The sequence below is a fragment of the Engraulis encrasicolus genome, chromosome 4, assembly GCF_034702125.1.
Source record: "Engraulis encrasicolus isolate BLACKSEA-1 chromosome 4, IST_EnEncr_1.0, whole genome shotgun sequence".
Taxonomy (NCBI): Eukaryota; Metazoa; Chordata; class Actinopteri; order Clupeiformes; family Engraulidae; genus Engraulis; species Engraulis encrasicolus.
Window position 1 is genome coordinate 25,395,778 of NC_085860.1, and position 130,439 is coordinate 25,526,216.

The following is a 130,439-nucleotide window of genomic DNA, read 5'->3' on the forward strand; positions in this document are numbered from 1 at the left end:
GTCAATATGTCATTTAAAAAGATATTATTTATGTTGCAGCAAACATTGTTTCCATTTCTTGAATAACTTAAGCTTGCGAGGCCAAGTGTGAAAGTTGGGATTTGGTAATAGTGACCTTGCTGATTCTGCTGTTAATTGCACTTATTGAGTACTTCTGTGAGGATAAGGAAGGTATAACGAGGTAGAAATATTATTTCGATTTGGTAATGCTGACAATCAGCCCAAAGCCTAATAGATTTCTTACCAGTTGTTTAATAGGCTATTTTATGGTTCTTTTTTTTTTGCACCCGTACAATCACATAAGACATAATTAAGTAAGGTGCACAATCTATATACATTTTTGATTGGACATACAACATCCATAAAGTACAGTATGTTTACACTGTAGGAAGGTCTGTTTACAACATTTACCATGGGGACAGAGGTGCAGTTTGGCCAGACTGGTAAAATACTACTATTGCATTGAAAGGGAACTGCATACTAATTATTAATTTTACTATTTATATATGTAGGCCTATTTGCACTTTTACGTGTAGTTCAGTTAGAGACCTTAAGAAAGATTTGATATCATAATGGTACCTTCTAACTAGCAGAAATTAAATTGTGGCAGAATATCTATACATGGCTTGTGTTTGTGCAAATCGATGTCTGAAACATGTTTTGTAGCTATTGCACATGCCTTGTAAAACTGAAATGGCTTCCATGATATATAAAGTTGCAGCTTCACAAAATCTCGTTCTCTGATAGTTATATAGACCTACATGCCTTTGGGCAGGTCCAAAATATATATATTTTATCCAGAATTTGATGAAGGCCAACAGGTTTATTGGTTTGACAGAATCTGAAACAAACCATTATTTGTGTTGTTTTGTATGTTTATCAGGGGATTTCGGATTTTGTTTGCACTCTCTGGACATATTTTTATTTAATCACAAGTTGGCTAACTTAAAAAAAAAATGTATATGCCTGCTACTGGACAGGATTATTGAAATATTAAATGAATTTATTGTACTGTATAGTGTAATGATATAATGTGAGATCAATAAAATAGTTTTCAAATAACTTTTTAATTGCAGTCATTCTTTTTTTTCCATGCATTACTTGCATGTATTCACAGACGCCCCGGATGAAGCAGAGTGGGTTTTTTTGTTGTTGTTTTTTTGGGGGGGGTGGGGGGGGGGGGTGCAGCATTGTCTTTAGTTGTAGGCCCATTTGTATTGATTTATCTTTAATCTCTATATTACTTTATTCCAACGATGACCATCAGGGCGAGAGAGCTTTGTTGGTAGGCCTACTGATGAGTTTGTAAGTGGTGTTGATAATAGCCACCATGTACATTCCCAACCATGGGTAGGCTACACGTACCACACAGGGTATGCGAGCACACTGCGGTCGACCCCATTTTTGATCTATGAATGCCCCTCATATAATGTTACCAGCGCATTTTGTTGTCCACTAATTTTGTTAAATGTTGCCATCATAGACATGCATATGTAGGCTCTATGTCTAGGTTTTATGCCAGTATTCCCTTCTCCCCACGAGCCCCCTGCAGGACCTCTGCGACCTCCCTAGGGGGCCCGACCCCCAGTTTGGGAACATCTGCAAAAATGAAAGGGTAGTCTTCTGCCTCTTCAGCTATGCTGTACATTTTCCAGGAGGTGGCGGTAAAGCATCTCTTTAGTCATGGTCACTGACGTGTGTAGGGGTTATAATAGAAGTCTGTGGTCATGGTGCAAAAGACTAACCCAGAGAGTGTTTATGGGTAGTACGAGAGAGCAATCTCGCTACTTTTTCCGGGTGGTACTGTCCACTAAGTGGCGCCATCCAGACAGCGCAGAGGAGCGCCAAGGAGCGAAGAGGCTGTTGAAATGAATGTGGTCCCATGGAGCTCAACCACGATGCTGCCATTGCTTTGGGAGAGAATTGGTATCATCGTTTCATTTTATTTTTCCAAAAGGCAGGATAGATTATCCTTTCAAACAGCAGTTAGTTTAAATGTTTAAACTTGCTGGATCTTTGTAAAATACGTCTTTATTGTCAATATGACGTCACGAGTGGCTTCACACACTGCGTTTGGATTGGTCGGCCAGCTGCATTGCTGTGATCACGACGGCCGTAAAGCAATTTTGTTAGCAAGATGCTAGCGGAGCCTGACTCATAAATGCCAAAGCTGTAGGAAATCAGAAGGACATAACTCCCATGTTATTGTACACTTAATTGAAATCCACATTGGTTTCACAGAACTTACAGTAATATTGTCAAGTTTCAGCAGACAGCGAGCACAATTGTCAGTTATTAGCGCCAGCTTTATGACCTCTGCTGTCTCGACAGCGCTCCCTAGGTGAACTGCATGCACGGGTTTGAGGGCGAGATTCAACACTGTATGTAAACCCACTGTGGACTAACCTGACTCTCGCGCAGATGGATTGTCATCCGAAGTGTAACGAAGATGCACGAAGCACTAGGGGTCTCGCGAGAGCCAGGCTAGCAAAAGACAGCATAGCGGAGAAGAAGTTTTTTACTCACTGCTGATTGGCCCACAGAGAACCCTCATTGACAGAGAACGGTAGCTGTCTGTACTGTAGCTAGCAACCTGAAGTAAGACGTGAGACCCCGAAAAACAACATTTTACAATGAAAGACGTTACTGGATACCTCAAGCAACAACAAAGCAATAGTCCAACGGCAGAACTTGCAACAGAATGGCACACGCTGGAAGGCTTACACAATAGGAAGTAAGTGAATCGCATTTTAGCTAACATTGGTTTGCTAACCCTAACAACACAACCTACGCTGAGTCATGAGCTCATGAGGCTATCTATCCAGCAGCGCAATTAGTTTCGACAAACAGAGAAGGTCGATTGTACATTACATACATCTAAAGGTTCCGATCTGTCTTAAACTACTGTTTAAAATAATACGTAGGCTATTGTGAATTATAGTGAATGCTGGAGCTGACTAACAAGGAGATAGTCCCGAGTTAGCTAGCTATGTGTAGCTAACCTCTTGAAGAATGAATCAGCTGATAATCGGTTAGTCAACATCACCAAGCTGTATGTCTTATGCCCCAAACGTTTCTTCCATTGGAGACAGCTGCTGTCTGTAAGAAGTGTTATCTTTGCCAGAGATCTAACTACTGAGAAGGTGTCAGGATGTGTAACTTTGTTAATAATGGCCCAGGAACTAAGCATAGAGCAGTGGATGAGTCAGACACCTATCTATCTTTATATATCCTCAGCGAGGCCCTCAGCACCAGGGCTTTCATATCGTCTGCTAGTTTAATCCTATATTATAATAGCTGCCTGTTTTTATAGCGAATACATGGTTTTGCATTGTGCTGAAAAGTAATTTCGTTCCCCTGTTAAAATCTAGATTGTGGCATCAGTTGACACTAAAGCTGACCGACTTCGTGAAAGATCCTCATTTCGCATCTGGAGATGGCCTTATTCAGGTTTGCACAGTCTTGAATACAGACTTTTTTTGGTTCCTCTGGCTTATAATAATAGACGTACAAATGTTATGTTGACTTAATGTTGAATCATTGTGTTCTGTGTGCAGCTCTATGAGAACTTCATCAGTGACTTTGAGCACAGGTATGTTTGTTTTCTGTTTGGAGGCCCTACCTTATATGGGTGTTAAAACAATGGGGGCTGTTGTTGCATACTAAACTTAGTATACTATACTAATATGTTTGGTGGTTGTCTTGATGTGTGGGTCTTTTCTTTGTTTGTTGTTACAGAATCAACCCACTGTCCTTGGTTGAAATCATTCTCTATGTGGCCCGCCAGATGACCGGTACTGTAGGCGCTAGCCTAGGCTAACTCTCCTTCTATTACACATAAATCAAATGACTTTTGCATACTAAGTATGTTTTTTGCTTCTCCAGAGCCCAGTACTGCCATCAGCTTCTTGGAGAAGACAAAGGAAAAGGTATAGTCTAGTCCTCCAATGTTTGTATTAAAACGTGCCTCATCATCTGAAAGGAAGCTCTCATCTTTATTTGCTACTTTTCCTTTCCTGATCTAAGGTCAAAAGCAGCGATGAAGCAGTCATTCTGTGTAACACCACAATCGGTGTCCTCAGGCTTGACACCAACGACCTGCCAGCAACAAAGGTATCATCGTTTTTCTCTACCTTTTAATAGCTTCAAAGTACTGCGCCACAAAAATCGAAATTTTATTGATGTTCCTTGATTATCATTATGATTTTGTGAAGAAAATCATTGAAGAGGTGGACGAGATGCTCAACAACCTGCCTGGAGTGACTTCTGTCCACGGCCGCTTCTATGACCTGTCCAGCAAATATTACCGCATCATGGGAAACCACGCCATGTACTACAGGGACGCACTGCGCTACCTGGGCTGTGTGGACATCAAAGACCTGCCAGGTCAGTGGAATTGGGATGCGCTCTATATGCCAAAATCAGTTAGCACATCATTAGTTGCTGGCTTAATTTTTATGAATCAATTGTATGTTAAAGTTAATTACAAATTGTCACATCATATCATGTTTGACTCAAGTTTCAATTAGAGGTTCTTCCAACACAGCTACATGCACTTAAAGTGCATGCTTTGTATACTCACTGAAGTCTTGAAGCAATAGTAGAAGCAGAACAGTTTCATTAGATCCAGGTATCATTCACATTAGACTTCTTATGGATGTCTGTGTCCCTGCTGTGGCCACAGGAAAGAGTTCAAATACAACCTAGGTTCTAAAGCAGGGATGTCAAACTCAGACCCTGGGACCAAATCCGACCTGTGGAGTCATTTTATTTGACCCGTGAGATCATTTCAAAGCTGTATTACAGTTGGCCCACATACACCCTGAATGTATAGTGTATTAAGATTTGAACATGACATTTCAGGCATCACGTGAATATGAGCGGGCTTAGGCCAGTGATATAATTCACACTCAAATGATGCAGAATATGTGCAGGCACATTTGAACTATGATGAGAATAATGTATGTAAATAAATATTTGACCCGTAACTTCGTTCCAGATTTTGATTTTCGGCGGCCCTCTGTCACTTTGAGTTTGACACCCCTGTTCTAAAGGAGGCTGCAGGCTGTATAGTGCTAATTACTGGTAAAGGAAGGATAAATGACCGCACACTGGTCTTCTTTGCTGGTAATTTATCTGGTGAACAATGCGTTTCGCTGTTGCTTCATTGATTGTGAACTTGATGAAGCAACAACCAAACGCTTTGTTCACCAAATAAACCACCAGCAAAGAAGACCAGTATGTGGTGATTTATCCTTCCTTTACTTGGATTGCTTTTACTGCACATAACCACCACCTGGACAGTGGTTGTGCACAGGGACTCTACTTTGAGTGCTAATTACTGGTGTTGTGCTTAATTTATCGGCCCTACAGAGGCAGAGCAACAGGAGCGAGCATTCACACTAGGCTTGGCTGGACTCTTAGGGGAAGGAGTATACAACTTCGGTGAACTGGTAAGAGACCATATATCCCCCTTTACCCCCCTTGTACACAGCCTACACATTATAAGGTGCCACCAAAACAAGGTCACACACTAATATGTTGTATAACCGCCGTTAGCTTTATTGTGGCACACATTTTGTGAACTGGTTAAGAGATCATGTATCCCCATTTCCATTGTACACAGCCTACAAATTATAAGTTGTAACTTGCAACCAAATAAAAGGTCACACACACTAATATATTGTAGGACCACCGTTAGCTTTATTATGGGACACATTTGGTAGTCCTGAAGTATTGAGGGGGGGGCAGGTGACGTATTGAGTTCAAGAGTCTAATGGCAGTAGGATAAAAGCTGTCCTTCATTCTCGTAGTGCGGGTACGCAGAGTCCTAAAGCGCCTGCCAGATGGTAGCATGGTGAAGAGCCTGTGACCAGGGTGTGTGTGATCTTTAAGGATGTTTAATGCTCTGTTTGTGCAGCGTGTGTGGTGGATCTCCTCAAGTGTGGGTAGTTGGCATCCAATGCATTGCAGAAGTTTATTGAAAAAAAATGCAACATTAAATGTGCACGGTAATCAAAGCTAAAGTTGGTCCCACAACATGATGTGTGTGACCTTTTTCTTTTTTTTTTCCTAAACGGCAACTTTTTTTTGGGACACACTGTGTATGTTGCATTTATGGACCCTTTCCTCACTATCTTGACTTGGTGCAGTTTGGACAGTCACCTAACAATACTTCTTTTTTTTTTGTCACAGCTACAGCATCCTGTTTTGCAGTCATTGAGGAACACAGACAAGCAGTGGCTGATTGACACACTTTACGCATTCAACGGTGGAAACGTTGACAAGTTCCAGAACTTCAAGTCAGCATGGGGACAGCAGGTAACAATGAAAATTAGCGTACTAGATATGAAGTTGCGTGTCCATCTTTAAGGACTTTGATAAGGGCACCATTATTCATGACTTTAAAGGGACACTGTGTGAGATTTGTAGTTCTTTATTTCCAGAATTCATGCTGCCCATTCACTAATGTTACCTTTTTCATGAATACTTACCACCAGCATCAAATTCTAAGTATTCATTATGACTGGAAAAATTGCACTTTTCATACATGAAAAGGGGGATCTTCTCCATGGTCCGCCATTTTGAATTTCCAAAAATAGCAATTTTTAGCTGAAAAAATTACTGTACTTGGACCATACTAGAAAATATTTGTTTATTACTTAGTAAACTTTCATGTAAAGATCAAATTTGGCAATAGGCAGCCCAGTTTTAATGAGCAGCATAGTTGCAGTACCCTTTTTGACCATTTCCTGCACAGTGTCCCTTTAAATTCAGGGTTTCATTTTAACACTTCACTTCAGTGTCAGTCATTGACATGCTGTTCAACTCTGTCTCATTTCAGCCCGATCTAGCAGCTCACGAGCCAAAACTCATGCAGAAGATCCAACTGCTGTGCATCATGGAGGTAATCTGGCAAAACTATTTTGTCATTAATCATTTTTTATTCACTGCTATTATCCATTATTTCTCTAATTAATCAATTGGTTGTTTAGTCATGACTCAATCATGTGCTCTGATCTCATTTTCAACCCCTTAGATGACTTTCACACGTCCAGCCAACAACAGACAGCTGACCTTCCATGAAATTGGCCAGAGTGCCAAAATCCCAGTAAATGAGGTATGTTTGTTCGTTTTTGTCATTTTTCTTGGTCTAATCACCCACCCATGTTGAAATGAACCGAATGATGGCTGCAGGTCATAAAATTAAAATGTATAGAACACGACACCAAAGGATCCATTCTGATGCCTCTGTGGCCATTTTGAAAGTGATGTCCTCCAAATTTTCAAAGTGATAACCCATTGGGAAAATCCCATAGTCATTGCGACACAGCATTCCACAATACAAAAAATTGTATTCATGGCTCACCCATGCAAGAGGGCAGCCCAACTGATGCCCCAAGGTAGCAGTGTGACAGGGCGGTGCATGAGGACAAGAGAGAGCACTGGCAGCCCTTTAACCATCCAGCCCTCTTAAGTCTGACGCTATAACCACTTACCGATGACTGCCCTATAAGTTTAACTACCTTTTTACACATAATATTTGGTAAAAATCTTCCCACCGCTAAAAAGCAAACAAATATCTGTGACCGATATAAGACTTGAGTTCAGTACTTGTCCAGCACCTTCAGTTGGCAAAGTTGTAATAATGCTGTTTGCCCTGCAGGTGGAGCTGCTGGTCATGAAGGCCCTTTCTGCCGGCCTGATCAAAGGGAACATCGATGAGGTGGATCAGAAAGTCCAGATGACCTGGGTCCAGCCCCGAGTACTGGACCTTGAACAGGTACACATTCCATAACATCCCTTTCATTTAAAAGAACAATTATTACGTCATCTACTTTGCCTCATGGGGGGGGGCGACTTCAGGCAACTCCATGGTCAACAAGGATTGGGGCATTGTTACAGACATAAAACTGCCATACGGTTTCATACGGGGCTTACAGGTGTGCCTCCACGCTCTAAATTAACGGGGGGGGGTCAGCCTTTCTGGGAATTAGAGGATGACATTTTTCAGGAATTCCCGTGGGTAAAGATGAACAGGAGCGGGAATAAAGATGAATGAGAGCGGGAATGCCGCTTATTTTTTCTTAAAAAAACAAACCAAAAAATGCCCCGTGTGGCCCGTGCTCTACTGGGAATAGTGAGGACTGCTTTGACTGAATTATTTATTTGCTGACAATTTTCCCCTCACTTATTATTACTAGATTAAAGGCATGAAGGATCGTCTGGACTTCTGGTGTGGGGACGTCAAGAATATGGCCGTTCTGGTGGAGCAGCAGGCTCAGGACATCCTTACCTAATCCCCCCAGATCATTACACACCCAACTCTCTTTCTGCAGCTTCACCATGTTTTTGTATTATAACTACTGTTCCTAGAATAGTAATGGAACTGAAATTTCTTTGTACTTTATAAAAAAGATGTTTCTTACCTTTAACATTGATTAAAGGATGTTGTTTCCCCCACAAATGTAATGTCTTTGAAATTACTCGTGTGGTGCAATTAAATATGTAGGGTGCCCTATTTGTGGCACGAAAAGTTGTCTGCCATGGTCAAACACTTTTTTTTGGATGTATGCAGACAATTTCAGCAATGCAGTAATGCATTTCATGCTTGGTGTTCAATAATAGGGGTAATCCAGCTTCAAGGCATCAAAGGCCTTTCATTTCCCTCAATCACTCACAAAATCATTTGACTCTTCTACAGCAGTCTGTCAGACTGACTCGTACTCAGTGCTAGAAAGTCCTTTTGCACAACCCTTCAGTTGTCCAGGTGCAGGTGTAAGGAAGCAAAAGGTGACCAATATGAAAAGTTCATAAACACCGCACACTGGATACTGTTTTTTCCTCTTAATTTTTTTGTAGTGAACCTTGTACTAATCACCTGACATCTGGCAATAACTATCCTAAACACTGGAAATGCCAATCCCCACACACCAAGGGTACATTCCAAAATGCGACGTTGCGTCCTCCACTTGTGCCTGTGGCCTCGTACCAGGAAGAAATATGCTGTGATGACGCTGACAACAGCATTATATATCAATGTCTCAAAAGCAAAAAGTAAAGTCCTTTTCTCATTTTCAAACAGGATGGCAAATGAATTGTCTCCCAAAAATTGTTTTGACTAGGCTGACAGCAGGGAAACTAAATCATTTTCTCAATGAAGGCGGAGCATCAGCAAAATGTGAGGCCACAAGCCCAAGTGGAGGACGCGAGGTAGCATATTGGAATTTACCCCAAGATGAGTAGTTACGAGTTGTGTCCCAATACCTCCCCGTCCTAATAATTCCCATTCCTAATCACCATCACAACTACTGTAAATAATTTGGGTAATGGATAAAGTGATCCGTTTCGTTTAGGGTCATAGGCATGCACAGATGGGGATGAGGTGCTACACCTGCCCCCTTGCCCTACTGGACAAAAAAATGCCCTTTTTGAAAGTTCTTTTATGAAAGTTGTCACAATGTACTGTACACAATGTAATGTTGACATGGTGTACAAATGCTTCACAATCAAAAGCATGTGACAATACTGCCCCAATATAGCCTCTATACTCTATAGTCAGACAGCCGGAAGTTCCACATGCCTTCATCTTTTGGCACCTGCCCCCAAAAATGTCTGTGCACGCCACTGTCTAGGTTAACGAATTAAACCCTGCACAAGTGACAAACATGATTTGGGAGACACGTCTGATGCGTTGGATTACGCACAAGAATGAGATTACCGGTATGTAGTACCTATTGCCGGTTCATGGTCAAGACCTACAGGCACTGCTGACCCATAGAAGCTAACATTCCATGAACATTTCAACAATTCGCTTTGGAGGCATAGTGGTAGCCTAATTGAGGTTTAATTCGAGGCGCATGGCCTACGCGCACACCATTCTAAACCGATACAGCAGGATACTTTGCCGAAGCAAGTCTGCAGGCTTGACTTGTGAAAGCAACACATCCAGGATGGTATATACAGACACTGATGTATTTATTAAGAATCACATTTCTGAGGTCACATGAAGGGAATGGACGGATGGCCGCTGGCAGCTGCGCGTCACTCTTTCTTTTTGTAGCTCTCCAAGTGGGCCAGGACCCAACCCGATGGCCCCAGGATGGTCACGAAAAAGACAGTCATCACAAAGACCTGCTCCTGTGTTCAGAACAAATCGGAAAAACAGAATTAAAAGATTACACTAAGCATCATCCCGGGCTAGAGAAGTTGTCTGGAAGCTTAAATTGTTTACAAACTTTACAGTGACGCAGATTGTTTTTCACGGCTACCATATCTACAAGAACGCGACAATAAAAGCAACAGGTGATCATATTTTGAGGAATGTTTTGATCTTCATACATCTCGCAAAAAATGTTTCTTGTCCCACAAGCCTCGTGCGCAAGAATGTTTACAATTCAATGGTGTGGTGCGGACCAAGGGCAAACCACACCACGCTAGACACCACCACCTCTCCAAAGGCGCAAACGGATTCAGTGGAAACATTTTTTCAATGTGTAACCAAGGTCATCTGAGGCGAAAGATTTCTGAGACATTTTTTTGTCTACAGACTGTCTGCAATGCGACTCTTTCTAAATGTAATAAATCATACCAAGTCAGCGGGAAATTACATGAACTGATCAAACCAGCCAAAAAAAAGAGTATGATCCAAATATGGTGTAAGAATCTAGGTTCACAATCACATGACCATAGTAGCTCTTTTTACAGGCATTCGATCACTGGAGGTTATTGCGCCCTTACCGTACCCAGGGATGTGTGATACGTGCCAAATATACCCGAGCAATGGCGTAAACAAATTTAGCAATATTAGTCATTGCGCATGTAGACAAGGCATCACTGGTTTCTACCAATAAACAAATAGGCAATTGTGCAGGCATTAAAAAGCAAGAAATAGGCTAAAGAATACAGACGCAGACTGTTGGTGATAAAAGTGCGCAACAGTCGCAGTGGGTACTTACTGCTCCAGATACGACATGCTTTGCAGGCTTGGCTGTGAGGCTGGCTTTTGGCACAATCTGTGATCTTACAGCACTTTTAAGAAAAGTGAAAGAACGATTCAGTCCCGACATTTTTCTCTAGGATAGAGTGCTTGTTTTTTCAGAATTCCAAGACAGTTGGTCAATGTGGCCACGCAGTTGAAAAAGTCGCCCACGTCCTTCAGGACAAGCAGTCGAAATTTTGTTCACCTGCCAAGAGGCTATTTCAGGTCAACGTAAGAAAAAAAGGCAAGTCCCCTCACCAATCAAACACGTCCATATGGGTGTGCTAATATTTAATTGGCTGGTCATATCAGCGGCGATGCAGTTTCAGTTTAGCCGACTCGTGTCCTCATTTGACACTTGCCTACTGCTCAGTTTACTGCGCGCAGTGTATGGACATCGGCATGCTTTTATGATCACATACCCTGCATCGAGAATGGCTCGCATCGAATAGCTGACACACGTACACGGATGGCTTATTTCTGTCTGGATAGAATATTTTATTGCTACGTGTTTTGCGGAAACAAAGGTTTGGGTTTTTGTGACATAGCATATAGTGTCAGAGGGGCGGGAAAGCAAAGTTCCAGTCTGCGTCTTCACTGGAAGCATGTGACACCATCGATCATTAAACTGTAACACCGTTCGGAAAATGATCTGAATTTAAAGGTAGTGGATGAATAAATACCTTGTGCCACAAAGCCTTGAGGGTTATGGGCTATGTAAAAAAAAATCACTCGACAGAGAATCTAATCGAGAAATGGTCTGGAACTGTTCTGGCGCGCATTCATGCCCCCCTCGTGATAAACTGTGAGCAAAGAACAAAGTCAGGTTCAGCACCATTACATGATCGTTTAACATAGGAATATCGGAAATTAGATGGTAAATGCAGGGGCAGATTACTGCACGGGCCTACCGGGCCCAGTCCCAGGGCCCCACGCGACAAGGGGGCCCTGACGCCCAAGCTTCTATCTACTCATTAAAAGTCACACTTCTAATAACTGAATTGTAAAATTCTCAGGGGAGAACCCTCCAAACCACAAAGAACGTTGACGCTCACACCTGGACTGAAATCCTGAATCGTTTTGTAAACTAACACCCTTTGAGGGGTGGGGCAGAGGTGTGTGCAAGGGGGGCTGTATGGGTTTTTAGACTGGCCCAGGGACCATGGAGTCATACACCGTCCCTGGGTTTGTGCCTTCGTTTTTAAACAAAACACAGCAATGAACAAGTCCACATGACTTCAAAATTGTTACTTAAAGTGAAATGTTAAAGTTAGTTTGAGCAATGGCAGCATACCCGAGTTATAGGTCCCTTTTAACTGCGTTCATTTTGGCCAAAGATATAGGCCCTACAACATGCAAGGGTCCTACGCCATCCTGGGAAGTTAAGAGCAACACCCGGGAATTTACCATAACGAAAACTGATAGGCAACACAGGTAGACATAGACATAAGGAAGACATGAATTCCAGACACCATGGCAGCTTTATTAAACATAGGCGGCCTAAGAAACATGACAATGGTTCAAGTCATTTATTTTGGAGTGTTTTTTTTTCTTAAAACTGCAGGTAGGTTGTACAATGGCTTGGTCAGGACCAAAGAAACTCAAGAGAAAGAACAATCTCTTGGCGGGGAATGCATTGGCCACGGTGTAGTACGGGGGTGTTGCCTGAGGACACGAGTGGATGGAAAATTAACTCCCTTGCGCATGGTCATTGGTCAGTGGGTGCGATGGATACCATTTTCGTACTCCCTTGCACATAGTCAGTGGGGGCGACACCATGATGGATAATTTGTGGCCAAGTAATGGCAGCTGTTGGTCAGCAGTAATTGCTGGGGGTAATTAAGGACAGCTGACAGACATTCACGCTGTCCTATGACCTGTTCCACAGTGAATAACATTTCCGTACTCCCCTCGCCATCATTTCGTACTACGCTGTTATGATGCGAGTAAGCCCTCTTGTCTCAAGCCTCTTTGGTCAGGACTGACTTCAGGGGGCATACCAACAGTGCACAAAAATTCACAGCAATCCATGACCAAAAGAGTCCTCAGCAACCACTTTGAATTACACAGCAAAAACATGCAGCTGCACCACACTAATATGACTACTAGCCAGCCTTTCACAGTAGAGCCCTTTGCCTGACACACAAAGCCCACAGACCAGTAGTGAAAATAAAATACAGGACAACAAATGAAAGACAAAAACAAACCACAATAGGTTAGAAAGGGAAACAAACAAGGAAAGACAAGACAGCAGCACAACCTACTCCAGTGGTAGCACCGATGGACAGGCCAAGCTACCTGCAATACAAAAAGCTCACACTCTGGGTCTCTCAAAACCTAGGACAGTGTCCTTCCAAGTGTATCAGTCTAATTAGTCATGCCCCGTGATAGGATACTCTTTGGTGAACTCTACAGAATATCCAATCGCTGGGTGTGACTAATAAAGAGTATCCAATTACTGGGTGTGACTAATTAGACTGACCTAGGTTTTGAGGAGGGCCCTTTATGTCCACAGACAAGCTTAGCACATGGCTGCATTCTCCTTAGGAATGTGTACATGGGTACACAGATGGATATTAGAGCCACTTTTAACATGTAGATTTGAATGGAGGTTGGGATGACATACCTGAAGGTACAGCCTTGGCTACGTCAAGGCCGAAGCTTAGTCTGTGGCACAGACATGTGATGCTACAAATAAAAACACAACGTCAATTACCAAACAACACAAAAATGAACAAACGAGCATATAAAACACTACCTACCCAAAGTGGCCTTCCAGGCGTGTGCACACTCTACAGGCACACTAGCAGAAAGGCTATGCTTTTAGGCCAGGGGATTTTTAAAAGCTGCCACCAAAGGCCAGATTGGTTAATTGCCCAAACTGCTCCGCCCACCTTGTTAGGAGACTCAGCTGAGAGTAGCACAGCAAGATACAGCTGGCAGAGATTGTCTACTACTGCTACAAATGCAATACATGGTGCATCAGAAATGGGAGTGTGAATGAATCAGATGCTTTTGTGATGCCCGCGTCTGTTGTGCGTGTTTTTTCTTCTTCTTTTTATTAACTTGTAGAAAGCTGTTGTTAAACTCAACCACAAAAGATGATTCACAGTGTTGTGCTACAGCAGCAGGGGGAGCCATAGCCATATTTATCAGTACTCAGACAGTGGCATTTATCAAAACTCTAGTGCACACACATCCAAGTGTATCAGCCTAATTAGTCAGCCCAGTGATTGGATACTCTTTATAAGTCACGCCCAGTGATTGGGTACTCCGCAGAATTCACCAAAGAGTATTAGAGTACTGGGCGTGACTAATTAGGCTGATACACTTGGAAGTGCGCGCACTAGAGTTTTGAGAAATGCCATGAGAGCCCCAGAGGGAACACTTTTTGGCCGTGCATGCCTTCATCTTGGGAGCAGCACAAATAAATGAGCTCATTGAATTTGGGCTGGCTGGCTCAGCATCAGTGCTGAGATGGGCTGGACTGAGATCAAAAAGTGATAGGTCTACTGGCATTTTTTGGCATAGACTGTCCCCGAACACATTTACAGGCCACTTCCATATGGTATAGACTGTCTGAATCCACTGTCTATTTTGACTATGGACTAATGTGCCTCCCCGTCTAAATCTAAACAACAACTACCGCATCGGCCCCTGAAGACTGTCGGCCCACCGGGAAAATGCCATGCCAGATTTCCAATCCAGCTCTGGTACTGAGATGGGAAAGCAGCTGTTGCTCCCACATGGGTTGGTAGAGTAGGCCGACCGCGACTTTCTCATGAGATTAAGTCGGTTACTTTATGATTTTATGGGTGTGAGGTCTCATCTTAGTTGGGGTCTCGTCATGTGATACTATCTTCTTTGTCTGGCTTGGGGTATACAATGTAAGGATAAGGGCCTCATCCACTTTCAGAGATAGCCTATAATAGTCAGCCTGCCACCAGCAGCTAAGGTGCTTAAATAAACTTTTGATGGCATTTTTTGTTAGAAGTTGGCAACCATGCCAGAAGTTATCAGCATGGGCTAAGGTTTCAGAATCACCTGGTTGCCAACACGGAACTTGACCTTTAAGGTCAAATATGAAGGTAAAAAGGTCAACCACGGTCAAATAACAGTGTTATTTAGTTAAAAAATTGTTACAAAGTTGTGAAAAGTGGGCAACCATGCCAGAAGCCATCAGCATGGACTAAGGATTCAGAATCAACTTGTTGCCAACACTGAACTTGACCTTTAGGGTCAAAATTGATGGTTAAAAGGTCAAAAACAGGGTATTTTCTTGCTAGTCTTTGTTGGGAACTGTATATTCATGGAATTATTTTTCAAAAGTTGGCAACCATGCCAGAGGTTATCTGCATGGGCTAAGGTTTCAAAATCACCTGGTTGCAAACATGGAACTTGACCTTTAGGGTCAAATATGAAGGTCAAAAGGTCAAACACGGTCAAATAACAGTGTTATTTAGTTAAAAAATGTTAAAACGATGTTAAAAGTGGGCAACCATGCCAGAAGTCCTCAGCATGGACTAAGGATTCAGAATCAACTTGTTGCCAACACGGAACTTGAGCTTTAGGGTCAAATTTGAAGGTTAAAATGTCAAACACTATGTATTTTAAGGTTAGACTTTTTGGGGGACTGTGTTAGTGGAAATCTTTTTCAAAAGTTAGTAACCATGCTAGAAGTTATCAGCATGGACTAAGGTTTCAGAATCACCTGGTTGCCAACAGGGAACTTGACCTTTAAGGTCAAATATGAAGGTCAAAAACAATGTATTTTCTGGTTAGTCTTTTTTGGTGATCTTTATATTCATGGAATTATTGTTTTCAAAAGTTGGCAACCATGCTAGAACTTATCAGCATGGACTAAGGTTTCAGAATCACCTGGTTACCATATGGAACTTGACCTCTAAGATCAAATTTGAAGGTCAAAAGGTCAACCGAGATCAATAAAAAAAACAGTTTTTTGGTGATGTGCTTTCATAAAATAGTTGTTTGCATGGTACTGTATATTGAATAATTAGTAGGCCTATAATTTAATGTTTGATTTGGCTTATCATGATGGGGCTCTGGCCTGTCATCCTTAGACATTCATCATAGCTCATTAGCATAAAATGAACTTAAACATGTATTTTTGAAATTTTTCATTCTGGTCATCTCGATTACTTTATTCTTCTTTGTGAAGCACATTAGCTGTTGGTATGAAATGGGATATGCCTTGGCTCATCAGTGAATTTGCTTTGCCCCATCAATTCACAGGCTTTCCATAGAAAAAATAATGACTTCAGTTATTTCTGATGCGTTTCAAATGGTTATAGCAATGAAGGATACTTGCTGATTTACTATGTCATATCATGGTTAGGAAATAAAACCTACAGTAAGAGTAGAGCAAGTATTGCACACTTCTCTTGATGTTCTCATGACTACTGTAGAATGTTCTGTTGCAATTTCCCAGGCTTGAGTTTTTGTGTCACCTGTACAAAGCACCATGCTTATCTTTGGGTATTGATCGACTTTTTTCAGAAGACAAAAAGGCAATTAATATGTTACCACACCAAGTGATGCATATGGATTGCATCCTGCATTAAGCAAATCAGCAGGCAAATGTATGGCTGCAGTCTGACAAAGTACATATTAACAAAGACACTGAGGAGACAGGTGGTTGGAAAGTTGTAGACCAACACTTGATGGCTGTGTGGCAAAGGAAACCTCCAGTTCCACATAGTAACTTAGGACTGATAAGATGTGGTTGTAGAACCAAGTGGGCAATACATGCCTGCAGTTACCTGAGGAATGGACTGCCCTGTATACCTGCATGTGTTTAAAATGTAGAATGTTTAAACGCTGTAGGGATAGAACATGATCTGGATGACACAACCTTTTTGTAATAACAGCAACAATAGCTCCTTTAAAAACATAAATATCCAGTATGTACTGACATCACATTTGAATTTTAATCATTGTTTATATTATTATTGAAGTAAAGAAACAATATGATGAATTACATTCTTGTTATTGACAATTTGCAATAATCACTTTCACTCATACCCTAATAATAAAGACTATATAACTTCTAAATATACAGTCCCCTAAAGAATTGGAACAGAAAAGCAAAATGCCTTGTTTTTGTTGGGTCTTGGGTTTAAAGGGCTCTAAGTAGGATTAAAAGGTTAATTAATCACTGTCCAGAGTCATCTGATACTTACAGTAGGTGAAGTGTGACTCTCGCGACCACTTCCACCGTCCACTGTCAGAAAACCCCAAATGCAACTTTTGACAGCGCTGTCCGCTTCGGAAGAAACAGTGTCTTATTTTCTTAACGATTATTTGTTCCAATACTTTCACTCACCTAAAATGATTTAAATATGAAATATCTCCTCCAGGTACTAATTATTCAATACATCATAAAAACAACTTGTATTTTATGAAAGCACATCACAATAAAACACAAAACATTTTTTTTTACCCCGGTTGACCTTTTGACCTTCAAATTTGACCTTAAAGGTCAGGTTCCATGCTGGCAACCATGGACCATGAAACCTTAGTCCATGCTGATAACTTCTAGTATGATTGTCAACTTTTGAAAAAGAATTCCATGAATATGAACACCCCCCCCCCCCCAAAAAAAGGCAAACCAGAAAATGCATTGTTTTTGACAATCAAATTTGACCTTAAAGGTCAAGTTCCATGTTGGCAACAGTTCCCAAAATAGACTAACCAGAAAATACATTGTTTTTGACATTTTGACCTTTAAATTTGACCCTAAAGGTCAAGTTCCGTGTTGGCAACAAGATTCTGAATCCTTAGTCCATGCTGATGACTTCTGCCATGGTTGCCCACTTTTAACATCTTTTTAACAATTTTTAACTAAATAACACTGTTATTTGAAAGGGTTGACCTTTTGACCTTCATATTTGACCTTAAAGGTCAAGTTCCGTGTTGGCAACCAGGTGATTCTGAAACCTTAGCCCATGCTGGTAACTTCTGGCATGGCTGCCAACTTTTAACAGAAAATGCCATCAAACATATTTTTGGGGCTTGGCAGGCTGACTATAAGGACTACAAGCCATTTGTTTCTATAGCCAGTGCCACTACTGTATGGATTTTTGTTTGTTTGTTTGTTTGTTTTTAGCGGACTATCTAAGAAGCATATTCTTTGCAACCTATCAACTACCAACTACTAATTCATTGATGGGCATTGGATGCCGTTACAGCACCTGGTGTCTGAGCCCCAAAAAAAATATTTCCCCCATATACGTACATGAATTTCATTCTAATCAACATGACTCTTGACTTTGTGAAATTGAGCAAAAAAAATGGTGTTTATTCACCACATAGATAGTCAATTCTAACATCTGGAGTGTATTTTGGAACAAGTCAGGTAGAAGCGATACTAGATTTTACTCATTCGAAGCAGGCATTACTCCTCTGCATACTGTATATACATATGTTAGGGCAGGGACTAGATTAAAAATTTTAATCGAATGAATCTATGGGCTTTGAAATTAATTAATCGAATTAATCACATTTTAATCGCACTTAAATATCTGACTTGAGAACAGTAAAAAATATTTTTTTTTCACATGGATTTTGTCTAATGACAATAAATAAGCTTCATCTACAGATATTGTTCCTTTTTAAAAGAAGAGAGAATTCTTCTCAATTTCAGCAGGCTGTTCACCATCAGACGTAATACTGCCCTCCACTGGTCTAATCCAGAACTATGTAGCTATATTTTGTAGTGTGATTAAAATTAGTAAATTCTTTTAATCGTGTTAATTTTTGTGTGATTAATTAATCGTAATTAATGCCTTAATGTCCCAGCCCTAACATGTATATACATGTGTGTATATGTGTATATATATGTGACTGCTTCTAGGCCTATGATGATTCCTCTGTATCTGCTTTGTACGTAGCAGATGCCTTCAATGTATGTCCTCCCGCATGTGCAAAGGGGCAGTCCAAAAAGTGCATGCCCCAAGGGGGGTGCTGTAGAGCACTGCGCTAGTAGGCTACCTACCATATACGGGCAACATTGCCCATGGGGACCCAGACTCTCTCTCTGCCTGTTGTTTCCAGTCTAGCCTTCCCTGTCCTGTCTAAATAAAGGCATAAAAGCCCAAAAACAGTTTTTAAACTGTCTCAAGTGCATGGGGACAGTAGGTCTATGTGCAGGTCAGGATACATTTAGTCGACTCTTCAGAGAAGGATGTAGAGAGCTGGGATGCACTGAAAGTGTCTGAAAAGATAACTAATTAGGTAGCCCCATAATGCACGCCGTACCTCCTGTGGCACGCTGTAATAGACATTGAAAGTTAACTACTATAGTACTACACTACTATGACAGTGCACAGGGCCTTCAGTAATACATTACAACTTGGTCATTGCCATTCTGGTAACAGCTAATTTATAAAGCCGTGTCTTAAGGGGATAATGCACGACATACCACCAGTGGCAAGCTGTAATAGTCATTGAAAAGTTAGCTACCATAGTACTACACTACTATTACATAGGGCCTTTAGTAATGCACTACGACTTAGTGATTGCCATTCTGGTAACAACAAATGTATAATGCCATGCTTTAACGGGTTAAATCAGTTGCGGTATTATTTACACAAGCGATGCTAGGGGCTTATACTTTTTCTACTGTTGTCCTGCATGTCCCATGTCATGTGTGATGGTAACTGCTATCAGGGAATGGAAAAGACAGAGCATTCTCCAAATCTGTTTTTATTAAATAGTATTTTAACAAATCACTGTGACATTAAAATGTGACACTCAACATAATCAGTAAATCAATGTCTGCTGCGAATAACATACACGTATTGTCACAAAGCAGTCGCACATCACACTTTCAGTCAACATAATGGATCATTAGATTCTCAGATGTGAATATTTTGGGGCTTCTGGTGTCCACTGATCTTAGTTTTTGGAATCCTTTTGGGGCAAAAAGCACAACATTATGCATAGATTAGTATCATGTGCTGAATAAACATAAAATGTAGCTTTTCCATTACAGTATCACATGCCTCTCTCACTGACCAACCACTGTTGTCTTAAAAGGTAAAATAAATGTATTTTGTTGCATTTTGAGCCTTAAAAACTGTAGAAGCTCTTCTATGCCCAGCATTTAGCCTACTTTGAAATGACAGAAAGTCGATTGACCCAGTCGGCACCTCTGGCCCGCCCATGGAACGGCGTTGTTTCCCCCTCCGAATGCTCCATCCGTGGTCGTACGGTGCCAACCACTGCCAGTCATTAGGCATATTAATTAGCCACTACATACAGTGGGTGGAGCAAGCGTGGGGGAAAACAAACGATTTCATGGGCGGGCCTAGAGTTGCCGACTGGGTCAATAAAGATTGGCAGACAGTCTCAAAATGACAACAATCAGTGGAGGCTCCTATGGGGTTTAGTAGTAAAGGAAGTAAATGAAAGCAAAGGAAAGGAAAACAAAGTGAAGTAAAGAAATCAAACAGTCTTAAAGGTCCACTGTGTAATATTAGTAGTCTACCGTACAATATTCACTCTGCCCACTCACACATTTGCTCTTTTTGCATGAATATTGGTCTGGTTTGACCAGAGCAGGTTTTGCAGCCAAAGATCTCTATAACGCCTATGGCTGGTTATTTAAAATGGCATGTACATGTATGAAAAGTGTACGTTTCCATGCCACAATGAAAACCTGGCAGCATACATTGTGGAAATAGACAACTAAAAAAAACACTGGACCTTTAAAATGTACAGTGTAACTTACCTTTGATAATGGTGAACAAGTTGCTTATCTCTGACTCATAGACATTTTCAAGGGTTTCTGGTTCATGCCTTCTGCCAACTGAAAAAAATGGTAATGAAACATTTCTGAAAGTTAACTACTGTAAACAATCATAATGATGTAGGCTCATAATGATGTGCCAATGTAGGCTACTTCATAATAGCTCTGCTATGTACCACATTCCCCTAAAACACTGCCAATGACAAGGGTTTGAAGACATTCTCATTACACAAGGGCAGAGCACTGGTGAATTGACTTCCTCTAAATGACTTCCACAATAAAATTCCACAAAATAGCCTGCTTATTGCTTTCCAGTTAGTCTAGTTTCCCCCCCAGAAATCCCCATCTGTATTTTATAGTTAGTACATCGTTGTATGCACATTTTCTACGTGACATTTGCATTTATCGACTATGTCACAGCGAGCACTACTGTACATCGGTTGTGATGTATGGGTCAGATAATACTGGAAAAAATACTAACATTTTCCTTGGAGGTACATCTTTGACTGTGGTCCCCAGTTTTTCGATGGTAGAGTTTGCTGTTTAAAAAAAAGCACATTTAGATGTAATATATATTATTCATATTTAACCAAAGTCCCACGAGGTTATACTATAAGCAAGTGCCAGTGACACAAAATGCCCTACCTTTCCAGTGCATTGTGACTCCATGAGCAAAACAAATAAAATCACACATATCCATATACTTGTTCTCAGTTCCTGTAAACAAAGTGAAATACATTTGTTTAAAATGGCAAAGTTACAATGTTATAACTAGTGTCTAAATAGGTTAGCTAAGCTGTTACCCTACTGTCCCATGCCTGATCTCCGTCACCATGCCAAAAGAGACTTCAGCAGCCCTGCCATCACTCACCATGTCCAGAAGAGGAGGATATTCTTGTGTGGGGGCCACCATATGACTGACTGCAGCGATGCTCTTGCCATCCTTCTCTTTATAAGGCCTTCGAATAGCAACAGGGTCCCAGCTTCAATACAACCCCCTGCCAGAGACCTCTCTTACTAGTTCTGTTAGCCATCGTGGCGGTCGAGATTGTATTAGCCGCACCACAAACTCTGACGTCAACAACACACCTGTCCAAAATGAAAATCAATTGCCTCATGTTGACTTCTGTCTCTCAAATGCAGGGATGTAGGCTATGGCATGGAAAGCACCAGAGGGGACACTACGTAGAGCGTCAATGGATGTTTAAGGGAGTAAGAGTTATTTGATTCATGGATGGAGAACTACTCTTGTAGTTAACTGATTCTTGAGGATGTGGGTAAAACAGGTTTTAATTTTGAAAAAAAAATAGTTCAGATCCAAAATATAGAAGCATGTTATCACAGACAAAAGTCTTGGCTATGCAACAATGTACCAGAGCAACCTCCCCATCTTTCACTATTTTAACAAAATAGGCTGTTGTTTTTGTTAACACCTTCAGACACAACTAAAAGTCTTTTAAAAAAATAACGGTTGAATAATTGCATTATTGCTTTTGCATAATATGCATAGTTTGTTCTCATTAGCCATTTTATGGCTGTGGCAGTAGCAGTGTCTAAACCAAATATCAGATTTAAGAGAAAATAGTGAACTTACAGGTGCTTCAATGATGGTGAAACATGAAGTAGAGTTGAAGGTTTGAAAAAGGGTCCTCAGTAATGCAGATGACTTAATGCATGGCTGAATTCATTGTCTTTTAAAAAATCTGTTGGTGGATAAGAATAAGTGGGACACAATAAGAAAATGTAATCAGAAAATAATATTCTAAACTCACTGTTTGCAGTTCTGTGACTATTTCAATATGTTCCTTCATATAATGGTGATAATATTCAATTACATCAGTGAGGTCTTTTAATTTTAATCAATCGGAATAATTGCCCGTGCTTAGGACAGCAGACTTTATAGGGGGTGGGTGTACAGTAATGACATAAAATAAAATTATATTACCATTACCCATTACCTGGATGGTGTTTGTTCATGAAAATGTAATAGATTTTCAACAAAATAAGCAATTTTATGAGTGGGATGTGTTTTTTATCCCACTTATGTGTGAGTTATGGATTCAAATGTAGATGATGTAGCCAACAAAATCTTACTATTTACTTCAGTTGTGTTATGTCTTTATGTGGTGTTTTAATATGACCAATAATACCGAATCAAGCAATTCACTTCTTGAGTGAAAAAAACCTTTTCATTCTCATGTAAAATATGGACACAAGTGTCTGATTCTTTATGCATTCAGCAATGCATCAAAGCAAACTGTCATTGCCTCAGCCTTTGGACAGCATACTGAAAGAGATATATAGTATAATATAAAGGAAAAATGCTCAATATAGTTATTTTAACACAGTTTATTTCAAACGTTTAACATTAGACAGCCACCCATGTCTTGTGTGTAATTGTTTAACATAGAGAAGTAGAAAGTATTAACCCTGTATCAAGGTAGGTAGCAGTAAAAATAAAAAGTTAGCATCTCATTCATCTCCTTTTCTGTCGTTGAACAAGAAAAAATAAGTTCCCAAAAGAAAACCCACCATGTTTGACCATTTCTATCATATACTGTAATTATAACTATGTAAATACAGTAAATCTGTTTTTTTTTTTAAAGTATATATCGAACAAAAGAATATACAACAGTACACCTTTGTGGTGATTTGACGGCTAATGTATGGCTGGAAACTGTTATAATTAAAACTATTTCTGTACACGAACTGAAAAATATAAAAATAAATAGATTAAATAAATACGAATAAATAAAATAAAGTGCAATAAATAAATGTAGTGCAATAAATAAAATAAATACATCTCTACAAAACAGGTGAATTGTAGCTACAGTATCCACAGTAAACAACACTTATTTTGGAACCTCTGGATGGATTCACACATCCATTCAACAAAAGCAAGAGCACTGAAGCCTCCACTAGGAACACAGAAATAGCAGAGAGAGAGAGAGAGAGAGAGAGAGAGAGAGAGAGAGAGAGAGAGAGAGAGCATGACCGCCACACATGACTCCCTCATGTCCCAGAGCTGCGGGGCTGCCGTGTTTTCCAACCTCCTCCTCTCCTCTCCTCTCCTCTTTCCGGAGCCCTACCCTACCCTACCCCCTTAGCCAGGCAGGCCGCTGCTCCGGAATATCGACTGCGCGATTTGCGTCAGACACTGGCCGAACTCCTCCAGGATCATTCGCTCAGCTTGAGACAAAGTGCAGCCTTCCTTCTCTGCCTCCTCGGCCTGGACCAGCAGACAACCACACGTCGCCTCCACCACGTCAGACGTGATGCACGCCACCCGGCACCTATCAGCCCACACACACACACACACACACACACACACACACACGCGGGAACACAAGAATGAATGAATGAATGAATGAATGAATGAGATAGGCACACACACCCGTGGTGACACATGAGTGAGATAGGTCTTTAAGATAACCCATTAGGAGCCTTAAGGATAGTAATTGAGATACTGGTAAGTAGTACCACATGTATAAGATGGTAGGAGTGGCACATTTACTGTGTACACAAATGCACAACAATGCTTTAAACAATCATGGTAGAGTTTAGCCAGAGCATCAATGAATTGAATTCTGTTTACGTTTGCCATGCAGTGTGTTTTATTGCATTTTAACAACTGTGTTCATATTCATATTAACAATTTCTCAAGCATTGACTATGCAATGATACTGATAATAATGTCATTTAATGCAAAAAACACACACGGCACATAGCCTAACATTTGTCCTGAATCTTTCTTTGACATCGGGCCAATATAATGATGAACTCTAGTGACGGTTTATCTTTTTACACATTGCATCTTTCACCAAGAAGGTTGCATTAGTGCACATCATCACCTAGTCTTCTGGCCCCTCTCCTCCTTCATACATGGGCTTGCCCATCCCACTCCCTTCCTCTTGGGACTCTCTTCATAGTTCCTACAGCCAATGCACTTGCAGGTGGAGGAGCACATGATTTTGGCCTGAAAACACAAACATTGATAGAAAACAAAACACCATTGATCCTGAAGGAAATTAAGAAAGATGTCACTTGGGAGCCCATTGGCAGTGTTCCTCCAGGTTAGTAGTGCATGCAATGCACTGTCAGGAAGCCTAGTTGGCACTGACGAATGAGTTGCAACACACATCAATGATTTTTGTACAAAGCTCATTATAACATGGGGAGCAGCCGTGGTGTAATGGTTAGGAAGTTGGCCTGTAGATCACAGGGTTGCAGTTTCGAACCCCACCCTGCCCTCTCCCTACACCTCCATCCATGGCTGAAGTGCCCTTGAGCAAGGCACCTAACCCCACATTGCTCCAGGGACTATGACCAATAGGCTGTAATATCTGTAAGTCGCTTTGGATAAAAAATGAATAACAGGCTTGTGAGTACTATGACGGCATGAAGTCATGGTTTTGCATCCCTCTATTGGGCGTTATTCTACGACAGGGACCTTCTCGCTGATCATTGATAACATGATTTCTTTAATCTTAGACAAAGTAGGTTAAAGTGGCACACATCTGAGTGTACAGTAAAATGTAACACAATACCTGTGTGACCCTCTTATGGTGTCAGGTCAGGTAAACTTTACATTACATTACATAACTTTAATCTACATTGTCTAAGATTAGGGCTGGGACTCGATAAAAAAATGTAATCGACTTAATCTATAGGCTTTGGAATTAATTAATCAAACTAAAATATTTTTTTTCACATGGATTTTGAAAAATTACAATAAATAAGCTTCATCTAAAAATACTATTCATTTTTAAAAGAAGAGGGAACTTTTCTCAATTTCAGCAGGCTGTTCACCATCAGGCGTAATACTGCCCTCCAGTGGTCTAATCCAAAACTATGTAGCTATATTATACTGCGATTCATTTTTTTAATCGCGTTAATTAATTAATCGAATCGCGTGATTAATTAATTGAAATTAACGCGTTAATGTCCCAGCCTCATCTGAGATAAAAGGAATCAGGCTATTACACTGCGATGATATTCTCACCTCGTAGCATTCACAGTAGTTCTTCAGGCATCCGGAACGCTTGCAGTTACAGCCCTTGTTGTGACGTCCTTTGGGGTCTCCGAGCTTCCGATTACCAATTTTCGGACGGAAGGCCTCTGGGTTCCTCTCCAGACAAATCTAACAGAAATAGCAAACAAATGTTCAGATAGGGACCGATTCATATATCAGTGGGAAACATGTCATGACCTACAACGGCGTTCATATCAACTGATCAAATTTCCACTGATCTAATGATCAATCTATCGATATGTTATCACTAAGTTTTGTGAGGGCCCACACACATTGAAAGTGGGTCATTCCATGTCAATTGGAAAGGATAATACTTCACTTGAAAGGAGATTTCAATCCTTTCTCTAGGATATCTAAGGAACACCCAATAATAATTTCAGATTTTTTTGAGACGCAAGTACGCCAAGATTTGTTCAATTGGTCTGGAATGACCCACGTGCTTGTTTGCAGGCACTGCTTTTCAAAGTCTCATAGTTTTCAGTACAGGAGAAGAGCAGAACAGTACTGATTTTGCTTATTACCACTCTTTTACCATGCTGATATTTTGGGCATCAGATTATCAATCATGATCAATCGTTACTAACATAAGCTGAATGTAAACACTCATACATTGTTAAATCTGCCTGACCTTGATGGCTCTGTATCTCTCGTTCTCGTGTTCACTGTTGTTATAACAGTTGATGCAGTTACAGTTGCTGCACACCTCTCCATTTGCAAAGCAGTCGCAATACCTGAGAAAATGCCATCAGTCATGACACAATGACAATTCTGTTTAAATGTCCAACTCACTTTAAAAAAAACAAAAAACATCAGAACACAATGTCACCTACAGCTTGAGACACTGAGACTTTGTGCAGTTGCAAGGCTTCCTCTGTGACTTGGAGTCCCAGTAGGGTCCACTTAACCTGTTGAGATGGCAAACAACATTTTGCATTTAAACTATTCATAAATACATACGAAGCAATAAGGTTAGACAGATAGAGTAATATCTGTAATTGATTAATTGTAATTGATTATTGTGATTTGGTAAGTTCTCCATACTGTCTCTGGATCATCTTGGGTTTCATTTCTGGAGTCGGTCCCAGGTTGTCTGGATACAATGGGCATGGGCTCTGATGGAACTGGAGAAAAACAAAATGGGGTCAGGATATATAGCAGAGAAATAAGGAAAAACAGTTGAAATCAAATCGCACCATGTCTGAGCAGAAAATGAGAAAAAGTCACAAGCTTAAGGTGTAACTTTTTCACTTCAAACATTTTGACTTGACCCCCACATCACACACATGCATAACTATCTATGCCCAATAAAGAAGGACAGCACCAACTTCACTGCATATGTTCTTGGTATTTCTAAGCACAGGACAAATAAAAAATCTTGTCGGCAGAAAACAAAGAGGAATTTGGAATGCTTCAGGGTGCTCATGCTTTTTTCCTTGGTGCTCATCAGTGTAGGGCAGTGGTTCTCAACCTTTTTTGAACAATCGTCCCCTGGACCTCATCCTAAGCATCCCAATGCCCCCTGGACCTCATCTCAACTGTATCCTTCTTAGCGCCCTCCTGGGACTGTCCAACGCCAAGTCAAGCCAAGTCACTGGATTGGAAACGCATAGGCATTGTAGCCAAATAAATAGTATACAAATTGCAACCTCGAGTGCCTCTTGGATTCCCTCTATCTTGTAAAAGTTTCTTGAAATCCTTATAATGTAACCAATCAACCAGTAATGTAGGTCTAACTAACCTGGGGAATGAAGGGCCCAGGCACAATGTTGTAGCTGAAGCCGGGGCCTATGGGAACCGGGGGTCCGTATGGACTCGAGGGCAGCATCTGGTGGTGGCTGGGTGAGGGACCCATTTGGGACACGAACTGCTGGCCAGACACGGCTCGTGAGCCCGGCAGAGAGGAAGGAAACATCCGGCTCACCGGATACCCTCCCATGAAGTCATAGTGGCCTATGTCTGTTCATACAGGAAAAGACAAAGACAATACATAACGTCTGACTGAAATAACAGTAGTAGTAGTAGTGGTAGTGGAGTAGAGTTGCTTTATTTATCTCGAATGATGAAGGAAATTTTGAAAGCAAAAGAAATGCGGAAACAGAATGAACACCAAAATGTTAAGTCGGGAATTAATGAACACATATAATGTATGTTTTACAAGCAGTGTGTGATAAATAATGCTTACAAAAGGGACAAACATCAGACAAATATCACTGACCAACAGGCAAGCATTTCAATTCAATGTGGGCGACTTGTGCCCCAATGTACAATTAAACAATGCGAAGACAAATGCAGCAAATGTGCATTTGTTGAACAGTAATGTTCATCTGTAGTTGTCTGGCCCTACCATAATCTTCAGTAATCACACCTTTCATGTAAAAAAAAGGGACACTGTTGGTTATGATAGGCAAGTCAACAAATTAATTTACTCTTAATTTATATGTCCTAACAGCTATCACTGCCTACCTACCTTGAACTTTTCCACATGGTGGGCATCGCTCTGAGGTGCTGCCCTGTGGTGCTGCCGTGTAATACACTGGCTCTTGAGTGGTGGAACTGTGCCCTCCTGAGGACACGGAGTGCATCATGGGCATTGGATTGTGGTGGTTCATTGGAGTGTGGTGGTTCATCACCACCACCTGGGGCCTGCCGTTGGCATCGTGTAGAACCTGTGGAGGTGGAGGTGGAGATGGAGAAGGAGAAGTCAAATTAAAAGTTGTATAAAAAACACTTTGATAGATTCAATGTTAAAGGCAAGGTTCGGCGTAAAATGAATTTTTTACCATCAAATTGTTATGGCAATGCAGTACAACTGTTAACTGTGCAGCACAGTGTACTTTGCTGTTTTTACCTTGAAAATTTACCTTTACTGTCTTTAAAAACGTGTTTCTAATGTTATTTTTTTACCACAACCTTTCTTGTGTTGAATTGGAAACATTGTGTTGTGTCGGTGAATCCCATTACACCCCTTAGTCCTATGCCTTACCCCTTTGCCTCCGTTTTGCGTGTCCACGTGAAGGGGTAGTGGTATCCCGATTCACGTTCAGACAGGCGAAGGGCTTTCCACCCCTCTGCGCGGAGATTTTCCAACACCAGACTCCACGACGGAGGGCTATGACCGGTTTCCCAGGATACATTGCGAATTCGTTTAAAAATTGACGGCAACCCGCAGCACCCACAACAGCACACAAGTTTAAGTATTTTCGCCACAATTGAAGGTTTTTAATTGGTAATAATCATTCCATTGTACTGAGGTGCCGTTTCCACGTAGCTGGATATTTTTATATGTGGATATTTTTTTCTCCTGCTTGTATTGGTTTTGCATTGGTTTTGGCCTTCCGTTTCCACGTAGAAGATATTTAAAAATCCAGGTGCAGGAGAAAAAAATAGCAGGAGAAAAAAATATCCTGTTTAGGGGTCTGAAACGCATTTGTTACAATGGAGGATTTTTTTATCCACATGTTGCGTTTCCAAGTAGCAGGAGAAAAAAATACCCTGCTAAAAAAATATCCTGCTACGTGGAAACAGCACCTAAGTTTAACATTGCCCTAATGTGTGATGGCCCTTTTCTCCGTGAAACGCACATGAAAAAAAACGCTATTAACGTCAACCTAATGCATGGAATTAGTGACAGCTGTGAGTGTCATTCCATGATAGTTGAAGGGGTATCCCAATTCGTAGCGGTTGCGTTTCAAGCCCTACACCTTACAGCTTTGTTGGAAAGCACGAGGGGCATGGGGAAGGCGTAGGGGTAGGGATAGGGGTGGGCGATATGGCAAAAATGTTGTATCACGATATTTTAACATGAAATCACGATTTCGATTTTTTATCACGATCTTCCATCCAAAAAATAAAAACAACAAAAAACAACTTTCATATACTTGCAATTTGTAATTTGCAGTCAATAAAATGTTAACACACTGATGATACTCTCATAAAGTGTACAATTGGAATACAATAATGTAAAGAATAAAGTTAAGACAACAACACAAGTGAGAAAACATCACTCTGATACTGATAATAAACATCCTCACTGCAAGACGATCTATACGATTTCTCCACTTTGGCAGATTCGAGACGATATTTTACTCAATATCGCGATTCACGATATAATATCGTCATATCGCCCACCCCTAGGTAGGGGTAGAGATTAGTAATGGGAAAGGCCCTTTGTCTAATATAAAAAGATGGCCATCCACTCCCTCTAGATAGGTCAGACGCAGGCACATATTCTATTCAACCTTTTCTCTGATCCAGCTGATCCTGATGAGAGCAAATGATCAGAATTCATGCAACCATCATGTCACGATTTAAAATTCTGAAACTGGGATCTCCAGCACTGGCCACACGAAAAAAGATAAAGGAAAATATTTTACTATTACTATTTTTAAGATAACTATGTCACTACTTCCTGTAGTTCTGACCTGACAAACATTGGGTGGTTGTACCGCAAGGCCGTTGTCCACTGGCGGGTCGAGAGATGACAGGAACACAATTGGATGGTTGCCCTGAAGCAGAGAACATTACTGTTTATCAGACAAAAGTAATGTTTCGTTTCTCCATAATACAGCCATAGAAATTGTAGAAATGTAATCAATTTTCTCAACCATGTCTCTAAGCTAAGCCAAACGCAACCCAGAACTTGTTAAATGTGCCCAAAAGTCTTTAAATATAATGAATGTCCATGTATGGCACGGTATCTATTGCATCTATTGCACGGTAAGTATAATCTTACAAGATGACAGATGTCCAGCATGTCTCTCAATCTCTCAACCCAGAACTTGTTAAATGTGCCCAAAAGTCTTAAAATACTATAATGAATGTCTATGTATGGCAAAAACTTCCTTGATCATCTATTACACGGTATAATCTTAGACTTACACGATGACAGATGTCCAGCTTGTCTCTCAATCCCAAGGTCTCTTGTTTAATGTAAACATCTTTTGCCTGCTCCTCAGTGGGATCTGAGGTAATGCTGGCCACAGCATCACATATTTCTCTCTGAGGAGGAATAGGGTAGAGTGTCATTAGCGTTGCTTGTTGAAGCCTTGGACATATAATTTAAGTGAAAGGGAATTACAACAAAGTAGCCAAAAAAGGCAAACAATGGGCCTGATATGGACCAATACAGCAGTCCAGTTGGCAAATACATAATACATGTGGATAAGAAATAGATAGAAATATGCCTAAATTCACTAATCTGAGACTAACAGGCCAGCCTTATATGTAATTAATTAGTTAATTACTTAATTGATACTTAATTTGTTCATTAAATACGCCAGTCATCATCTCCTTGCCACTGGTCTGTCTAGAACAGTGGTTCTCAACCTTTTTTGAACAAACGCCCCCTTGGCCTCATCACAAGCCTCCCAACGCCCCCTTGACCTCATCATAAGCCTGACAACGCCCTCTTTAGTATTGAAAAATTAAATGGACTAATTAATGCCCCCAATGGCAATTAACCACCTCCCCCTCTCAGTTGGATCCTTCTCAACGCCCCCCTAGAGCTCTCCAACGCCCACTGGGGAGCTGTACCGCCCCCGTTGAGAAACACTAGTCTAGAATACACATGCTTTTCAACTTACAGACATCATCCCATAGTGCAGTCCTCCATCAGCTGGCCATGAGTGGTTCTCGGTGCTTCGTCCTGGAGCATGGTGTGCCATGTGGTTCTCGGTGCTTCGTACTGGAGCATGGTGTGCCGTGTGTGCATAAGGGCTGGTCAGGTCTTTGCTTCGTCCTGGAGCAGGGTGTGCCGTGTGTGCATAAGGGCTGGGCAGGAAGTCTTGGTGGTGGTAAGTGGCAGTGGTACGTTGGGCCATGGAAGAACTCTGGGGGTCACACGGTGCAGGACAGCAAAATCCAAAACTGCCATAGCCACTGTTTGGGTCTGGTGGTCCCTGGTACTCTAGCTCTCTGGCCAAGTGAAGCAGCGCTCTGTCCTCCCAACAGCTCGGTACAACTTCGACACTATGCACACCGTGTGATCCAGTCAAGTCGGTGTTCTCCAAACGCTGAATTGGTAGCTCATGTTGACCGATGCCACCCTCGGCCCTACCATTGTCCATGTCTTTCTCACCAAGGGATCTACTGGAGAAATAAAGAGGAGACAAATCTGTTACACATTTTCACTTTAGGAATACGGTAATTAAGCACCTTCACTCTCCTTGGCTAAGAGTACAGTGGTGCTCATATGTTTACATACCCCAGCAGAATATACGTTTCTTGGCAATATCTCACAAAATATGAAGGATTACACAAAACCTTTTTTTTCACTCATTGCTAGTGACTGGCTTAAGATATTTATTAGCAATCTTCTGTGTTTACTGTTTCAAAAGCATGATCACAACCCAAACTACCCAAATGACCCTGTTCAAAAGTTTACATACCCTAGTTTCTGATGCTGAATATGGTCCTGGGTCATTTCACGTGAAATCAGACACTTTGGGACCCGACCGACCCGGATTTCAATCATACTTGGTGTGCCTTTTCAGTAGCAAGGTAGCACCCCAGAACTGCATTGGTTTGAATCTGACACTAATATTAAGGGAGAAACAGACTAGGAAAGGTTCACATGTGAGGGTAGGACACTATACATTCAGCCTTGAATATATCAGTCAGTGTTAGTCACAAAAAGATGCCTGTGGTGTTGTTTGAAAGCTCTTTTCTGGCTCTACATAGTACACAATCACCTTTGAATACAACTACTCTCAGAATATGAATTATGATAAATTGAAAAATTAAAAATTGAATATCTAAAAAACTCATATTTTAAAATGGCCAGTTCCTTGTCCAAACGTAGCCGGCAATGTCATGAGCAGCACCTTAAATGCTGGTGTTCGTTTGTTATTCATTTCAGAGAGAATTTGACTCACAAATATGGCATCATACAGACCACTTACTAATAATATGGTAATACCATAGTAGCATCACATGAAAAAACAAAAACAAAACAAAAATGGTCAGTGTCCATGGTCCCAGGTTTCAGAAACTAAGGCAGATGTCCATTTATACACACCAAATGATGATATGTGAATGTTTGAACATTCCTTCTCTATGTACCTGTGCCATCTTCCCTTTACCGTACTTTAAAGAGATAATCAATGCTTACACTCTCATTTTGTACTCTACCAGTGCATTTGAAGCAGCAGCTGTGTCTTTTGTAGATAATGTATAAGTATGTCCAGTTGCAGTTACAGGTTCCACTACCAGAAGCACATCCTGATGATCCATGACAGTCTATCTGGTCTGAAGGGAAAAGTGAAGGATGGAGATGGCCCATGAGGATGCAGGAAGTTCAGTTTCACCTCTCCAGTGCTCGGCATACATTCCTCAGCACATGCTAGCCACCAGTTGCCATCATATACAGCTACAACATACCCTTTGATGCTTGAAAATGTAACACATTCCTTTACTGAGCTCACTCTTTCAACTCTGCCTTCTCTGAATGCTCAAAATGGCCTAACTTCCACTGTGTCCATTGACAATGGGCAGAAGCTGTGTAGTTTTTGAGTACCTGGAATAGTTCTTGCAGATTCAAACCTTTTCAACAGGTTCTCAGCTTCATGATGGTACATCTCTGTTGTGGCAAACTGGCAATGGCATGTGCCAATGGAATTATCCTTGACAAATTCAAACAGTTGGTATGGCGTTACAATTTAATTGTCAATAGGACGTTGCAGACTTGCTCACGTGCAGCAAGCCATTTAACTGTCCCTCCAACGCCATCACATGGACCTTTGCCATGTGATGTGGCAAAAAAGTGCCACTCTGCAGGTATGTGAAAATCTGCCTCGTGGTGGCACAAATTTGTTGTAATTTTAAGGTTCTTAAGTTGTGCAGGAAGTCTGCAACGTCCTATTGACAATTAAATTGTAACGCCATACCAACTGTTTGAATTTGTCAAGGATAATGTCAAGAACATCCATTGCCAGTTTGCCACAACAGATATGTACCATCATGAAGCTGAGAACTTGTTGAAAAGGTTTGAATCTGCAAGAACTATTCCAGGTACTCAAAAACTACACAGCTTCTGCCCATTGTCAATGGACACAGTGGAAGTTAGGCCATTTTGAGCATTCAGAGAAGGCAGAGTTGAAAGAGTGAGCTCAGTAAAGGAATGTGTTACATTTTCAAGCATCAAAGGGTATGTTGTAGCTGTATATGATGGCAACTGGTGGCTAGCATGTGCTGAGGAATGTATGCCAAGCACTGGAGAGGTGAAACTGAACTTCCTGCATCCGCATGGGCCATCTCCATCCTTCACTTTTCCCTTCAGACCAGATAGACTTGTCATGGATCATCAGGATGTGCTTCTGGTAGTGGAACCTGTAACTGCAACGGGACGTACTTATACATTATCTACAAAAGACACAGCTGTTGCTTCAAATGCACTGGTAGAGTACAAAATGAGAGTGTAGCCATTGATTATCTCTTTAAAGTACGGTAAAGGGAAGATGGCACAGGTACACAGAGAAGGAATGTTCAAACATTCACATATCATCATTTGGTATGTATAAATGGACATCTGCCTTAGTTTCTGAAACCTGGGACCATGGACACTGACCATTTTTGTTTTGTTTTTGTTTTGTCATGTGATGCTACTATGGTATTACCATATTATTAGTAAGTGGTCTGTATGATGCCATATTTGTGAGTCAAATTCTCTCTGAAATGAATAACAAACCGAACACCAGCATTTAAGGTGCTGCTCATGACATTGCCGGCTACGTTTGGACAAGGAACTGGCCATTTTAAAATATGAGTTTTTTAGATATTCAATTTTTAATTTTTCAATTTATCATAATTCATATTCTGAGAGTAGTTGTATTCCAAGGTGATTGTGTAATATGTAGAGCCAGAAAAGAGCTTTCACACACAGGCATCTTTTTGTGACTAACACTGACTGATATATTCAAGGCTGAATGTATAGTGTCCTACCCTCACATGTGAACCTTTCCTAGTCTGTTTCTCCCTTAATATTAGTGTCAGATTCAAACCAATGCAGTTCTGGGGTGCTACCTTGCTACTGAAAAGGCACACCAAGTATGATTGAAATCCGGGTCGGTCGGGTCCCAAAGTGTCTGATTTCACGTGAAATGACCCTGCTGTTTAACATCAGGGACCGCTCTGAATTGTTTGTGGTAGTTGTGGATAAGGCTCTTAATGTTCTCAGATGACAAAACAGCACATTCTTCCTGGCAGAATGGTTGTTTCCTATAATATTTTTGGGTGTCTTGCTGGAACCTCACATTTGAGGTTTCCCCTGAATGGCTCAATGATGTTGAGATCAGGAGAGTGAGACGGTCGCTCAAAAACATTTTATTCTTTCTGAAGCTAATGACGGATTGATTTGGCTTTCTGTGTTGTATTGTCATGTTGGCATGTCCAAACAATGTACCATGTGCAGTTTCAATGATGATGTATGTCAAGTTTCCTCCAGTATTTTTCTCAGGGCAATGTATTCATCGTTCTGCGAGTATGGACCAAAAGTATAGTGCATTTGTAACTCAAAGTCCCCATGACATCAGTGGTCCATGACCATGTTTCACAGAAGGGTTGGTGTAACTTTCATCATAGGCTCCATTCACTGTTCTCCAAATGGTACTGTTAATAGTGGCTGCAAAAAGTTTCATATTGATCTCATTTTTCCAAATGACTTTGTCACAGGCATTCTGATGCTTCTCACTATGCTATTTGGTGTATCATATGCAAAATAACATGTTTGCAGTTTTGTAGTAATGGCTTTCTCCTGGCAACCCCCAACAGCCAATCTTTCCTCAAGTGCCTCTTTGCTGTACAGTTTAAAACATTTTTTCATGTTGTCCTATATTTCACCTGAAGTTATTGTTTGGTTGTCCTATGCCTCCTGAACAACTTCCCTTGCAATGATCATTGCGATGCAATGATTCCCTTGCCCAATGACTTGATTCCAACCAAACCCCCTCATATTGCATTTCTGAATTGAAATTCCAACAGTGACAACATGACAATATTTCGACACAGAAAGCCAAATCAACCCGCCATTAGCTTCAGAAAGAATAAAATGAAGGTTTTTCAGCGACCATCTCAATCTCCTGATCTCAACATCATTGAGCCACTCAGGGGAAACCTCAAATGTGAGGTTCCAGCAAGACACCCAAAGATATCATAGGAAACAACCATTTTGCCAGGAAGAATGTGCTGTTTTGTCATCTGAGAACATTAAGAGCCTTATCCAGAACTACCACAAACAATTTAGAGCTGTCCTTGATGTTAAACAGGGCCATATTCAGCATCAGAAACTATGGTATGTAAACTTTTGAACAGGGTCATTTGAGTTTGGGTTGTGATCATGCTTTTGAAAGAGTAAACACAGAAGATTGTTAATAAATGTCTTAAGCCAGTCACTAGCAATGAGTGAAAAAAAAGGTTTTGTGTAATCCTTCATATTTTGTGAGAAATCGCAGAGAAAGCGTATATTCTGCTGGGGTATGTAAACATATGAGCACCACTGTACCTCGCTGATATAGGCCTACTGTAGTGGGGTCAGTGACGTTTTTAGTTGCAGAAGTCAGGTGATGCAACCACAGCTAATGTCACTACTGTAAGCGTGTGTTATTTTCCTGCTGGATTAAAGAAAATATATATTCCATGTAAATAAAACATTCCATGCAATTCATTCATGTACCAACTTCACACAATAGTGACACTTGTGCTCTAAAAACATCACTGACCCAGGTAAGTCCCCTCCTACAGGAATGATGGATTTCCTGCTATCTGCAGCACATCACAGTATTCTCTCTCTCTCTCTCTCTCTCTCTCTCTCTCTCTCTCTCTCTCTCTCTCTCTCTCTCTCTCTCTCTCTCTCACACACACACACACACACACACACGGCAATCACTGTTTCCCTCAATCTTTGTTTCTTTGATTACCTCAGTCTCATTCAGATTTCTGATCTAGTACTGCATTGGGCTTGCCTTCCTCATTTAACTCCCCCCTTTTCGCCACACTATTTCCCCTCACCAAGTAGAAATATAGGCCATAATGTTAAATAACAACATGGTCCAGGTCCCTACGTATCAAAAACGAACTACAAAATCTCCACTCGAATACTTTATTTTGCCAAAAAAGAGCAACTTCTTGGTGGTATGATGTAAAAGTCTGCACCGTGACTGTCGTGTAACCCAGTGATATTCTGTCAATGCGTGTAACCACAAGAGTGTCAGAGGATAGCATTCTGCTAAAGGTTGCTGAGGCTGGCCCGTAGGTCAGAGCCCATCAAGGTAGGCTACGACAATTTGGCTGTTAGCCCACTACTACTGAAGTGTTACTTATCGCAATAGTGTAAAACAAGGCATGTACAATGGTTAAAATCACAGAAGTTCACGATAAAATGTAAATAAGTGTTGTTGTGGACGTATTCAAAACAGGGATTAATTTCATATTTCTAATGAGCAACAGTGCTAATTTACCACAGGTAAGGCCACCACATGAAATGACTCATCAAATAAATGATGTTATTTGACGAGTCATTCTGTTGTCAACGAAATGTTTCTACAATATCCTAACAATTTGAAGTTAATATGGGATTAATTCATCTGTATGACCACTAACCTTTGTGTATGAAAGACTGGGACCTTGATCAGCACCGAAGGGGCTCAGTGGTGCCACTGTCAGTGGTCACGTTTGCCAAGATAACATTCGCTCGTGCAGTTTAGAGCTAGTCAACTCGCTATGGCAACTTTCCTAATAGTCACCTGTTTCCTCTAGGCTACTGTAACATTGTACACTGTTACTTTTCGTGGAATAGCAAAACAATAATTATACATTGTACATTATACCGGTAACATTATAACTAGCTGTGAAAATAGATGGGCATTTCTGTGACATAGTCCTACCTTTTAATAGTTTTTAACAGCTTTTCCACTAAAAATTGTGTAAATAAAAAGCCTGCTACCCCTTGAAATCACAACTTTTTGAGAGAAATACCCCTATTTAATACCACGCCCCCAAGTCCCACGTGCTTTGTTTTGACAGAAGCCGACTATTTTGTGAAGAGTTCTGCTCACGGTTCGTGAAATAATTGCACAATGATCGGAAATCTGTCCAACTGCAATTCGATCCTCATAACAGGAGCAAGCCGAGGATTAGGTTTGCAGATGGTAAAGGATTTAGTGAAACGGACGGAGAGGCCGAAGAAAATCATAGCGACTGCCAGGAACCCAGCCGCTGCAAATGTATGCTATGCTATGCTATGCTATGTTTCTGGAATGTCTAGAAAAATAATGCCATGTTCATTCTGACAGTTCTGCGTGTTCGTGGTCCATTTTTCTTACAGCCAGGGTTGTAAACTAGCGTCAATTTCATTATGCTTGACGTTTTTAGGAGCTACAAGAAATCACGAGATCATTCCCAGGAGTACACGTTGTCACTTTGGGTAAGTTCACAGAAGTTTCGAAATGTGTCATGCTGTGCTGTTTACAGAGCTGTGGCATAGAGATTCCAGTACTTTGGTTTCTTGGACCACAATTTTTCCCTCATGCACTTGCCACCTTTGCGTGCCATACGCGTGTCATATCAGGCTACTGGTTTTACTGGTCCCACTGGTTAAACTTTGAGTACAGATTAGATTCAATTAAGATAGAGCTGTAAGCTGTCGTCTACCATGTACGGCATGCCATTCCACATGCTTTTTTTAAAACAGCAAAACCCTTTGCATATTGTTATGCCTGCTGCCTGACACAGACGAGTCGACTGACTGTAGAGCTCTAGATTTAAAATGTGGAAGGAACCGACACAGAGCAGTAGATGGCGTGCGCAAGCCATATAGCCATGGCTCTGATAGGGTATCTGACAAAATCATCTCCCTTGTCAAGTGGGTCAAAGTTGGCAGTGATGCAACTAACCTGCTTTCTGGGGTGATTCGCAGGTGTTACAAACGTGAAGGTCTCTAGTTTGTCCACAGTCACAAAGTTACAAACTGACACACGTGTATGATTGTGTATTTGTGCTACGTTAAACATATTCTGTACCATTTTCATTTGTCATTTCACACTAACTCAGACACTTTGGGGCCCGACTGACACAGATTTTTTTTTACAAAACTGTAGGTGCATGAATCTGGCATAGACAGACTGAGGTTTTAATTTGGAGGGTGCACCATGCATTCATCCTTAATTATGTCAATCAATTTAAGTCACAAAGAAAATATTTAATGTTGTTTGAAAGCTCTTCTCTGGCTTTATACATTACACAAAGAACATGGAAATGAACAAAACCTGAAATGTTTTCCTATCCTCTTAATTAAGTTAGTTTCTCCCTTTATATTAGTCCCATGCAAATGCAGTTCTGAGGTTCTACCTTGCCACTAAAAAGGCGCATTAACTTTTTGTCGGTCGGACCACAAATTGTCTGATTTCACATGAAATGACCTGACTAGTTTCTGTATTGTATCATGTTTCAAATCCAGATGTTGTGAGTGAACCAAGCATCCAGTCTGCATCTAAAGAAGTAGCCGCCATTGTGGGACCTGATGGATTGAACTGTTTGATAAACAATGCTGCCATCAACATCTCCACTGACCTCAACACTGTTACTGGCGAGGCAATGATGAAAACATATGGGAGCAATGTGGTGGCCCCTCTCCTAGTCACCAAGGTATTTATAACAAATAATTGTTGTTGTTTGTTTTGGGGTTTTTTTGGGGGGGGGGCTGGGGGGAGGACCCGGCAAAGGACCCGGACCGGGAATCAAACCCGTGTCAGCCGCATGGTAGACGAGTGCCCTACCATTTGGCCACGGCAGGGCCAAAATAATTGTCGTTCTAAAAGTTACTACAAACCCCAACTCCATAGAAGTTGGGACACAAGGTAAATTGTGAATAATAACAAAATACTGCCATTTTCAAAAACATCTGATTCTTACATTAGATGGAGAATGGCACAAAGAAAACATATTAGCCATCAAAACTGATTAAAATGATTGTTTTGGGGGATATTCATGAATATGTAAAAACAACACGTCTCAAAAGAGTTGGGACGTTGACAATAAAAGTCAGCAAATGTTGAGGAAGACTAAAAACAAAACAAAAGACAACACTTAACAGTTAAATACATTAACCGATGAGCTGATACTATATAAAAAGCAGTGATAATTCCTATCTTGGACATGATTTCACCAGCTTAAATGGTGGGTGTATTCCTGGTTTACCAATGTTTTCCTTTCTGTAGTCCTTAAAGTGTGACAGGTCTTGATCAAAAGCCCGCCATTTTATCACCTGCTGGTCCTTATGATGGAGTTAAACTGTTAAAACATTGAATACCGGCGGTGCTCACGGAATTATGTCGTAGAATACCAGCGTTCTAAGCCCTTTTTTACGTTTTTTTGTAGACTCACAGCTTATTATGTGATAGGGCCACTGAAATATGTTATGACTCGTTTGAAAGTGGAGACGCTGCCCTCTTAGTAGGTGAAAACTGTGTGTCTCTACGAGCTTTTATTGCCGAGTAAACCCACGCTAAACCGAAGTGGGTATCCATGGAATTCAGCTACAATCGGAGATATTGAGGTTTTTGTGAAGGGTGCGCTTCTTCAGAATGTGACGAGTTTGAAAGGGGATGAGTTGGTTTTAATCACAATTTGGTGCAAGGTTAGCTCTGACACACATCTTCCTGCACGTCAAGACACGCCTCCTGCTCTAAACCACTACGACACCGGCAATCAATGCCCTTCGAAATCCACGTTTTTCACACAGACTGAACACAAGCTCTTTGCACACATGCAGAAGGTCGGACATTTGCTAAAATAGTTCCCGATGACTCCCGAAATAATAGCCCAACATTGACAACAAATCCCAATGATATGATGCTTAGATGTAGCCCATCCGATCCATATGTAGCCATCTATGCTAGCTTCTGGCTTTTCACATACAGGAAGACAGTTCAACATAGGGGTGAATAATCAAATAAACTTATCTGGTTGGCGATCAAACTTCTAAATCGGAGCGCATTACTCCAATTACAATTCGGGTGCCATTTTGATCCAAGGAGCTGGTAAAGGTCTAGGTAGCAAGCCCAGAAAGTTCAAGATACTCCTGGCACGATATACAATGGTCTCTGTGTTTACCTATTGCGTGAAGTCAGACACAATACACGCTACCGATCGTGGGCTACTAGGGAAACAACAACATAGCACGATTCACGAATACGGCAGCACACCTCCTGCTCTGTCACACTACGACACCAGCAATCGATGCCCTTTGAAATCCCCGTTTTTCACGTGGACTGAACACAAACTCTTTGCACACATGCAGAGGGTGAGACATTTGCTAAAATAGCTCCCGATGACTCCCGAAATAATAGCCCAACATTGACAACAAATCCAAATGATATGATGCTTAGATGTAACCTAGCCCATCCGATCCGAATCATATGCGGTGGCAGATGGACACTCCCAACTGAGATCGCTCCCGGACGTGTAGTCCCAGGTGTTTCTATCACTCCCGGACATGTAGTCCCACCCGGATCGATAGTCTGGCTAGTGGGAGCGAGCCGACAAGGGAGCGTCCTGCGTTGGGAGCGTCAATCAGGGAATCATGATGTAGCCATGCTAGCTTCTGGCTTCTCACATACAGGAAGACACAGAAACTTATCTTTTTGGCGATCAAACGTCCAAATCGGAGCGCATTACTGCAATCACATATCGGGTGCCATTTGGATCCAAGGATCTGGTAAAGGTCTAGCAAGTCCAGAAAGTTCAAGATACTCCAGGCACTATACAATGGTGTTTACCTATTGCGTGAAGTCAGAGACAACACATGCTACAGTGACCGTACTAGGGAAATCAATGCAGGCAGCGCGATAGGCGACATGGGTTGTCATCCAGACATCTTGGTAAGTTAAATTAAAATATCCAAATCATAACACTCAAACATCATAACAATCAAACAACTTTGGACTGCAGATGTTGTCATTTATGTCCATCACAGAGCTACCAAAATCACATATATTGTCCATTGAAGGGTGTAGATTCAAAATATGATATTTAAATTCAAAAACGTATTTTTGCGTTTTGGTATACAACGCATGGGCGTGAAAGACGCATTATTACGTCGTCGGTACTCAATGTGTTAAAACATAGTAGAGAATGCAATTTGTCCTTACTGTGTGGCAGTAATTGAAGATCTCCCTTCAAAATATTATGCATGAGTGCCTTTTCATGCTGTTTAAAACCCATTTATACCATTCAGCACTGTATTTAACTTGATGAGTGAGAACAACTTAACCAATGCACTACTGCACCCCCATGACATCATGGAGGCTGACTTTTGAAGTTAGCACTAACACAAGTTGGATGGTCCATTTTCACTGCAGCACAGGATGTGTAAGACTCTATTATTTTCAAAAAGAATTGACTTCTGCAAGTTCTGCTGACGTCTGTAAGCAAAGGACAGTTTCCCATGTCTTCTGGGTCTATTTCAAGTGAGCTCGGGTGCGTAGGAGAATGTTAAACCCCTCTATCATTTGCACACACAAAGCATTCTTAACATGGTCAATTTTCAATAGCTGTAATTCTTGGAGTGCTAGAGTGAGCCTACATCCAATATATGTCATGATGTCATGAACCTATACAATGATTTTAATGACAAAAATATGACTTATATACACTCAATTCAAAAATGTATGTAATAACTATGGTAATTATTCCCTCTGCATCTTTAATTCTGAGTGACTTAGCCTCTCTGTGATGGTCTTATACTTGGACACGCATATTGTCCATCAGTACAATTCGTTTTGAAATGTTCTTCTTTGTTCTTTTATCTTATTTGGATGTTTATCACATTTCACTGATCCCCGTCCCAACTTCTTTGAGACGTGTTGCAGTTATCAAATTAGAAATGAGTACATATGTCCCCCAATACAATATTTTTTCTCGGTTTTAACACTTAATATGTTGTCTTTGCACTATTCTCCATCTAATTAATGGAATTCATTTTTTGAAAATGATAGCATTCTGATTTTATTCACAGTTTACCAAACGTTCCAACTTCACCAGAGTTGGGGTTTGTAGTAATTAAAACAGTTACTGTACTCTCTTAACACTTAACAAATCAGTCCATGGCCCAGCCGTGGCTCTAATGGCTGGGCACTGGACTGCTACGCGGGCGACCCGGGTTTGATTCCTGGCCTGGGTCATTTCCCGATTCTTCCCTGTCCCTCTCCCACCTTGTTTCCTGTCATCTCCCGATGTCCTGTCTGAAAAATAATAAAACTATAAAAATATAAATAAAAAAGCATATCAGTCCACGCAATATTTTATTTCCAAATGTTTCTGCTTCTTTAGGCCTTCTTACCACAATTGCGAACAGCTGCTACTGCACAAAACAACGTTGGAATGGGTGTGAACAGAGCGGCTGTCATCAATGTGTCCTCCGTCTTGGGGTCTATTCAGCTGAACTGGGGAGATGGAGCACAGTTTAAAAGCTACGCTTACAGGGCCTCCAAGGTACTGTACAATACCAACACTGTATAGTTGCCTCGTGAAATTCTGTTATACAGTGAGTCCAATATGTATTTGATCCCTTGCTGATTTTGTTGGTTTGCCTACTAACAAAGACATGATCAGTCAATAAATGTTATGATAATATCTATTCTAATATGGAGAGACAGAATATCAAAAAGAAAATCCAGAAATTAACTGAAGAGAATATATATTAATTTATTTCCATTTCATCGAGCAAAATAAGTATTTGATCCCCTGCCAACTGATTACAGTTCCGGGCCCACAGACCAGATGGGCACTTTCGATCAACTTGTCATCTGAATTAAAGACACCTGTACATACTAACATGCATAAAAGACACATTGAATCAGCAGAATCAGTCCATAGTATGAGTGAATCAGTCACACTCCAACCTCACCATCATGGGAAAGACCAAAGAGTGGTCAAATGATATCAGGGACACGATTTTAGACCTGAACAAAGATTAAATGGGCTGCAAAGCCACAAGAAAGAGACAGAGTATTAATGACCCAGCTGTTGATGCATTTCTTCCAAAATGTGAGGAATACAAAATGACTATCCATCAGCCTGTCTGGGGTTTTATACAAGATTTGACCTTTTGTAGGGATTTGATAATCATGAGAACAGAAAGAAATCACCCTAGAGCTGTACGGGATGAACTAGGCAATGATATCAAAGCTACTGGGACCAAAATCACTGAGAAAACTACTGGTAGCACTTAATGCCATAGAGGTTTAAAATCCTGTAGTGCACACATGGTACCTCTACTTCAGAAGGAACCTGTGCAGTCCCACTTGAGGTTTGCCAACGGACATCAGACTGGTTTAGGATATGATAAGGAGGTGCTGTAGTCAGATGAAACCAAAATCAAGCTGTTTGGCATTATCACAATTCAATGTGTTTTGAGAAAGAGTACTGCTGTCTGTGATCCCAAGAACACCCTCCTCACCATCATGCATGAAAGTGGTATCATTATGGTTTGAGGGTGTTTGTCTGGCCAAGGCACAGGACAACTTCACATCGTCAACGAATGGATGGAGGGAGACATGTAATGTGCAATCCTGAGTGCAAACGTCCTTCCCTCCACCACTACACTGAAGGGTGGGCCATTTTTGGATCTCCCAACATGGCAATAATACACAACATACAGTCAAAGCAACGAAGGAGTGGCTCAATAAGAAGCATATTAAAGTCGTGAAGTGGCCTAGACAGTCTCCAAATATTAACCCTATAGTAATTCTATGGAGAGAACTGAACCTCACATTTACCAAGCTACAGCCACAAACTATTAATGTTTTAGAGATAATGTGCAAAGAAAAATGGGCAAAAATATTTTCTACTATATGCACAAACATCGTCATCAACTAAAAGAAGCATCTGATCTCAGTGCTAGACAATTAGGACTTTGCCACAAAGCACTTTATCTTCTTTAGCTAGAGGGGTCAAATACTTATTTGCCTAAATTAAATACAAATAAATTAAAATATATTATTTTAAGCTATTCTCTGGAATTTCTTTTTGATATTCTGTCTCTCCATGTTTGAATACATATTATCATAAATCTATAGACTGATCATGTCTTTATTAGTGGGCAAACCGGCAAAATCAGCAAGGGATCAAATACATATTGGACTCACTGTATGTACCTAGATATGCATGCTACAATTTTTCAGAGCTGTGTTTGTCAATGTATCCCTAGATCCCTACGATATTGATGAACCACAATGTCTTTCCTTGCCCCTATATCTGCTCCACGGGGGGATACCACATAGGGTGCTCAGTCACTATCCTAGCTAAGTCAACTCATGTGAAGTGGTAAACCTCCTAATAAAAGAATTAAAGGGAGGATAAATCACCACACACTGGTCTTCTTTGCTGGTAGTTTATTTGGTGAACAACGCGTTTTGTTGTTGCTTCATCAGGTTCACTCTAACGCGTTGTTCACCAAATAAACTACCAGCAAAGACCAGTGTGGGGTGATTTATCCTCCCTTTACTTGGATTACTTTTACTGCACATCACCAGCACCTGGACAGTGGTTATGCACAGGGACTTTACTTTGAGTACTCCTAATAAAAGAGTTTCATCAAAGAGAGGAGCTCAGCCCCCCACCCCAAATCCCAATTCATTTTACTTCTACATGTATAATCACTATTATTAGAGCTACATTACAACATAATAATATAATTATTTCTACTTCTGATGTTTATACGTTGTTTCGATCCTTTGCAGTCTGCATTAAATATGGTAACGAGATGCCTGGCAACCGATCTGGAAGCGGAGGGCATCCTGTGCTTAGCGTTACACCCCGGATGGGTGCGGACAGACATGGGTGGCCCAATGGTGAGCTGCCATCCTCACACACAGCCTCTTCTCCTCTCTATTCTCTTGTGTACTGTGTATCATCCCAGTAAAATCAGAAATGTGGTTCCCAAGCATGTAGCCAAAACATGTTTGTACTGCATGTAAAAAAAATTGTGCTGTAATTGTTTTCATAGTTTTATCATGTTATATTTATGTTGTATTTTCAAGTTTCCTCTAACGGTGGTTTTGGTATATACTTCTGTTTTTGACACCCCCCCTCTCTCTTTATAGGCACCTCTCAGTGCAGAGGAGAGCATATCTGCAGTCCTATCGGTCATTTCCTCAGTGACAGAAAAGGATCATGGGGGGTTCCTTGACTACACAGGAAACACGTTACCATGGTGAATGTCCACTGAAAATGTCTTGACGGAAGTATCTGTTTCATCGGAAATATTGGTGCCTATGGATTCATAAATGTTACATTTTTTCAAGGATGTGCTGTGGAATACAGCCATAAGCTGTTACAATGGTAGTCTAAACATGCCTGCAAGACCTCCGTTGACCAACAAAACAGGCATAGTGCTACTACGACTGTTGAAATACTATATGTCTCTACATGATGTGAACGCTATTTTTATATTCATCATCTCAATTTTTTGTAGAGACAAGTTCAAGCAATTTAGCAGTAGTTAGCACTACTAGTTAGGTTGCTTTAAGAGATAATGCACTCAAACCTATCAATGTGTATATTAATTAACTTTCACAATTTGGGTTTAGGTGTTACACAACATCATAGCCCATGTCTTGCGCTCTGTATTGCTTTTTTTTTGTCCATTAAATGATAACTTAAACGATGTTACTAACATTTCTGTCATTAGTCAGATCATAAACCGTTCTGATGCACTAACTAACCAAAGACTTATGGCACTGTCATCATTTTTGTAGGTTTTAAAAACATCCATTTAGTTGTATATTTGAAAAGAAGGCCATAATGTACAGTTCGTAGATAAGTATTTTTCCCATATATCCACTCCATACCAAATAAAGAGCTAGATGAAAGAATAAGTCAGAGGATGAAAGCCAGTCATTAATTTATTTGTCTTTTAAACACTTTCTTCAACTCACACAGCCACAGATAAAAAGAAAAGTGAACGCTGCAGCAGGGCAGTAGAATTAACCGACATCTTGCTTATTTTCTAAGGGTGAATTCCAGACGGAAGAGAGCCAAGCCAGGGTGAGTGAGTAGGGGAATAAAAGTGCTTGTCCCATGCTATGGCTGACCGATCTCTTCTGATGTGTCAAGCGCCCCCATGTCTAGGGAATCAACCATAAAACAATATTATTAAAGTAGTATTATTGAAGTCGTGCTTCATCTTGTTGGAATGAAAAAAAAAAGTTAGTACAGATACAACCACACATGTACGGCGTGCACCTACAGGTGGTGCTGATCACTAGATTTAGGCTGGTATAAATGTATGCTCCAAAAGAAAGAAGTTTACTGCACACTTTCTTGACTTTATGCTTGTTTATTCAGAGCGAACAACGCGTTTTGCCTCTGTGCGTAATCAGGTTCGCTCAGGCGAAACGCGTTGTCCACTCTGAGTAAACGAGCATAAAGTCAAGAAAGTGTGCGGTAAACTTCTTTCTGTTGAAGTATTGAACACTCCTGCGTTTACCAGCACCTAGAAGCTGTGTATATGCTCCTTGAAGCTGAATTACTACCCACCTCTGAATTCCAATGGTGCTTCTTACCTTTTAATTTTAGATATGACAGGAAGTCAATTATGGTGTGTATCACATCTTCATCCTCTATTCTCAAAGGTCCTGCTGCAGAGACAAAACCTTACAAATTAGTGTGTGTCATGGCTTTGTGAGTGACAGTGTCCAGTGTGTAATGATATACACTAGTAATTTGACATACTGCTACACACCTCCCAGTAGCACATGTAGAACATCATGGGTGAACAAAAAGTGCTCAGCATTATTTCTCAGCATTTATGACGTGATTTTGTCAAAAACGCACACAACAAAACAACTTCAAAGGATTATAGAAAGGCATTTCATGATGTAAAACTAATGATGGCCTTAAAGAAACAAATAAAGGTTTTTCACGTTGGTGTGAACAGCACTGAATAAAACTTTCTTAGTTTGATGTTCTGGTCCAGGTTCACTAAAGTCTGTTTTTTTCTCCCAACTTGGAGCCCCAAGGCAATTGGTTTCCTTTAGTCTACACTTTGTGTGTGCATAAAATTATAGTTATGCTGTAGCTTTACCTGGTTTGAAGTCGTCCTCCAGTGGCATATCCCTCTTTCCTGCCAGGCCATGCTTGTCAGTCAGGGTTCTGTGGCTGTCGATTGCATCTGAGCAGCAAGGCAACAGAAGGGCAAACAAAAAAAACACACTTGGAACTGAATTCCCGTTCATCATCTTGTTTAATCTCAACATGTAGGCCTACACACACACACACACACACACACAGTCATGACATTACACTCATACATTGTCGCATTCATGGCAACACACGGATGCATTGTAGCCCCGTTTGTCTCTGAGCCAACTGGGAATGGGAGTGTACTGTAAAATTGAATTGATAATGAAATTTCAATTCTTCACAAGGTGTTTAGAGCAACCTGCAGGGCTTGAGTCATGGAATTGCTGTTTTACTGTACTTGGTATCACCATTACAATGAATGAATGACAGCATGAAGCTTACAGTATAACTAACACTCAAGAAGTTAAGAACAGAAATGAAGCTAAGAATAAGAATACAAAGACCACTCTCCAGTAATAAGACAGTATGAAACAAACGACAAATGGTAAATGCGAAGAAAGGGGGAAAATGGTCAATCCTCGTGTTCACTTTGTATTCCCCTTATATTAAATGATAAAATCCCCAATACTGTACTTTCATTTACTGAGTAGGCTGCTACTTGATGGTCCTTAACAAATGTCACCTTTCTGTCACTGACAACCTTGGCAATTATTTTGAAGAGGATTGCTGTTGTGTCTCTAACCTCTTTTAAGTGCCATGGCAGCATATATAATTTTGCAAATACTTCAAATCATCTCTTGAGCAGGTTATACAACAGCACATAACTTTGGTGAAAACAAAGAAAACTCAATCATAATGCTGTGGTTTTAAAATACTGTGAAGGGTATTTCTGGCTCCAGACAAAAAGACAAGATGGTAATGATGATATGGCACATGGTGAGAGAAGCTCCAACACAAAAGATGAACCACAGACTGAGCAATTCCTATATTGTTGACTTCAATGACCTGCAGGAGCTATCTTACATTGACCAAGCAGTTCTTCTCTCCCCCTTGCACTGGGAGCATCCTTTATCTGTATTAGGTGATCAATACGACCTGAAACACAGGGATGATGGCATTGTCTTTTTAACCCGGGCCATATTTTGGCTTGTGGTGACCGATCACTGGACAGGAAATGAAACAACACACAGGTAACCTACCTTTGTGAGAAACTGCACAAGACGAACATTATACACTCACATTCTGTTAGATATTAGTTGTACAATCAGAAAACGATATATATACTCTAGGTTCTGTTGGCTTTTGTAAGGAGGGTGGCCTCCTCTGTACTCGGTTGACAGCAACTCAGTATTGTGCTATAACAATAGGGGGAGTTGAGCTCCTAGTGGCAACAATGCAGAGGTAAGCAGGGGAAGATGAGATCCAGAGCAGTACTATCCAATTTAAACACTGGGTATTACTGGGTATTGCCCTACCAAGGCAAAGTGCAGTAACTACACCAACATTGAAACTGAGAAAATGCCTTCACAGCCTTGGTATTAGGTTGGATATTGTAGTTACTGCAGATTTGACATAGCAATATCTCTAAAACAGCACACATCTGGACCATAAGGCTTGGTCACAAGACGAAGGAGGTGTTATGAAGACCATTTTCAGTCTCAACTCAATTTTGACAAAATGTGTTACTGCACTTTGCCTTTGCAGGGCGTATACAATAGCTGGTACACACAATTAGGAATGAGCTCTGACAGTCACATCACCAGTATAAGAAGTGGTCCTCCAACTTCCATCTGGGAGACTCCATCCCCCGATTTTAATAATTGTTCAAGTGGTGCAACTGGGAGCATACAGTAACTCAGCATACATCCAAAACAAGAATGACATTTGCACATTTTAAAATATCACTAAGATCATAAGAAAAAGAGGGGGGATAACACTCACGAGGACCCAAGAGGTATCCTGCGCTGTTCAGGGTCCAGCCTCTCTTTTCTTTTGCCTTGGATTTAAAAGAGTGAATTCTTAGAAAATACACCTGTTACAGTCACATAGACATATAGAATCCACCGCTGCATTTGAATTACGCAGTGAGTTTTCAGTTGTCAGCTCTTCAGTATCGACATGTACAGCATACACAATGCATAAAAAGCAACAGGCACGTACCGCAATTACCAATCCAATTGTCTCCGTGAGAATTGCGCAAAAGACGAGAGAAACACAAACGCTGCTAAAACACTTCTGCATCTGTAAATACACGCAAATATACACATTAAAACCATGAGATTTTTTCGGCTGTTGTTAAAACACAATAGAATAAGTTAGAAACCAAGTTGCTCTACACTTACCTTGCGTGCACCTTTCCTTGCTATTTTACGCCTGGTTTAGTCTTTTAAAAAGTCTGAGGCCGTTGCAACAAACCCTGGACTTCAAGGCGATCTTTCTCTACCTTCCCAGACTGAGATAAGGATGCTACTGGTTGGCCTTTTATGTGTGTGTCTCTGTACAGCGCACCCAGACGCACAAACAGCCTTCACTTTCACGTCAATGCAGACGCGCGCATTTACGCACGAGGCAGTGCATCACAGTTACCACGTGAAGGATCATAAACTGTCTAGTTAGTTGTGCTATCAATTTATAATTGTGTAGTGTTAGGCAACCTGACATGAAAAGAGCAAAGCCTTAATTAGTTGTCTGCAAAATTTTGGAACATTGTTTTTCAGCTTCACGTGTCAGACATTGTCGGCTAAACACCTTGGACAAATTTTCTGTAGGCCATGCGTTAGGTTACAAGTAGGGTAGAAGTAATAATAGGCCTAATAATAATAATAATTATCATCATTATTATTATTATTATTATTATTATTATTATTATAGCATCAACAACAGTGGTATAAACTATAATACATATTATTATTATTATTATTATTACTATTATTATTATTATTATTGTTGTTGTTGTTGTTGTTGTTTTGTTATTATTAATGACATAGGCTAAAGCAAAAATATTTTCTATTTTGAATTAGTTGTTTCCGCGAATATGTGACGTAATCCGTAATATGACGTCAAATCTGTGATCCTTCAGTTACTGTAGGCAGGCAAGTGGATGAAAGCTAAAGCTATGTAAACAAAATGACTCTTCAAGAACTTCTTAATATGTGATGTAAGTCAAAAACATGAATACAGTAACTGTTAAATAATGAAACCGTGTTCTCAACCAATTCTATCATGTGTACCAGTATAAAGTTACTCTACTCTCTAGTCTAAACATAACGATGAACCAAGCCGGTTAGCAGTTGCTAGCCTACGTATGGAGGCTATTTTAGGATTTTTTCTATATCTTTTAGTCAGATCACCTGAAGGCATAATGAAACATCTGTGCATCATTGTCAAGGTAATAATAAATAATGAACGGCGACTGCATTGGTTCACCCAAACGTTTAGGTAATTGTAGTATTGGACACAAGCTATTAAACTCACTGCTGAAATCAAGCTAACATCATGTCCAAGTAAAAACTGCAGGTCATCATTGAGTCGGTCTACAGAGCGAGAAAAATGTATCAGCATAGATAGTCAGCCGGAATAATGCAACAAAAAATACTCCTATCATTTAACAGGGAATAACAAGTTAGTTAGTATACCGGTATCACCGCATTCATGATTTGTGGTGGCAATGAGCAGTGTTGGGCAATAATCATTTTGTAGTAATTATCGCACATTGCCCTAGTCTACGCAAGGTCATCACTGAATGAACAGAATGGGTAGTGGAACCAATCACAAAGCATTTACACATGCAGTAGTACCGAAGAGGCGTGTAGCCTAGTAATTGAAATTGTAGGATAGACATTGAATCATGTGCTTTTGTTTTGTCTTGTGCAGTGAACATCACATGAAACCAGTTGAAGCCAGACATTGCATAAAATGGTCACCATAGCAAACAACACCTCAGGATGGAATATCATCAACGCCAACCATCAGCCAGAAATTTTGATTACCATATTTGGTGCCTGTCTATTTGGAGGTCAGTGAGTTTGAGCCCATGAACTACAAGAATATTCTTTTAGTTCTGTGATGTGACTGAGACATATCCTACTTGGCTTTAGTCCCAGCTTAGTCTAGCCATAAATGAAGAATGTGCATGCTGTTTGGCGGCATTGTTGTCTCCAATATAAACGTATTGAGCAAACCAATGGTGAACAAAAGCCTCACATTTTCTTTTTTTCCCAATGCAGCTATTGTGAGGACCCTTTTGAAGTCCCTGAAGTTACCATACACAGTTGTAATGTTTGTTTGTGGAATTCTGATGGGAACCCTAAGTTTTCACTATGAGGCGGTATGGGAGGCTTTTCTTGATCATACACATAGAAAGAACTGTATCTGCAATCATATGTTGGGATGCATGAACTAACTCTAACAATGTCCCTTAAGGTGGATGCCTACACAACTGAGCTCGCCAACATCAACCCAGAGCTCCTTATCCACACATTCATGCCTGTGCTTATATTCAGTTGTGCCTTTGAAATAGAATCGCACATCTTCTGGAAGTCTCTTCCACAGGTATTTTTCTTTAAAAAAAAAAAATGTAATCTATTACTGTCTTGTAGGTTGTTCTGCTTTGAAATAGAAATGACCCCACATTTTCCTAAATATAAAAATGTAGCAATGTTTTATCATTGTTTATTGTTGTTAACCAGGTGTTGTTACTAGCGATACCTGGGATTATCATCAGTACAGCAATGATAGCTGTAATAGTTGTCAAAGTCTTTCCTTACAACTGGGACTGGTACACTGGTATGATGTTTGGATCTATTGTAAGCACAACAGACCCTTTTTTGTCATCATCTCTGCTAAGGACCCTGGGTAAGTATTACATCCGCTTTTACACAGTTTTTGAGAGGTGGGCAAGGCAGCTTTGGGAAACACTAGTTCTAGTTCATGTACTCCTTGTGCATGTGCTGTTTACACAGTTAGATATGTTCATTAATTAGCTGAGCTACCTGGATGGAGAGCAGTTAAGAATTGTGAAAAAAATAAAATCAGTGAATACATTTATTATGTATTCGTCCTGTCTTCCTGTTATGTGTTGTGTGTATGACCAGGTGGCACTCAATTTCGCCCTTGGGGATTAATAAAGTCTCTTTCTGTCGTGTCTGGAAAGAGAATGGCACAGCGCACGACCCATGCTTACTCATGCTGTCTCACAGATATACTAGAACACTAGGCGTCACAATTTTGCCTTTCGGCATGTTCAACTTTGGACCCCGCCACCTTGTTACTTACAGTGCCCTCCATAATTATTGGCACCCCTGGTTGAGATGTGTTAAAAGCCTTAAAATAAATTCAGTTTTTATTGCAGAAGAATACTGTCACACTGAAAATTGTAGGAAAATGTAGCCTTCAACTCAAATGAATTGTAGGAAAATAAAAAAAATCCCTGACTAAAAAATAATTATTTTTCATTAAATCACCTGTTCCACAATTATTGGCACCCTTAACAATTCCCAGGAAATGAATATAATTGAAGCATTTCTGTCATTTCTACAGTAGTTTACAAAGTTTACCAGAGTATGTAGGAACATTTAATTAGTAATTCATCACTTCCTGTTTCCCTGGGGTATAACTATGACGTGACACCGAGGCCATTTCTCTTATCCACTCTTAAACATGGGAAAGACAAAGGAACACAGCATACAAGTGAGGCAGATGTGCGTCGACCTTCACAGGTCAGGCAGAGGCTACAAGAAGATTGCCACTCAACTGCAGCTGCCCATATCTACTGTGAGAGGAATAATTAAGAAGTTCAAAACAACTGGAACAGTGGTAAACAAGCCTGGACGAGGACCCAAGTTTATTTTGCCACCACGCACAGTGAGGAGGATGGTAAGAGAAATCAAAATATCTCCAAAGCTCACTGTTACAGAATTACAACAAATGGTAGCATCCTGGGGTCACAAAGTCTCCAAATCAACCATCAGGCGCTGTCTACACGCCAACAAGCTGTTTGGGAGGCATGCACGGAGAAAACCTTTCCTCACCCACAATCATAAACGCAAACGTCTGGAGTTCGCCCAGCGGTATTGGGGCTTCACCTGGGACCGTGTGCTTTGGTCAGATGAGACCAAGATTGAGCTTTTTGGCAACAAACACTCTAAGTGGGTCTGGCGTGCCACGAAAGATGCGCATGCTGAAAAGCACCTCATACCCACTGTGAAGTATGGGGGTGGGTCAGTGATGCTGTGGGGCTGTTTCGCTTCCAAAGGCCCTGGGAAGCTTGTTAGGGTGCATGGCATCATGAATGCTTTGAAATACCAGGACATTTTAAATCAAAATCTGTTGCCCTCTGCCAAAAAGCTGAAGATGGGTCGTCACTGGGTCTTTCAGCAAGACAATGACCCTAAACATATGGCCAAATCTACACAGAAATGGTTAACCAGACACAAAATCAAGCTCCTCCCATGGCCATCTCAGTCCCCAGACCTCAACCCCATTGAGAACCTGTGGGGTGAGCTGAAGAGGAGAGTACAGAGGAGAGGACCCAGGTCTCTGGATGATTTAGAGAGATTCTGCAAAGAGGAATGGCTGAAGATCCCTCTTTCTGTCTTTTCCCATCTTGTGAAACATTATAGGAGAAGATTAGGTGCTGTTTTGTTGGCAAAAGGGGGTTGTACAAAATATTAACAACAGGGGTGCTAATAATTGTGACACACATTATTTGATGTCAAATAATTATTTCTTTATGTGGGATTTTTTCCCCACTGAATAAATGCACTTGTATTGAAGGTTGGATTTTTCTCTTTTTTTCCATTAAGGTCCCATATTATTTAGAGAAAAATAATAATAATTGGAAGCTAAAAAACACATCTCAACCAGGGGTGCCAATAATAATGGAGGGCACTGTATCTACAACGATGTTGTCTTACCATCACCTATAGGATCATATGCATATGGCAAATAGCTGCCAAGTCATGTTCAGTCAAGCAACATTTACCCTCGTACATTGATGATGGCTATTGAATTGAATTGCTCCAATAGACAGGGGTAGTCAATGTGACATGAAGTGTTCTATATCTAAAAAAAAAAAAACATAACTAACCCTTCTTTGCATTTGCAGTTGTTCTGTATATTTCCTGTGCACTTTGTATCTACTAGTGATATTGGCTATGATTATGTCCTCGTTTGAAAGTCGCTTTGGTTATAAAGCGTCTGCAATGTAATGTAATGTAATCTATGATAATGTCAATCCCTGACTTTTAAGTTAACTGTTTCCTTGTCTGTACAGGAACTGCAAAAGCATTACCACTCCTAATTGAGGGAGAGTCATTGTTCGGTGATGGTGCCTCTTACATTTTATTTGATGCCTTTAAAAATTTTGCCACCAATCTGGTACCTTTTGAAGGTATGGCTCATTTTTACTAGAGCACTTCAGTGACAAATAAAATCGTCAATTGAACACTACAAGGCAACAATGGCAAAAACGTCATAAAATTATTTTTTACTTACCTGTGTTATTTTTTTTTTTAATCCAGCGTCATCATTTTCTGTAAAATTGATACTGCAGATTTTGGGAAGTCCACTATTAGGCTTCATCATGGCTAAGTTTGTCATGTTTTGGCTTTCGTATATCTTTAACGATGGACTCATAGAAATCACCATAAGCTTGGCCACTGCATATATCACTTTCTATGTTGGTAAGTAAGCACACCTTTTTTGGTTGATACAGTACGTACAACGATAAAGTATCTTGTGACTGTTCTTAGTTCTTCCCATGTTTGTGTTTGTTTCATAAGCTCAGTGGCTTGGAATGTCAGGAGTCATCGCTGTCCTCATGGTTGGACTGTTTTTGGATATTGTCAACTTTAGTCCGGAAGTTGAAGTATTTCTGTTACGGTAGGTCCATATTGTATATGTGTTTTTGATATATTGTATGTCAGGCACCTTGCCAACAGCTGCATCTGGCAGGCTTCTGGTGTGTCCTCCAGAAATTGCAACCACCACTCTCAGACCTGGCCTTGTGCGCTGGTCCCCTGCTATGATGAAGGTTTGCATCATTGAACTCAATCCTGAAGAGAAAACAGCTGCAGATGGGTCCCCAGCTAGGCAGTGTTGGGAAAGTTCATTTTCTACAGGAACTAGTTCAAAGTTCAGTTCATCGTACAAAGGCAAAGTGCAGTAACTAAACATTTTGTCAAAATTTAGTTTAGACTGAAAATGGTCTTCTTAACACCTCATTTACCTTGTGACAAAGCCTCATGGTTAAAATGTGTCCTGTTTTAGAAATAATGCTATGTCAACTTTACAGTAACTACAATATCTAACCTAATACCAATACTTTGAAGGCCCTTTTCTCGGTTTCAATGTTAGCGTAGTTAACACACTTTGCCTTTGTAAGGGCTGTATAATGAGTGGAGGGGGAAAAGCTCCAACAACCAAAAAGCTTCTAAGATCTAACGTCATTTGCCAAGTTCTGTATGTGCGTGCACAAGTAAATTATCATCTCATCCTGTATGTTTGCATCCCATTTTAAAGCAAATAAGATCAATTCCTCACCATTTACTTGTAGTTTTTATGTTGGTGCTTGGTGTTGAATTTTTTTTTATTATTCTCCTGTATATTTTATTCAGATTTTGGGAAATGTTGACATACCTGGCCAACACACTAATTTTCTTCACTGTTGGCATCGTGGTCTCCAAAGCATTCCAGCATTTGGTTCTGAATGACTTCTTCAACATCATTGTTCTCTACTTTGCTGTGTACATCATAAGGTAAAGAAGAATTTGATGTGCAGTATGCAAAAGCTGCTGATTTAAGCAGCAGAAGGTTGCACACTTTTTCATAATTGCAAGATATGTTCACAAAATTTCATCAGATCATTCAGCCCTTGTTCAAGCACAGGTCTGACTTCTCCAGTATGTTTGGTCAAAGAGGTTCCAGTCATGCCACTTGTGGATGAAGAGTCTATTACTGTCCACTTGGCTTGGCATGAAGAGGAAGTGGTTGATAGCCATTTTAGACTAAAACCTATTTTGTATTTGCAGCTCGGCTTAATTGCCATTTCATGCCAGCCCCAATGATGTGGATATACTAGGGCTGTAACGCAGAGATACACAGAGTCACGATACTGTATCGTGATACAAGGAGGCAGTATCGTGATACGCCCTTTCAAAGTTTTATTACCCATTAGTCCAGAAAATAACCTTATGATTTGATGTGATAGTGTTTCCAAACTTCAATGGAGATACATTTCAGAAGTCGTGGGGTGTATCGAATCGTAGGTCAAAAATCGCAATAAGAACCGAATCATGAGTTGAGTGTATCGTTACAGCCCTAGGATACACATGTACAGAATTTGTGCAAAATGCTTGATCTGTCTTACAATGTCTGTGTTGTGGTGTATGTACAGATTTGATGGATAAGTAACATGGCACACGGCATGCATAAGTACGGTAACTACTCTATTTTACTAGTCTGCAGCATCCTCATACAGCTGTTCTTGCCATCCATCCCTTTCTCTTTCAACCAGGTTAATCACCATTGTGGTGCTCTCACCTTTGCTGGTGCGTGTTGGCTATGGCTTCAGGTGGCAGTGGGCGTCCGTGTGCGTGTGGGGGGGCACCAAAGGAGCCTTCTGCCTCAGTCTCACACTCATGGCCTTCCAGGAGACAGCACTGGATGAGCAGACCGTGAGGGACAAGGTGCTGAACACAACTGTGTTTACATTTGAAATGTATTTGATGCTGGATAGTTGTCTTGACTTCATTTTGTGTGTTTGTGTGTGTGTGTGCACGTGTGCAATGGGAATCACATTTGTTGGACTGTTTCAGATTTTGATTCTTGCCAATGGTGTGGTGGTGCTGGCTCTTCTGATCAACGCAACCACTTTATCAAAGGTCCTCAATCTGCTTGGTAAGGTCATGTTATAAAACACATAGCTTTGTCATAGGTATATATTCATATTCTAAATCTGTGTTAGCGATGTTTTGGTGGACGTACTACATGTGAAATAGCCACCCAACATTGTGTCCTTAGGCCTGTGTGATGTGTCCATGGCTAAGCGTATGGCCATGTACAGTGCGGTGCAGCGTGTGACCGAGAGCTCCCAGAACACACTGAGCATGCTGAAGATAGACAGGTACCTAGCCGATGCCAACTGGGTGATAGCGGAGGACAGAGTCAGTGTGGAGGACCCCTACAAGACCTCTACGGAACAGGTTGGTGTTCACATGCCAAGCGCTTACGTACAGGGCTGGATTAAGATGGCCTGGGGCCCCTAGGCTACAGGCTGCTGTGGGCCCCCCTGGAATGAAATTTCATGATAAATTTACAGTCATAATTACCAGCTAGGAAGTAAGGATAGCATGTCTACCAGCTGTACTCAACACGACAGATGAATTTTTAATATTACCTGACAATATCTTGTCACAATTCTGCAATTTTCCACATTTGGTCAATCAGGGCCCTAGACTGCAGCCCTAGCCCTGCCTACGTAGCCTCTTGCTGCAGATGGGGTCACCGGTCCGGCAGGTCTTTTCACTATTTGCTGAAAATCTTCAACTACATCCTAACAACATTGCTATGACGGTGCCGAGAGCCTTAAGTAACAGATTAAGACAGCCATTACAATTTTGGTGACGGCAAGGTTATAACATAGGCTCCGCGCTAAGGGGTTAAACATTGCTTTTGTGAAATGCTTGGAGTTGTTGTTTTTTGTGCTCTAGTCACAACTCTTAATAATGTCACCGTCTGGCTTATCTGCCAGTTTAAATATTTGTACACTCCTCAGTAGGTCCAAACATGTGTTTTGAGAGTAATATACAGTACGTAATTGCAGATGATACAGCCGTAATGTATGTGACAGGATATTTACACAGTCATTCTTGTGTCTACTGTTCTGTTGTGTTTTGCTCTATTCTATTGTTTGTTTGTTTTTTTGGTCTACTACTCTATTCTATTCTATTTTTATTCTATTCTTTTCTATTATATGCTATTCTGTTTTATTTTATTCTGTCAGGTCAGCATTGAGGACTTCAGCCCAACGGCGCGTATGACCAATTGCCCTGACTGTGAGAGCAACATCCCCTACGTCCCCTCTGTCCGGGAGCGCGATGACATGATGGAGGAAGCACGCATGCGAGTTCTGAAGGCTCAGAAGGTCACCCTCCTCCCTCCCTCTCTCCATCTCTCTCCCTCCATCTGTCTCTCACTCCTTTCCCCTTTTCCACCCTGTTTTTTTCTGTCATCACATCCATACTGTCCAAGTAGCAGATCCCCTCATTTAGTTGTTATGGGGGGAAAAAACCTAGATAAGTAAATTGCGTAACTCCATAAGGATAGATAAGCACAGATGACCGAAAGGTTGTCATGCTGTAACTAGGTTATAATTGACTTGTGTTGGCAAATTGCAAAGAAAGGGATGCTGTACTTCTATATTCTGTATGTTGTCTGATGTGTGGCTGCCAATGTGTGTTTGTGTGTTAGACCAGCTACTGGAAGCAGTACAGCTCTGGAATGCTTAACAGGCAGGCAGCGCGAACCTTGATCTCCATTGCAGACAACATGTCCGATCTGAAGGGAAAGTTAGTGCTTCATATTCATGTTGGCAATGTATGATGAGGATAAATGTTGGTGTTAAAGAAACAACTCAAGTACAGCTATTGTCTTGTGCCGACAGTGCAGTGCTATAAAACCTGATTTACATGGAAAACAGAACAACAAAACTTTGTATTGTGTATGTAGAGCTGTCAAATCTAATATAATATACTGTACATGAAAAATTAATCATTTGCTTAGAAGTATTTGTATAAGATTTTACAGTATCAAATTTGTATTTGAAAACCTAGATGTATTATCTTCATCGCCTTGACAAGCTTTTTGGGCCATTTTGTGCATACCAGCCAAAGTCTTCCTATGCCATGCAAGCTAGAGTGAATGACACAGGAACTCTTGGACACTGACCTTAGTAATCACCTCTAATCATGCTCTCAAGTGCCCTGTTTTAAGGACCCTTCAACGCATGACGCACTTCCACAAGTGATTTAAATGATAGAATCCAGATTGGTGCCTTGTTTTCGTATTAAGAAAATGTAATTAATGAAAACAGTCATAATGACGATGAGCCTGAAAGAATACCGCGGATGGGCCATGTTGTAAAAGTATCTTATACATTCTTACAAATGTATAATTGTTGTATTCTTACTGTATGAACAGATGTTATTCAGAAGATGTGCATTCACTAAACTAACACATCTGTTTCAGGTTCATCACTGTGCAGGATGTGAAGAAATATTGGGAATTGAAAGGTGTCTTTGTAATAATCTTGAAAAAACTGGAGGACTGGCTGTACAATGTCAAAGTCGATAAACTGAAGCCATCAAGGTGAACATGTATGAGCTCATAACCTGTAGGAAGTGCACAGTAAAAAAAAAGTGTTAAAAGAATCAAGAGTTGAAATTAACTCAGTTTCTGTTAACATTTGATCCCACTCAAAAATAGTGTTTATTTTGCCCTTAGATCACTGTAACATTAATTGTAGTCAGAGCTCCAGAGCTGTAGATTTTTAATTACTCTGCCCATTTGCAGAATTTCACACTGACTTTTGATTCCACTGTACAATTCTAAATGACAAGCACCAGACACTTACCTGTTCTTCTCTTCCTCGCAGGAATGTATGGCTGAAATGGTGCTACCAGTTGGTTTTCAGCACATCATTTGAGTATTTTATGTATGTGTTGATTCTGCTCAACATATTTCCCATTGTCCTGGAGTTTCGCCCTGAAACACATTACGATATAACGCTGAAGGTCCTCAATTATATCTTCTGCCTCTGTTATGTTGTTGAAGCTGTCCTCAAGGTAGGAGATAATTTACTTAATTGTTGTGAAAAATAAGTGAGCATCAGTAAATCATTTTGTGGCGTCTGTGTATTAATAGAATATAGCATGTGATTATAATTACTGTATGGAACAGAGCCTGATGATGATTAAAGAGGGTGAATGGAATAACAGGTCTGTAACTGTCTTCAGCTAACCATTGTTGCTGATGATCATACCATGATGTCCATTGGGCACTTGGAGAAAGTGAAATGTAACACACACCAAACTGTGTTTTTTTTATGTTTGATTCATTTATGGGTTTGTTTATTTCTTTAATTATTTATTTTTTAGGCACAACTCTGGCTTACCGTACTGGTTACTGACATACTCTCAGAATTAATAATGATAATAATGATAATAATAATAATTTGATGGTGTCCCACAGGCACTGGCCATGAGAAAAGCCTACATTTTCAACCACTGGAACCAGTTTGACCTCTTCATTCTTATAATGTCTGCCGTGGATATTTACATCGAGACTCAGTTTGGCCTTGCTCAAATCAACATTCAGATGATCCGAATGGTCCGTATGTTTAAAATGTTTCGATTGACCAGGGCATTGAGACTGGTAAAGGTATGTATATATTTTTTTATATTACTTTTCTCAGATTTTGAAATGATGTTATGGTAAACGTACACTCACCTACCCACCTGAATGTACCTTACTTTTACACACATTTATTTGTAACACATTTTGTAAATTGCATAACCTATGTAGCAAACAAATATGGTATTTTAAAACCTGGAAACAGCATCTCTCTGTGAATAGTTGTTAACTGAATTCAGCTGTTTTTCACCTCATTCAGCAGATGGCTTTTGTCAGATATTATTTTTGTCTCCCTTCAGATAATGATTCCTAAAATGATAGAGGTGACCAACCGTCACATCAGCAAACAGCTCAGCTTTGGTTACGACATTGGGAAAGGTTATGTGATCGGAGAAGAGGACATTAGTAAAATCATCGACCACATCTCTGATGACAAGGGCATCTCCAAGGTAGGTGGAAAATTACACGCAAGGCCATACGATGTGATTATCTTGATTAGTGCGTCCTACATTTTGGATGAAGTTTTGGAGTTCATCCTCTTGATTGTGTGTGAGTGTTATGGTTTATATGACATTTAATCATGTCGTGGCGATTGGAAGAAGCTATGGTATGACAGCCATTGAGTATGTCGTCGTAATTGTGAGAGGTTGCCGACCTTTCATTTATGTTTTTTTTTGTTTTTTGTTTTTTTAAATGTAAGGATCACACTAATAATACAGGTTTCGAAGTTCAGCTATACATGTATGCTATATGCTTCCTCTGCATGTGTGCAATCAACACAGGTGAATTCATGAATTATCTTATCTAACCGTCTGTTGATTTCAATATCTTGACGCAAATTTAGAGTATGTGGGCAAAACTCAAAGATCATCTCTCTGAATCTGTGATGTCCGCCTCTGGTTACTAGTACTTAGACCATACAAATTCCACTTGAAATTCTAGGCAACATGTGGCTGACTTTGTGTTTCAGGAGCTAAAGTCCGTTCTGGAGAAGAATAGACAGGAAGGAGCTCGAGCGCTAGGTAAGAGAGCCAGTGTACAACTGATATCTCATTCTGTTCATTAATTTTAGATTCTTCTTTGCACTTTCAGCTTTTTCTATTGCTTAAAAATGTGTTGTGAATATGAACAGTATTATTGTGTAAAGTGTAAATACAAACTCTTTTACATGAATTGCTGTCCTAAGTGTCCTAAGTTTTGCATCTGGTGAGCCAGTGTAAGTAACAAAAAATGAATAGATAAAAAAACATTGTCCAGTGTTATATTGTGTTCAAGTGGAATCTTCTGGTAATGCCATCCACTACTAGAGCCATATTTGTGTTGGGTATCAATCTGGTGTACTGGGATAGCTGGTGGGGTTTTTACGGGAAAGCAAGAACATAATGGCTGTAATCATCACACGGTGTCAGGACGCACTAGTCCTCCAGCTCACACACAGTCATCTTCCCATCCCCTACTCCCCACACCACAGCACACCACACCACACCACAGCACTCCCCACCCAGCGCATCCCATCCTAGCCCATCCGTAGCTCGGGGTGAGAGGAACCTGCTGCCTGTATGCTTTTAGAGAGCAGCCTCCTCAGCTACCGGTCATCAAAGGAAATGGGACAAATCATAAGACGTCGAAGATTATATGACACAACACAAAGAGGCTGTAGCGGCTTAAGAAAAGAGGGAGATGGGGGGGATTTCTAGATACAACGATCCATTTGTCAATGGTCCTAAAAAGGATTTGAAGAAGAATATCTAAAAAAGAATAACCATTTTTTGCTTGGAAATAATGAAAGAAAATCTCGATAATCTCTGTTCAAAACAACACCCAGCTCTGGCCCAGGCCACACATTGCTCCAGTTCAAAGTAAATTCAGCATCTCCCCAGACTGCATAATGGACCTGATTAGCATTTAAATGACAGACAGTGACGGTACACGAGGAGGAATATAGCCAGATGGAGTGGGATTAAAACGTACTGAATGGTCTTGCCCTAGAGAGGAAACAGTGAGTGGTCACTAAGTCATGACATCAGAACAGGAGTTTAGAGGGGTTCAAGTCAAGACACACACCATATTGTAAGGATCGGATCCTCTCCTCCCTGTAGCTCTTTGAGGAAAAGACATATCCTGAGTTAACTTTTGTCTCCTCTCCTCTCACAGGCTTCCTACAGAGGGACCATCCGGAGATTGCCATCTCTGTCAAGACGCGTCAGGCCATCCGCGCCGTGCTGAACAGCGAGAGGGACACCATCCACTCCCTCATGTCCGGGGGCCTGCTGGATGAGGTGGAGGTGGCCAAGCTGCAGCAGGTACAGTAGGCTGCGGTTGAAAAAAAGATGCCTTAGCTTGTGTAGATTTCGGATGGAGTTCACGTTTTAAAATGGCAGCTGGGCCAGACTAACATGCTGTTTACACATAGAGTAGCTGGGTATTTTGATAAACATTTTTTCTCCAAAATATCTTCATTCACATCATTGGCGAATTTGCATAAATATGCTCCCGAGACCTGTCGTAAATACGTAAGAAGAAAGCAAGTCTCTCTGTTTATATGAAACCGAAGACTTAAGAAAGTATTTAGAAGGATTCCTTTTTCAGAGGAAATATATCAGTGTGTGTAAACAAAAAGTACAAACGAAGGGAAAGGTCTTCGTTTTTAAAACTAGCCGAGTATATGTAAACAGCATGTGATGCATGGTTCTCCTCAAGCTATCTTCAACACTGTATGGCCATATTACTATGCAGCCACCTGGAGGAATACGTCCATTCATAAATGCTTCCGTCAGCACAGGTTTTTGTGTTCATGGTGACCTTTTTTTTAACCAAATCGTGTGTGCTAATGTTCTATGAAAGTTATATGAGAACTGATGAACTTTTGTAGGCCAGCACTTTCCAGATGGCTGACAGTAGAGGCATATCAGAACCCACACACTGATGTTGAGGTCCAGCCATTTACATTAGGAGTACTGTCTTTGTTTCTACACAGATGATTGAGATTAAGATGAAGAAACTCACCAAGTTTCCCCCGACCATCTCGGCCCCCACCGCTGAAGAGCTGCTGAGGAGTCTGCCATGGCTCTCCAAAGACCCCGCCCAGATCCAGTTCTTTAAGGTACAGTTGCTAACTAAAGGGACGAAACTGGGCCAATATAATAAAGCAATCTTCTATCAACTTAATAGGTTATCAACTTGTGATTAAGGCTCTGTTAAAACAGAAATTAGGGATCATTCATTAATTCATTAATTCATTAATTCATTCAGTCATTCAGTCATTCAGTCATTCATCCACTCATTTATCTATGCATCCATTCACCCATTGTCCATTCTTAATATTAAAAATACATGTATATATGAAGAGTTCAAATGCAAAAACCCCTACAGTATGTGCCTTTTCAGAAAATAATCTTAATTCGTTTTTTTATAATACAAAGCTATCAAAATTGTACTTTTTTTATTTATTTATGTAATGTAACTATTAATATGTATTATCAAGTACATGAATGTAAACCAAACCAACAACAGGGTTCTCTAAAAATATAGAAGTGCAGGTCTTCAGAAATGGAGTTAGGGGGTTTTGCATCTGAACTCTTCATATATATACCGGTAATACAGTACAATTACACAAAGCAAACTATATGTATCGATTCCAACCAATCATGCTACCAAATTGTGATTAGGGAACTGTTAAAACTTCATTCATTCATTCATTCATTCATTCATTCATTCATTCATTCATTCATTCATTCATCTCTTTGTAATACTTCCAGCGAGTGGCCCAGCTGCTGTTCTTTGACTTTGGTGACATCATCATCCAAGAGAACCATCCTCCTAGTGGGATACATCTGATCGTCTCAGGCATGGTCAAGGTATGCTGTTTTTTAAGGCATTTATTCATTTTGTGTTATTTATTCCCACTTAATTATTGCCCACAAACCCTTCCCTCATTGAATGTGAACTCCTTGTTTGTGGTGCAGGCATCGCATTGTCGTGTCAAGACTCCACACAGTATAATAGGGTTTCCTTTCGACAGAAATCGTAATTCAGCTCTTAATGGCATCAGCGCTGCTCATCTGCTTTCTGTCCTCTGTAATGTGATAATCATATGTTATGCTGTTTTAAGAAGCTCAGGCCCTCCTCGCCGCTCGACCGTCCCCTCCTCAAATGTAATTTGGCAAACACGTTTAACACAGATCCGGCGATGAACCACAACCCACACGTGGACCATGAGTAATAGAGAGGGCGCTGCGCTGCCTCACAAAAGCACGCTGTTGCCTCGTGGTTGTGGTGGTGGTATTATTTCAGTATTATTTCACTCTGGACCAAAAGGGAGAAACGGGAACAAAACAAAAAAAAGGGAAAATGGAGAATACACAGTAGATTGTGGAGCTCTTCACAGTTTTTGATTCTCCAGATAGTATAGTTGTGTTACCTTCAATAAAAGGCTTATTCTGTGTAACAGTGTGTCATACTGTAGGCCAAACTGGGGGTCGGGACCCCTAAGTGGGTGGCAGAGGTACTGCAGGGGGTCACAGACAGAAGGAACTGTTTGCATGAAGCCTTATATGCTTTTTTGAAAATACTGTATCCTTTTATGACCTTTCCGTACATTGTTAGTTTCATTATTCGCTTCAATGGGCAATACATGTATTTACTTTTCCTGTGATTTACATTCAAGTTGAGCAAAAATATGTTTTTGCATTTGGAAAATGGGAGTTGGGCCGCGCAAAAATGTCCTTGGATCCAAAAGGGGGGTCCCAGCAGAAAAGGTCTGGGAACCACTGCTGTAGTCTACGTGTGTGATGTTTACACCTTAAATCAGCCCTATTCTCCCCCTTTTTCTCAAGCATCTTTTATAACTTTGGCTGGGCTTATGATGCGTGAGCATCGCATAAAACCCCCATCTTGGTATTATTAATCTGACTCCTCTGACATATACTGTAGACTGCACGACGAGCGACACAAAAAACAACACTGCACTGCACAAAAGCATACAGCGCTGCCATTAATATGTGCAAATTACCCTTGATTTGTCATTTATGACCACCTTATAATGGAGCTTCGATATTAGCAATTTGAACACATTACAGCATGACAGCAATTATGTGTCATTTGGACAGCCAGGGGGATAATAGGCCTCCTTCCCCTCACACAGATGTGTTATACATCTACCTACCATGTGATCTGCTGCTTAAATACCACCTCCTAACGTGGGCAAGTTGATTCCCTCTTCAGATGCACATTTTGGTTTGGTTTTGGTCTCTTTTTTTGCTATGGCACAGAGGCAGTTTACCACCTGCTTTCGCTGTGCTGTAGTAAAAAAGACCTCTTGAGTTTTTGAGTACTACGCACCAAAAAATCTATACAAGTTGGAGCGGAAAGACTATTTTCCTCCATAGGAGAAAGCAATTCAGCAACATGCAACAATCCAGTTAAACAATCCACTTAGTCGGCCCTACCATGGCGCTAACGGTGGGGCACTCGGTGGTTCGATTTGCCAACCCTTCTCTCTCTCCCAACTCGCTTCCTGTTACTATCTTCACTGTCCTATCTCGTAAAAACTAATAAAGGCTTGAAAAGCTTCCCAAAAATTCTAAAAAACAAAATAACGAAAAAGCAATCCACTTAGCCCACATTCTACATGTTGCTGTTAACTTGCCTGAACAGCTGTCTGTGATGGATCTATGGTTTGTGGCCATGGTCTGAGGGTCTGTGTTGGGGCAAAGAAATAGCTGAATGGCAATGATTATTGGACTTGCAGTGTCATCTAAGAATCTCACAATTCAGAAATGACTGAATTATGCAATTCAAGAAAGGTAAATTGAGGTCCTTCATTATTGATCGACTGTCCAGTTTTCCATAGACCAAAGCAACAAGGGATTAAGATTGAAAGATCACTTTGTATGCTCACCCAAGAGATTCTAAAATGTACCACCAGTTCTCACCAGAACTGATATGTTTTTTTTGTGTGTGCATAAAGCCAAATGTGAAGGAAGCAACTTGTAATTCTAAGCTATTAATGGCATTGTGTAATAATTCCAGTTTTTTATTGGGCCTTTCATATTGACAAGATCTCATCAGCCTGTGGTTCTGATATACAATGAGACCAAATGCATGCTGTATGAAGGGACAAATGATGAAGATAGCACTGGCAACTTACTATCCCCAGGTTTTGAGCCGTTTCAGCAATGTACTATAACTCTGGGCCGATTGCACAGGCTTACTTTTTAACAAAAGCTATTGAAAATGAGATTCTCCAGGTTGATTTGTTGCCAAATTATTAAATGACCATGGATTTGTTACTTTTGTGCATTTAAGTGTTGAACTTGGACTCTGATGGGTGCAGCAGTTTGTTGTAATTCCGTTTCTTCTCCTCTCCTGGTGCTAGATCTCTGGCCGCAATCCAGACCTGGGCAGTAAGAAGGCGCGCAACCAGCAGACGGACTACAGGAGCTGTGGTACCATCCTGGGGGAGCTCAACTGCCTCACCCAGCAGCCCATGGAGGTCACCATCACCAGTGAGACAGCCACACAGGTACCAAAGCCACACGCCCTGTCTGTCTATCTGTCTGTCTGTCTGAACTTTCTCAGGTACAAAAGCCACACGCCCTGTCTGTCTGTCTGTCTGAACTTTCTCAGGTACCAAAGCCACACACCCTGTCTGTCTTTCTGTCTGTCTGAACTTTCTCAGGTACCAAAGCCACAGACACCCTGTCTGTCTGTCTCTCTGAACTTTCCCAGGTACCAAAGCCAGATGTCCTGCCTGTCTGTCTGTTTCCCTTAAAGGAGCACTCCTGCCAATTTCAATATGCTGTTGTATTCCTCACACTACCCTTAACCCAGTGATGCTGCATTTTTTGGCTCAGCCCTTTCAGAGATAGGAGCTATTCTAATGGGGGCAGATTTTGTTTACATTTTTTAAAAATCTTAACATAGGCCTACTCCAAATATTTTCCCAAAAGGTATCGCTGTTTGCTAGTTGTCTGTTTACATTTCAAAAAAATATTTTCATTAATTCCCAAAAACATCCAAAAGGTTATGCAACATCAACAAACACTTTCCCCCATTACAATGACCAAGATCTCGGAAAAGGCTGAAGAAAAAAAAATCTCAGGTACTGACAAGTCCAGGGTAGTGTGAGCATTACAACTGCATGTTGAAACTGTCTGGAGTCCTTTAATGTTCACAGGTACTGCAGTCATACACCCCGTGTTATCAACTGCATGTGTTTGTTGATATCTTTTTTTGTGAGATTGAAAAGATCTCAATTTAAGTTAAATTTAGCTTTGTAGAATTAGTCTGATTCAGCAGTCCGGCATCCTGACTGTGTGTGTATCTGCCAATACTTATCTGCCTGTCTCTTTCAATTTTCCTTGAAAGTCTTGTGATTTCCATTTACTATTTTGCAGACTTAGTTTGTCCAGTCTTATCAAGCCCATTTTTGGCAGTACCGGAAGGGTGGTCGTGCGTCTTGCAGGTCTTATTCTCGCATTCTCATTTTCCTCAGACCTGCCTGATTCCCATCGACTCCCTGCTGGAAGCCTTTGATGTGTTTCCCGAGCACCCCTCGCTGGAGTATAAGATCTGGCTCTCGCTGGCTGTGAAGATCAGTACGACTGCTATTATGGAGAACATCAACTATCAGGTCAGGAGAAACTCACCACCCCACCCCACCTCTTTCAACTCAGCTGAAAGAGTCTTAGTGACCTAGCAGCACAGGCTGACTCCTGGACGCGTTGGGCTTTTCCTGACAGTCTGTGTCTTTACCGTTATTTAGTGGAACATGGAGGCATTCCCAAACTCAAAAGTTATCAAAATGCTGTCTTTGGTTTCATGTGATCTGATACAGTGGTAAGAAAGGACAGCATAACTTATTATATCAGTCTCACAGAGGACAGCAACACATGTGTTTAATTGGGGCATGCATTGAACTCTTAGTAAGACAATAAGCTAGAGAATCTTTTTTCTAATTATTTACTCAGCATCAGCATTGTGCTGTTAAAATCATGGCACCATGTAAGTGTCTTCTTTAAATTAGACCTACCCTCAAGCCCTTCAGTTTCTAGAAACTGGTAGAAATAAATTAATTCATTTTAAGTTACCGTAATTTAGATGTCAAAGCACATTTGTAGAATCACACCCTTCAAGACGGCTGCTGAAAGGCTGAAGGTATAGTTGATTGAAGTTCACAATTATGCCATTCAATTGTATGGTTCTATTCAGTGAAATTAAAGGTGCACTGTGTAGGATGGTGGCCATAGTAGGTATTGCAACTATGCAGCACATTTGAACTGTGCTGCCAAATTTAATCTTTTCGTGAATATTTACAAAGAAATAAACCAATATTTTCTAGTATAACAAAGTATAGTACATTTTGCAGCTAGAATTTGGTGGTGGTGGAAATATTGATGGTAAAGGTAACAATTCTGGATGGGCAGCATATATTCTGGAAATAAACTACTAAAAATATTACACACTGCACATTTAAATATAAGGTCAAAGCCCTCACAGCCTTTAGAAATAAAAACACACGACAGTCAAAATGTTACACTAATTGACGGCATTTGGCTGTGCATCAGATCATAGAGAAAACATTCCTGCCTCCAATTAGAGACAATAGATAAGGTAGAGATGGTTCATAAGGAGTTTCTTCTGGAAGCCATGTGACGTGAGGTTCTAAGCCACAATCCCATGGCAGCCATACATCTTTCTAACAGGAACTAGGAGAATGAATGAAGTTTAATGGAAAGTCAGGCCGATTTAGGAGACGGGACTCCCACTTTGTTGCATTGGTGACACGTGGCACAATTCATCTTGATTCCCATATTGCAATCTTTGCTCTAACCTTGCTGTCCTGTGTGCTGCGTTGAGTGTAGGGCTGGAGCTACAGGCAGATCTGCAACCACCTGGCCAAGGCCTACGTTTTGGACCTGGAGGTGAACAGAAAGCTCAACATCTACGATGGCAGCATGGAGGACGTGGTTGTGGTGTACGGCAGCTGCGATGACGTGCAGTCCCTCTGCTCTTACAACGCCCCCACTCTCATCAGCCGCACCACTCACCGGGTCAGTGCGCTACTAAAACAGAGTCGACCCATTGGTCCGACAGCCCATTAGTCCGACAATAAGCCATAGAGGAGCATAAGAACCCCATTGGTCCGATATCCCATTAGTACAACGGATGTGCGCATGACTCAGGCTGGGGTAGTCCTACGTGTGGGCACGTCTTTTCAGATTAAAAAATACACACGCAAACACATGCCTATACTTATGGTTAGGGTTAGGAATTGTTTTGGTTTGGGCATAGTTTTAACTTTTCAGTGAAGTTAAAAGTTAATATTTTCAAAATTATAACGGTAAAACAATTGTATATTGACAGAACATGGCCTTACTGGTGGTTAGGGTGAGGAATTGTTTTGTTTTGGGCACAGTTTTAACATGTATGGTCAAACTAATGAGATGTCGGACTCGTTTTCTTTGGGTATCTTTTTTTAAGTCATAAGGAAATCAATATTTAAATGTCAAATACATTTTGTATAGTTTCAGCCACATGCTGACCAGTATTGAGGTCATACAGGTAGAAGAACAATGGACTAGAGGTGATTTGGCAATTCCAATGCATGGGAAAAGTGGTCTTAAGTTAATGCACACCTAACTGTCAAAAAGGCCTAAAATGGCATGAATATTAAGTAAGGCATTAATCAAGGACCAGATTTTGAAATGCCAAACTTAACATTTACGTAAATCATATCAATCAAACTTTATTGTATTTTATCATTTTATAATCAGTTCATATTAGCTAAGTAGATATTTAGCAGTTAATTTCACCTATTGTTTTTGTCGATGGAAATGTTCACATTATAAAGCCATTTTTTTTACAGAGGTAAGCCCCTTCTCCATTCATTTACATTGCTCAGGCATAACCTACAAATAATGGCTTCCAGGATTGCTGTGAATAAGGAGGCATTGTCACTTCCAGTCTATTATACCTCAATGTCAGTGATCAATGTCATTCCAAGTGAGACTTGAAATCATTCTCTAAAAAATCAAAATATTTGTGAGTGTGTTGCTGTTGACTATTTTATTGTTTATTGGGCCAGAGGTGGCCCCCAAGTTGGAAAAGGTTGAGAACCCCTACTCTATGAGAGAAGTGCTCTGCACATTTTCCTCCCCGTCTTGTGAAGTAGAGTGCCATCTACTGGTTTGAAAGTGCTAATACACGAATACATAAGCCTTTCAGGAAAGCGTTTTCTTGACTTGACAAGATGCAACTGTTTGAGAACGAAGTGTGCCTGTTTTGATTCAGCATCCTTTTCTTTATTATTATTTTTTTAATCTTTTGGTCTGCATTTCAGATTGTGGGTACAGCCAATATAACCAAGCTCCTGATTGTACCAAGCGCCAGCGCTAAGCCCATGGACAGCAAGAGCACCATTGACTTGGAGAAGAACACCAGTCTACCATGCCTAAGACATGCGGCTCAAAGAAGAAGTAATTTACCTCACCTCACCCCCCTATGAACAATTCACTGAGTTAATGGTTCATTAAGACACAGCATTGTAGTTCACTATGTGTCAAGTACAGCGGTGTCAGTCTTGTGTAGAGGTGGACAAAGGCGTTTGAGAAAGAAAGTAATGTCTTTGTTTCCTTGTGTATTAAATGCAGGTTGATTTCACTGAATAGTGATTTTCACCATACCCTTGACATGGTTAAAAGTGTATCCGATTAGGATCAAGCTGGCTCAGTGCCTTGCCTGGAAGAAATACTGTGGCTGAAATGCCCTTTGCTTGGCTTTAACGGCTCCTCAGTAAGTCAACCTGGTTTTTTTACTTAACAGGCTCCAGGACAACAGGGTCAGGAATGCTGAAAACCGTAAGTGAAACAATGTTTTCAAAAAATCAGAAATGACTGATCTCTTCAGAAATTATCCATTGTTGACCTTAAGTGATGATTCAAATGCGATTCCATGTGTGCTGGTTTGACTAGGTATTGTCGAACGGGTCCGTCTTGGAGGACATGAAAGTGGTGGAGCAAGAGCTGAGCACCGTCAGGCTGGAGTCTTGATGTCCGTGCCCTCAGACAGCTCCGGAAGTCATGTAATGCTATTATTCAAATTGGCGCATTAAAGTTTTTAGCCTACTTCTCCTGTTTTATTACTGTAAGCTCCAATGAAAGATGTTCCCTGCCCACAAAACAGCAGTCACATCGAAAAGGGCCTTCATTTGAAATAAGTTTCTCATTCATAATCAGTTGGGTAGTTGAGCTTGGTTTCTTAACAAGCAGGAAAACGTCACATACTATGTATTGTGATTACACAACACATACCATGTATTGTAATAACAAGCACTGTCATGGAGTTAAAAAAAAAATCTGCATGCATCTAATCCTCCCAAAGCTCCTGAACTGAAACCACTCAGGTGACTTGATTCAGCTCCAGATTTTAGCCAGAAGTGTCATCACTGCTTAAAACGCACGCACACACCTGAGGTAAACCACTATCTTGGTTCGTAGAAGAGATTGTAGAAATTACTTCTCCCTATTCTTTCAGGCACCAATAGGGCCATTTTATTAACAAAAAAAGAAAAAAGTAAATCAAAAAGTCAATGATTTATGCATGATTGAAGCATCAGGAATTTCCATTACAATCCCAGAAAACTGCAGAGGTGGAGAGAGGCTGACCAGTGAGACAGGAACAGTTGGAAAAATAAAACAAAATAAAAAAAATTAAGATCCAATCATCACAAGCCAACAAAAGTGTGTTAAACTTGCTAGCTACATGCAAAACTGGAGCACAACCTCTACAGTTCTTCCTTCAAGGGGTTTTGTACAGTTTAATGTGATCACAGGGAAAAGGGGTGGGGAGGACATGTGTATGGCTCTTTAGTAACAGAATATTACAGCTAATTTTTTTTTCATAATAAATTAAGTTAAAAACTATTCCAAAGTTTGTTCCCCCCTATCTTGCTCACCAAAAAAAGGATACAAGAAACATTTACAAATAATGCCAGTGGCAAAATAAATCTTTCGGCATGTGTAAATGATGGTTTTCCCCTTTGAACAGCCTCACTTAAAACAGACCAACATGGGTTCGCCAATTGATATTTCACTGAGTGTGTCACTTTTACTTAGAATACCAAATTTGTGCAAGAGGGGAAAAGAAAACCCTAGTCAAAAAGAAAATAATCAAAACAAAAACAATTTGGCCACAACAAGTGTTCCAATTGGTATATTTTTTTTCAGCAATTCATATTTTTGTTTCTGTATACATGTTTCCTTTTTATAAAATATTTTATTCATACAATCATTTTCAACTATAGCAACATTACTATTAACTTTGAGTGGCAAGATAGACAGATCACCTCATAAGAACAATAGTTTATAAATGAATGGAAAAAAAGGAAAAAATTAGAGTATGATTTCTCTCCATACAGTTCAAACTCTCTGTACAACTGTCTAATATGAATATTGCTGGTCCTGATCTGGTGAAGTTGAGTCGAGAGGGGGGAGGGGGAAGAGGAGGACGAGGAGAAGGGGAGGCGGAGAAGAGGAGGGGTGTTTGGGTTGGTGGTTGACTCCTGCTGTCGCTCGGGCTCCCAGGCTGGCACTGCCCTCTCCTGGTGAAGCCCCTCTCTGGAGGATGCAAGAGAGGAGAGCGTGGGGGCAGGAGCAGGAGCCAGCCGGCAGGTGGCAGCGGGGGTGCCGCCTCACACCGGGCCATTGGCTGCTGCTGCGTCTGCTGAGGGCACACTCTGCTCTGTTCTGTAGGGGACACACACACAGGCAGACAGGCAGATCATCAGTATACACTAGGGATTTTAGATCGTGACCGGGAACAGGAAGCCAGGATGCTCAAAATATGTTCTTCAATGCACCATTCGCTGTATTTTAGCAGGGTCCCAAGAAGCAGGAAAGGAACAAGGTTGGGTACTAAGGTTCTACAAAAATAAAACCCAAAAACTTCCCATTTCACTGAATCTGGAAGAGTATGGCGTCAACATGTGCAAAATGAATATCTGCCGTACATAAAGTGCAGCCTGGCCTCAAAATCCACAACACAATTCTTATTGTACCTGCCAATTATTTGCAATCAGCTTATTGAAATTAGCCAGCTCTTCTGGCAAAAAGGTCACTAGAGGTAGAAAGGAACTTGAGCTCATTTTCAACATATGGTGCTAGGTATAACTAGACAGCAAGTTTATTAATCATGAAATCTCCCAAAGCTGTGGCAGACTTACTTGGCTTCATCCTTGACTGGTGCTTCTAGGGGACCGTTGACGGCCTCGCTCGGAGATTTTGCCTTTTCTTCTACGAAATTTGCCCTTTTACAGAAACGAGAAAAGGCAACAATAATTAGGTCTGGTATGACAACACAGTGGACTGTTTCTTTTAAGTCATACATCAAACAATGTGCATTTTCTTCTCTGATGTGACAGGAGTTGATGTGTACCTCTCTGGTCCGTTTGTGTCACATCAGAGAACAACATAGTTGGGAATGGAAACATAGTGGATTGTTCCTTTAAAAGTGAAGTGTGTAGGATGGTGGCCAGAGTAGGTATTGCTGTTATGCTGCTCATTGAGGTTGTGCAGTTTCCTGCCAATATTTGATCTTTTCATAAATATTTACTCAGTAATTGACTAATGTTTACTAGTACGCAGGGCTTTGAACCGGTTCAAGGAACGAAAACGAAAACCGGGAACTTTTTGCATTTTACAGGAACAGAAACGAAACCGGAAACGTTATTATTTTTTATGTTCTGGAACGGAAACACTTATTTAAACATAATGGTAACCGGTTAACAAAAAAAAAAGCAATTATTTTCCTGTGCACGTTACCATGACGGCTGAGGTTCACGTCCTGTGTGACATCAAACATTCTCTGACAGAATGGAGAGAGAGCTGTGGATTACAAAGTCTCCACTCCACATCTTAAATAAGAGAAACCACTGTCATACAAAAGGGCAGAGTTTCCATTACATAATTGTAAGACATTGCAGAGAAGCGCGTGTAAAGCGCATCGAGAATGTTCGACGTTATTGGGCATCCATGGCCGCTTCAAATATGCACAAACTCACAATGCCCATCATAGCGCTCCCCGTGACCCAAGTCAGCGTGGAGCGTGCATTTTCATCATTGAGGTTTATTCTCCGCTTCTCCGCTTAGGTCGTCCCTGAATGACAAAATTCTGGAGGATATTCTTTTCATCCGCTTGAATAAACAGTTTGGAATGTAGGCCGACTCATTTGCACTTCCGTCTTTCTTGGTTAATTAAAGTCAGTTAGGCCTATGGGGAGTAATCAGCTGACAGGAACGAAATTAACCGTTCCGGGAACAACATTTTTTTGTTCTAACCGGTTCGGGAACAATTTATTGGTGGAACTCATAACCGGAAACGTTATAATTCCGTTTCTGTTCAGAACGGAACGATTGGAAAAAAATAACGGTTAAAAGCCCTGCTAGTACGGTATGACCAAAGTAGAGTAAGGTTTGCAGCTAAAAATGTCGATTTCTGGAAATTCAAAATGGAGGACCATGGAGAAGATTTCCTTTTTCCAGTATAAAAACTGCCATTTTCACAGTCATAATGAATACTTACAATTTGATGGTGGTGGCAAGTATTCATGAAAAGAGTAACATTTGTGAATGGGCAGCATGAATTCTGGAAAGTACTGCTGAAATACACAGTGCACCTTTAAGGTCTGCATATCTTAAAATATCTTTGGAATATGGCTCCAGTGTGAGATGCTTGGTGACTTTGGCCATTGCATTGGGTTTGACAATCCCAGTCTCCATCCACAAATAGCATAAATAAAAACTCAAAATAGAAATACTATACTATAAATGGGATAAGGCATGGATCCAACACACACACACATACACACACACATATACACACACACACACACACACACACACACACACACACACACACACACACACACACACACACACACACACACACACACACACACACACACACACACACACACACACATACACACACACATATACACACACACACACACACATTAAGCCAAACATACCATAGGACATATCCTGTACTGTCAGTGGTTAACAGTGCTTAGTAGAACCAGTCCTCACTAGTGTAGTGTGCCGTGCGAGAGGCTTACCCTGCTTTCTGGCAGTTGCTAACGGGCTGTGACGCTGCACTGGCAGTCTTGGACTCGCCACTCTCGCCCACAGCGTACTTGGCAGCCACATCTTCAGAGGTAGGTAAAGACTCATCCTTACTAAAAACAGGAAGATGGGGTGTGGACACATGTGGACCATTAGTAATGGGTTTATATACTTTCATTAGCCCCTCCCCTCCCATGGTTTGTAAATACTGTAGCCCCCGACAGGTAAGACATGCAAACATGGGAACAGACAGGACAAACACTCAAAGCCAATGAAAATGATGGATGTTGATGAAATGGTGGTGAAACAAAATGAGTTGCAGGCAGGACAATGTACAGCAAAATGGAGAGGAGCAGGAGTTTTTATTTAATTTTGTCATTCTTCCAATAAAAATGCCAATTTCTGCTGGTCCGATCACTTAGCCGGGAGAAGATTAAGCTTCGGGTTAAGGCTTGAGCAGATACAACGGGATCAACGGTAAGCTCAGTGGGCCACACACAGCAGCGGTCCAACTCTGCCTCAACGCTCACAGTTAAAAGCTGGCAGCTGTACACCCTCCCAGATTTTGGTCATAGCATTTTAAATGAACACTGGGAGCGTTCTGTGGAAATTAAACCTGGAAGTAGCTCAAAATACTGCAGAACACTTCACCTGTAAAAGCTGATGACCTTAAATCAAGACCAAGTACAACAAATAGGTTTTGTGTAGTTCCAAATCCCTGTCAATCAATATGATTTAGGAAATTAATGGGAGGTAAAACCATGTATATCTACATAAAAAAGAGTAATTGCTTTATGCTGATATATATATTTTTTTAAAGCATCTAAGTGAACATGTTAGTTGTAAGAATCTAGTTGTGAACCATCCGGTACTATACATTTCCCTTGATTACTCTTCCATCACTCAGGGTTACCATTGTTTTCAAAGTTTCTTTTTTAATTAAGAGAAGAACTTCTTCACGTGCATGTGCGCTACCATGTCATTATGTTTAGCTGTAGGTTCTAGCGAGTAAGCACAAGTGGAGAAACCAGCGTCAAAAGGCTTTTTGCTGCACAAGTAAATACAAATAATTTAAGTCACTCATAGCTCGATCTTAACCCAATATCTTAACCCAATCATAGCTCACATAGCTCTTATAGCTTCTGTGCAGTGTGCTTCATTAGAATCAGTTAGGAATATGAACGAGAAATTTGATTGTGTATGTGGCAAGATTTTTACTCTCTGAAAGGAGAATCCATGTGTGACAGGGGTGTGTTGTGTATGTGAAATAAAATTGACATAAACACTATTTTATCTCAGTACTGTACTTTTCCCAGTGTTGAAAAAAAGTATATGAAGTGCTTAAACCCATGACCAGAAGGTCTGTCTGAAAAAAAGATCACTTGTACTTGGAATTGTGTAAAGGCAGACACACACAGTGCAGTGTTCCTCAAACTGCTACTTTTCTAGAAGCCAGCAAGCCAGTCAATTTATACAGAGTACCATCAGCATGTAATTTTGGGTTCCAACGATTTCTTTCGGGCAGAAGTGTTCTTCATCTGCCCGTTTTGGGAGTCTGAGGCCAGAAAAACTCCAGCATGGCATTTAGTAGCCACGACCGCGATTACAACAAGCTGCCAGTCTTGTTTATGTTTCTCTACAAGAGTCCATGTCCTCTGGAGAAGACCGGACAGATGTAGAGTACTGACTTAAACCCACTGTTGGTCGAGAGCAGAAATAGTCACAGCTGAAGGGCCTATGGCCATTTGGAGTCACTGACAAACGCGGAACATGCAAATGGACAATGGAACAAATAACTCATTAAATAACAACAAAAATGTTACATAAAATGTAGGATCGTGCATATATTCATATAAATTGCACATCGGTACAACTTATATCTATATAGACACAGAGATGAGGAGGAAAAAAATAATCGATTATTGGTGGACACTGGGGGTAACAAACAGAAAAAACGCACGGACGAACGTAACGCAACAAAAAAACAAGACACGGCAGATGTGGTTTTAGCCCCCCCGCCCAATTGGCTGTACATACCGATACGATTTCAACACTCTGAAGCCACAGGCACGCCAGAGAGAAAGAGGAGGCTCATATTGTAAGTGGTGCAAAGTTGGCAAAAAGAATCGGAAAGATAGTGAAGGACAGTTGATTTGTAGATTTTTTTCTCGCTCTCTCTTTTTGACTTACAATAGAAGCAAACACACACACACACAAACATCTGTAAATGTGGGGCCCTTGAGATAAGAAATGTAACTTGGCTACAACATTACACTGCAAAAAAAGTGCTGCTTAGAATACATTTCCAAAAATATTTTAGGCAAGGTGCTCCATGGATCCATCTTATTAAAGTGGTTAAACAATTTTTATGCACTATTTTTTCCCAAGCTTTATGATCAGAAGTTAAACCAGGGATTTCCTTTACAGGAAGAGACACAGCACTGGAGACAGCCTTTAGAAATTACAGTTCACTTCTAAGTCTAACACAACAATGGTGAATGGTCTGCAAATATTCCAGTTATTATAACAACCAAGAGTCAATAGTTTTCTTAGCTGCACAAAAGGTGTTCCAAACCTGCCACACAGTCAGCTGCTATACCAAACCTCCCTGTAGCTAAACACCACATTCAATACACTGTACTTTATATATGTAATTCCAAATAACCTGTGACAAAGGGGGCTTTCAAAGCTTTATTTCAATACAAACCAGCAAACATTTCCAGCCATTGCAACTTTTTTGGTGGAAATTTCAACCACATTTCTTAGGTCCCTCAGTATTTCATCAGATACTTCTATAATACTCATCTCACCATTCATTCAAGTAGGGCTTGGTCTTATTGATCTTAAACAGAGACGCAAAGGCGTTGCCAAGGTGGCTGCAGAGTGCGGTTGGGTGCCTGTCCAAAAGGACTTTGGTTAAACCAACATAAAGGGATGCAGTAAGCAAGTTGCCTGAATATTTTTCAGTATGTTTCACAATGTTTATGTTGGTTATAAGCAGCACTTTTTCAGTGTAGCTGTCAAAGCTGACAGTACAAAGTAGCATCATCCCCCCCTTTTCAAACAGGGCAGGGGAAGGGAGGGGGCGTCTGCCACCTGGCTGGCTCCCATTGAGGGGGTGGGGTGGGGGGGATGGGGGACAAAGCTGGGACACGGACACGGGGCAGGTCCACATGCACAGTGACGTGAATGGCCGTGTTATAGCAGGGAGAAAAGGGACATGTTTGGTGACACTGAAGAGAGCGAGAGAAAGAGAAGCGAAAAACAGAAAAAAGGAAGGAAGGAAGAAAACAAGAAAAAGGGGACGGGAGGTGCTCTACTTCCCACCCCCCACTAAGGCATATATTTTGTTATTATTATTATTATTTTGCACTGTGTGTGTGCATGGGTGTAAGTCACGTTTCGCTCACCTCTTGAAAACAGCAGTTTCGGTTTTGGCATCTACAGTAAGGCTGAGCGTCTCCTTCATAGAGCCATTGGTGACCGTCTCGGTGACGCGGTCGGCTGCCGGCTCCTCCTCTGCGTCTGAGCCCCCCGTGGGGGCGGCTTTGGGGGCAGCCGCCTCTACAGACCACTGGTCTGCTGCTGGGAGCACCAGGGACCATCAACAGTTACATTCATTTTCTAATTCAGGGCTTTTTATTACTTTGTTTTGTGACATTTGAAATGACAATTAATCAACAATTTAATCTTATTGGCAGAAACGTGCCGAAAAGTAGCCAAAGTGTTCCTTTTGCCATAAATAAGTTCTTGTGGTCTGTATTTCATTTGTTCAGCTGATGATTACCTACATTCATACTACTGTATTATCAACTTCTAGAGTAGAGTATAATTTATTGATCCCAGGGGGAAATTACTCTCTCTCTCTCTCTCTCTCTCTCTCTCTCTCTCTCTCTCTCTCTCTCTCTCTCTCTTCTCTCTCTCTCTCTCTCTCTCTCTCTCTCTCTCTCTCTCTCTCTCTCTCTCTCTCTCTCTCTCTCTCTCTCTCTCTCTCTCTCTCCTCTCTCTCTCTCCTCTCTCTCTCTCTCTCTCTCTCTCTCTCTCTCTCTCTCTCTCTCTCTCTCTCTCTCTCTCTCTCTCTGGTCTTGACTACTGCACTCGGAAAGGAAAACACATTCAATGGAAAGACATGTCCCAGAAACGCACGAGTATAACACCATGTGTTCTTGTGTGATCAGAACAAACTCAAGCTCTTGGTTTGTTTAATTAATTAATTAAAAAAGAAAAACAAAAGAAAAAATAGACTAGATGCCAATGCAGGAAGCCTGCTTTGCTGTTAATGATGTTCCAACTGCTGTGCGCTGTACTAGTATGAATCTGCTTGTGAAGGGCCTGCCTGTGAATGGGGCCTGGAGGGCAGTGTGTCTCACCTTCAGACTGCATGGGTGCGTTGACACCCAGAGGGTCGGCCGTCTCTAGGCTGGTCTCCATAGCCACTGGCGAGCTGCTTCGCAGGGGGTCTTTGGGGCTACACAGGGGGGTGGAAACAGGAAGACATTTATTAGGCATCACTCAAGAGATTCTTTTACCCTTTTTAAAAATATATTTTTTAGGACTTTTTTGCCTTTATTTTTTGACAGGACAGTGGAGGAGATACAGGAAACAGGATGGACTGGAAAATGATCCGGGCCGGAATGGAACCTGGGTCGCTGGAGTAGTAAACCAGTATCCCTACCGTTAGGCCAGATTATTTTACCCTTTTAATCAGTCTTATATACACCACACCTATGTGGGCAGCAAATGGCTTATAACAGTTTAGCGGCATATATCTTTGTCAGCGGATGGGTCAAGAATCTTGATAAAGAGCATACGTGACGATAACTGTAGGAACAGACCGTGGTAAAGGTAAAGACTTTTTATAGAAGAGCAAGCGGCAAAAACGGCTGTGGCGTCAAAAGAGAAGTTGAACGTCAGCGGAAAATTTGTAATGTTCGGCGGCAGCAGCCAATGAAATGTCTACATTTTTACAAACACAAGCTTCAGTTGGTCTCTTTCCCTGATCGAACGTTAAAGGTCGAGTCTTTCGCCGCCATGGTCGCCGTCCATGGTCTGTGCAGTCCAGACCGGATACTGCAGCTTTTTAGGGCTTTCACTGCCCACTGTCTTGTCCTACAGTAACAGGACCATGACAAGTGAAACAATGCTATTAGAATACAGTAGCAACCTGCTGCCCATAACAATCCCATACAGGCAACAAGGGAGATAAGAACTCAACACCAATGGTGTCTGTTGGGATGTGCTGAATTACCAGGCGGATAACACCGGCAGCGACGAGATTCAAGCGACAGAGAATCGCTTTCTTTGCAACAAGAGTCGCCAAACCACGTCATAGCTAATTTGCATAATATTCCCAGGAGTTCAACTACAAACTGACGCTCTCGTCACGCGAATTGCCTCTAGTCACTTCAATCGCTTTTGTCGCGCGACTCAATACAAAGTCAATTACTTCGGTCGCTCGCCTCGCTCTGGTCGCGGCCGGTGTATATGTGCGGTTAGACTGGTTTGGAGAAAGCTGTGGTGGAGATTGGCCGAACATGGAGGAGGAGAGGAGGTAGTGAAGGAAAGGGAAAAATCTCCCATTATGCAAAGCAGAGGTAAACCTCGTTAACTGAAATCCCCTGAACACACATAATCAATTATATTTTTGCGTTCAAGCCGCAACAACTCAATTTGTTTGCTTCACAAATAAATCAAAGGGACAAAGCACGGTTCAAGTCACAATTCAGCCAAATCCACACAAAACCACACAAGTCGGTGCTTGCGGAGCGGAGGTTGGTACTCACGTGACGTGTGAGAAGGAAGAGAAGTCTGCCCAGTTGCTGTCGGCGCCTGTGGTGGCCTGTGGGGCGTTGGGGCCCGAGCTCCAACCAGTGGGCTCTGACATGGTGACCGTGGTGGCGACAGCGGCTGTGGTGGAGGAGGGGAGGGAGGCCACTCCCGCGGCCCCTGCGGAGGTCCCTGTATCCATGGGAATATCGTCAAAGTTGGCCGTCCACACTGGACCTGCCATCACATCAGGGACCAGGGATCGGAGAGGAGAGGAGGGGAGAGGAAGGGAGGATGGATGGAGGTGGGGAGGGGGGTAAAGGAGAGGAGAGGAGGGGAAGGGGAGGGGAAAGGAGGGAAGGGAAGGAAGGGGGACAGGCGGGCGGACGGACGACACGTCTTTGAGCACTCTCATTCAGCAAGGAAGGCCAACAGGCTTTGGCTTTGACAGACGACGGTCTCTCTCTCTCACACAGTGATGCTTCAGTCTTACCTGTGTCCACCTCCATCCTGTCGTCTGTGGTGGCACTGCTGGGCTCGAACGGGTCCCGCTTCACGTCCTCCTCTTCTGAGTCTGTACTCTCCTCGCTGTCAGTGCTACCAGAACTCCTGCCACACATGCAAAAAACAAAAACATTTCAGCATAAGTTAAGTAGACTGAACAGAACCAGCCGGGACTTAGTCGACTGGGCACTGGACTGCTACGCGGACTACCCGGCTTCGATAACCAATCTGGGTCATTTCCCGACACTCACCTGTCTCCCTCTACTACTCATTCCCTGCCCCACTCTTCACTGTCCTGTCTAATGGATGAAGTATATGAATGGATCAGAAGTATGATCGGTCAATCTTACACTTCCAGAATCTTCATGATTACTAGATCAGTGTTTTTCAATCACTGTGCTGGCCGGGGAACACTAGTGTGCGGTGAGAAATCTTTTTTTTTTTTAACGTCTCATTTTAAGATTAAAGAAGAGGTGTTTCTGTGATATGATGTGATGTCAGGTTGGTAAGAGTGAGTACCTGGGACGCCTCTGTGCTTCAGTTTATGTCCTCTGATCAATGCTTTGTTTTAATCTTTGATTAGTCGTTACCTAGTCCAACAGCAGAAAACCCAAAATCACTGTGTACCTAGGACGTCTCTGTGCTTCTGGGGCAAAGGTGACATCCTTCTCGTCCCAGATGTCCTCCTCATCAGAGCCAGTGTCTTCAAACTGCTGGATCTTCTCCTTACAGCAGGCTTCAAACAACGCTATATTTGCCTATGGAGCAGAGAGCAGGGGGGCTGGTTAAAAGACGTAATGCCTCTCCAAGAGTTTAGGAAACAAAATCTGCATCTCATAAAATTCTTTAACTCAAACAGATTGGACCGAACTGTATTATTCAGGTGGTCCTTTTAAACTGAAATTATTTTACTTTATTTTACTCTTAATGTACACTCTAAGTACATTGGGTTGCAAACAAATCAATAAGGGTTCTTGGCTAAAGCTATAGAAAATCATAGAGCAAACAACAAGCATTTATTCCAAAGTTATTACTTTACATAGAGATCAATAATGTCAACATCAGGGAGGAAAGGTGGGCGAGGGCTGACATACTTACACTTTCATTGGTATTCAAGGAAAAGTTGATGTCTGATATTCTATCAAATGGAATACTGTAAATGCCAAAAGATAAAATGACTTTAGAAGATACAAGAATGACTTACATGGGACAAACACACCAACAAATATACACACTTCCCCAGCTATACCCAATAACATCACATCTGATTAAGTAAAGTTCTCAGCTTAGGAAACATTTGAAATACCATTGCAGCCACCACAATTTACAAGCCTGTGTTATGACAGTGTGTAATGTTTTACAATAACGTAATGTAATTTACTGAAATAAACCAAGCATGTTTAACTCATTTGCAAACAATGCATAGCTTATGTCCTCTGATCAATGTTTTGTTTTAATCTTTGATTTGTCTTCCATCAGTCCAACAGCAGAAAACCAAAAATCACCAAGACCCAAAGCCAAATAAGCAGACAATACAATACAAAAGGACGGTACAAATGTACTGTGGTGAAAGCAGAAACATTCTGTGGCAGCGCAGTTCTTGCGGTACAAATATATGGCACTTAGCGTTTCAATCCCTCCCCCATTCCTTTTGTCAGATTATGTTGGCCAAGTTTGATGAGGATGATTTTTTTTACAAGGTAGGAGATCATGTGACAGCTGTATGCATGGGTGGGTCTCTTTACAGACTTCGGACCAGTGTAAAAGAAAAAAAAAGAAAAAAAATCCTCCACCAAAGATCAGATCAGTTTTACTGCTCCGCAGTGACCAATGTTACAATGTAGCCAGTTTGCAATGACTCATTTAAATGACTCATTTAATTGGTTTCACTACTGCCGCATTAGATTACATCAGTGATGTATTTGAAACACACATTAAATATTGGGCCGTTTGTGTATGACAGTGCCATAGTAGTTCTAAGATTTAATGAATTAATTTATTTATTAAAGTCCCTTGTCCCCTTTCCCTTGTTCGTGGGAAAGAGTTTCTTGCCATGCTTTCCTTTTTTTAACATTGTACAAGATGACAGTATATTTGCTATAAAGGAGTACTTGGAAGCTATGAATTTGATAACTGCTGTTTTATGCCGAGATGATTGCAAATTTCCTTCCAATTATGTCCCATCAGACAGACCTAGCTCCAAACGGTGCTCAAAACGGTCAAACTCACATAAGTATGACGCTGGCACAAATATCCTGAGCTTAAGCCTCAGACATCTCCTCATCCTCAGCTTTCCTGTGTGCTCTTGCAAAATTCACATCTCAGTGCAGTCTGGGATGTCTGGCGATCAAATTTCTACTCCCTCATTTGTTGTTAAAACAATCCTGTCAGAAACCACTGAGTAGTGCTGCTTCAAGACACCGACTGGAACACATTTTCAAGTTGCTGCCCAGACTTTTGAGGAGGTTAAAAGTTTATACTGGAGGAGCATAGCTTTTCTTCAGGAGATACCATGCTCATACAAGAGGCCACTTTCATACAAGACGTAGATGCAATATGCAATAAGAAAATTCATCCATCATGTTGAGTACAGTTGGTGGGCATGTTATCCTTAATTCCTAGCAAGTAAATGTGAAACTGTCTAAGAAAATTAGAGGCGAAATTTACACTCCGGGGGGGGAGAGGAGAGAAATCATCTGAGAGAACACAAGTTGGAGCATAAGACTGTGGGATCATAGAGCTTTGGGAATAATAAAGAGTGGACTTCTGTGGTCCCATCATGGAAAGCATTTACCTGAAAATGATTTTTGTGACGCTTCCATGGAAAAATGCATTCAATTAATCTATTCTCAACCAATAAACGATCTGGAAGTCTTAATCTATTCTCAACCAATCAATTATCTGGAAGTCTGCTGCATGATTACAATAGAGCTGGACAGAGGAATAACGTGAATTAAAGATAAATAAATAAAATTAACACATGTGGTCAGTACTCACTCCACGACATCATCCTGATCTGCAAACTCTTCGTCATTGAAGCCAAACTGCTCAATAAAATTGGACGTCATTTGTTGCATCTGATAATCAGAAAAGGCCTGGCAAACCCAGGACCAACGATAATGATATAGTCTTGGCACTACACAAAGGCTTTTCCATTGTCAGTACAGTACAAACAATTTTAAAAGCACACATGCACATTCATATATTACGACAATTACAAAACATTAAAATCAATGTTACATCAACAAATTGCAATGCGATACCATTACAATGAATAGAAATGTTCAACTGTGCATGACGTTTATGTGTAATTTATAAAGAATAGGTTCATAGCTCCTACAGTTACAGACTTACTTGTTGTAGGGAGGAGTCCTGGTGGAAACCGCTGTCCTTAAAATCTACCTCGTCATCACTGGACGAGTGAATATGGTTTGTGCTAACCTACAAGGACAGCAAAGAGAGGGCACCATTAAACAAGTTGACAAGAATGCAAATGGGAAGAAACAACACTGATATAAAACTTTGTGACCATCAACAACATCATGGTCATGAGAGAAAAATCTTTGGCTTGCCAAAAAAAATACTATTTTGATGACACAGTACATGTCATACTTTGCTGGCCGTTAAAAGTTTTGACTAAATTACCACTTAAATGAGTAAACAGGACCACTCCCTTTTACGCCAGTGTCCGCTTGCTCTAAGGCTGGGACAGTGGAAAGGAAACCAGTGCAGACTCAGGTTCATGTCTAATTCAGTCCCCGTGTCTAGGGTGGCACTTACCAAGTCTACAGTGTTAATCTTATTTGTGTCTGCCAGCTGGCCAGAAGTGAAGGACTCCCATCTTTCTCTGTCCTCTTCTGGAAGCTCTGGAGAAGAGAAGAGGATACGGATAAATTAGCAAGACAAGCAGGGTTCCAAATCATCTTTTTTCATCACCGGCCAAAATGGCTAGTCGATGTTTATCTAACTAACCAAACACACACTCACAAATGGGCCAAAGTGGCTAGTAAGTCGGTATTTTGTACCAGCCAAACTGAAATTTCACCAGCATTTGGCCAATTGGCTGGTGTTAACTTAGAGCCCCTGAAGACAAGCATAAAGTTTGGGTAAAAAAATAAGATACAAAACATGAGAAATAAACAAATAATATGCATTAAAATTCATCTTAAGAGCCACATGGCATTGCGACAGACATGTGTATTAAGTAATAGAAGGAAAAGAAGAGCAAAATCTCTCATTATGTGCAGTGGAATAGATGGTGTAATAACTATGTAATATCTTGCACCAGGGGTATACTTAGTGGTACATTTATGAATTTCCTACTACTTCTACTTGTACTATAAACATCTCTGGACACTAACACTGTGAACATCAGCCGGTATGGCTGAATACATGCAGGAGGTATTTGTCACCCAGCCCTAGTGTATACCTAAAGGCTTTGCTAAGTAACGGCCAGCAGAGGATACTGCAATGCTTTTCTTTTCTTTGGGTGTGCTTTTTTTTTGCCTTTTATTTTCGACAGGACAGTTGAGGAGAAACAGGAAACGAGTGGGGAGAGAGATACAGGGAAGGATCAGCAAATGACCCGGGCCAAAATCAAACCCGGGCCGCCGGCGTAGTAACCCATTGCCCCACTGTTAGGCCACAGCAGGGCCACTGCAATGCTTTTCTGCCCTCACCTGAGATGAGCTGCTGAAGCTGAGCCCCATTGGGGCCCTTGTCACCATTGTGCACAATGGAGTTGGCTATTCTGGTCAGGTGGCCCATGTAGCCTCTTCGCCGACCACCCTCCGTTCTGAGAAACAGGAGGGAAAAAAACACACACACACACGACTCTCCATTAATACAAATGCAGATAACTGTGGGACATGGAAATGTATTCGTAAATCTCTCATTTCAACAAGTTGATTATAACAAAATAAAAAAAGACAGCTAGTCCAAAGTTGGTATCATCACAAAGAGTTCACTTACTGCTCCTTCTCATTGCCGCCCCAGGCATCCAGGATTCTCTGTAATAACTGGCACTTCTGAAAGAGCTGAACACAGACAAGGAATGTTATGGTAGGGATCATTGAAAACATAAAAAAACGACAAAGAATGCAAGACAAATGTTGAGAAAAGAAAAATGGCTTCTCACATGTTTAATGAGGTGGTTTTCCCTGACAGGCTCTTGGTCTTGCTCTCTGTTGATTTCCGGAGTTTCACTTTGGGCTGGAGGCATTGCTAAGATCATTGCAGTGCATATTTCTACTTGTATGTGCAAGAAATTATTCCATATGTATTTAAAGTACATATCCTGGAAGACAGACAAAAAAGAGCATATTAATAATTATCCAACTGACGTGAAAACATGTGCATTGAAAGTGTGTGTGGGAGTCAGCTACGTAGTTGGGGTATTGTACTTCATCAATACATTTTGATCGATTGATTGACATTTCAAATAAATACTCAGACAGTTATGGCTCATTCTTTTGAAATTCGGCTGTCGGTAGACCCAACGTTGTTCTCCCGACAATAGCTGTAAATGTGTTCTATTGCAACAGCTGGGGACAATACAAATGCATACCTGCCAACCTTTACAAAAAAATTTGAGAAGCAACTTATCGCGGCGCGGCAATTCACGGCGCAACAACTTGGCATGGCAAAGCAACGGGGTCGCCGGCGAGCCCATCTGAGAGGCTACTTTGTTTTGCATAGTCTGCCCTACACCTAGGGTTGCCAAATGTCAACAGGGAAGATATGAGACACTTCATTCAGGCAGGGGGGTCCTCCCCCAGAAAAAAATGCTTTTCTTAGATGCAATTTCCTGCATTTTAATGCATTTAGCCTTACATCCCGTGAAGCTGGCAAATAGTTTATCTTGCTCTTCACAGTGCTTTGAACTACCATAATTTATTAAACTTTCATGAAAGATGTTTTTTTTTCACACCATAACACCAATACAATGCTATGATATAGTGTGCTGGAATTCAGGCCTCTAAATTAACTTTATTGATCACCAGCCAATATGGCTGTTAATCAGATCTTACTAGTCAAACATACCACCAGTCTGGCTAGTAGGCCTAAGTGGCTATTAAGTTATCCTATGTACCAGCCAAACAGAGCATTTGGTCACTTGGGGGGTGTTAAGGAGCTGGAATTGAGTATGAAATTGAAGCATTTGCTGATTATTTTTTTGGCTGTAGAAGGAACATGTAGGAAAATGTATAATTTGATTATAAAATACCGAGGCATTTCAGTGATTTTTATGAACAAAAAGTTGAATTGTAATGATTCTTACATCATCTCCCCCAATATTAATAAATGGTGATGTTGTCACCTACTGTGAAGAAGCATCAGCAGTAGAGAAAAAGATAAAGACAAGTGTTATCTAAGCTAGGATAATATCAGGTTAATATTATTACCTTGGGGGCTAACATCAAAATCACACTTTCAGCATTCATTCAGTACAAAATGCGTCATGTTGTGGCTCTACTGAGGGACGGGGGCTAATGGCCAATGCTCTTGGAACTTCCACGGTAACTTTTGAGGGGGATCGCTTCTTTTTTTTCACTTCTCTGCATAATAGTAGGCCTATCTACCCTCATCTGCCGTCATGAGTTGGCTATTGTTCACTGTTCGGCACATATATGATGATAGGAGAATTGATTTTATTAATAGATTGCCATACGACGTGATTACGGATAGTAGTCGTGGAGTGATGCATATTTGGTATGACGCACGACCTGTTAATACCTACACCTGTTCACAGAATGGGCCATGACTCAGGGGGGAACAGTATTCCTATACGGTGTCATGGTAGGTTACGGATGTAGACCTACTCCGAGCACAACCGTTAGAACTATCGCTTTATTTTCCCGAGTTAAAATGATCCGGCGCAAAGGGAAACCGAATTTAGTTTGCTGCTAATCTGCTAATTTATAGCACGGTCATCGACACATTTTCTCATTCGGAAGTAATCTCGTTTCGGTCCAATATCAAAACAAGCAACAACATATTGCCGTCAAATACGGCGAAACATTGGGTGAATCATTACGACAGACCTCGGCCTTTATTTATTTTCATAAGTTTACGGATTTAGCAACTGGACGCAATTCACTATTACCATACAGGCTACCTTTCTCAAAGTCCATTTACCTTTGAAACGGTGATTTTGACGGTGGTCACTTGTAAAACTACAGCGACAGTACCAAGATGGATAATACATGATGACAGGAGGAGGACACTTGTTTCAGAGATTATAGGAGTACATTAACCAGTCTCTCTGCTTGTGTGATTTCGAAGCAAACTTTCTGTCGGCAGCAGATGCCTCGAAAGCGCAGCACAACAAATGAAGACATCCAAACTAGCGCTCTGATTGGTCAATATTCCCCCCCACACGTTGCTGGCCAATGGAAAGACCAGCGCGAGACAATTGCAAGCAGAGCCATGTCTACGGCTCTGTCTGGTTGCAAGTCTACAGAGCAATTTATAAGGGCCCATGAACACACTTTGCTATTGGTTTTTCCCGTATTTTGAAGTGACAGCGCCGTAGTTTGATGTCAAAATCCGTATCTGCTACAAAAAATGCGTAATGGTCGGCAGGTATGCAAATGTCTGAAAACACTAATGTTAAACAAACTTAAAGTACACCGAAGTGCTCCGAGTTTGAGTTTCGGAACCCTGAGTTGAGTACCCGTTCTTTTGCACTTTTCCGAGGCGTAGGTCTGGGTTTCCAACAATCAGAGTTTCAAAAGAATGCACCATTGGGACACCTGGTGTGCCACTTACAAGTATGACTCCTAGAGTGTTGAGGTTAATCAGCTCCTGGTTGATGATATGCGTGTTGGTCTGCAGGAGGCTGGCCACCAGGCGCACCACGTTCAGACGCGTGTTGCCCACCGGAGGGTCCAGGACGCCCCAAGTGGTTTTCATGGTAATTTTCTTTAAAAAAAAACAGAAAGAAAGAAAAAAGATCAGAAAAAAAGGACAATCATTCAAAACACTTAGTTGACAAACACGGCTAAGGCTTTGGACAAGAATTATAAACTCTCTCCATCTCTAGGGAGTTATAACAATCATAATCTTCAGGTTGTGTTGGTCAAGAGGATTAAAATTTATTTATTTTTAAAGGTATGTGCGCTTTCACAGTAGTGGTCTTACAGTACCAAGACCTTCACGATCTGAAAAGCTCCTTATTTCCCCAACAAAGCAGATAACAGACATATTTCAAGGCAATTAGGGGTGTACTGAAGAGGGGGAATTAGAGCGACATCAAATGGCCGCCTGCTGGTTATTTTATCAGCAGGTGCTGAGATCCTAAGAGCTACTTCTGAACACGCTGAGAACCCAACTGTGCAACAACCCCTTTAGAAAGCCACTTGGGCAATTAAGATTAAAACGGCAGACGCTTTGATCTTGTGATTTTTCTTTGCAACTTTTTCCTGGTAATAGAGCAGCTGTAACTGGCCCAATGAGCCATCCCCAATCTCTCTGAGCAAGAGTGTCAAAACACTGCTAATGGAAAAATGTTGTGCTCGAAAAGGCACGGGTTCCTAAGCCATATCGTTTCTTGCACACTTCTTGACACCAAAAGAGTGCCTCAAACAGAATATAAAGTTGACCCTTCAAACAAGCTCTTCTGCTTAGGATACAGGCACCAGTGATGCTGGCAAACTAAAAAGTATAAATACTGTACAATAGTAGCCTGATTATCATCGACTTTCAAATCTCTTCAAGACTTGGTCTGACCAAGAGCATAACAATTAAGTGAATTAACGTTTCCCAAACGGCGTGGTTGACCTGCCTCCCTAGGCTTGCTACTGGTTGACTGGTTTCTGACAAAGTGAGAGGAGTTCTCGATATTTACATTGCTCATGGCCTGACTAGAAGCAACACTGAAGGTGTTGCGTCACTAGGAGAGTGTGGCCTGCAGTGCTTGACACTAACTTTTTCGCTTACCAGCCATTTTGGCTAGTGGTTTTCCTGACTCACTAGCCATTGGGCCTTTTCACTAGCCATAATTTTCTTAATCATCATAGCAGCTTTAATGAATTATATAATAGGCTGTCCTAATAATGTAATGTAGGCTAATATAATATAATATAATATAATATAATATAATATAATATAATATAATACAGTATAATATAATAAGCTATAGGGCCTAATAATTAGAATTGTTAGGCCTATTAACTGGTCCATGCATGCATGCTATGCAAAGAACAGATTTACTGATCTGAGGAATGGCATAGCCTATAGTATATTTACCATGCAGAAACATCAAGCACAGTGTTGTGGAAGGGCACAAATGTAAGCTACATGAGAGCAAAATATTTTCGTCTTTAATCTGGAGGGACTTCTTCATATCATATAGGCCTATCTGTGGAGGTCGCCGCCCAAATTGATGCGCAAAGTAGATTGCGTAAAGTCATTGCCAAGTTCGCCTGTCCTCGGTCATGGATGTGGAATAACACCTCTTCTGGAATATTTGCTTATAAAAGTATCCACTAGAAAGCAGACACAGACGCTGTAACTACAGAAGGGGCTACGACTTCCTTTCATTCCGTTTAATAGCGAGTTGTCTAAAATACAAACGGGCGCAAGGCGAGACGGGCACCTGCGAAGGGACATGCAATGGGATGCTTTTGTGCAGTCTGGAAGGCTACTACTGTGCGTTTTTTAAGAACGGTTTGACAGTCGGGAACAACAGCACAATAAACATGGAGGAATATTAAGGTATGAAGACATAGACCTACAGGCAAATCAGAAAATAATTTAAACCAAACATTATTAATGCCGCTTGTGTCCTTGTCTTATCACTGCGCTAATCAGTCTTGAGACTTTCACAAGAGTAAGACAGACTGACGTGTTTTCCTCTCGCTTTGGTCATTTTAATGTCCACTACTACTAAGTATTGTACTAATGACAGATCGCAAAACAGGTCAGTTGAGATGAACTTCGCTACTTTATTTTCACGTGAAGGTTTCCAGTGGCATTTCCAAACGCACGCTGATGTCCCGGTAGCTCGCTGTCACTCCTCTTCGCAAGACTAGCTCTATCAGATTCCTGGCTTGCGTGAGACACAGGTGACATGTGACACAGGTGCTTCATGGGTATTGTAGGCTCGCGAAATCGCATTGTATTGCTTTTGTAGCAAAGACGGTCCGAAGAAAAAAACTACAAAATGCGGTGCCTCATCATTCAGAATAGTAACGGACCCGCCAGAATGGCTAGTGAACCTTCGGTATCTACTAGCCAACGCCGACTTTCACCCGCATTTGGCTACCTGGCGGGTGTTGGTGTTAAGCCCTGGTGGCCTGGCTAGTGCAATAGTACAAGGGGAAAAAGAATCCCAGCGAAATACCTTGGGCGGATCGATAAGCAGCTGGTGGAAGTCTTTCAGTCGGGGTCTGACTGCCTCCAGGATGCTCTGGTTGACTGAGAAGGAGTGGCTCATGCCAGGAGGGCAGATCTCTAGGTGACCCTCAAACCTACACATGGACACAAAGCAACACAACCAACAAGGAACCAGTGAGCTCCCCAGCATTGGCAGTTAACCTTTCTTTTTTGTATACTTAATTTTAATGGATTACATGGCCAAAACTGATATGATTAAATGCAAGCTAGGAATATGACAGTCAAATATAATGAATCGAATATTGTTCACAATATAACCATACATGCGGTTTCCATTCATATAACCATTCATGTTATATCAAAGTTAGACCGCATTGCACCAGTCAAACACTGTTTGAAGACAAAAAAAGACAAGACAGAGAACCAAAAAAAAAAAATCGTCCTTACGCAGGTCTCCTTGTTTCCAGGAGTGTGAGCAGAATCTGGATGACGCTGACAATTGCAGACTCGTTCTTCTCTTTATCGAAAATGTTGGACAGCAACTGGTCCAATGTCTCATGCCTGCAGGGCAGACAATTACAAGTCAGTCACCACTAACATTGCTCCAAGCGTTAGGGATTACAAGACTGACCACACACCACAAACCACAAACACAATGGTGGTGAACAGTTATCTTCTTTTGTGAACGTTTCCACCAAAAAAAAAAACCAAGTATATCTGAAACCACATAGCAGTGCCAAACAGAATAGGAAGAAAACCATTTTGTAACAAATCTGCTGCTGCGTACAGAACGGTTTCACTCCCAATAAGCCGTCAAGTCTTTAAAATCAAAAGTGTATACTGAAAGGGTTAAATCTGCTGCTGCGTACAAAACTATTTCAGTGTATCCTGAAAGGGTTAAACTAGACGTGTACATGTTGTTTACGTCCGTCTAATCATCAAAGGGATATATGCAGCTCATTGGTCTCGTGGTCTGTGCTTAGGGGGCAGCTAAGACACAAACATACGGGATAGGATACTGCCTAGATCACGACTTCCAGTCCACCATGCTGTGGGCCATGTACAGACAATACTGTACTGCACATCCTCCAGTGTGCCTCATTACATTCTGCTGTGAATATTCCTTGTCAAGTTTACAGTAATATGGCTGCACAACATCAGCATGCTGTCAAACTAAAGGGACAGACAGGCCCTTTCCCAAGTTCAACCCCCCATCCGCTGTTGCAAAACAGTTTCAAAACACTGGACAGCTGGAGCTTTCCCCTAGGTGCCTGGGAAGACTATGCCAGTACTTTCAGCCCCCCAGTCATTACACTGGTCTGGCAAAGCTTTCTAAGCCTAAACTGCAGAATGCAAGCCTCCCCTGACACAAAAACACATGCAGGCTTCTCAACACAAAAACAATACCAATACACAGTATAGACAGAACAAAAATACAGGAAATGCAACATATAATTAAATGTAGTGCATTTCTGATCCCTATACAAACATCACATCTCATAACTTTGTGCAGTGTAGTTACAACACAAGATGACATGGGTACTAAGACAGCGAGAGAGCGAGAGCGAGAGAGAGAGAGAGAGAGAGAGAGAGAGAGAGAGAGAGAGAGAGAGAGAGAGAGAGAGAGAGAGAGAGAGAGCGCGCGCATGAGAAAGAGAGAGGGGGCAAGAGAGAGAAAGCACAAGAGAGAGAGCGCAAGCGAGAGACAGAGGGAGAGACAGAGAGAGCGAGACAGAGAGAGCGAGACAGAGGGAAAGAGACAGAGAGAAAGAGACAGAGGGAAAGAGACATAGTGAGAGGAGCGTACTTTTCCAGTGTGGCCAGTAGAGGGTCCGGCTCGGAGCAGCCTTGGAGCTGGAACATCTGGTCCCTGCTGAGCCGGATGATCTCACACAGAGACTGAGACGCGTTTGAGTGCCTCTGCAAGGCCAGACACATGAGATACACGTCAAATACAGTACAGGGACAGGGACACTCTCAGGAGTTAAAATGACAACAATTGTGCACAGTCCTTTGTCAAGGTGCCGCGGGACTGATTCAAATTCCGGTAGAGAAGTTTGCACACTTGAAATCCTTCAGTTTCGTTTAATTTATGGTCTTCGTCCACACACGGTCAAAAAGTTGTATGACACGGGTTAACCCATTGACGCCTAAGTCACCTGCAAAAAAGGGTACTGAATGCCTGAGCCCTTTTTAAGAAAGGCTGCACTCAGCCTATAGAAACTTAAATATCTCAGCCTCCGAAGCACATAAAAATATGTGCTAAGTTGCATTTAAACGTTAAGACCCTCATCTTTCATTAGAATATGTTCATTCATCTCAAACAAACAGAGATTTTTAATAAAGTTGTCTCAAATCTCATGAGCCTGAATATTGCGTACTGCAGCTCCAGGCGCCAGGGCCAATGTTGCACAACACAACATCAGGCATCAATGGGTTAAATGAAATGGAAACATTTGAAGTGCGCTACAGCAGTGTTTCCCAACCTTTTTTGTCTCGCGTTCCCCCTAAACCTCTTAGTTGAACCATGAGTACCCCCTAATTCCTGTTATATATCGCTTTCCCTGTCCTGATTTGACTGCTCCATACATTTGTTATAATAACAACATCTTTCCAAGTACCCCCTGCAGTGTGCTCGCGTACCCCTAGTGGTACACGTACCCCTGGTTGGGAAACACTGCGCTACAGAGTCAGACTTCTTTCTACCAGAGGTTGTCTAAAAAGGGGTAGACAAAAAGTGTCGTGGGGAGTCAAGCCAACTGTACTCACATCTTCGTCCTGTGATGGCTGTATCATGTCAACTAGGCGCTGGATGACTTTCTCCTCGTTAAGCCACTGGGGGAGAGAAAGACAGACATGGATGAGTGAGGAGAAACTGCAAATAGAACACCTGAAGACAGATCACTTTCTAACAGAAAAGAATGCAATACATATAGTACAACAAAGTATGCACTCAATAATATTTTTTAAAAACTCAATATAAGTAGTTAGGGACTGGATCATATTCAGTTTTTTCTTTTCTTTTTATGCAAACATTGCAGGACAGACGTTTCGGCTGCAAGAACTGAGTGCGATCCATTGCCTAACTACTTAATTACTTCAGAGACGCACCAACAAGATGGAAGAGCGCGGTGTGTGAAAGATAAATAAAATCAATATAAAAAATATCTGGAAAGGCATTGTACATAAAGAAATTACATCTTTTTACTTCAGGGTTGATGAATTATGTAACCCAACCATTGATCTCTGCACACTCGACACCCAAGTAATCAATCAATCAATACATCAATCCGTAGCAACCTCATTTGCTTAGGGTAGTAGCATCCCTGTGTATCCAACTGAAATCGCATGGGTATTACAGCCACTATAGAGCAACATGGACAAGAGAGAGTAGAAGTGAGTGACTCACAATGAGGACGTCTTGTCTGAGCTGCTGAGGCTCGATGCAGGTCAGCATCCTGAGGAGCAGGTCCATGATGGCCGAGGTGCCTATGTGTTTGATCATCAGGTCCACAAAGTCCTCCCTCTTTCGCAGGAACTCCACAATCTAGCAGATACCCACACGAAAGACACACAAGAAAACACACAAAAAGACATGAAAGAACCGTTTACAACAAGCTCTTGGAGGTCGATTTGCTGCTTTGCTATAAGCCTGGGGATATGCATATTTTACGTATCCAAAGTTAATGTTTTATTGTGCCGTTTGCCTGATGACACAAATACATTATTGATACAATAAAATGAAGCACTGTAAGCACTGAGGAAAACGGAGTTGGCTACATATGCAAAAGGAAACCAAACATATCTGAATCACCCCCATCTGAATGAAAAAAATGTGGATGCTTCGCACGCAAGATACTTCACCAGTTTGGAAAAGATGTATTGATATAACACAATATGACTTGGCTATACATTCATCACATGAACAAAAAAAAGTTACATTTAGCCTGGAAATATAATTATGCCAGTATTCATTAAATGTTTCCATTGTGCAGAAAATGTGCCATGCTTATGCTAACTCTCAGACACGTGGATACTTCAAACCCAGTTCAAACCCAGGACTTGCCATAGTAAGAGTTCTCATATCACACGATGCAGGGCATGTAGAGTCTTCCCATCTCTACATGCCCTGTATGCATGTGAATTTACCCTCAAATACTACATACTAAAAATAAATATGAATACTAAATCCTAAAATCCCATTCAATACACTTTTGCACACCACAGGGTCACACCCAGACAAACAGGCTGAGATGTCCAGAGGGGGGGTTGGGTTTGGCGATGGTTACCTGTTCAGGCTTGCGTCCAATGAGGATGCTGAGGACCTTGCTGAAGAAGCTGGCCAGCAGGGGGTTGAGGGGAGACTCGTTCTGCAGGAAGCCGTACAGCTTCATCAGAAGCCCCTCATCCTCGCCCAGCCGGTCGTTGATCTGCCCAACGTCAGACGTCAGCAGCTCACACGATATGTTGGGGTACCTGGCACAGAAAGATGAAGACAAAACAGTGGTTATTAGTGGCAACAGCTCACACTATATGTTGGTGTACCTGATGTAGAGAGATGGGACAGTGGTCGTTATTATTGTAAGTGGCAAGAGATTTCTGGAAACGTTGGGGAGAGATAGGTGGTGAATTGGTTATGACCGAGGAAAGTCTCTGGCTTGGTGAGACGGGGTGCCATTTCATGATCCTGTGAATTGTGCCATCATATTTTGACAATTCTGCCAAGGTAATAAAACATGGTTATTTACAGTGGAGCAACATTTTTGATTAAGTAATCTTATGAAGGATCCCTTGGGCAAGATTGCTCTAAATGCAATTTCCCACACTGCTCCCAGTTTAACAGTTATAATGACTTACTAACATTTTTTAATCACCAATTCTTGCTACATGGTATGATAATACGGACTGGTGCCGTTTATTATATTTTCATATTAATATGCTGGTGTGATCCATAAAATCCTGCACACACCCTTCATACAAGCACTAAACCTGTGATTAAACGGGCATGTGCTGACCAGTCCCCCTCAATTATCTTCCCCTAAAAAACATTTTCAGGAAAAGCTCTTGGGAAGTTGGCACTTATTAAAAAAAAATCACAGCGACCATATTGTAGTCACTTGACAAAGGAAATGAAGAGAAACCATGGCAAAGTCAAGCAATATAGCAAAACAGCTAACAACAAGTGTATAATGTCAACAATATTGACATAGTTAATGCCTAGTTGTCACTGCTGCCTCTGTCTAAAACAGAAACTCAACAGCAACAGCACCATGCAAGTCCACAAACAAGAAAACAGCACTGTTGTTTTCCAGCTGACTAGGCAGGGGAGCAGTGCATTTAACCCCCCCTGCCTCCCTACACATATCCTGTTCTCGCAAGCGGAAGTGGAAGGCACGTGTCTACTTAGTACACAGAACTGGGAACTGCCGTCCTGGAAACTGGTATTGGTTTCAGCAATGACCACTCAAAATGGAAGCAAGTCGCATTTAAAATGTCAGGCATGTGCGCATGCACAGACTTTGGCACTGTTCAAAACATCTGGCCTTAAATACCAGGTCGGGACATTTCTGGTTTTAACCTGCTCCGTCACTCGGGTCCTAAAATTCCAACCTTCAACTCAAAGGTTTCCCTCTGCCTCTGTGGGCTATCCTCTGGCAAGCTATGTAGGGTACTCTTAGTTCCTGTACGCGGCTTCGGGTAATACATACACAGCATGCCACGGCCACTGGAGTAAACAGTGCAGATATTTCAGTCACCGTCAGGTGTTGCTTGACTGCAGAATTCAAAGAAAATCAGCACAGACCGGAGACCACATAAGCAGTTAATGTTACACTCTCGTACTAATTTTGTAGGGAGGGTCAGGAGCTGTCTAGTTGAGCACCTATTTCAGGAGGGAGGAGAAAACTGTTGAAGTTTCAAACGTTTGGATCTAATGATGTCCAATTGTTCACTTTTGGTCATGAACTATGTAATTTTTCCGTATGCCAGGCATGAACTCAACCTTGCCGAAGAATCTCAGACTCAGGAGTAACACGTGTGGAGGTGATAATTGAATGGAAGCTTTCAGATGCCCAAGGCCATGCTAGCGGTGCACATTTACAAGCACAGGTGAGATGTGCAAATTAACTACAACGTAAATTCACCCGTTAAGAAGACCTTAACCTGTCAATGCTATGAAAGGTAAATATGCATAGACACTGCCACCAGTCTTATAAGCTTAATACACACTGATGCATTTCTCTGGTTAAAGAAAATTAATCTAGACTCATCTGATATTCTCCTCCACAACCAGTGCAAAACCACTAAATCACTAAACCACTGACTTTAACTTTGACTTTTTTTAATTTGAAATGAAAGAATTTCCATCCTGGTTTATTTACTTGCACCTTATTTCCTCCATAACTCGTGCAAATTGACTAAATGAAAAAAATCTCCTTGTCGCCGACTTACTTGTATCTGATCTTCTCCTCCACGTCGTCCTGGGGCTCCTGGGTGATGTAGGTGACGAGGTCCTCCATGCACTGGGGCCTGAGGAGGAACTCCACCAGCTTGTGGTTCTGGGCCTTGCACTCCTGCAGAACGTCCTCCTCCTCCATCACCTCCACCAGAGTCACATCCTCCTTCTCCAGGAGCGTGTCGATGTGGGACGTCGTGTGCAGATCGAACTTCCAAAACATGGTGCCACTAGCAAGAGGAGGGAGAGGAAGAAGAAGAAGGGGATCAAGAGTCTTTAAGACAATTCATGAATCTGTAACTCACTCACTGTATGTATAAGCACAACCAGGGCTCTAAATTAACACCAGCCAACCTTCCAAATGCTGGTGAAATTTCAGTTTGGCTGGTAGGAAAGACCAACTTACTAGCCACTTTGACCCATTAGTTAGTGTGTGTTTGGCTAGTAAGATTAACATCTACTGGCCCTGCCGTGGCCTAACGGTAGGGCCCTGGGTTACTACGCCGGCGACCCGGGTTCGATACTTTGATTCCAGCCTGAGTCATTTGCCAGTCCTTCCCCCCACTCATTTCCTGTCCCTCTCTCTCCATCCCATCACAAATAAAGGCATAAAAAGTTCTAAAAAAAAATCTATAAATAAATAAATAAATAAAAAAGACTAACATCTACTAGTCATTTTGGCTAGCGATGAAAGAAGTTAATTTAGAGTCCTGAGCACAACAATTAATTCTATGTAATTTCTCCTAAAAGCACCACAGCCTGGTGATCTTCAGAAACTCAACTCAAAGAACTGCGATGTGTCAAAGTGGGACATCATGTGCAGATCAAAACTAAGGGGAAAAGTAAGGGAAAGAGCCAGTGAGAAATTTCACAAATCTGTCAACTGTCTGTATGATGTTAACGGAATAATTCGATTTTAGAATCATTGTGGGACATTATGTGCAGATCAAACTTACTAATCGGTCATCTATTTACTTTATATAAGCACAATCATTAGATTTTAATGTCAATGTTTGACATTGTGGGCTGATAAAACTTCCAAAACATGGTGCCACTAGGAAAAAGACATACTAGAAATACAGGGAAGTTTAAGCTTCAAATGAGTATCTTGTGTGCAGATCAGGTCAGCGTCTTGGAGAAAAAAATCTCAAGAGTATGGCCATATCACATTTAAAAACAAGCCACACGTACTGTAGCTGCACAGATGGCCTTCAAGATATCAAAGTTTTTGTTTGGTTGTTTTTTTTTCCATGGAGTGAAAAAGAGTGTAGGATTTCATTAATGTCACTCATTTATACAAACACAAAAATCATGTCTTCTACAGTGTGTTGAAGGAAAAATCAATTTGGGTAGAAACTGTTAAAAAATACCCAACAGCAACTTGAGCCATTACTATTCACTGTGCTGCTGGAAAGATTCATGGCACTGTGACGATGCACTCGATTCAGTAGGTCACTGTGTCAGCACACCAGCATTTATTTGGGTCTAAGTAAATAACCCTTCCGGTACGTGCACTAGTAGGTCTACCAAAACAGTAATCCAGGAAGGTATTTACAATGTTTTAATGCCTCTCTGTCTGCAGGATTGAAATACTTTATTTGTCCAAACAAGCTTTATTATTATAAGCTTTATTTGTCTAAACATGTTGCCGTGACAGAAAACGGTCTTCTTTGCATACCTTGATGAAGCAGCGTCCCCAAGGTAAAAATGCTGATTAAAAATAAAATAATTCTTGTGCTCTTTGGGACTTCTGGCCCATTACAGGCGTGACCACGGTCAGCAGAGACGAGAGATCCTCAGCAACAGGACACATGCAGCAGAGACACACCTCACCTCACCCACAGCCCAACACTTAACACACACCTGCAACACACACAGAAAACACAAACACAAACAGCATTTTAGTCACCATGCGCTATGGAATACTGTATTACCAAGTACGGTATACCATACATGCACACGTTCAGACGAACATGCATTGCTGTACTTGACAGCGGAACAGAGATCAGATCTGTGTGCACCATGATTGGACTCTCTCAACTCTTTAGATTAGACTAAAGGAAGTGGTTTGACAGGCAAAAAAAGAGTAATGACAATGCTGTTGTGAATGTCATAGGATTCACTATTATATTTCCATTGACATAATTCAGGCACAGTAGACCTGTGTGAACTAGGGCAAAATGTGAAACCAAGTGCTGGGATATCCCTAAGCTCCTTTCTTTCCCAATCAGAGTCCACTGTAGTGTAGTTACTCGAGAAATATTTAGATTATACAAGTGTTCAGGATAGTTTGCGTGATTAGAGGCATGGAATAAAACAATGAGGATATTTAGGGAAAAAATACAGAGGGCTAAGCTTACTCAAATTAGCCATTACACACTGAAATGACCTAAAAATGGACAGACATGTCCATCTTTCAACCTAGTCTTTGTCAAGACGTATGACTACTACATATGCTTGACCTGCTAACAAGACCGCTCCAAAAGCAGCCTTTTGTTCTGTAACCTACGGCTAAAACCCAATTTATGCTTCCAACGCATAGGCCTCTGCATCCGTCAAATCTGTCTCTGTGCGCGACCACGCCCCCCCCGCGCAGAGTCTCTGAGCAGGGGGCGTGGTCGCACACCTAAAAAAAATCCTGACTAGACGATGGACGGACACGAGGCTCGCAGGCAATAGGCGCTGTGATTGGTCGTCTCAGCTACTTCCTTGTTCTCGTGGCAGCACAGTGCCGGTAGTTTGCGAGAGCAAACCCGTCAATATTCTGTTGAATACGATATCAATGGTTTCTTCCTAGTGTGTGTAAATACATGAAGCTGCAATGACTTAATTAGTAGGTAACAAACAAACAATGCATCAGTTAAACACTCGCAGCACATTGCCTGCAGTCTGACTACCGCAGCTTACTGTAGTTCTCCACCGAATGTAAACACACATCGGCAGACTCAAATGTTTCCAAGCTTGCATTTTTCTGCACGTAAAAACACACTTGGTGCGTCAAATAATGATACCAGTACATTGCCTTTGCAGTTTGTCTAAAAATACTAAGCTAACTGAGCCAGAAAGCAACATTGCTTAATACCGTAATGGCCGCAGTGCTTGCAAACTAGTGACGGAAATTGCGCTGTTCCAAATGTGGCTCGCGACATGAGACCTAGTGCGCACATCCATAACAGCAAAACTGGTTCACGACCAGACCCAAGCGACAAAAGATGTGTGCAGTTGCAGAACTCTAATTTGCCCTTAAGAGACATGCTTCATACCAATAGGCTAGTAGCCTAAACGGAGGTACATTACAGTGCCATTTCAGACACAGTGCACAGCAAAATCCTAATTGATGCAGTCATGAGGATGCACAACAAGTGTGCATCTGCACTTCAGGCTGTTTGGATTAAGGACATTCTAAAAACATTTTGGGTATAACTACAATGCTTCTCCATTCATATTCAGTACAAGTGATGCTAGAAAGGCCAATAATATTTAGTTAGCGCTCCATTGTTATTTGTGCATGAGCATTATGAAACACCAAATTATAGGCGTCCACAAAATCATACGGATAAGATTGGTTTATAGATGTAATATGAAGACGACATTAAATTATTTAACCATAATCAAGTCATGAGGCGGCAATCCATTGGGAAAAAAATCAAGATATGCCATAATATTGGAATGAGTGTTGTGATGTCAAGGCTGAAGAGTAAATAAACAAATGCCTAGTATGTTCTAGCTCTGTGTTCACTGCTATGAGAGAGAGAGAGAGAGAGAGAGAGAGAGAGAGAGAGAGAGAGAGAGAGAGAGAGAGAGAGAGAGAGAGACGTCGGATATGGGGGAGGGTATGTAGGGCAGCGGACCCCCTTCTCATTGGTCAAATATATGGATATATCATATATGCAAAGCTTAAAAGCGTATGCTTATGAATAGGTAGGATTCACTGCAGTAAGGCTATGTTTTGAGATGAGAATTAGCATGTTAATGTTGCTAAATATCAAATACTGTATAGAATGTGCAGTTGTTGCATGCAACACTGAATTGGGGGGGATGAGAATATGCAGCATCCTCAGAATACGATCCCGTGCTGGTTAATCTGCATATCACTGCACTTTGGCGGTAAAAAAAAGACATCTAATTAGCTTTCCTGTTGACAAAAATAAATAAATAAATAAAAGCGCTAGAGAGCATGTACCAGGTTACAGACTAGAGCGCAGCCATCTTGGCAGATCATGAATGACGGCAGAGAGAAAGCTTATTAATAGACTAGCGGAGATGGGGGTTGGGCCCAAGAAGGAGCATTGACATTGGCCTCTTTCCAGACCCTTCAAATTAGACGATGGGCTGCCAAGCCTCCTCACGGTTCAAGTGTCAAAATAGCCAAAATATACACGAATACCCACTGGGGTAAAAAGGTGAACTGTCCAGCGCTGCCGACCTGGAAAACAGTGAAATCTCTTTTTGCTGCATGATTGTAAGAACTATGCTTATTATTATCATCATCATTATCATTATTATTATTATTATTATTATTATTATTATGTTATCCTCTATGTCAGAGCAGAAACAGAAAACACTAGCCTAGCTGCAAAATACAGACAAACGTTTACTCCAAACGAAAATATATTTAGCGATCCGAATAAATTATGCATTAAGCTTAAGTCATATCATGCATAAACCTTTTGGTCGTGCTGTGCAGATGTCAAAATAGGCCACCCAAAAATGATATTAATGGTTTGTACTTACAGGTAATTTCACATTAAATCAGAGACTTTAGGGCCAGAACTGCATTTGCATGAATCTGGCCCTAATGTTAAGGGAGAAATGGACTAATAGTTTTAACCCATTGATGCCTAAAGCACCTGCCAAAAACGTCTGCAAATTACACAAACATGGAACACATCAGTTATCTAAGTATGAATTATGAGATATTAAAATGGCCAATATCTTGTCCAAAGCATGCTTGCAATGTCATGAACAAGAACCACATCTGGAATGTGTATTGTGTTGTTTGTTTGTTTGTTTTTTAGTCATTTCAGATAAATAATGTGACTTAAAAGTTAAAATGAGTTGTAGTAGTTAAGTAGTACTAGCGTAGAGTTAGAGATTACCCCACCTGACATGTGTTACCTCACCTGACACTGCCCAAATTCGCATTAGCATTTTGGATGGAGTGTCAGGTGGGGTACTCTAGCCAAAAACTACTCAATTACTACTTTATTACAACATTTCAACTTTAAGTCAAATTACCTCTGAAATGACTCAAGAGTACTATACTTTCAGGTGTTGTTCATGACATTGTAGTTCAAGTTCAGTTCAAGTTCAAGTTCAGTTTATTTTGTTCCCAAGGGGAAATTTGGTGCTAGGGCTAGGTTTGGAAAAGATTATTTCCATTTTCGAATATAGCTTTTTCGGTAGATAACATCTTAATATCGCATAATTCATACTGGGAAAACAGTTGTGTTCCACGCTGTTTGGGCAATTTGTAGAGCGAGAAAAGAGCTTTAAGCATCAAAATCATCTCTTTGTGGCATAAATTGGAAGACATAATCAAGGATGAATAGTGTCCCTCCTAGTCCTACCCTCTGAATTAAATCTTTCTTAGTCGATTACTCCCTTCATATTAGATTAGTGTCATATTCATGCAAATTAAATTCTGGTGTTCTACCTTGCCACTAAATAAGGCACACTAAGTTTTATTAAAACGTGTGTCGGTCAGGCCCCAACATATCTGATTTCATGTGAAATGACCCTTACGGTGTACGCCCAGTTGACTAATTGCTACCATACATTCTATTGTATATTGGACATTTTATTTTTCAAGTATAACCTAGTTATCTCTTGTGCAATCAAGTTGACCCTGTCTAATTCAGACTATTACTAACCCTGTGCTTTTAGTTTTTATGCAATTCTTTTCTTATTTTAGCTTAAAATGTGTGGAGAAATGAAACATTGTAGTGCATGTTCCTGACTGACCCTTTACCACAACAGAAGTAAGGATGTTTTTCCAACTAGTCCATACAGTAGTCCAGCTGCTCAGCTGTTCAAAACACCACCACCATGCGTGACAGGAGGAGGCCTTGGTCAGTGGTTCAAAGTCCTGAAAGGGAGAAGCCTAGTCTGCTATAGAACAGGTTAGGGGTGGGCGATATGACGATATTATATCGTGAATCGCGATATTGAGTAAAATATCGTCTCGAATCTGCCAAAGTGGAGAAATCGTATAGATCGTCTTGCAGTGAAGATGTTTATTATCAGTATCAGAGTGACGTTTTCTCACTTGTGTTGTTGTCTTCACTTTATTCTTTACATTATTGTATTCCAATTGTACACTTTATGAGGTTATCGTTAGTGTGTTAACATTTTATTGACTGCAAATTACAAATTGCAAGTATATGAAAGTTGTTTTTTGTTGTTTTTATTTTTTGGATGGAAGATCGTGATAAAAAATCGATATCGTGATTTCATGTTAAAAAATCGTGATACAACATTTTTGCCATATCGCCCACCCCTAGAACAGGTACAGGAGGAGAGATAAGGGCGGTGGAAGCAGAGTTACAGCTTTACCTGAGCAACAGCATACAGTGTCTGCAGAGAAGAGGGCACTTAGGCTTAATTGCACTGCTGAATGCAGTCATCTGGCCATCTGTTCCCATCCACACATATTCTAATAACCCTGAAAATCTAAGTCAGGTTCCAGGGCTAGTTAGTGAACAAACACTATATGCAATGCTGCACTGCTAGACCACCTCCGCATGTACAGGAAACACAGGACTGTGAAGATGTATGTCGAATGTGTTCTGTAACTAGTCCCTTTCTGCTGTTCTCTAAAGCTAGACCAAAACAAACATATCGACCACTAACTGGATGACAAAATGTTTATGACTTGTCCTTACCAAATGCACCATTCATTGCCGTTGTACTACCTTGGCAAAATGGAACCCCTCTCGGGTTAATCAGACAGCGCGACTTGCAAGCTAACAAAGATGCACAACTGTGTGCTTGTCTGACTAGCAACGTCAGCTAATACGCTACCTCAGCGACATAAACATGTCTGAAAACTTCCGACTGCATGGTGGAAAATAACGGCACCATCCGCTAACCTCTTGCCTATGCGAACACAAACATCAGTCCATCCTTCTTCCCAGCGGTCGATGACAGGCTTGAGCTAAACAACACGCTAACGTTAGGCACCAAGGATAGTCTGTTGCAGTAGGTCTAGTTACGGCTCAGGAAAAACAAGCCGGTTTCTTGCATCAGGCCTTACCAGTGTCAAACATTCGCCGGCGCAGCACGCTAGGACACTGCTAGCTTCCCTGGATTACCCGACTGTAAACATATAGCTCTAAATCAGCAAACGTGTTTATGTCTAAAACACCACAAAAAGGTTACTGTCGCGAATGGTGTAAGCTAGCGTTATGGTTTCCATCGTTAGCTGATAAGCCTGTGAAGCATTTTCAACAGTTAACTCAAAAGCTCCTTAAGTAGGAAGTGACGATGATCTTTTTGAGAGAGGACAGCCTAGGCTAACGCACAAATGGTTTGCTATCGCTACCTGTGTTTTGCAAACCTCGGCGACCAAGGTTGACAACCCGATCACTGTCTGGTTAATAACTACGATTAACTAGTTATTCAGAAACGTACAAGCCACACAAGCAGCCAGTTGAAAGCAAATTGTTGCCTGATCAACTTAATGTGAGGTGATAAGCCAGTGACTATGTTAACAGCTCAAACACAGCAGTCTGTTTACCATAATGATCGCCTATCCACAGTTTATAAAGCTAAAATAGCTGGAATTTACCATGACAGCGGACTTATCTCGAAGCTTTACAGCGTTTCAAGGCGACTGATGCGCTCCCAGGACAAGAACCACGAAAACACGAAAAGTAGAAAGAAACTTCGTAATCATAAAATACGTCCATAGCATCGGTCTTGCCTTCACATTTCATGTCACCATACATTCCTGGGGCAAATTCCAAGCGATTTCAAATTATTTTCACCGGGCCACCATCAGCTAATAATACCTCAAACATTGGTATGGACTGCTTACGTTATTGGTTGTCCAACTGGTACCTACCCTAGCCGCTAGTGGTAGCCACAGAAGTAACATTTACCATTTTGGCTAGGAGCAGGTTACTGTAAAAGATAGAACACAGACTGTAAACAAACATCCAGGAGTTTCATCTCAGGAAACGTAAGCTAACGATGCACAGCAAGGCGCATGTATACAGTTGAATCGCTCTAGTGTCATGGTGATATTTGTCATTTTCGTGAAACCATTTCGCAGAGCATAGCTAACACTAGCTGGCTAGTGTACCAGTAAAAGTATCGCTAACATCGTTCAGCTAACCAAGTAGCGTGCTACTTAGCTAGCATAGCTAACGTTCCTGTCGTCGCCTATGAGAACTCCATGGGCAGGAATGTACGTACCGTGTAGAAGCGGTTTAAGGCGAGTCCACGACATGTAGCTTGACAATCCTTTAAATAAAATGTTACAGAAAATAAAACGCGACCACCTCGCGAATTATGTGGGCACAATAACCTGTTTACAACTGATTCTGACAGGCGCGAAAAGATCGACCATCAGAGGGCACTTTTCAAGATGGCGGTTATATCAACTTCTACTGCCCCTTCCCCCACTGGAACTACTACAAACGTCAATCAAACAGATTATTGGTTACTTATTGGTTCACGTATGTATCAGTCACACAGAAACGCGCTTATGACTGCATCCTGATTTGTATTCGCAAACGTCAGTTACAACCAGAAGAACCCATCGATCTACTCGTACCAAATGCCACAGTTTTCTCTATGCGTTTTTGAAACTACATAGCGTTAACTCGCCATTTTGGTACAAGAGAATGGGAGAATCCTCGCAAAACACACCCACATCTGGGTCGCTGTGTGGAACTGGTAGCTGTTGACCGATTGGACAACGGAAATGTCGGTCACGCCCAGTGACAGTCGCTATCACCAAGCTGTGCAGTGCAGAACATGCATAACTAAAATGTGCACACTGGCAAGTGTGTTGTTGTATTTCAAAGATGAGCCAACAGGCCACTGATGTAGGCTACACTAGACAGTTTTGCACCTCTCATTGTCACATATCACAGCTTTTGAGGATAGCCGTATGACTGGACACTGAAAGAAACCATAAATGAGGGCCCCATCTTTCTCTTTGTCATTGCATAGTTCTGCTGTTGAAATCTGGACATGCAATATTTCATTTAAACAACATAGGGAGATTTTGGGGGCCTCCATAAATTGACTTCTGTGGCATGTTTGTTTTCTAAAAGAAAATAGGCCTATTAATATTCAATATGCTGTCAGTGGAGGCTGGAGTGACAAGGCCTAAAGCCTACAGTTACAAGTAGGTCAATAGCTTGCTACTGTTCGATCATAGTTAGAAGATGTCCCTTCCACAATAGAACAACAAGCAATGTTCAAAACAGGGATTTACATTGTTCACCGGTCATTATGGATAGTTATTTTCTGAGGTCACCAGCCATTCAGACTTCCTACCAGCCCAAATTTTCTTTTCTTTTTCTCTCCTTTACCATATTTAAGCTCAAAAGATGAAGTGCTAGTGCAAGACCATAGCATCTCCCTGCATGAAAATAAATCAAACAAATACAAAATGAGTAGGCCTATGTAATTTCTTGAAACAATAGAAACAACTGATGCACAAGGGGCAAGCAACACCGTATACAGTAGACTACTGTGAAGTGCCATGAATTTACCTGCCAAAGTGGCTAACTAGGGTGACCACCTCTGTCACAGGTAAAAGGAGGACATATTTTAGGACGGGAGGTTTGGGGATTCTCCCCCAAGAAAAAAATGTGTTTCTTGGATGCAATTACAGTGCCATGAGAAAGTTTGGGCACCCTTTTGGAAAATCATAACATTAGGTTATTTCTCATTGAGCTTTTAAAGTAGCAACTTCATGTTGTGTTAAACTATAGGGGAAAAGAAACATTTCAGCAGTGGAAGAATTTCCATAGGTGTTACAGAAACATAAACATAAATATGGGCACCCCAAAGAAGATAGCCTACCATTAATATGAAGTAGAGCTGATCTTTGAAGCACAAACTGGTTTTAATGATTTGGAATCCCTTCAGTCACTAAGACTGTGAATTGGTCATGAAAATGTTATTTACCACATATAATAGTAGACTAGGCTTGTCCTAAGTTCTGTCTTGTAGAGTGGCAATATGGGCTCTGAACAACTCTTTGCAGACTTCAAAAAAAGATCATGCATTACTATGAATAATGAGAAAGGTAAACAAAGTAATCTGGAAGTCTTGGACAATGTTTCTCCACACCAAGAAATGGAAATCCATTTGAGTGGAAAGCATGGAAAGCCACAGGAATGGTACTCGTGAAAGGAAAATGTAGTGTGCTGAAAAATAGTTTAAAAGGCATGGGTAAAGGATGGTAACAATGGTAACAGGCACACTACAGAACAATTTCATAGAACTACAAGACCATAGCTGCTGATAGTGCAGGCAGTTGAGGGCCTCACTAATTCCTTTCAAATAGACCTAGCAGATTTTTCAAAAGAATGTTCAAGTAGCAGTCACAAACTTAAGGCTGAGCTGAGTTTGGGCTTTCCAGCAGGACAGTGATTGCCCTGCACTGATCAATATTCAATAATGAGCTAATATAAAATAACAGTACAATGTCTTGAAATGGTCATACCAGTCTTGAGGTATCACCATTACTGAAAAAGAATGAATTTATTTGAACCAGGATGTCTAAAGAAGACAGATGAGTAACCTGACTGAATTAGAGGGGTTCTAGAATATTTGGCAACTATTCTGTAGCAACAGGCAGTTGGAACTTGTCTTTTTGTATAGCAAGTATCCGCAGGCCAGTAGATCAGCAAAGGTGAGCTCTTCTTCATATTAATCGTATACCATCTTTAGGGTGCCCATATTTATGCACACGCATATTTTTGTTTAAATCCACATAAAATTGTTTCTGTAACACCTATGAAAATTCTTCCACTGCTGAAATGTTTCTCTTTCCCTACAGTTTAACATATGTTAAAATGAAGTTGCTACTTTATAAGCTCCACGAGAAATAAACCGATGTAATGATTTTCCAAAAGGGCGCCCAAACTTTCTCATGGCACTGTATATGCATTCTTGTCCAGCTTAATGCTGTGCCTTACGCCGGAGGAGGCACTGAAAAGACGGACAGTCCGTCCTTAAGACGGAGGTTTGAATGGCCACCCTATAACACTGAAATTATTACTCGCCACAGCCAATCTTTACTAACATTTGGCTGGTTGGCAGGTGCCAATGGCAAGTCCTGGTACCACTGTAAATTCATAATGTTAATGTAGTAGTTCACACTCTGATACAATGACATTATGTTGAAGCATGGATGTGGCTTAGACATCTTTGACACCTTGGAGACAAAAAGTAAGCTTAGGGTCAATCTTTTTTTTCATCTTTTGCTGCTCTTTGCTATGTACCACTCAGCTATGGCACATGTGATGAACCACTGTTATTCTTCTCATCACAACCTCAGCTGTGTGTGTGTGTGTGTGTGTGTGTGTGTGTGTGTGTGTGTGTGTGTGTGTGTGTGTGTGTGTGTGTGTGTGTGTGTGTGTGTGTGTGTGTGTGTGTGTGTGTGTGTGTGTGTGTGTGTGTGTGTGTGTGTGTGTGTGTTTTCTATATTCATGTATGCTACTGGAAACTTTAATATCCCTCAGATTTAATAAATGATACTCTACTCTACTCTACTCAAACCGTACAGTATAGCAAACTGTATACTATATGTTAGTCAAACCAGAGTATAGCAAATTGTTATCAAGAACAGTGTGTTGATGTTGGTGTTAATGGTTCGGTTTCATCACTAAGTTAATAGAACTCCAATTCCTGAAGAAAAAGGTCAAGGAGCTCAACTGATATAGGTTGCAAAGCAAAGTCAAATGTTAATTGGCATATGGTGCACTGGCAGCCAGTGAAGGGAAGCAAGAACGGCAGTTGTAGCATTCTTGAATTACATGGGCCTGGCAAACACCATTATTTTGTGTTGCTATCATATAATTTATGTGTGGATATAAATGCTCAATGAAGGACAGAAAAAGATGGCTTCCTTTTTTAAAATAAAATCCTTAGCTGGAATAAACTGGATTCAACAGCAGTTAACCCAGTGTATCTGTTTGTCAAAGATTAGTCCACTGTCACACCCAACTTCTTTACAGAAGGCCTGACATGAATACTCCACCTAGCAGATCCGCACATCGCATCACATAGTTCAATAGCAGGTTTTCTATCGTATTTTTATTAGAATGAAGAAAATGTAATATTGATAAGTGAAGTCAAGTTGGTTTTATTGTCAATTTCTTTACATGCGCTGGTCATACAAAGAATTGAAATTACGTTTCTTATTTTTCCATGCAGACAGACATAAACTCCAGACTCTACAGTAGGTGTGGACATAGACAATTAGACATAGACAGTATGCATTACACCTAGAGTACCTATACAACAATACCCATACAGACATATAAAGTGCAAGACTGGGCAACAGCAGACATACATAGAACATAATTAAAAAGAGATAGTGATAAATAGCAATATATCTCATTCCTATAGTAGGCTAACTATACAGGTAAACAGACAAGAAATGAACAAACATTAAAAAAAACAAAAAAAAACACCAACACAAACAAACCATTTTCATTTCAATCAAGCATTTTCACTGGAAGAAGATAAGAACAGTTTCTCACAGGTTTTTAGGACTTTTTTGCCTTTATTTATGACAGGACAGTGGAGGAGAGACAGGAAATGAGTGGGGAGAGAGAGAGAGAGAGAGAGAGAGAGAGAGAGAGAGAGAGAGAGAGAGAGAGAGAGAGAGAGAGAGAGAGAGAGAGACAGGGACAGATTGGCAAATGACCTGGGCCGGAATCGAACCCAGGTCGCCAGTGTAGTAACCCAGTGCACTACTGCTGTTAGGCCACGGCAGGGCAACAGGTTATTTTTAACACTAAATCTCTACCCTAGTACCTTTTTAGTACTATTCAAAGTCCAACTTAAAGCTCATTGCATGACACAGGAGCAACAAGCTGCATTGAATAGCATGACCACCCACACAGTGAATGCTACTGACCCACCTTCGCATTGTTCCAAAGCAATCTTTACAGAGGATAATCACTTTACAGGGACCTTCAATGCACTATAGCTGTCATCTTCTATTGCAGGGGTGGGGAACCTATATGACTCGAGGGCCGTTTACGGCCCTTGAGGCCGTTTTATCCGGCCCCCAAAATTATTTTAATGTTATGCTGCTTCACATGAAATATAAAATATTTTGTAAAGGAATCTTAGAAATTTCATTTTCCATACAATTAGATTATATTCAGGGGACCTAGAAGGTGGGGTCTGTTTTAGGGCTACCTTCAATATAGGCCTAAAGCAGACGGAAATCCTGGTTTGTGTTATATTGTGTCCCTCGGAACACTTTTACGGCCCTTGGATGAATTTGAAGTGGCCCTTCGAATGAAAAAGGTTCCCCACACCTATTCTATTGGATATTATCAGAATCTACCTACAGCAGGGGTGTCAAACTCAAATAGACTTAGGGCCAAAATCAAAGTCTGGAACGAAGACGTAGGCCGAACTCAATATTTATTTATTTTTAAAATGGACAAAGATTGTGCATGCATGCACTTAATATGATACTCATCGTTTAATTTCACGCATACTCTTCCCATCATCAGTGGCGTGCACAGACATTTTGAGGGGCAGGTGCACAATGTGTGCCGATGGGGCACATGTGCAACATCTGGCTGCCTCACTAGGCTATAGTGTTATAAAGGGTATTGTTATTAAATGTTTTTAATCATATCATATCAAGATGGACCAAAGTACATTGTGGTGGAAGTAATTCTTTAAAAAATACCTTTTAAAGGGGCATTTTTTGTTCAATAGGGCAAAGGGGCAGGTGCTTCAACACCACCTTATCCCTATCTGTGCACACCTATGCCCATCATACAGTATATGGTTGATCAAATGTGCCTGCACATATTGCGTTGCATATGAGTGTGTGAGCTGTTTCATTGGCATGGGCCCGCTCAAATTCCTGTGACCAAATTTCATGTGCAAGTCTTGTTATGCTATATGGGCCAACTGTAATACAGGTCTGAAATGATCTTGTGGGCTGAATAACATGACTCTGCGTGCCATATCTGGCCCCCGGGCCTGAGTTTGACTAGCCAGGCTGTGCCCTTCTGACACAACACCTTCGGATCGAGATTTGAAGGTCTATGATAATCAGGCTAGAGTTTGACATCCCTGGCCTACAGTATAGTGAAGGGGAATAGAGTTGCCCCACCAGGATTCAAACCTGGGCTATCTGAGATATTAAACTCAGGCTCTAATTGCTTCAACGAGCCAGCTCCAAACTTTCTATGCTGACTTATCTTCGGGTCCCTCATATGGCTCTGATGGCATAATGGTAAGCCCACTTCTGATGGCCTAATGGTAAGTCCACTTCTGACACCATTTCTATCTGGCGTTGGAGAAGAGTCTTGCCTGTCTGGTTTTGAACCCTGTTGTTATGGTGGTCAGAGCCAACGACTGTAGTGATGTATCTGTCTGATGGATCTATCAGAGTTTGCCGGTAGAATGTTAGAAAACCTTCCTCTCCAAGCCTCATACAGAATCTGTAGCGCTGAGCTATTGACCTGAAACTTTAGCTCAACGGTATCGTGGTGTGAGTGCCTTCCATGCCAAACTGAAGCATGAGCTGGTAGGTCGCGGGTTCGAGCCCCAAGTGGCGAACTGCACAGGATGATCTCCGTTACAGTTACACCACTGACGCTGTGGGAGAATGGGTGCATCGCCACTCAGCTGACGTCCCTGCCCCTCGCCTGAGACTCAATGATCATTTTGCCTTTATAGGTGCGAATGTGTAAAAATCTCACCCCCCTTCCAACACAAATTTTGACCCCTGTCATGGATTGATGGAACTGGGCCCATTCATACCATCTCTCACCAGCTCTGTGTGTTTTCCCTCAGCTTCACAAGCTACACTCCGGTGTTTATTTATTTACTTTCAGGATGAATAATCAGACTCCCTACTGCTGAAGAATTGTGTCTTTTATTGTGTCTTTTAATACAAGGTAGGAAAAAAAACAGAACTCAATGGTCTTTAGAGAGGTCATTTAAGTTAAGCTTAGATTTAAATGACCTCCCTGGAGAACAGTCCAAGTAATGCATGGGTTCATTGTGAAAAACAGCTCCACCTTGTGGTGAGGTCATATATTGCAACTGGGACACCCTTCCCAGTTCCTTTTCACCATCTCCGTATGATTGTGTGGGTTTGATTATGTTTATAGCTGATGAGGGCCTCGACAGCCCTGCCTTGTGACTATGAACTCAATACAACTTATTAAGATATTGCTCTCACATTCCGATCGATACACTGAGGATCTTGAACCCAATTCAGACGGCTATCTTAGTCTTGCTTAGTCGTCTTCACAGATAGAAGTTGAAGCATCATAACATAATCCTTTCAATCAGTTGCAGTTTCATAAAGATTTCAACAAGGATTACAGCATGTTATTTGTAAGCACAGAACTTGACAGTTTGTAGATATCACTTCCTGAATATCACTATAAGCAGGGGAAGAGTTGTATCTGATGCCTTCTGCCCTAGGTCAAGGGTTCCCAAACTTTGCCATGAATGACAAGCTCCCCCAAATAGCAGTAGATTCCAGCCAAGCCTCCCCTTACATGGGTCGTGCCACACTATTTTTTTTGTGCAATCCCTTTCACAACCACACAGTAGGCCTATGAGACCCTGTCCCTACGGTAATAACGATAATAGTATAACGTTCAAAGATGCAATAGATTATTCTGATGCTGTTACTATAACTAATGGGAATATTGTTTCCCTAATGGTTTATGTTAGTTACTCAGTTTAGTTTTCCTACCAGCTTTCCACAGCCCCCCTCGAACCTCCTTGCGGCCCCCAAGGGGTCCCTGGCCCCTACTTTGAAAACCACTACCATGGGTAAACTAGACTTTGACACTGACCAGATGGGAGATGAACATCTTGGTTTGTTAAAGGGTTTGGCACAGTACAACTCCAGCCCTGCAGTATCAAGTTAGTCTCAGGTAATGTTATGAAAGAGACTCCTTGGCCTACTAACAGAGGCCTGCTGAGGTATTTCAAGTCTTCATGCACAGTCCAGTAGGGCTGGACTGGCCATTTGGCATAGCGGGCATTTCCCGGTGGGCCCCGCACCCTCGTGGCCCCCTATTTTCGTAAATGTTCCAAAAAAATTATGAGGGGATTATGCACCGCTAAATATGAGGGGCCCCTTTAAAGGGACACTGTGCAGGAAATGGTCAAAAAAGATACTGCAACTATGCTGTTCGTTGAAACTGGGCTGCCTATTGGGCTGCCTATTGCCAAATTTGATCTTTACATGAAAGTTTACTAAGTAACAAACAAATATTTTTTAGTGTGGTCCAAGTACAGTCATTTTTGCAGCTAAACATGGCTATTTTTGGAAATTCAAAATGGCGGACCATGGACAAGATCCCCCTTTTCATGTATGAAAAGTGCAATTTTTCCAGTCATAGTGAATACTTAGAATTATATGGTGGTGGTAAGTAATCATGAAAAAGGTAACATTAGTGAATGGGTAGCATGAATTCTGGAAATAAAAAAAACAAAAATCTCACACAGTGTCCCTTTAAGCCAAAAGTGTCCGGGCCCTATTTCTCCCTCAGTTCCACCCTGCAGTACAGCCCCAGGGTCGAACCTCAGGACTTAAAAAAAATGTATGTACACTCCTAAACCAAAGGTTTCCAAAATGGTAACCAAGATAAAGCATACAATGCATCATCAATGTAACAAAACGGAATCAATTGTGGTCTTCTAAATGGTAGTGACTTCCCCATTGAACTCCATTCATTCTGCAACCTCACTAGACTCCTAAATGGCAGCCGTATGATGGCAGCTTAGAACCTCATGTCATATTTAATCTGTGAAAAAAAGCTCCTCATGATCTTCCTTATCATTTGTCTCTGGTACTACACTAAGGGAGCTCAAAAACATGGTTGTTAACTCTCAAGGTTGCAACTGACCTGACCCATTTGAGCAGACAAGTTGATTCACGTTTCAACCTCTTGAGTTATCCGTTAGCTTTCAGCACACTAGAGTGGCAAATCATCTACCTGATGTAGAAACATCAACACGGTTGGGATAACTCCAGTCCACTGACCAGATAGCTAGGTCGGTTCCCCAGCCCTCTCTATCACCTCCAGCAAGTTGGGCCCAGTTGGGAGGTAGATCCTGCAATGGGTATGGCATCTTGCAATAGGCATGGCACGTTTTGTTGTGGTGTGGGGGTGTATCATTCTCAATGTCTGGAAACTATTTACAAAGGCATGTTTGAATGCTACTACTAGAGAGTCTTCTACATCAGTGGTTCTTAACCTGGGGTGCGGGCACCCCCTGGGGGTGCACCAGAGATTTCAGGGGTGCGCAGAATTTTGTTTGTGTTGAGGCTGTGACCAAATTATGCTTGCAAACATTATAATCAGGCCAAATTAAGACCAAACAAAAACATTTTTGGTACCCATTTTAAGTCATTAAGGTAATGATGATCAATGTTTCAAGCAAGAATCATTGTAATTAATCACTTCAATCATTTTTAGTGCACATACACGTGTGTAAGTTTGTTTTGGGGGTGCACGGCTTGTCTTCGGCACTGGTAAAGGGGTGCGTTGAGAAAAAAAGTCCAAGAACCACTGTTCTACATCATCTGGGTAAGCAAATAAATCTGAGCAATGACTTTGGAGTGAAAAGAGAGAACAATTTAACACAATTAAAAAAATTATATCTTGAGTCCTTTGACAATCTAATGTCCTGCCAAGTTATTCAGCATCAGATTTTGACTACAAACTTGAGGAGACGTGAGACTGCCTCCGTTTTGCCATAAAGACTTCAGCATTGTGATGGCAACATCTTACCACAAGGAGGCAATAGCTGTCCACGTCTAATGATGGTTGAGTAACACTTTAGATTGAAACATTACGATTTGTTAAGTTAGAACTGCAGGTGGAAGCTATATAAAATATCACAAATAAATAATATAATATAAATATAATATAAATGTGCTACCAATTGAAATATTTTTGGGCAATATTTTGCATAAGAATACTTGTTTTTGTTTTTGCTATAACATTCTCTGTTGCCATTGGTTCAAGACAATGGACAATGTGAGACAAAATAAAATATTAAACATAATTATAAAATAATGGACAATAAACGTTGAATTCCTTAAAATAGAACCTTTAATATATAAAAATGCTTTTGATACAAAAATTGTCATGAGTCATCCATACGTATTAAGCATTTGTACAAAGACCCAAGACACGGGACACTGATGATGATGGTGGCTGAAGGGCTTGGACAATGGGGTGACGGCCTCAGGTCAATTTCAGAGAGGTTGAGGTCCCTCATGTACCCAACAGACACAGTTCTGCTGACCACAGCCTATCTATGACAGCCGAACAAGCGAGGCGGATGGCTACAATCCATGGACAGACAAGCTGGGAACAACACAGTCACATTTTGTTTAACAATGATCCACTTTGTCAGGTTGTTGCTGTCACTTAACACAACACAGTAACCTTTTCAGTTTTCATTTTCGTTTTTTTAAACCTCAAAATTCAGTCTTTTTTCTGCTATATTCCCTGGGAGCAGCACAGAGCAATGTCTTCATGGAGTACTTGCACAGGTGAGATAATTAGTTATTATAGCTAGGGGAAGCACAGGAGCTTCAGCTAAAATAGAAGTATGGTTAAAGGAAAACATTTTTTTTTACATGGCTCTACATCGACAAGACTTTTTTATTCTCCAAAATATACACCCATTCACATACTCTTCCTCACACACACACAGATTCAGTCATTCAATGTCTCTGTCTCTCAACACGCGCACACGCAGGCCCTAGCGCACGCACGCACGCACGCACGCACGCACGCACGCACACACACACTTCTACAATCAAAAATATCCGTAAAAATGACGCTCTCTCGAAATTATTCGTAAGTGCTTAGTTTTTTGGCTGAACACGCTTGTTCACATGCTCGACCTGAAATCTGCAGATTACATTTGAAACACTTGAACTGTGAATCAGATATCACACTCTCAATGGCAAGAGTTAAAACGAACAAACACAGGACCAGCAGCCCTTACGTAGGTAAGATAGACACAGACCAGACACACACAATCATGGTCTTTTTGTAGACTAGGGCCTACATAAAAGTGGAAGAGAACTCTCCATCCCTCTTCCATCACACACATGGTAGATTTGGCCACATAAAAAATTTGAGATAAAAAAGTCTGGAAAAACTAATGTCAACATCCATGATTACTGGCTTATAGTGGGCAATTAGCTTAGGTTCTGTTGAACATCCTTTTACAAGTTCAGTACATTTTACTGGGAGCCATTTCTCCACGCTGGTATGCTGAGCAACTTTAACAATGTCAGATTTATGAATCCACAAAGACTACAACGACAAATGAAAAGCTTGTGTGATAAGAGAGCACAGATTTTTTCTTCCTCCACGAATACATTAATCTTTGCACACTGTTCTGTCTGCCTGTTTGAGAATAAAATGAATTGTTATCAGTGCAAAGCCTTTCATCAATCTCTGCTCAATTAACTGTTTGATGAAAAAAAACAAAAAAAAACAGGGTTAACTGCGCATCCTTACACAACAATGCTGTCAGATGCAAGGTTTGAAGTGGATGCACATCCAAAACTACTAACCCTGGGGGCAAACAGACAAACAGTTTTAAAACATTAATGGTAAAACTTAATGATGGCTGTGGGAAGCCAAGTGTGGACATTACTGATGTCAATTAGTCATTTGGATTCCTTCAAAGAAAGATCGATTTTCACATGTAAAACTCATCATGTTCTATATAGCTCAAATCTGAAATGTGAGATTAATAACGCATTTTACATTTTTATGATCGTAGCTATTCTCAAATGCACAAAAAGCAAAAAGTTTTTTTTTTTAACAAAATGTAATCACTATTCATAGGATATATGTACAATAGCAGCAAACACACATTTGGTAAACTCAAAAAACAAAACATTAAAATAAAACAAATTAAATCAAGCATATGCTTGGTTACATTTGATATTCACATACCAAAACAAGTTGCCATAACAAAAAAATATATACTTAATTACAAATATTTACAATATCTTAAAAATCATTTTGGTATTTTAGATTAATTTGGACGTAAGAATAATTTAATATCTGAATGAAGAGCATTTCTGCATGTGGAGGTTGTGAACACTTGTCACTACTTCTAGTGAATCAACTTCCTTTTTTCCCCCAAAAATCAAAATTCAGAGGAATTCACAACCAAAGCGCATGGACTCACGCTGTCTTTGTTCTTTCTTTCTTGTGACTGACGACGTCAACATGAAGTCCATGTGTGTCACTTATCCCATGATTTTCCATTCCTCACACACAGTGTTGTTTGCCTGCTGGTTTTCTTCTGTAAAACTAATCCATCAAGGAAAACAAATGTGTTCATGATCCCTCCTTCCAACCACTCTGAGCATGATTGATTGAGTCTGACTGATGGTGGAGGATGACGTCTTTATCTGCACTTCATCCTTGTCCAAAAAAATAAAATAAAAATCACCCACAACAGGCAAAAAATATCTATGTACAAAACATGATGGCTTTAGTTAGTTGAGTTAGTTCATTTGTTCAGTTTGTCCCTCTGTGGTTGCCCTCCCCTCCCCCCTCCCTCCCTCGGGATTGGCTGGGTGTCATGAGGAGTCGGTGCAGGGCGAGGGGGGCGGGGGACACAGGTGGAAGTAGCTGCGCTCGGTGGAGGGCGAGGGGGGGCAGCTCTCCTCGGCAGAGAGGTACTGGCTACGGGGGGTGGGGGGTGGGGGGTAGGGGTCAGAGTCTGAGTTGAGGTCCATGTAGTACTTGTTGCTCTTCCAGCGGCTACTGGTGTAGTCGCTGTCGCACACGTCCGTGCTGCACGGTGTGGTGGGAGGGGCCATGCCTCGCATCACGTACGGCCTTCAGGCCAGTCAGCAAAGATGGAGAGAGAGAGAGAGAGAGAGAGAGACAGACAGACAGATGCAGAGAGAGAGAGACAGAGAGAGACATAGAGAGACAGAGATGACATTTTAGTTGGAACACAAGACCATATGGAACATCCAAACTACAAACTACAAACTAATAAAATCATACGTACATTATACCTACATGACCGCCTACTACTTCTACTGTATCACACCTCAATTTTTCTTTTAAGCTTTGTAAGGAAGGGGCCATGCTGAAAAAGTATCTTCACTGGGCAGCAGTGTGATACACATTGGCTGTTTAGGGTCAGAGGTCAGATGTGGGATGAACAACTCACCTGTATGACCTGGTAGTGGAGGGACTGTTTGAGGAGTAGAAGATCTCTGCATTATATAGAGAGCGGTCTGTGGCTGGTGAGGGCGGTGGGTTGAGGATCTGCAACGGAAAGGTCAAGTGAAGGTCATTTATAAAGCAGGGGGGTTACAGGTTTTTTTAAAACTTGGTTTGATTGTGTGGGTTCAATTGTGTGATTATTTATTTGTTTGTTGGTTGGTTTGCAAAATACGTATATAGTTGTGAATTTCTTTGGTAAGATCTGTGGCTTTGTTCATTTGAGATGGTCTTGGCATGATGTGTGTGCTCTTCGAGTGCTCTTTTATTGTGCTTATTTCATGAAGGTAGAGGGCTCCCTTTATGATGATGATGATGGCAATGATGATGATGAATATTATTGCGTATTATTTATTGGTCTTTTATGCATTTATTCGGGTAGGTCAGTCAGAGAGAATTACAGTAAAAGAGTTGGAGAATGAGACAGGTAAGGATTGGGAAGTAACCTTTGGGTCGGACTCCAACCCTGACCTATGGTACAGTTTGGATAAAAGCGTCAGCTAAGTGTAATGTAATGCAGTGGTTCTTAACCTGGGGTGCGGGCACCCCCTGGGGTTGCGCGAGAGATTTCAGGGGGTGCACGAAATTTTGTTTGTTTTGAGGTTTTGACCAAAATTCTGCGAGAGAACATTTTAATTAGGCCAAATTAAAACATATTTTGATCCCCATATTTAAGTCATTAAGGTATTGATTTATGTCTCAAGCAAGATCATTGTAAATAATCACTTAAATCTTTTTTTAGTGCGTATACAAGAGAAGTTTGGGTTGGGGGTGCGCGGCTTGTCTTGGGCACAGGTGAGGGGGTGCACTAAGAAAAAAAGGTTAAGAATCACTGATGTAATGTAATGTTAAAAAAGTGTAGTGTAATGATAATGATGATGATGACGATGATATTACTATTGTGCTACTAACCAGTGGTGTAGTCTACTTTTTTATGGTGGGTATACTGTCTATTTGAACGTTTTTTGAAGTGGGTATACTGTATATATTTGTGCTATTCAAAACAATGGATCAATCAATTTTAAGTGGGTATACTGAAATCCCTGAAATTTAGAAGTGGGTATACTCCGTATACCCACGTTCTACGTAGACTACACCACTGCTACTAACATGTGGGTATAAGGCTCCACTGATGGTGGTGGTTATGATGATATTACTACAGTATTGTGCTGCTCACGTGTGGGTAGGAGGCTCTACTGATGGTGGTGATGATATTACTACATTGTTATATGGTGTGACGTCATCGGTCGAATGCTCCATTCATTTCAATGGGGCTCCCCAACGTTCGCACGTCTGATATTTGAGATAACGGACGGGTTGGTCTATATCAGACCGCTGTCAATGGCAACAAGACTTTTCACTGCTAAAGCGAATGTTTCATATCTCTCCGCAGGGGGTCCGGTCTTTTGTCACTCTAATCAGCTGCTGTGATAGACAACACCTGTCGTCTAGGCTACCTGTTGCCTAGCGATGTTCCACAACGGCACTGTTTTGTTTTGCGCAGCAACAATCTTTTGACATGAAAAATTATAATAAACTTAACATTAAATAAAGAAATGTCCCCACCATGTGTGAATCATTTAAGTATATCCATATAATAAGCGGGTTAACGTTCGGCGAGTCGGTCGCTTTGTGGAATAGCAGCACTTCAGAGAGAACAAGACCCCTCTGCTCCGCGTCGGGGTCTAAAGATTCTCTCTGTCGTGCTGCTATTCCACGGTAGCAACCTTCTCGCCGAACGTTAACCCTTACGTATTGTGCTGCTCACGTGTGGGTAGAAGGCTCTACTGATGGTTATGATGATGATGATGATGATGATATAACAATTGTGCTGCTCACATGTGTGTAGAAGGCTGTACTGATGGTGGTGATGATATTACTAACAGTCCAGGAAGACAGATGCTGAGGCACTCAAGTTTGCAATTTTTTAACTTTTATTATTTGGCTACAATGCCAACGTGGATACGCCCTGAAAAAGGCCATAAGGGCCGAAAAACACGTAGGCATTGTAGCCAAATAAAAAAATTAAAAAATTGCAAACTTGAGTCTTCCTGGACCAAGTTTGAGAGCCCCTACACTGATGAGCACCAAGAAAAAAGGTGAAGACCCAGAAGCACTCCAATTACCTGCTTGTGTTTGATATTACTACAGTATTGTGCTGCTTACCTGTGGGTAGAAGGCTCCCTTGGTGGAGGAGGAGCTGGATGAGGAGGCCCCGGTGACGTGGTTCCTGTCGTAGAGCGGAGCGCCACTACTGCTACTGCCCATCAGACTCACAGAGCTCATCATCGACTTGCCACACGAGATACCTGACAAATATCGAGGGTCATTTCAGGGTCAGTTTCACATAACATTGTACACCTTTGAAAATCTGTTACCTAAACTCAAAAATGTCCTACTTTTAGGGGTTTTCTTCACTTAAGATCTGGTCATTTTTGTAATATGGCTATGGTAGCAAGTCATGCTTATTTATTATAGCACTTCTTTTAACGAGTGAGTAAGTGAAAAGAGAGACCTTGACCTTGTGCTGGGAGTTGCACACCTTTGAAGGTCATTACACATATCTCAAGGTCATTATAGAGAGAAAGAGAGAGAGAGAGAGAGAGAGAGAGAGAGAGAGAGAGAGAGAGAGAGAGAGAGAAACAGAGACAGAGACAGAGACAGAGAGAGAAAGAGAGGGGGGGGGAGAGAGAGCGAAAGAGAGGGAGAGAGAGAGAGATAGAGATAGAGAGAGAGATAGAGAGAGAGCAAGAGGGCGTGCGCTGACCTTTACCTCCTGTGAAGGTCCCATGCTGGGAGTTGGAGGGAGAGATGAAGTTGAGGGGTACGTGTGGGGTGCCGCTGATGTACTCATGGGGGAAGGCCCCGTTGGGCCCCTTGTAGCAGCGGCACACCATGCGCTGGCACACAAAGTACATGCCGCCCATCACAAACACCGTCAGGATGATCAGGATGACCGGCACCACTGTGCTGGTGGTGTGCACCGGCAGGTCCGACGGCTTGAAGTTCTCCGCTGTTGGATTAGATCAGATTAAGATAAGATAATAAGATTAAATTAGATTAGGCGCAAAACATATTTATGTCACTCATAAACATGTCACGAAACTATCTAGCTAAAATTAGAAGAGTACACAGCACATTTCGCTCCATCGCCCAAATGCGCTCCATAGAATTTGACCTGTCCCAACAGAATTTCCAGGATCTCGGGAAAAGGCTGACCAAAAAAATGCAGCGTCATCGTCGGTTATTGACAATTCAAAGGTAGCGTGAGCAATACAACTGCAAGTTGAAATTGGTTAGAATTCTCCTGTTGGAAGAGGTTTAATTCAACATTTCCAGAGTAGCTACTGGTATGTTTTATAGAGTATATCTGGACCAATGTAATGTGTACATACTATACTGTATACATTATAATAAAAGAGACATGATGTTCAGAGTAGTCAACAGATGCCCAGAGGCAATAACGTGGTGCAGGATAGCCAAGTAGAATAGAAATTATGGAGTACGGCGTATGTAATACAGTAGAATGGTTTATATTATAATACACAACATCATCCATATTGTAACAGTAGACTTTGCACACATAATAGCTGCTGCGCTGCCTTAAAACTGATCCTGAGACTAATACACTGGGTAGTGAAGTGTTGTCAGTAGCATTGTCAGTAAATGTTTTCCTCGCAATGAAAATTAAACATCCAGTACGGTGGACACACACTTTTACTGGTGAAGCCCAATGTTTTCCTGAAATCATGTTTGAACACCACTGACAGTGATCCTTAGGGGTAATGTCTATTATTTATCATTCTCTATATTTTCCACATTTCTTTTTTATTTTATGGTGTAGAAATGCTGCTAACTGACCAATGGTATATGCATTCGCTGTTCACGGTCAATTTGAGGAAAAGTGGCTGCAATTTGTTCATACACGCCAAATGCGTTGCGCACCAGAAACCCACTGATCTAACAAATTGTGACATGCAGATTGTTTGCAGATTGCAAGGTTTTAAGACTAAACTCCGTAGTTTGGCCGCGCTCGGCGGAGGACAGCTGTTGTTTGAGGCAGCGCGCGGTACAGATGATTATGACTAAACACAGTCTTCCCTTTGAAAGCATGTGAGCTCTACTGCTGCTGTCCTATTCTACTCTGCTCTTCAGATGGAATCGTGTAAGCTTCCCTCTGCTGGGGATTGTCCTGTTGCCCTCATGTGTTTGCCTGCCCAGACCCAGACCCAGATGTGTGTGTGTGTGTGTGTGTGTGTGTGTGTGTGTGTGTGTGTGTGTGTGTGTGTGTGTGTGTGTGTGTGTGTGTGTGTGTGTGTGTGTGTGTGTGTGTGTGTGTGTGTGTGTGTGTGTGTCCAAAAAAAAAAGCGAATCCACAATGCCCAAGGTCTGTTTCCAGATGCGGACAATGTGCTTCACTATGGACGAGGAGAACACAGTGAGGAGGATGAACAAAAAAAAAAAAAACCTTTGCTCATTATATGCTGTGTAGTACAAAGCCACAATTTTAGTTTACTACTACTACTACAACTACTTATGACTGTAAGAATAGCTCCGGCACTGCAGTAACTTTAACACACACGTGTGTTTGCTTCCTTCATTCTGGCCCCCGAGGCTACTGTCATCTGCTGCGCTGTGCGGCTTTGCCTGACAGTCAGAGCAAGGGAACACGCCACAGATAATGTGCCTCTAAGCCATAGCCATCCGGTTCCTCAGGAATGCGACTTGCATTACAAAACACATTCTGCGGGGCCTGTAATGACTCCTCGCTCGTATTACAGGCGATGGGAATCCTTATGTGACCTAATTGTTCTTTTTTTTTTTTTTTTTTTTTAAATAGATATTTTTTTTTACTTTTCATGCCTTTATTTGACAGGACAGTTTGAGAGAAGACAGGGAAGTATTGGGAAAGAGAGAGAGGGCTGTGGAAGGAAAGGGAAATGACCTCAGGCTGGAATCGAACCCGGGTTCCTGGCGTCACAGTGCGATGACCGCATACGATATACTTTCAGCGCAGGGAACAAAACAATGAACTGTACTTTAAACAACTATGTCTCCTTAATTATCCACCTTACAATCCCCGGTTAAAAGTGCGGCGCCATTACTATTTTGCTAGCAACTCCTAGTGCTAAATCATTCAAATAGGCTATGGGAAGCCTAGCAGGAACAGAGGCTACCACCATTACTAACCAAGCTGATTCAGCTCTCCTTGCAGTAATTGCCATACTTTTTTTCAACATTGTCAGAAATGGTATAATCAAACAACCATTCTTGACTAAATATGAATTCAAACACTATAGGCTTAAAGTGATACTGTCCCATTTTTGGAAACAAGCTTATTTTACACCTCCCCTTGAGTTAAATAATAGGGTTTTGCCGTTCTCCTGTACTTTCAACCGTTCTCGGGGTATGGCAGTGCACATTTTACCTCCATGCTAGCAGTTAACATTGAGTCCTATGAGACCAGCTCGTGGCTAACTGGCCTCATAGGAGTCAATGTTAACTGCTAGCTTGGAGGAAAAATTTGCACCACCATACCCAGAGAACGGTTGGAAGTATAGGAGAACGGTAAAACCCTATTATTTAACTCAAGGGGAGGTGTAAAATAAGCTTATTTCCAAAAATGAGACAGTATCACTTTAAAGCCGGAAGGAAACCAGTTTCCATCCAACGGAAAAAGTGAAAGTCACATGATTAGCGAAAGCCACATGATATTTGGATGCAGATAAGAGGTCTACAGTGTATACTTACGATCGCAGTACATTTCATCTGAGTTGTCATCGCAGTCGGAGTAGGAGTCACACTGCTGCTTCTTCAGGATGCACTGGCTGTTGCTGCAGCGGAACTGGTTGGGGCGGCAGATGGCTAGTGGAAAGACAGGTGGAAGAAAACAAACAAACAAACAAACAAACAAACAGAGAAATAAGCCATCATAACCATTCCATAAATTCCTGTATACATTTCATCTGCAGATTGTTTATAGTCATCCCTTTGGATAAAAAGTATATGTAGCCCATTAATGCACGTCATACCTCCAGTGGCACGCTGTAATAGTCATAGCAAAGTTAACTACCATAGTACTACTGCACTATGACATAATACAGGGTCTTTAGTAATGCGCTATGACTTGGTCATTGCCATTCTGTTAAAAGCAACTTTATAACACCGTGCCTTAACGGGTTAATGTACTCTAATATAAAAACAGCGCCAGAACCCCTCATACCCACTGTAGAACCCCTCATGCCCACTGCAGAAGTTCAGGTTTTCAGAATAAGGGTATCACAGCACGTCTGTTTCTCCAGTTAACCTTAGACTTCTGTTGTTTAATTTCGGCTTCAATACACTTTTTCACACAAGCCTTGTGTGCGCCTCCTTTTTTCCATTATCTTGAGTGATTACTACTTTTTGGGAGTGCACGCACCAAGCAATACACGGGTGTTAAGTGCAGGCGCAGACGCTGACCTTTGTTGGTCTTTTGTCATTCAGCATAAGGGAATACAACATGTGGTCATTTGGAGTCAAATTTGACATGGAATCGCCCACCACAACTTACTGCTCCATATTATTGTCAGCACACGGAGGTCAGACACTTACTTTCACAGTCCTGCTCGTCCGAGTTGTCAGCGCAGTCGAACTCTCCGTTGCAGCGCAGCTGGGCGTTGATGCACTGTCCCTTGTCGCACTGGAACTGCAGTGCCGAGCAGACGGGGCAGTTGGCCTCATCGCTGTTGTCGTCGCACTCGGCGAAGCCGTCGCAGCGCCACGCCATCGGGATGCAGTCGATATCACCTGTGGCGCACGTGAACTGCTCTGACGAACACGTCGGGGGCTCTGGAGAGGAGGGCGTGACGTCACAAAATCAATTATTATTGGAACAAAACCAGATGAAAGAATGACGAATAATGTAAATAGAATAATGTAAATATCACTAGTACTAAGGATTTACTGACACAAGCTGTCCTAAGATCAAAAATGTAAATTGGACAAGAGCAATATTTCACATGGACCAGACATGAGAGTGGTGAATTAGAAGTGAAGACTAGCATCACTAGCGAAGAGTGAAGACTAGCACCATTGTCATGTAAGGTGCCATGCCACTGAAGGTTTGTGTTGTTTGGGTCATGATGCATGTAGCTCCACAAGATCAGTGATGAACCAGAGTTAACTGAATGTACAGTGCTGAGTTGGAAGGAACTAGAAGTTTTGTGTGTGAGCTTGTGTGAGTGTTTTCGTTGAGTATGAATACCCACGTTCTACGTAGACTACACCACTGGAGCTGTGGGAAATCCTGGTTTGTGTTCATAGTATGGCCCTTGGAGGACTTTATAACATTTGAAGTGGCCCATCGAATGAAACAGGTTCCCCACCCCTGAGCTGGTCTGTTGTGGTGTTTCTGGAGTGTAGATGGTTGTGTGTGTGTATCTCAACAGGTGAAAGCAGAGTGTTCATGTTGATGTATGTGCGTACTCTACCTCCACAAGTGAGAAGGTTCTGCAGCAGCACCAGGTGCATGGGGCAGGAGCAGCGCGGGGTTCCGTCGCCCTTGGCAATGCAGATGTGGGAACAGCCACCGTTGTCCCGGGAACAAGGGTGGTTACCTATGGAATGCAAATAAGGACCATTACGTTACAGGAACAGTACAACCATAACAACTGCTATTAATTGCAACTATTATTATTTATGTATTATTGAATGATTCATTGCACTGTGCCTACGTGTATCTTAAGAGAGACATCATTCACTTTGAAGTGATTTGCATTTTTCTTGAGTGTCTGTCATAACTTCCCCAATAATACATATACTAAACTAAACTGGATTAGATTAGATGAAATTATCTTAGGTTAGACTACATTAGAGTCTTCATTGTCTACATGGACATTTGTTTTCACATCAGGCAAGTCTTTTAATCAGGTCCAGCATTCGTCAAATCTCATGTGCAAACAAGTTCATTCAGTACATGCAGAGATACCATGTACTTACATATCTACATACGTCCAAATACGTACATAACATACTCCTCGACTTTACATACACCCCATATTACCAACCCCCTTTCATTTATAAAGGCTGTGCATACATCACCCCAAATACAACACATACTGCACTTTCACTCATACACCACACCACAATACATATTTACATTAGCAGTGCAAACGTGGTACATATATATGTATAGCATTACAAACTCTTTGCCAGTCTCTGGACTCTTACCGAACTCCTCGGGGTCGATGTCCTCCACGGCGTGGATGCCGGTGAGGTAGACGATGCGGCCCTGGATGCGCGTGCGTTTCTCGCCCGTCAGCTTGTCGATGCGCTCGATCATCGATTGCTGCCGGTCGATCCAGTACAGGTGCTCCCCCAGCACCGTCAGTCCCACCGGCTGCAGGATGTTGAAGTCCTGCAGCACGATACGATTGGCCCCTGGGAGAGAAGGAGGGAGGAGAGGGCGGATATCACATAAGGATACAATACCTGGCCGACACAGAAATCGGAAATGAGGAATACAGAAGAAGCATATCAGGAGGAATCAAGATAGTTGAGGAATCTGTTTAATTAGAGCTCCCTCAGCCATTTTCCAATGAACTCTGAGGATGATGTTATCCTGGCACTGAAATGTCAGTCTGTATGCCAAGCACAAAAAGTAAAAAAAAAAAAAAGAGAACACACCCTAAGCTGCGCAGGTATTTCTTTTCTTAGAAATCGAAGTGGGTGTTATTGGTTAGATATGTGATGTAAAATGTTGACATTCAGATCTTTAACCATAAACAGCAGTGCAGTAGCAGTCCTGATTGCCATTGTTTGGCAATTAGAGCTGAAATGTGTTTTCTCTCTCTCTCTCAGTTACTGTGTACGGCACTTATTTAAAGACAGATGCTGAAAACTAAGGAAAAAAACCCTTGTGTACGCAAGTATACTGATATTACTCTGAATGTCCTAGTTCGGAACCTTGAATGGCAGCCATCTGCTATGGGTGGGTGTGAGTGAGTGTTGTGGTATGGCTGAAAGTGAGAAAGTAAGATGTAAGGCACTCTTGGATACTCTACTGAATGGAAAAATCACTACATAAATAACAGTTCATTTCAAAATTTGACCATACCCAACTCTCCTACAGTTCTGAGGAGCCTGTCGGCTCAGAACCCCCCTGCCCAGGTGGTCCGGCCTCAAGCGCAGCACATTTCCAACTGAAAACTGGCATTTTACACCATAGCGAAGGGGAGAGAGAGAGAGAGAGAGAGAGAGAGAGAGAGAGAGAGAGAGAGAGAGAGAGAGAGCGCAAAATAGCGGAATGCAATGCAAGCGCTCGCCTTGTCCCAGGCATCAAAACCAGACACCGGCATCTGGTTGTGATTCTGCTGGCTTCTGAAGCTGCCAGCCAACATGATCCTCAATGGTGAACTGCTCTACTGCTTTCCTTTGCTTTGCTTTGCTTGGGAAGAATGTGGAAGGAAGGCCCAAAGAAGTCTCACATACACTCGTACAGATTTGCAATGAGCCACAAAATCTCTATTCCTC

The 130,439-nt window shown here is 41.4% G+C and overlaps 9 protein-coding genes and 1 long non-coding RNA gene across 22 annotated transcripts in view; 3 read left to right on the forward strand and 7 right to left on the reverse strand.

Annotated features, from left to right (window-relative positions):
- Window positions 1-2,535: 2,535 nt before the first annotated feature.
- psmd13 (proteasome 26S subunit, non-ATPase 13) lies at window positions 2,536-10,121 on the forward strand. Its single transcript, XM_063196952.1, has 13 exons — window positions 2,536-2,734; window positions 3,372-3,450; window positions 3,558-3,592; window positions 3,739-3,794; window positions 3,886-3,929; window positions 4,027-4,113; window positions 4,215-4,386; window positions 5,374-5,453; window positions 6,196-6,321; window positions 6,845-6,907; window positions 7,040-7,120; window positions 7,667-7,783; window positions 8,205-10,121. The coding sequence occupies exons 1-13, from the start codon at window positions 2,634-2,636 to the stop codon at window positions 8,298-8,300; spliced, it is 1,137 nt and encodes a 378-aa protein (XP_063053022.1). The 5' UTR covers window positions 2,536-2,633; the 3' UTR covers window positions 8,301-10,121.
- Window positions 9,962-11,343, reverse strand: LOC134447484 (cytochrome c oxidase subunit 8B, mitochondrial). Its single transcript, XM_063196953.1, has 2 exons — window positions 10,959-11,343; window positions 9,962-10,140 (listed from the first exon to the last, which is right to left on the reverse strand). The coding sequence occupies exons 1-2, from the start codon at window positions 11,067-11,069 to the stop codon at window positions 10,045-10,047; spliced, it is 207 nt and encodes a 68-aa protein (XP_063053023.1). The 5' UTR covers window positions 11,070-11,343; the 3' UTR covers window positions 9,962-10,044.
- A 1,827-nt stretch (window positions 11,344-13,170) lies between these two features.
- LOC134447485 (uncharacterized) lies at window positions 13,171-13,821 on the reverse strand. Its single transcript, XR_010034607.1, has 3 exons — window positions 13,744-13,821; window positions 13,608-13,669; window positions 13,171-13,279 (listed from the first exon to the last, which is right to left on the reverse strand). It is a non-coding gene; the product is annotated as an uncharacterized LOC134447485 (long non-coding RNA).
- Window positions 13,822-19,731: 5,910 nt separating this feature from the next.
- On the reverse strand, window positions 19,732-21,804 carry LOC134446777 (spexin prohormone 2-like). The gene is made up of 5 exons (XM_063196076.1): window positions 21,622-21,804; window positions 21,396-21,467; window positions 21,232-21,289; window positions 20,733-20,810; window positions 19,732-19,912 (listed from the first exon to the last, which is right to left on the reverse strand). The coding sequence occupies exons 1-5, from the start codon at window positions 21,661-21,663 to the stop codon at window positions 19,830-19,832; spliced, it is 333 nt and encodes a 110-aa protein (XP_063052146.1). The 5' UTR covers window positions 21,664-21,804; the 3' UTR covers window positions 19,732-19,829.
- Window positions 21,805-23,083: 1,279 nt separating this feature from the next.
- Window positions 23,084-37,541, reverse strand: tesmin (testis expressed metallothionein like protein). Of its 2 annotated transcripts, none has more exons than XM_063196963.1 (12): window positions 37,375-37,541; window positions 31,365-31,866; window positions 30,661-30,780; window positions 30,204-30,287; window positions 28,250-28,448; window positions 27,521-27,738; window positions 26,824-26,903; window positions 26,613-26,687; window positions 26,411-26,513; window positions 25,753-25,890; window positions 24,602-24,726; window positions 23,084-24,043 (listed from the first exon to the last, which is right to left on the reverse strand). In XM_063196963.1, exons 2-12 carry the CDS (start codon window positions 31,845-31,847, stop codon window positions 23,854-23,856), a joined length of 1,815 nt encoding a protein of 604 aa, XP_063053033.1. In that variant the 5' UTR covers window positions 31,848-31,866; window positions 37,375-37,541; the 3' UTR covers window positions 23,084-23,853. The 2 variants fall into 2 exon arrangements, with proteins under 2 accessions (XP_063053033.1, XP_063053032.1); XM_063196962.1 differs by having other exon boundaries at window positions 31,365-31,869.
- A 213-nt stretch (window positions 37,542-37,754) lies between these two features.
- Window positions 37,755-46,443, forward strand: zgc:110339 (uncharacterized protein LOC550490 homolog). The gene is made up of 6 exons (XM_063196965.1): window positions 37,755-37,997; window positions 38,146-38,197; window positions 39,230-39,417; window positions 43,102-43,263; window positions 45,513-45,623; window positions 45,876-46,443. Exons 1-6 carry the CDS (start codon window positions 37,851-37,853, stop codon window positions 45,987-45,989), a joined length of 774 nt encoding a protein of 257 aa, XP_063053035.1. The 5' UTR covers window positions 37,755-37,850; the 3' UTR covers window positions 45,990-46,443.
- A 207-nt stretch (window positions 46,444-46,650) lies between these two features.
- gal (galanin/GMAP prepropeptide) lies at window positions 46,651-51,594 on the reverse strand. 5 transcript variants are annotated; one of them, XM_063196970.1, is made up of 8 exons: window positions 51,501-51,575; window positions 50,199-50,308; window positions 50,017-50,097; window positions 49,798-49,852; window positions 48,880-48,951; window positions 47,858-47,944; window positions 47,337-47,411; window positions 46,651-46,898 (listed from the first exon to the last, which is right to left on the reverse strand). In XM_063196970.1, exons 3-8 carry the CDS (start codon window positions 50,095-50,097, stop codon window positions 46,855-46,857), a joined length of 414 nt encoding a protein of 137 aa, XP_063053040.1. In that variant the 5' UTR covers window positions 50,199-50,308; window positions 51,501-51,575; the 3' UTR covers window positions 46,651-46,854. The 5 variants fall into 5 exon arrangements, with proteins under 5 accessions (XP_063053040.1, XP_063053039.1, XP_063053038.1 ...); XM_063196969.1 differs by having other exon boundaries at window positions 50,199-50,351; window positions 51,492-51,561; XM_063196968.1 differs by having other exon boundaries at window positions 50,199-50,351; window positions 51,501-51,560.
- LOC134447486 (sodium/hydrogen exchanger 10-like) lies at window positions 50,955-72,392 on the forward strand. Its single transcript, XM_063196954.1, has 28 exons — window positions 50,955-51,013; window positions 51,730-51,871; window positions 52,083-52,183; window positions 52,279-52,407; window positions 52,545-52,710; window positions 55,130-55,246; window positions 55,377-55,538; window positions 55,638-55,737; window positions 56,472-56,612; window positions 57,371-57,542; window positions 57,672-57,753; window positions 57,877-58,058; window positions 58,859-58,999; window positions 59,326-59,423; window positions 60,103-60,222; window positions 60,509-60,698; window positions 61,105-61,293; window positions 61,566-61,715; window positions 62,237-62,288; window positions 63,421-63,569; window positions 64,244-64,369; window positions 65,025-65,123; window positions 67,643-67,789; window positions 68,762-68,899; window positions 70,131-70,319; window positions 71,609-71,744; window positions 72,091-72,125; window positions 72,240-72,392. Exons 2-28 carry the CDS (start codon window positions 51,772-51,774, stop codon window positions 72,315-72,317), a joined length of 3,489 nt encoding a protein of 1,162 aa, XP_063053024.1. The 5' UTR covers window positions 50,955-51,013; window positions 51,730-51,771; the 3' UTR covers window positions 72,318-72,392.
- Window positions 72,393-72,792: 400 nt separating this feature from the next.
- ppp6r3 (protein phosphatase 6, regulatory subunit 3) lies at window positions 72,793-108,079 on the reverse strand. 7 transcript variants are annotated; one of them, XM_063196961.1, is made up of 26 exons: window positions 107,869-108,079; window positions 101,129-101,313; window positions 100,233-100,280; window positions 99,447-99,680; window positions 97,286-97,472; window positions 96,406-96,543; window positions 95,766-95,831; window positions 94,804-94,916; window positions 93,444-93,557; window positions 93,004-93,130; window positions 90,429-90,581; window positions 87,796-87,954; window positions 87,630-87,694; window positions 87,338-87,453; window positions 86,439-86,524; window positions 86,013-86,099; window positions 85,656-85,702; window positions 83,757-83,811; window positions 83,286-83,416; window positions 82,648-82,763; window positions 82,172-82,391; window positions 80,759-80,856; window positions 79,799-79,973; window positions 76,382-76,501; window positions 74,489-74,572; window positions 72,793-74,012 (listed from the first exon to the last, which is right to left on the reverse strand). In XM_063196961.1, the coding sequence occupies exons 3-26, from the start codon at window positions 100,265-100,267 to the stop codon at window positions 73,958-73,960; spliced, it is 2,781 nt and encodes a 926-aa protein (XP_063053031.1). In that variant the 5' UTR covers window positions 100,268-100,280; window positions 101,129-101,313; window positions 107,869-108,079; the 3' UTR covers window positions 72,793-73,957. The 7 variants fall into 7 exon arrangements, with proteins under 7 accessions (XP_063053031.1, XP_063053027.1, XP_063053026.1 ...); XM_063196957.1 differs by having other exon boundaries at window positions 85,656-85,735; XM_063196956.1 differs by having other exon boundaries at window positions 79,799-79,970; window positions 85,656-85,753.
- Window positions 108,080-117,752: 9,673 nt separating this feature from the next.
- lrp5 (low density lipoprotein receptor-related protein 5) overlaps window positions 117,753-130,439 on the reverse strand; it is a 90,967-nt gene continuing 78,280 nt past the window's right edge. Inside the window, exons 18-25 of one of the 2 annotated variants that reach the window (XM_063196972.1) lie at window positions 129,138-129,347; window positions 128,399-128,524; window positions 127,521-127,757; window positions 126,678-126,791; window positions 123,700-123,939; window positions 123,093-123,235; window positions 120,874-120,971; window positions 117,753-120,530 (exon numbers count right to left, since the gene is read on the reverse strand). In XM_063196972.1, coding sequence (XP_063053042.1) covers window positions 120,269-120,530; window positions 120,874-120,971; window positions 123,093-123,235; window positions 123,700-123,939; window positions 126,678-126,791; window positions 127,521-127,757; window positions 128,399-128,524; window positions 129,138-129,347 — 1,430 coding nt within the window. In that variant the 3' untranslated portion in view covers window positions 117,753-120,268. Of the gene's footprint in view, window positions 120,531-120,873; window positions 120,972-123,092; window positions 123,236-123,693; window positions 123,940-126,677; window positions 126,792-127,520; window positions 127,758-128,398; window positions 128,525-129,137; window positions 129,348-130,439 lie in introns of both variants that reach the window. The other variant, XM_063196971.1, reaches the window with a different exon arrangement.

Excerpts from the sequence above, each read along its gene's own strand:
- psmd13 (XM_063196952.1), top strand. The coding sequence starts at position 2,634 with ATGAAAGACGTTACTGGATACCTCAAGCAACAACAAAGCAATAGTCCA. Across the intron at positions 4,387-5,373 it reads GGACATCAAAGACCTGCCAG|AGGCAGAGCAACAGGAGCGA; the intron begins GTCAGTGGAATT and ends TCGGCCCTACAG. Across the intron at positions 5,454-6,195 it reads TATACAACTTCGGTGAACTG|CTACAGCATCCTGTTTTGCA; the intron begins GTAAGAGACCAT and ends TTTTTGTCACAG.
- tesmin (XM_063196963.1), bottom strand. The coding sequence starts at position 31,847 with ATGGACAATGGTAGGGCCGAGGGTGGCATCGGTCAACATGAGCTACCA. Across the intron at positions 26,514-26,612 it reads AAGTCTCAGTGTCTCAAGCT|GTATTGCGACTGCTTTGCAA; the intron begins GTAGGTGACATT and ends GCATTTTCTCAG. Across the intron at positions 24,044-24,601 it reads GAGAGGGGCCAGAAGACTAG|GTGCCGGGTGGCGTGCATCA; the intron begins GTGATGATGTGC and ends GTGGGCTGATAG.
- LOC134447484 (XM_063196953.1), bottom strand. The coding sequence starts at position 11,069 with ATGTCGGGACTGAATCGTTCTTTCACTTTTCTTAAAAGTGCTGTAAGA. Across the intron at positions 10,141-10,958 it reads AGCATGTCGTATCTGGAGCA|GAGCAGGTCTTTGTGATGAC; the intron begins GTAAGTACCCAC and ends TTCTGAACACAG.
- LOC134447486 (XM_063196954.1), top strand. The coding sequence starts at position 51,772 with ATGGTCACCATAGCAAACAACACCTCAGGATGGAATATCATCAACGCC. Across the intron at positions 55,539-55,637 it reads ATATATCACTTTCTATGTTG|CTCAGTGGCTTGGAATGTCA; the intron begins GTAAGTAAGCAC and ends TTGTTTCATAAG. Across the intron at positions 55,738-56,471 it reads GTTGAAGTATTTCTGTTACG|ATTTTGGGAAATGTTGACAT; the intron begins GTAGGTCCATAT and ends TATTTTATTCAG.
- LOC134446777 (XM_063196076.1), bottom strand. The coding sequence starts at position 21,663 with ATGGTGGCCCCCACACAAGAATATCCTCCTCTTCTGGACATG. Across the intron at positions 21,468-21,621 it reads ATCCTCCTCTTCTGGACATG|GAACTGAGAACAAGTATATG; the intron begins GTGAGTGATGGC and ends CTTTGTTTACAG. Across the intron at positions 20,811-21,231 it reads GATGTACCTCCAAGGAAAAT|TTGGCAGAAGGCATGAACCA; the intron begins GTTAGTATTTTT and ends CATTTTTTTCAG.
- gal (XM_063196966.1), bottom strand. The coding sequence starts at position 51,569 with ATGTGCGATAATTACTACAAAATGATTATTGCCCAACACTGCTCATTG. Across the intron at positions 49,853-50,016 it reads CAATTGGATTGGTAATTGCG|GCAAAAGAAAAGAGAGGCTG; the intron begins GTACGTGCCTGT and ends TTTAAATCCAAG. Across the intron at positions 46,899-47,336 it reads GTCATATCTAAAATTAAAAG|ACATGGGGGCGCTTGACACA; the intron begins GTAAGAAGCACC and ends TTGATTCCCTAG.
- zgc:110339 (XM_063196965.1), top strand. The coding sequence starts at position 37,851 with ATGATCGGAAATCTGTCCAACTGCAATTCGATCCTCATAACAGGAGCA. Across the intron at positions 38,198-39,229 it reads AGTACACGTTGTCACTTTGG|ATGTTGTGAGTGAACCAAGC; the intron begins GTAAGTTCACAG and ends TTTCAAATCCAG. Across the intron at positions 39,418-43,101 it reads CCCCTCTCCTAGTCACCAAG|GCCTTCTTACCACAATTGCG; the intron begins GTATTTATAACA and ends CTGCTTCTTTAG.
- ppp6r3 (XM_063196955.1), bottom strand. The coding sequence starts at position 100,267 with ATGATGTCCCACTTTGACACATCGCAGTTCTTTGA. Across the intron at positions 83,812-85,655 it reads GATCAGGATGATGTCGTGGA|TATTCCATTTGATAGAATAT; the intron begins GTGAGTACTGAC and ends TGGCATTTACAG. Across the intron at positions 74,573-76,381 it reads AGCAACTGCCAGAAAGCAGG|GGCAAATTTCGTAGAAGAAA; the intron begins GTAAGCCTCTCG and ends TTTCTGTAAAAG.